The 140,703-nt window shown below is 44.3% G+C and overlaps 6 protein-coding genes, 3 non-coding genes and 1 pseudogene across 14 annotated transcripts in view; 9 read left to right on the forward strand and 1 right to left on the reverse strand.

Annotated features, from left to right (window-relative positions):
* The first annotated feature begins 3,429 nt into the window (after positions 1–3,429).
* On the forward strand, positions 3,430–18,571 carry LOC112225948 (U3 small nucleolar RNA-associated protein 18 homolog). Of its 2 annotated transcripts, none has more exons than XM_042307333.1 (13): positions 3,430–3,825; positions 4,240–4,376; positions 7,436–7,531; positions 7,619–7,689; positions 8,211–8,332; positions 8,553–8,678; positions 8,936–9,110; positions 14,637–14,737; positions 14,875–14,965; positions 16,376–16,499; positions 17,623–17,797; positions 17,982–18,124; positions 18,230–18,571. In XM_042307333.1, exons 1-13 carry the CDS (start codon positions 3,619–3,621, stop codon positions 18,252–18,254), a joined length of 1,593 nt encoding a protein of 530 aa, XP_042163267.1. In that variant the 5' UTR covers positions 3,430–3,618; the 3' UTR covers positions 18,255–18,571. The 2 variants fall into 2 exon arrangements, with proteins under 2 accessions (XP_042163267.1, XP_024245866.1); XM_024390098.2 differs by having other exon boundaries at positions 3,431–3,825; positions 8,235–8,332.
* Positions 18,572–25,045: 6,474 nt separating this feature from the next.
* On the forward strand, positions 25,046–34,116 carry LOC112225719 (annotated as a pseudogene).
* A 1,928-nt stretch (positions 34,117–36,044) lies between these two features.
* Positions 36,045–47,516, reverse strand: LOC112225949 (NEDD8-conjugating enzyme Ubc12). The gene is made up of 6 exons (XM_024390099.2): positions 47,239–47,516; positions 45,448–45,542; positions 45,111–45,149; positions 38,808–38,911; positions 38,617–38,680; positions 36,045–37,041 (listed from the first exon to the last, which is right to left on the reverse strand). Exons 1-6 carry the CDS (start codon positions 47,351–47,353, stop codon positions 36,901–36,903), a joined length of 558 nt encoding a protein of 185 aa, XP_024245867.1. The 5' UTR covers positions 47,354–47,516; the 3' UTR covers positions 36,045–36,900.
* A 9,124-nt stretch (positions 47,517–56,640) lies between these two features.
* LOC112225950 (F-box/LRR-repeat protein 19) lies at positions 56,641–81,727 on the forward strand. 2 transcript variants are annotated; one of them, XM_024390100.2, is made up of 11 exons: positions 56,642–57,346; positions 64,457–64,642; positions 72,010–72,153; positions 72,424–72,510; positions 74,398–74,580; positions 75,175–75,207; positions 75,540–76,762; positions 76,994–77,157; positions 77,311–77,472; positions 77,720–77,941; positions 78,267–81,727. In XM_024390100.2, exons 2-11 carry the CDS (start codon positions 64,472–64,474, stop codon positions 78,422–78,424), a joined length of 2,547 nt encoding a protein of 848 aa, XP_024245868.2. In that variant the 5' UTR covers positions 56,642–57,346; positions 64,457–64,471; the 3' UTR covers positions 78,425–81,727. The 2 variants fall into 2 exon arrangements, with proteins under 2 accessions (XP_024245869.2, XP_024245868.2); XM_024390101.2 differs by lacking the exon at positions 75,175–75,207 and having other exon boundaries at positions 56,641–57,346.
* Positions 81,728–87,918: 6,191 nt separating this feature from the next.
* On the forward strand, positions 87,919–107,662 carry LOC112225951 (importin subunit beta-1). 2 transcript variants are annotated; one of them, XM_042307168.1, is made up of 22 exons: positions 87,919–88,252; positions 89,321–89,379; positions 92,758–92,940; positions 93,119–93,319; positions 93,553–93,705; positions 93,980–94,048; positions 94,160–94,249; positions 94,569–94,679; positions 95,087–95,188; positions 96,681–96,905; positions 99,792–99,983; positions 100,496–100,626; positions 101,135–101,282; positions 101,500–101,571; positions 101,988–102,132; positions 103,060–103,142; positions 103,484–103,591; positions 103,865–104,008; positions 104,382–104,487; positions 104,964–105,078; positions 105,587–105,748; positions 106,145–107,662. In XM_042307168.1, coding segments are annotated over exons 1-22 (2,640 nt in total). In that variant the 5' UTR covers positions 87,919–88,212; the 3' UTR covers positions 106,146–107,662. The 2 variants fall into 2 exon arrangements, with proteins under 2 accessions (XP_042163102.1, XP_042163103.1); XM_042307169.1 differs by having other exon boundaries at positions 93,980–94,039.
* Positions 103,237–103,378, forward strand: LOC112226352. The gene has a single exon (XR_002949721.2). It is a non-coding gene; the product is annotated as a small nucleolar RNA SNORA79 (small nucleolar RNA).
* Positions 104,066–104,209, forward strand: LOC112226353. The gene has a single exon (XR_002949723.1). It is a non-coding gene; the product is annotated as a small nucleolar RNA SNORA79 (small nucleolar RNA).
* On the forward strand, positions 104,650–104,791 carry LOC112226355. Its single transcript, XR_002949725.1, has one exon. It is a non-coding gene; the product is annotated as a small nucleolar RNA SNORA79 (small nucleolar RNA).
* Positions 107,663–109,474: 1,812 nt separating the features above from the next.
* On the forward strand, positions 109,475–125,642 carry LOC112225952 (suppressor of cytokine signaling 7). 2 transcript variants are annotated; one of them, XM_042307211.1, is made up of 9 exons: positions 109,475–111,414; positions 114,263–114,327; positions 114,532–114,636; positions 117,661–117,806; positions 121,722–121,890; positions 123,519–123,647; positions 123,955–124,090; positions 124,426–124,578; positions 124,761–125,642. In XM_042307211.1, exons 1-8 carry the CDS (start codon positions 109,850–109,852, stop codon positions 124,553–124,555), a joined length of 2,445 nt encoding a protein of 814 aa, XP_042163145.1. In that variant the 5' UTR covers positions 109,475–109,849; the 3' UTR covers positions 124,556–124,578; positions 124,761–125,642. The 2 variants fall into 2 exon arrangements, with proteins under 2 accessions (XP_042163145.1, XP_042163146.1); XM_042307212.1 differs by lacking the exon at positions 114,532–114,636 and having other exon boundaries at positions 109,477–111,414.
* A 2,512-nt stretch (positions 125,643–128,154) lies between these two features.
* The window catches only part of LOC112225720 (sterile alpha motif domain-containing protein 14-like), a 29,942-nt gene continuing 17,393 nt past the window's right edge, over positions 128,155–140,703 (forward strand). The window contains exons 1-3 of one of the 2 annotated variants that reach the window (XM_042307529.1): positions 128,155–128,445; positions 134,105–134,157; positions 139,976–140,133. In XM_042307529.1, the coding sequence (XP_042163463.1) occupies positions 134,118–134,157; positions 139,976–140,133 (198 nt within the window). In that variant the 5' untranslated portion in view covers positions 128,155–128,445; positions 134,105–134,117. Of the gene's footprint in view, positions 128,446–128,469; positions 128,923–134,104; positions 134,158–139,975; positions 140,134–140,703 lie in introns of those variants that run through there. The other variant, XM_042307530.1, reaches the window with a different exon arrangement.

Genomic DNA, 140,703 nt, shown 5'->3' on the forward strand with positions numbered 1-140,703 from the left:
GTCCCCTGTTGGTCAGGGTGTTCCGGGCCATTTCCAGAGCCATCTCGAAACCATTCAAGGGCTGTGCTTTTTGCAAGAAGAATTAGGAAAGGGTTAGCCATCAACATCTAATAAACATCATTGTGTCTGCAGTCAAATTTAATAGACTCTCTTGACAGGGATATTTGAGTAGACACTTATCCAAAGCAACTAGGGTTAAGTGCCTTGCTCAAGGGCACCTCAACAGATTTTTCATTTAGCCAGCTTGGTGATTCAAACCAGTGCCCTTTGGGTTATTGACCCAACACTCTTAACCACTAGGCTACCTGCCATCGCATTGGTTCTACCATATTGCTTATTCTTTTTTGATTCCTTCCTATCTGCAAACACTGAAGTGATAAGGGGTTGGCCCAACTGAACATTTCACACCAGATTTGCATGTTCCATTTACTGTGTTAAGAACATGATTTCAATATTTGTAATATACTTGCAAACCGAGAAGGTATTTCAAACTAGCTTTGTTTGTATTGACCTTGGTGAAAATGGGTTTAAATTAAATTGAAACACAATATTAATACAAAGAGTGGCTTTTTCAACACATTTAGATGCATATATTTCCAGTGGGGGAAGGGGTGTGGTTTGTGGCCCATCATATTCTATACAGCTCTTCGGGAGAGGTTGCCAAGGTCAAAGTGGAGCTATTATAATCCTGCTGATCATACAGTCTTTGTAATGAAGAAGGGTCCATTAATAGGGGCTAGGGTCAGCCTGAGAGGTATCTGTTGGTTGGAGGCCAAGGGTGGGCTTGAAAATGGGCCATTGACAGTTGCTATTTAGAGCTTCTGCGTTCCCTTGCTCCTTCCGTCAATGTATATAATCCCCCTGTCTCTCTTGCACCCCTTTGATAGTTTGATTTATGATCACCCCTCTAAACCTGTAGTATTTTTACATAATAATTATCTTATCTATGGCTTATAGATGGAGGGGTACCAGGAGAGAAATGTAAGAGAATACCGATTTGTGCATGTGAAAATGTAGGAAAGTTCCCATTCCCAATACTGTATATTAAGATGATCTTTTCCCATTATGCATGAATGTTATGCATTTTCTATGCATAGTCCTTTACCTTTATTTTGTATCATTTGTATATGTCTCTTGCCTGTTTTTCACATACTTTCACACATACCCAATGATTACACTGATATGTACACTCTCAAAGACATCAATAAATAAAGATTCATGAAATAGTTAGGAGCATCAAATTCAAAATAGATTTCTCTCTCTCTCTCGGAGGACCTGAGCCCTAGGACCATGCCCCAGGACTACCTGACATGATGACTCCTTGCTATCCCCAGTCCACCTGGCCGTGCTGCTGCTCCAGTTTCAACTGTTCTGCCTTATTATTATTCGACCATGCTGGTCATTTATGAACATTTGAACATCAAATCAAATCAAATTTTATTTGTCACATACACATGGTTAGCAGATGTTAATGTGAGTGTAGCGAAATGCTTGTGCTTCTAGTTCCGACAATGCAGTAATAACCAACAAGTAATCTAACTAACAATTTCAAAACTACTGTCTTATACACAGTGTAAGGGGATAAAGAATATGTACATAAAGATATATGAATGAGTGATGGTACAGAGCAGCATAGGCAAGATACAGTAGATGGTATCGAGTACAGTATATACATATGAGATGAGTATGTAAACAAAGTGGCATAGTTAAAGTGGCTAGTGATACATGTATTACATAAGGATGCAGTAGATGGTATAGAGTACAGTATATACGTATGCATATGAGATGAATAATGTAGGGTATGTAACATTATATTAGGTAGCATTGTTTAAAGTGGCTAGTGATATATTTTACATAATTTCCCATCAATTCCCATTATTAAAGTGGCTGGAGTTGAGTCAGTGTCAGTGTCAGTGTGTTGGCAGCAGCCACTCAATGTTAGTGGTGGCTGTTTAACAGTCTGATGGCCTTGAGATAGAAGCTGTTTTTCAGTCTCTCGGTCCCAGCTTTGATGCACCTGTACTGACCTCGCCTTCTGGATGATAGCGGGGTGAACAGGCAGTGGCTCGGGTGGTTGTTGTCCTTGATGATCTTTATGGCCTTCCTGTAACATCGGGTGGTGTAGGTGTCCTAGAGGGCAGGTAGTTTGCCCCCGGTGATGCGTTGTGCAGACCTCACTACCCTCTGGAGAGCCTTACGGTTGTGGGCGGAGCAGTTACCGTACCAGGCGGTGATGCAGCCCGCCAGGATGCTCTCGATTGTGCATCTGTAGAAGTTTGTGAGTGCTTTTGGTGACAAGCCGAATTTCTTCAGCCTCCTGAGGTTGAAGAGGCGCTGCTGCGCCTTCTTCACGATGCTGTCTGTGTGAGTGGACAAATTCAGTTTGTCTGTGATGTGTATGCCGAGGAACTTAAAACTTGCTACCCTCTCCACTACTGTTCCATCGATGTGGATAGGGGGGGTGTTCCCTCTGCTGTTTCCTGAAGTCCACAATCATCTCCTTAGTTTTGTTGACGTTGAGTGTGAGGTTATTTTCCTGACACCACACTCCGAGGGCCCTCACATCAAAAAACAAAAAACTGCATAGTTTCCTAGGAACGCGAAGCGAGGCGGCCATCTCTGTCGGCGCCGGAAGTGTCATGTACATCTTGGCCATGTTCTGTTATAATCTCCACCCGGCACAGCCAGAAGAGGACTGGCCACCCCACATATGCTCTCTCTAATTCTCTCTTTCTTTCTCTCTCTCGGAGGACCTGAGCCCTAGGACCATGCCCCAGGACTACCTGACATGATGACTCCTTGCTGTCCCCAGTCCACCTGACCGTGCTGCTGCTCCAGTTTCAACTGTTCTGCCTTATTATTATACGACCATGCTGGTCATTTATGAACATTTGAACATCTTGGCCATGTTCTGTTATAATCTCCACCCGGCACAGCCAGAAGAGGACTGGCCACCCCACATAGCCTGGTTCCTCTCTAGGTTTCTTCCTAGGTTTTGGCCTTTCTAGGGAGTTTTTCCTAGCCACCGTGCTTCTACACCTGCATTGCTTGCTGTTTGGGGTTTTAGGCTGGGTTTCTGTACAGCACTTTGAGATATCAGCTGATGTACGAAGGGCTATATAAATAAATTTTATTTGATTTCCCCAAAACTTTGCATCGATGACAAATGCAAAATCTGAATATCATTTTACAATCCATGCACAACAGGGCGCAAGTATCTTTGCCAGAACGTTTGTGTGCAAAGAGAGAAAAAATAAACAATTTATTCCGAGTTCAGGGGTCAAGAAAACGGAAACACGTGATAAGGAATTTTGCGCGCAGCCTGCGCCCAACCGCTGATTAATAAAACATGTACACTGTTGGCGCGTTGCGTGGGCCATGAGTTCTTCTCTGTGCACATACTTTGCAAATTTGTGAAATAGTGCAGCCGCACGTTCCCTTTTCTCACAACTAACACAGCGTTGCAGCAACCCCATGTGGAAAACATTGGGTGTATGAGGCATGTTATTGTAAAAGACTAGCTAGCACATTTATGAGTCTACTGAATCTTGTTCAATTCTAGCGTGTCCCGAGACAACTTTACAATTCGTTTCATATGCTAAGGTTTAAACGATAAACATGGACAAAGTCGGTAAACACTCTAGAAAGGGGAGAGAGACGACGAAGAGAGTCTCTGAACCAGAGCCTGACTACGACGAGGAAGTGCTAAAAAGACACAAAAACGCTCAGGCAGTGACTGTTTTGGGCGAAGAAGATGCATCTGTAAAACTTCTAGAAGATCTTGTTTTTGGTGCTGAAGATGATCTTGTGGAAAAGCTGGTGGGGGTAGGAATTCATTAGTTACATATGGGGTATATTCATTACGCCGATTCTGTAGCAAAACGTTTCGTCTGTTACAAAACGTTTTGCAACAACTCCAAACGCTCTTCAACGTGACGTAAAATCCGTTCTCTTTTTAAACGGAAGTTGTAGTTCATTTTACGGTTGCCATTCCAATCCGAAAAATCGGCGTAATGAATACACCTCTGATTCCATACAGAATGATGCTGCCTGCCAGATGCTCAGTCGATTATGTTGGCACATTGTCAGCATGGCATAGATATAAATCCATTATTGATTGATAGTTAGTTACAACCAGGTAATAGACAAATAATCTCCAGTGACATAATCCCTCTGTCACATCGTTTACTTTTAGTTTCATTGCAGTCAGTTTTTAGCAAATCAATTTCTTGTCAACAGGACAGAGAAGATGGAGGTGCCACACTTCTGGATGATGACGATTCCAGCGATTCCGATGTAGAGAATGAAGCACGGCTGAAGGTTCAGCCAACAAGGACAGCAGTATGGGAGGATGAGGAGGATGATCTGGAGGAAGAGTTAGTACCTGGGACTGCAGCAATGTCATAATTGTGTCTTTTCAGCATTGATGTCATGTACAATGCTTCACACTTCATGTAGTTGTAGTCATGTAACCCTAATGTCAATTACATGGATATGTGAATCAAACATTGCTTGTATGGGCAGTTACTAGTGATGTGCATCTTTCCCTTTTGAAGACGAATCTATACGTATCTAGATACATGGGTATGATATAGAAACCAGTGCTTGACCTGGACTGAAATAGGTTCCGGTACTCGTTTTGGGTGCCGGTACTGTTGAAATTTAGGTGCAGGAGATCCCACAATACTTTTGAGCTAATATTCTATATGATGAAGAGGAGCTCAAGCAGTAGAACATTTGAGGTGCTGGTACTCAGCTCCAGTGAGCTCCTAGCCAAGTCGAGCACTGACGAGAATGATACGTTTTAGTTTGTAACGATTTGGTTTGTTGAGAGGAACGAATCGATACGATTTGGTTTGATGCGATAATATTCGATGCTACAACATTTGTTACATAAACACATTCATTTTCCATTCTAAATTCAAATCTGCTGTTGATGGAGCTCACGGGCTGGGCCTCTCTGAGCTGGACCTGTTTGAGCTGATGTGTGTGTAAATGTCTATGGTGTGTGTGTAGTCACTTGAGCTGAGCCATAAGGGAGACTAGTGAGCATCTACCACCCCACTATTAGATTAGATTTGTGTAGACCGCTTGACAGAAATGGTAGCAGAAGGTGAATGTTGAACTTTTGTTAAGCCCTGATCACACCAACAGAGAGTCATTGTGCAAAATGGTAAGCAGCATCATCTGGATGTGTGCAACCAAAGCTCAACATTCACCTTTTGGTGTACCAAAATGCAATGATGCTATTGGTGTGATCGAGGTGTTATTAGTCAGCGTGCGAAGCAGCGCTCAATTTTAGTAGGCTACCAATATTCCCTGGGGTTGTTCAACATGCAAAATTACTTGTAGATCCTTTTCTAAATATATATTTTTTATTTTACCTTTATCTAACCAGGCAAGTCAGTTAAGAACAAATTCTTATTTTCAATGACTGCCTAGGAACAGTGGGTTAACTGCCTGTTCAGGGGCAGAATGACAGATTTGTACCTTGTCAGCTCGGGGATTTGAACTTGCAACTTCCGGTTACTAGTCCAACACTCTAACCACTAGGCTACCTGCTGCCCCATAAATAAATAAACAATTTTACCTGGCCTACCTGGTTAAATTTGACCTATTTAACCAGGTAGGCCAGTTGAGAACAAGTTCTCATTTGGCGACCTGGTCAAGATAAAGCAAAGCAGTGCGACAAACAACAACACAGAGTTACACATAAACAAACATATAGTCAATCACACAATAGAAAAATCTATGTACAGTGTATGCAAATGTAGTAAGATTAGGGAGGTAAGGCAATAAATAGGCCATAGTGGCGAAATAGTTACAATTTAGCATTAACACTGGAGTGTTAGATGTGCAGATGATGATGTGCAAGTAGAGATATTGGGGTGCAAAAGAGCAAAAATAAATAAATAACAATATGGGGATGAGGTAATTGGGTGGGCTATTTACAGATGGGCTGTGTACAGGTGCAGTGATCGGTAAGCTGCTCTGACAGCTGATGCTTAAAGTTAGAGAGGGACATATAAGCTTCCAGCTTCAGTGATTTTTTTTGCAATTGGTTCCAGTCATTGGCAGCAGAGAACTGGAAGGAAAGGCAGCCAAAGGAGGTGTTGGCTTTGGGGATGACCAGTGAAATATACCTGCTGGGGCATGTGCTACGGGTGGGTGTTGCTATGGTGACCAGTGAGCTGAGATAAGGTGGGGCTTTACCTAGCAAAGACTTATAGATGACCAGGAGCCAGTGGGTTTGGTGACGAATATGTAGTGAGGGCCAGCCAACGAGGGCATATAGGTCGCAGTTGTGGGGCTTTGGTGACAAAATGGATGGCACTGTGATAGACTACATCCAATGTTCTGAGTAGAGTGTTGGAGGCTATTTTGTAAATGACATTGCCAAAGTCAAGGATTGGTAGGATAGTCCGTTTTTCGAGGGTATGGCAGCATGAGTGAAGGAGATTTGTTGCGAAACAGGAAACCTATTCTTGATTTTATTTTGGATTGGAGATGCCATTCTAAGTCAGAACCGTCCAGAGTAGTGATGTTAGTTGGGCAGGTGGGTGCAGGCAGCAATCGGTTGAAGAGCCTGCATTTAGTTTTACTGGTATTTAAGAGCACTTGGAGGCCACGGAAGGAGTGTTGTATGGCATTGAAATGCATTTGGAGGTTTGTTAATAGAGCCCAAAATCCCCCTCCCGGGTGGCGCAGTGGTTAAGGGCGCTGTACTGCAGCGCCAGCTGTGCCACCAGAGACTCTGGGTTTGCGCCCGGGCTCTGTCGTAACTGCCCGCGACCGGGAGGTCCGTGGGGCGACGCACAATTGGCCTAGTGTCGTCCGGGTTAGGGAGGGTTCGGCCGGTAGGGAAATCCTTGTCTCATCGCGCACCAGTGACTCCTGTGCCTACGACACATTGGTGCGGCTGGCTTCCGGGTTGTATGGCGCTGTGTTAAGAAGCAGTGCGGCTTGGTTAGGTTGTGTATCGGAGGGCGCATGACTTTCAACCTTCGTCTCTCCCGAGCCCGTACGGGAGTTGTAGCGATGAGACAAGATAGTAGCTACTAAACAATTGGATACCACGAAAATTGGGGAGAAAAAGGGGGTAAAATAAAAAAAATAAAAAAGTGTCCAAAATCAGTGACTGTCAACGCAGTTACATGCTTAGTTTGACAATGAAGGAGAGGAAGCATCAGTTTTCACAACAGATCAGAGGTATTTTCGGGAAGGTAGAAAAAAAGTAACATGAGCAAAACCTTTTAGTGAACTGACGATTCATAACGTTTGAGTCGATTTTCTGACCGATGCGTGGTACATTTAGATCGATTTGTATCTTAAACATTGGAACCAGGGACCCGATGCGTTTCGGTGAACCGTTACATCCTAGTTACGTCACTGTTATTTATTAATCCATTCATGATATTTCCCTCCTGTTTCCTAGAGTGGACATGACACACCGGTTCCGTAGAGACCTGGCCAAGAGTGACGCGGAGGCCAAGATGTCCAAACAGAAGTTACAGCAGAGGATGAAAGAACAGTAAGTGGATGTTAGTAACACAGCCATGGAGTAAATACCGTTGGGATCTTGTGGTTCAAGCTCTCACTTCCAACTCATTTTTGCCAGGTTCCAAAAAGCAATGGGTGGAATGCCGTCCTGGGCAGAGACAAAATTAAAGAAAAAGAATAAGAAAAAAGGTAAACTCCCACATTTTGGTTATAAACAACTTCATGATCCATGTAGTATGTTATGAGAGATGCCCCTCACTTATGATTACCTACTATATAATGGTGATATAGTGTATACAGCAGGGTTCCCCAACTGAGCGCGGGCTGAATTTTGGTGATTTTTATTTGGCCCTCCAAGTTTTCTGAAGGACATTTTTTAAACATTTTTGGACATAAAAGACTAAAAACACCAACAAATGATTTTAATTTTAGATATCTGTTCCAAAGTATTCCCACGCATAATAGAGAGATACACACTGAGTACAAAACATTATGAACACCTGCTCTTTTCATGATATAGACGGTTTGAAATTATTGTTTTAATACAATTGTATATATGTTTGGGCTTCTTGTGGACAATTTGCAGTTTACAAATGATTTGTAATTATGTTCCGACCTCCTGACCATCGGCTCAAGAAAAAAATCGGCATGCGGCTGAATCTAATTTGAGTCCTGGTATAAAGTATACATTTGTGTCTTTTCAATAAAAGATGTCTATTTTCCAAAAACTAAAGATGACTCTGATGATGAGGATGAAGATGGAGATGACCTGATGAGGAAGACGGGCAACTTTGTGGGCTCATCCGACAGCCTTCCCAAAGGAATCATACGGGTGAGTTCTGTTCTCCCATCATCTTACCACTACTACATTTGAGGTTAAGTTAGAGTAAAACAACCAGGTCTCTCTCTGACTGGAAATGGAGACTCTAAACCAGAGTACTTTAGAGGTTTGGGAGTTACAAAACCATTACGTTTTCCAGTATTAAATCATGTGGTTTTGTTTACATGTGATGCTAGTCCATTTATTCTGGATGTATTTAACTCTCTTGCAGATGAAGACGTGCCTACACGCCAACAACGACCGGCCGTCTGAGGACAGGCTGACCACGGTGCAGTTCCACCCCTCTGCCCAGGTTGTCATGACAGCAGGGCTCGACCAGTCCATCTCTCTGTTCCAGGTATTCATTTTACTCATCAGCTGCAGTCTTCTCTCAGGTATTCTTGTGGCAGTCATCATGCGACATGGTATAGGGAACTGCATCCTTAATAATATCCTCCAGACCTTTTTTTGACCATACAAACTATAAGCAAAAAATATATACAAACTCAATGGACCACCAATCATCCTTACGGATGATTATCTTATGGTTATTTAGTGAATCTGTGACATGAATTACCATCTACCTCACTCTAAATGTCCCGCCTTCCTCTCCAGGTTGATGGGAAGACCAACCCTAAGATTCAGAGTATTCACCTGGAGAGGTTCCCGGTGCACAAGGCCCAGTTCAGCGTGGACGGGGAGCAGGTGGTGGCCACCAGTTTCAGGAACAAGCTGTTCTACATCTACGACATGATGGAGGGCAAGGTCACCCCTGTCCACACTGTCAGAGGTGAGGAGGAGGAAGCCATGGGGAGTCACTAGAACCCCAAGGCTGTTCGGTAGTAGTCTAACCAGTTGGCTGTTAGGTAGTGACATAGCCTTTTATTACTAGGCTTGTGCGGTATCGAGATTGTCAAACCTTCATACCGATATCTGGTAAAGACTGGCACTGAACACAAACCCCGCTGAGCCTTTGTAAACCGAAGGTTAGCAATGCTAACAAGTACATGTAAAATCTCAGTGAAAACATTTTATACAGTCTCTGATCCAAATGATTTGCAGGACAGACATCCCAACTCAGTTATACAAATAACAAGAAATGCTACAGTTTGCTGCACACACAAAACAAATATTAAACGGCAAGGCTCTTGATCCAGGAGGGGATTCTCTGCTGTTACCAAGAGAAGCTTATTTTTCTGCAAGAAGCTATATATCTACTGTAAGTTAGCAAACCAAATGCACAACTGCAGAGTATTTAGCACATTTTAGACAGTTAACTTAATAGTTATAAGATATCTTTGAATGCCATTTAATGGCGCCGGATATATATTATATTTGAGATAATTCGAAATAGCCACCCTTTGCCTTGATGACAGCTTTGTATACTATTGGCATTCTCTCAACCAGCTTCGTGAGGTAGTCACCTGGAATGCATTTCAATTAACAGGTGTGCCTTGTTAATTTGTGGAATTTCTTTCCTTAATGCGTTTGAGCCAGTCAGTTGTGTTGTGACAAGGTAGGGGTTGTATACAGAAGATAGCCCTGTTTGGTGAAAGACCAAGTCCATATTATAGCAAGAACAGCTAGAATAATCAAAGAGAAATGACAGTCCATCATTACTTTAAGACATGAAGGTCAGTCAATCCAGAAAATGACAAGAACTTTCAGTCTCTTCAAGTGCAATCGCAAAAACCATCAAGCGCTATGACGGACCGCTCATGAGGACCGCCACAGGAAAGGAAGACCTAGAGTTACCTCTGCTGCAGAGGATAAGTTCATTAGAGTTACCGGCCTCAGAAATTGCAGCCCAAATAAAGGCTTCACAGAGTTCAAGTAACAGACACATCTCAACATCAACTGTTCAGAGGAGACTGCATGAATCAGGCCTTCATGGTCGAATTGCTGCAAAGAAACCACTACTAAAGGACAACAATAAGAAGAAGAGACTTGCTTGGGCCAAGGAACACGAGCAATAGACTTTAGACCGGAGGAAAGCTGTCCTTTGGTCTGATGAGTCAAAATGTTAAATTATTGGTTCCAACTGCCATGTCTTTGTGAGTCACAGAGTAGGTGAACGGATGATGTCCGCATGTGTGGTTCCCACTGTGAAGCATGGAGGAGGATGCGTGGGGGTGCTTTGCTGGTGACACTGTCTGTGATTTATTTTGAATTCAAGGCATACTTAACCAGCATGGCTACCAAAGCATTCTGCAGCGACACGCCATATCTGTTTTGGGCTTAGTGGGACTATCATTTGTTTTGTAATAGGACAATGACCCAGGACAATGACTCAACACACGTTCAGGCTGTGTAAGGGTTATTTAACCAAGAAGGAGAGTGATGGAGTGCTGCATCAGATAACCTGGCCTCCACGATCACCCAACCTCAACCCAATTTAGATGGTTTGAGATGAGTTAGAATGCAGAGTGAAGGAAAAGCAGCCAACAAGTGCTCAGCATATGTGGGAACTCCTTCAAGACGGTTGGAAAAGCATTCCAGGTGAAGCTGGTTGATAGAATACCAAGAGTGTGCAAAGCTGTCATCAAGGCAAAGGGTGGCAACTTTGAAGAATCTAAAACATATTTTGATTTGTTTTAACACTTTTTTTTTGGTTCCTATATAATTCCATATGTTATTTCATAGTTTTGATGTCTTCTCTATTATTCTACTATGTGGAAAATAGTATAAATAAAGAAAAGCCCTTGAATGAGTAGGTGTGTCCAAACTTTTGGCTGGTACTGTACGTTGGGGTGCCTTGTAAGAATCTGACCGCGAGTGGATAACCCGTCTCTACCATCAGTCCTATTAGCTAACGTGCAATCATTGGATAATAAACTGGATGAACTCCGATCAAGACTATCCTTCCAACAGGACATTAAAAACTGTAATAACTTGTGTTTCACGAGTCTTGGCTGAACGACAACATGGATAATAAACACCTGGCTGGGTTTTCCGTGCATCGGCAAGATGGAACAGCTGCCTCCGGTAAGACAAGGGGTTGTAGTCTGTGTCTATTTGTCAATAACAGCTGGTGTAAGACATCTGATATTAATGAAGTCTTGAGGTTTTGCTTGCCTGAGGTAGAGTATCTCATGATAAGCTGTAGACCACACTATTTACCAAGAGTTTATCTATATTTTTTGTAGCTGTCTATTTACCACTGCAAACCGATGCTGGCACTAAGACCGCACTCAGCGAGCTCTATAAGGCCATAAGCAAACAAGAAAATGCACATCCAGAGGCGGTGCTCCTAGTGGCCAGGGACTTTATTGCAGGGAAGCTTAAATCCTTTTTACCTAATTTCTGCCAGCATGTGCAACCAGAGGCAAAAAAAACTCTAGACCACCTTTACTACACACACACACACACACACACACACACACACACACACACACACACACACACGTGTACCAAGCTCTCCCTCGCCCTCCATTTGGCAAATTTGACCCTAACTCTATCCTCCTGATTCTTGCTTACAAGCAAAAACTAAAGCAGGAAGTACCAGTGACTAGCTCAATACGGAAGTGGTCAGATGATGCAGATTCTAAGCTACAGGACTGTTTTGCTAGCACAGACTGAAATATGTTCCGGGATTCTTCCAATGACATTGAGGAGTTCACCACATCAGTCACTGGCTTCATCAATAAGTGCATTGATGACATCGTCCACACATTAACCGTATATACATACCTCAACCAGAAGCCATGGATTACAGGCAACATCCAGACTGAGCTAAAGGGTAGAGCTGTCAATTTCAAGGAGCAGGACGCTCATAAAAATCCTGCTATGCCCGTCAACTAACCATCAAACAGGCAAAGCAGGACTAAGATCGAGTCTTACTACACCGACTCTGACGGATGTGGCAGGGCTTGCAAACTATTACAGACTACAAAGGGAAGCACAGCCACGAGGTACCCAGTGACATGAGCGAACCAGATGAGCTAAATGACTTCTATGTGCGCTTCGAGGCAAGCAACACTGAAACATGCATGAGAGCACCAGCTGTTCCGGACGACTATGATATCACGCTCTCCGTAGCCGGTGTGAGTAAGACCTTTTTAAATCAACATTCACAGGGCCAGACGGATTACTAGGATGTGTACTGCAAGCTTGCGCTGACCAACTGGCAAGTGTCTGTACTGACATTTTCAACCTGTGCCTGACCGAGTCTGTAATACCAACATGTTTCAAGCAGACCACCATAGCCCTTGTGTCCAGGAACACTAAAGTAACCTGCCTAAATGACTACGGGGAAAGGCTGGTCTTGGCTCACATCAACACCATTATCCCGGGAACCCTAGACCCACTCCAATTTGCATACCGCCCCAACAGATCTACAGATGATGCAATCTCTGCACTCCTCACTGCCCTTTCACACCTGGACAAAAGGAACGTGAGAATGCTAGTCATTGACCTCAGCTCAGCGTCCCACACGATAGTGCCCTCAATGCTCATCACTAAGCTAAGGACCCTGGGACTTAACATCTCCCTCTGCAACTGGATCCTGGACTTCCTGATGGGCCGCTCCGAAGTGGTAAGGGTCGGTAACAACACATCTGCCACACTGTTCCTCAACACGGGGGCCCGTCAGGGATGTGTGCTCAGTCCCCTCATGTACTCCCTGTTCACCCATGACTGCATGGCCAAGCACGACTCCAACACCATGTGTTTGCAGACGACACAACAGTAGTAGGCCTGATCCCCAACAACGGTGAGACAGGCTATAGGGAGGAGGTCAGAAACCTGGCAGCATGATACCACAATAAAACCTTCGCCCTCAATGTGATCAAGACAAAGGAGATGATCGTGGACTGCAGGAAAAGGAGGGCCGAGCACGCCCCCATTCTCATCGACGGGGCTGTAGTGGAGCAGGTTGAGAGCTTCAAGCTCCTTGGCGTCCACATCACCAACAAACTGTCATGGTCCAAACACACCAAGACAGTCGTGAAGAGGGCATGACAAAGCCTATTCCCCCGCAGGAGACTGGAAAGATTTGGCATTGGGCCTCAGATCCTCAAAGTTCTACATCCACATCATCGAGAACATGGTTGCATCTGACTGGTTGCATCACCGCCTGGTATAGCAACTGCGTCGGCCTCCGATCGCAAGGCACTACAGAGGGTAGTGCGTAGTACAGCCCAGTACCTTCCTGGAGCCAAGCTTCCTGCCATCCAGGACCTCACCTGGGAGCATGAGCAGCAGTGTGCGGCATTTTCTTTCTGTTTTCCATGAGTTTTGCCTACAACTCCAGCACCTGTGGAAAGTACCTGGATGTGCGTATGTTCTTCAGCTTTTGTACATATTACCTCAATTACCTCGACTAACCTGTGCCCCCACACGTGTTATATAGCCTTGTTACTGTTATTTTATCGTTCCTCTTTTAAAAAAAAAAAGTTTTGTATTTTTACCTGTTTATTTTAGTCAATACTTTCTTAACACTTCATTTTTCTTAACTGCATTGTTGGTTATGGGCTTGTAAGTAAGTATTTCACTGTAAGTTCTACATCTGTTGTATTCGGCGCATGTGACAAATAAAATTTGGTTTGATATGTAGCTGGCAAACATTTAGTTGTGTAACTAGAGGAAAGGGGGATACCTAGTCAGTTCTACAACTGGATGTATTCAACTGAAATGTCTCTTAACACATTTAACCACTGAGTCAGAGAGGTGCTGGGTGCTGCCTTAATCGACATCCACGTCAACGCCGCTCGGGGAACAGTGGGTTAACTGCCTCGCTCAGGGGCAGAACGGCAGATTTTTGCCTTGTCAGCTCGGGAATTCAATCCAGCAACCTTTCGTTTACTGGCCCAACTCTCCTACCCGCCAGGCTACCTGCCGCCCCTAGATCACCTGGCACGTGGTGCAAAACATTGAGTGATTCACAAGGCTCCAGTCTCTCTAGTCGTTGTGTGCTTGTAAACCAAACACCATGTGACTGGGAACTGCCGGTAAAGCTTCATAATAAAATATTATGTGACCGGTGAAATTAAGAATGGGAACTGCTTTATCTCGTAACGTATTGCACAAATTGACTGCAGGTAAAAAGTAGCTACAAATATTCCAATGTATAAAAAGGAAGGTTTCAACTGTGTTGGCCGTGTTGAAAACCATCCCATGGCTATTTCCAAATACCCTGTTTTACGGTATACCGCCCAAGCCTAGTTATTACTGCGCAAGTTATTGTGTTCTGTGATTGGTTTGAAGATAAAATCGCTGTATATTATACAGCCAGGCTGTGTTCTTTTTTTTACATGGGTAGTGGGTAAGTGCCTGGTTGTGTGATTTGAGTGCAGTAACAATTATGATTGCCCCCCAGGTCTGAGGGAACAGAGGGTGAAAGAGTTTGAAGTCTCCCCTGATGGAGAATCCCTCCTTCTCACTGGCACCTCCGGATACCTCCATGTGTTAACAATGAAGGTAAGTGATTGTAGTTGGCAAATACCTGGTATACCACACATCCAAAATGGATCAAAATGTAAGACTCCATTTTGGATCAGGCGCATACATGATTGCATAAATGTCTGTATTTTCTCTCTTTTTTTTTTTTTTTTCAGACAAAGGAGGTAGTGAAAAGCATGAAGATCAATGGAAACATTGTGGGAGTGGCTTTTTCCCATGACGGCAGCAAAGTCTTCACCAATTCTGGTGGGTTTTTACCCTGGTCTAAGACACACAGCCACAGCCCGACACCCCAATCACATCCTAAAGCCTTTTTTAGATTTTAGTTTCAAAATGTGACTTCAAAATGTGACTTTTTGGGCGATCTGACCAAATGAACATAGAAATGTGAGTTATACATCTGTCATTCTCTTTGAAATCAATTCTAAGACGCTATAGACTTGTTCTATGTGCGCCATTTCTATGCTTCACATTCTTAAGTTAGATTTAGTGTCTTTTTACTTTTGGCTTTGTTCACCAGCTTCAAACAATATTTTTGTTTATGGGACATATATTTAACAGAGATGGTACAATGATTCTCTACACCAGTGGTCCTAGTTGGTCCCCAAACATTTCTGTAACAAAAAAACAACGATTAATCCTCATGTTCCTATTTTTGTATTTGTTTCATGCTGTTGGTGGTAGGTGCACTTGATTCAGCAGCCCTAGCACTGGGAAGACAAAGTGTTCCCATTTTGAAAAATACCCAGAGAGCAAATCAAGTGCACCTTCAGGCCTTCCGCTGGCCAATCATATAGCTCAGATCACTGTGTATGCACAGTTTCCTCAAGCCAAATACTGTAAAAAGAAGCCTCGAGCGCACCGCAAAGTTGATACTGTGAGATTTCAAAACTTTTAAAACCATGACTAGAGACTCGGCGGAATAATGCAACGCGCTGCTGTTTTTATGAATAAGTTCATGTTGAAGTTGTTATTCAGCGCCTTACATCCACTCACTGCAAGCAGTATAGCAAAGTGTTATTAGCGGTGTGTCTTTTTTTTATATATAGTAATATTTCCCTTCAACTGGCCACCTGATTTAACAACATGAATTGGTGCATGAGGCAGAAATAATGCAGTGCGACTTGAGTTTTGCCTTCGGCTGGAAGCCTCACCACTGCTCTTCTCCTTTCACTCAGACTGACCATCAGATGCAGGCCATCAGTCCAGTAAAATAAATAAAAGCAAATGCATTATGCTCACTCAGCTGTATACCTATACCTACAATTTTGAAATATAATTTCAAAATGATCTGAGAAGAACAACATTGGCAAGGCAACTCAAGCATAACCAATTTGCAGTGGTAATGTATTGGGCATTTTGCCTACTACAATCCTCATTGCTACAGAATGGGTTTTTAATAGGTTAATATTTAATTTTTTGTCATGTTTAAAAAATATATAAAAAAATCTGAGCGGTAGATCTTGGCTTTGAATTTTGACTAAGGAAGTGACCACTGCCCTGGTGACCACTGCTTGTTTTGTCACAAACTGAAATTAGGCGAACTACTAGCATTTTAGCAGAAAGGAAATGGCGGAGCGATTTCTGCATATTGTACCTTTTTTTAAAAGCTGTACATGGGTACCTGTATGTACCAAACTTTTTTTGATGTTGCAGAGGAGGGTGAGGTGTACATATGGGACATGAGGAGCAGTAAATGCCTGAACAGGTTCACAGATGATGGCTGTGTGAGTGGGACCTCCATGGCTGCATCCAAGAACGGACAGTATCTGGCCTGCGGGTGAGTCAGCCATTTTGTTTTTAGCATTTTGTGATATGAGGTTGTTGGTGTGTAGCTTTATTCATTAATCCGTTTCCTTGCTGATGTGTTTCAGCAGCGATGGTCCCTGTCGTTTTGTGATCAAGCCATTGCAATGTTTGTATTGTCCTGTTTGTCTTGCTTCAGATTTCTTTTTTTTGTTGTTTTTATGCATGATTTTGCCACAAAACCTTAAGGATAATTGGGTCGTTCCACCAATTAGGTGGCTTTTTAAGAAGTGTAACAAATATTAACATTCTGTCATAAAGAGCACGTTCAACTTAATAAAATAAAAAAACATGGTATCCCACTTTAAGCGATTTAAATAAAACATTTTAAAGTAAGTGCCTATTATGTGCCAAATAAAGGAACAGGGTTGACGATTTCATCTTTAATCAGCTGTTCATTTCCTCGTGACAGGGGGAATGGAATCTTGTTTTGTGCAACAGGGAGTGTTAATTAAATGCAAGCTTCACACAACAACATTTAGTGAAAACATTTCTAGCCTGTCTGTCCATGGGTAACAGGGTTGACATGTCATGCTCGACCCGCTCAGTTTTCCACCACAAAACACCAGAAAATAGCCAAAAAGAGTAGAACCAGCTCACCCGATTTTACTCTGATTTGACTATTCGATGTTCTGTTTTTCAGGATGAAAACTATTCTAAAAGGAATAGTTTCACGAATTCAAGTAAACATGGTTGATCTTAAAATCAAGGAAACATGTAAATTAATCGTATGAAATAAATTATTTTCAGAAATGACTTTGTCAAAGCAACAAAATAACTAGGGCTGTACAATGATGGTGAAAGAAACTTGGAGGAAGGTTGGTGTTAAGTGAGTTCAAATCTGACTAGAGGTGGACACATGGTTGACGGAGGGACATGTCAAAATGCTGATTTATTGAATTCTCCATGTGGTCTACATTTTAAAGGGCACTTCATTTAACATAACAGGCTTTTAAATTGTAGTATTTGTGTACATTTTATACTTAAAATTTCAACGCGATGCCAAAGGCACCCATTTCATGGAATAACCCAATTGTATTTTTTCGTATAGATATAGCTGTAGCACACAAGTTCACATCATTTTTCTATTATCTCAGGTCAGCGGCAGGTGTGGTGAACGTGTACTCGCAGGAGGAGTGTATGCGGCAGAACAACCCCAAGCCTCTGAAGGCCATTATGAACTTGGTGACCTCTGCCACCTCTCTCCGCTTCAACCCCACCTCCGAGATCCTGGCCATTGCCTCTAGGGCTGACGACGAGGCTGCCCGATTGGTCAGTCTCTCTCTCTCTCAAACACCTGATGTTGTCTTTGTCATCATAACAGCTACACCTGGTCTCTTGTAAATACGAGGTTTTATTGCAGCATGACTTGGATAGTAATAAAGAACTAAAACCATGTCTCTTTCACTGTCATCAAGTCTCTCCAAGTGCCATATGTCTACCCTTCTCATTTCAGGTTCATATCCCCAGCTTCACGGTGTTCTCCAACTTCCCCATGTTCCAGAGGAAAACCATATACAGGGCCCACCGCCTGGACTTCTCCCCAAACAGCGGCTTCTTCTCTCTGGCCAACAACAAGGGCCATGCCCCTCTCTTCAGGTGAGTCTTGTTTTTTGTTTTTTCAGACAGCAGAAAATAAAAAACATCAACACTGTGACTTGATACAAGTAAATATATTGGAATAATAATTTGGTTTATTTTCAGGTTGTTGCATTACAAAGACTTTTGATGAAGAGCATCACAAGCAGGCTCGTAATCAACATCAAGACACCAAGCTCCCTCAATACAACTACCATTGTCTTCAAGAAGACATTTTACAATGAAAAGGACTTCAATTGTGAAATCGGTCATGGTAATTTCATCTATGAAAGTGTCACAGCAAGATACCACGTCTTTGTTATCCTGTTTTTTTCCCTTCAAATTTGAGTGGTTACATTTTTTAAGTGTTCAGTTTTCAAAATGCATTGTCCTGTGTATTTCTTTCTGTCTACTTTAGGGTTTGACAAATGTTTGTATAATGGATAAAATACAACTTAATTTCCTTGATACTTGGCCATTATTATGGTTTCTTCTGTTTCTAGATATCTCGGAGAACAATAACATTATAGATTGACTAGTATAGAAAGGCTGTCAAACTTGTATGCACTAAAGCCCCGTTAGTCTACTCCATGTTGACCTGAAAATCTGTTGCTTCCAGCCACAATAATGGATTAGAACTCACTGTGACTTCCATTTTGACCAAAGCGCTCCTCCAAATCTGATGGTGTTTGAAGATGATCATTTTCACACAACTTTGGATTAAATACTTAATGTTCAGTGCCTTCAGAAAGTATTCATACCCCTTGACTTATTCTGCATTTTGTTATTACAGCCTAAATTCTAAATGGATTAAATATGTTTTGCAAATGTATTCAATTAAATGCAGCAATATCTCATTTACAAGTATTGACACACCTTTGCTGTGACATCTAATTGCGCTCTGGTGCATCCAATTTAATTTGATCATCCTTGAGCCGTTGCTACAACTTGATTAGAGTCCACCTTTGGCCAATTCAATTGTTTTGACATGATTTTGAAATAAACACACCTGTCTATATAAAGTCCCACAGTTGACAGTGCATGTCAGAGTAGAGACTATACCAAGAAGTCCATGGAACTGGCCATAGAGTGCTGAGGTAGAATTGTGACAAGGCGTATCTGGGAAAGGGTATAAAACCATTTCTAGAGCGTTGGAACGTTTCCAAGAGCACAGTGGTCTGCATCATTGGGAAGTAAAATAAATAATATGGGACTACTGGACCTCTGACCAAACTGCAGAGGGAAAAAAATCAGGTCAAGGGGTATGAAGACTTTCTGAAGGCACAGCCTATCTGGCCCAGTTTATCAGCAGACCAAGACCCAGGCCAGAAAGGCACATCAGAAAGCGAAGCTAATATAAACCCTTACTTTGCATTCATGCTCCCAGTATGGCTCATAGAACAGTTTGCTTGATGGTGCCATTCGCACTGTGAAATTGACTGCTTTATTTTTTTTTTTTTTACTGCACTAAAGGGACCTCCCTGCTGAGCCACAGCATTGAGAGAAACACACACACCTACAGACTCCAGATGAATGACAGTAACACCATGTGTTACATGTGTTACATGCATTAGATCCTCCTTTAGGACGTCAGTCAGGGTAGGCAGCATTCCAACACCTACATTTCTCCTCATTAGTAAAAGATGAAGCACTGTGTCCTCCCTAAGGCATCGTAGTCGTTTGTATCTGCATTCAGACAAGTAATTTCTCTTCCCCTCGTGTTTCAGTGCATCTTTATCACATTTATTGTTTTGGTCTGTCCTGAGGTGCTCCTGTAATATAATAGGCTGGAGAAATGTCTTTATGATAAATGAACCTTAACACCAAACAAACAAGAGTTTTCCCCTGTAGTCCCCCTAATGCAGAAAACAACAGAAACTATTAACAGGTGGGAAGTGCAGAAACAAATAATGAGCCTCATCAGCATTTTACTTAGTTTTAGTTCTCATGTGGGTGTCTTGAGAGTCGGAAATAAATATATTTGCCCTGCAGACCAGACATAGAAAAATAGCTGCAGTTGTGAAATTAATGGTAATTTGTGTACATATAGGTTTAGAATCTGTGTTTGTCCTATCTATTCTCTGGTCTGTCTGACTAATTTACAGATTTGCGATCTCAGCAGCAGGTTGCAGCTGTGTAGTTGGTGAACCTTTCAAAATAACCACAAACTCCTTCATCTATCTCTTATGAATATATGTGCTAGTATCAATGATCTACACTAATTAGCCATATATTTTTACACAGTCTGTTTCTTTCACACGCATGTTAAAGGAGAAATACAGTGGCTTCAAAAAGTATTCACACGCCTTCACTTTTTCACATTTTGTTGTGTTCCAAAGTGGGATTAAAAATGGATTTGTCATTTTTTGTCAATAATTACACAAAATTATTACTTTTTTGGAGTATTTAATGGAAAATAAAAAAAAAACAATATTTTGACTAGACAAGTATTCAACCCCCTGAGTCAGTGCATGTTAGAATCAACTTTGGCAGTCTTTCTGGGTAAGTCACTAAGAGCTTTGCCTACCAGGACTGTACAATATTTGCCCAATAATCTTTAAAAAACTCAATATTAGAAAAGGTGCTCTTAATGTTGTGTTGGATTTGCCCCAAACATAATGTGTGGTATTCAGGACAAAAAGTACATTTTCTTTGCCATATTTTTTGCAGTATTACTTTTGTGTCTTATCGCAAACAGAATGCATGTTTTGGAATATTTGTATTCTGTACAGGCGTCCTTCTTTTCACTTTGTCATTTAGGTTAGTATTGTGGAGTAACTACGATGTTTTCTCATATTACAGCCATTCAACTCTGTAACTGTTTTAAAGTCACCATTGGCCTCATGGTGAAATCCCTGAGCGGTTTCTTTCCTCTCCGGCAACTGAGTTAGGAAGGACGCCTTTACCTTTGTAGTGACTGGGTGTATTGATACACCATCCAAAGTGTAATTAATATCTTCACCATGCTCAAAGGCATATTTGACATCTTATTTTTTTTTACCCATCTATCAATAGGTGCCTTTCCTTGTGAGGCATTGGAAAACCCCCTGGTCTTTTTTGTTGAATTTGTGCTTGAAATTCACTGCTTGACTGAGATACCTTACAGATAAATTGTATGTATGGGGTACAGAGATAGGGCTGTGATTTAAAAATCATGTTAAACACCATTATTCTACACAGGTAGTCCATGCAATTTATCCAAATTGTTAAGCAAATTTTTACTCCAGAAGTTATTTAGGCTTGCCATAACAAAGGGGTTGAATACTTATTGACTCATGACATTTCTCCTTTGCATTTTTAGTCATTTGTAAACATTTCTAGAAACATATTTCCACTTCGACATAATGGAGTATTGCGTTCAGTGACACAAAATCAAAATGTAATGCATTTTAAATTCAGCCTGTAACAAGAAAATGTGAAAAAAGTCAAGGGGTGTGAATACTTTGAGGGCACTGTAGTTGTTTTACCAACTCACCTGACTACTGTGCAAGCTGCTGTCAACTCCCCATCACAACACATAACCACACACAATCACACATATACCTGACTAGCTGGAAGTACCTTTGGCAGTGATGACAGCAGCTTTGCAGGACAGTCACAGACTTATTTCATTATTATATTATCTGCAACTCCATTGCAGAAGAAAACACCCAGAAGAAAGATCGATATAAGGTAAGTTTGTGTGTCAACTATTTTTGTAACAGGATAAAGAGTAGCCTGTAGCAAAAAAAATGTTGTGAGCAATATTAACTGCTGTACAGTTACAGTGCTATAAGTACTCTATGAGAGCAACGATTCTTAAGTTTTCATTCCAAACAATCTTCTGTCTGTTGATGTGGGTCAGGTACATTTCAAATTTAAACACAACTATATGGTGACATCATCATCTGAACCTATAACAGTGAGCATCCCAGTTTGGCAGATACTATTCTTCCTTGATTGACAATGGTTTAGTCACTGAGAAGTTTCCAGGTAGACCTCTGTACAGGACATTCATTGACTAGTTTATTTTCCATTTGTAAACAGCCATTAACATAAACTCAGCAAAAAATAATCGTCCTCACTGTCAACTGCATTTTATTTTCAGCAAACAACATGTAAATATTTGTATTCACATAAGATTCAACAACTGAGACATAAACTGAACAAGTTCCACAGATGTGACTAACAGAAATGGAATAATGTGTCCCTGAACAAATGGGTCAAAATCAAACGCACAACGCATGGCGTTGAGATTGCCTGCAATAACAACAAGCTCAGTCCGATGATGCTGTGACACACCGCCCCAGACCATGAAGGACCCTCCACCTCCAAATCGATCCCGCTCCAGAGTACAGGACTCGGTGTAACGCTCATTCCTTCGACGATAAACGCGAATCTGACCATCACCCCTGGTGAGACAAAACCGCAACTCGTCAGTGAAGAGCACTTTTTGCCAGTCCTGTCTGGTCCAGCGACGGTGGGTTTGTGCCCAAAGGCGATGTTGTTGCCGGTGATGTCCGGTGAGGACCTGCCTTACAACAGGCCTACAAGCCCTCAGTCCAGCCTCTCTCGGCCTATTGCGGACAGTCTGAGCACTGATGGAGGGATTGTGCGTTCCTGGTGTAACTCGGGCAGTTGTTGTTGCTATGCCGTACCTGTCCCGCAAGTGGGATGTTCGGATGTACCGATCCGGTGCAGGTGTTGTTACACGTGGTCTGCCACTGCGAGGACGATCAGCTGTCTGTTCTGTCTCCCTGTAGCGCTGTCTTAGGCATCTCACAGTATGGACATTGCATTTTACTGCCCTGGCCACATCTGCAGTCCTCATGCCTCTTTGTAGCATGCCTAAGGCACGTTCACGCAGATGAGCGGGGACCCTGGACATCTTTCTTTTGGTGTTTTTCAGAGTCAGTAGAAAGGCCTCTTTAGTGTCCTAAGTTTTTATAACTGTGACCTTAATTGCCTACCGTCTGTAAGCTGTTAGAGTCTCAACGACCCCACAGGCGTATGTTCATTAATTGTTTATGGTTCATTGAACAAGCATGGGAAACAGTGTTAAACCCTTTACAATGAAGATCTGTGAAGTTATTTGGATTCTGGAGGGTCCTGAAAAAGGAACGTTTCTTTTTTTGCTGAGTTTAGTCCTGGTTACATATGAACCTCACCGTTCACTGTTGGTGAACAGGTTTGACGAGCTAGCGCCAATCATGTAAATTATAAAATCTAGTAGCACAATGCATGTGTCATGTTATGTTGGATGGTGACATTGGTGCGACTGGAAACAGTAAACTAAACCTGGGCTTTGGACAGCCGTTTAGCTTTGGCTCCAAACTGAGGCCGCATGAATGGGACACAAGAATCGGCCTGTCGACAGCCTGCAGTTGTCAGTAGTAGATTCGAGTAGACAACCTGGGATATTGTTTGCCTGACTGGCAGGGAAGCTTGGAAGTATGTCCCCATGTTTTTGAGGTTATATAACTTATTTGTTGGATTCACGGATCACTTTCCAAATAAATACAATTTTAAAGCTCTTAGGGTTGAAAGAGTCATTTACTGCATCACAAAGAGGCCATTGTTGTTTTTATTGAGGGAGATGGAGCATTGGAGTTCACATGCATTGACAGCATGTATGGTATGACATCCACATTCACTCATGTCTGAGACAATCTAAGCCACATGCAACAAAACTGACTATAGTCCACATTCACTCATGTCTGAGACAATCTAAGCCACACTCAACAAAACTGACTATAGTCCACATTCACTCATGTCTGAGACAATCTAAGCCACACGCAACAAAACTGACTATAGTCTACAGAGCATACAGAGATACACCTGTTATTTTCCATTGGCTCAGATGTGAAGCTCTGTGGCATCACAGAGTCCTGATCATCTCTCAGGTCACCAAGAGGGAAATCACTTGCACGCCACACAGGTAGATTAATGGTTGAACAAGGGAGGCTTCTTTTGGGACTAACTACAAAATAAGTCATGAAGAACCTGACAGATTGTATGTTAAATTGGGTTGGAAAGCATCGGAAGTATGGAGTCCTCCGTCTCGAAGCAGAGAATGATATTATGGCAATGTTGGAAATTCAATGTCAGCCTGTCTGTCTGAAAATGTACCTGTGGTCAGAGACCTGTGTTCAAATGATAATGGAAGTACTGGAATCTGAGACTGTTCTTCAGTGACTATTCAATTCTTAAAACATGGTGGGATAAAAGCCATGAGCTCACACATCAGTCTAAATTGCATGGATGACGTTTGTCTGTCTGTCAGTATCATGGTAGAATAATGATTTCGACCTCTCTTGCATCTGTGTGCTCCCATTAGGCCTATGTGGGGTAGAATTGTCTATTGTTGTGCTTTCAGGAGGAATTATGAGAGCACACAAGGTGCACTGTTGGAATTCTGTGGAGAAATCACACAATTGTAAACAGGTGTTAGGCCAATCCCAGTGGAGGTGGCCCACAATTCACCTGTCCATATCAATGATAGTTTGTCCACTGTCAGACACACCTCTTGTCTCTAATCTACAAGTCTGAAATCAGTTTAAAAATACTTCTCTGGGATCGGTTAAGGTGTGTTCAGCTAACTCAAAAATATTCAAGTTTAGTTATAGAATTCTTTGTCAAAATGCTTGATAAAAATAGGAATTACTATTTGTGATGCAACCCTTACTGTAATAAACAACTTAGTCCAAAATGTGTCTATGAGCACTTGTATTTTGTGACCATCATTTGTTTGCCTTGTAAGGGACAATTGTCCTTGGCCCATTCTAAATCTATCCAGTTGTGATTTTCAAAGCGGTTCCAGTTGGTGAGATTCTTCCTAACCTCTTCTCTGCATAGGTCACAAATATTCAACTGGGCCTATGTGTTGACCTATGGGCCTAGTTCAATGTTTTTGTGTGACTGGGTACGTTGTCTCACCCATAGAGCTTCGGGTAGGAGAAAGTTATGGCTGAGGCAGGGGTCATGGAGATGTTTTCAGAGCAGGAGCTGACCTGCTCCATCTGCTTGGACCTGTTTAACAACCCAGTGTCGACGCCCTGTGGACACAACTTCTGCCAGGGTTGCATCGGAGGCTACGTTGCCTCCAGCTCCACCTGCACCTGCCCACTCTGCAAGCATCAGTTCCCCGAGCGGCCTCAGCTCAACATCAACCGAGTTTTCGTCCATATCGCAGCTCGCTACGGCACGGCAAATCCGCACGTTGGACATGAAGACACCGGGAGCCATGGACAACAGCAACCCCTTTCTGGAGAAGATGATCAAATGTGACGTGTGCACAGGGAAGAAACAAGTGGCGATCAGCTCGTGTTTGACCTGCAGGGCATCCTACTGCAAGGCCCATGTGCAGCCTCACCTGAACACGCCCTTCTACGCCAACCACCAGCTCCTGGAGCCCCGGGGAGCGCTTCGCGGCCGCACCCTGCCCACTGCACCACCGGCTTCTGGAGGTGTACTGCCGCACGGACCAGATCTGTATCTGTGTGCTGGAAGAGCACCGCACCGTGTCCGTGCAGACAGAGTCAGCAAACAGGTGAGAAGGCAAAGCAGCTTTCACATCAGGCTCTTGGAGTACACACCCCTTCAGAACTTCAATGGCCCACGCAGCTCAAAGATGCTTTTTGTGCCAAGGTTATAGTCTGAAGGCTACTTAAGGGTGTGGTGTGTTTCTTGGGGTTGGACGTGTTCCTTAAAGAAGTATAATTTCATTCTAGTTCTGTGGTTGGTGTCTGGTGTTTTATTTAGGTTGCTTTTTTTATATTACAACTTGCATTTTGATTGAACCTTTGAAAGACTAAGCATTGGCCATTAGTTTGTAGGTCATAGGGACGTCTCAGCTTCATGCAATGCAGATGACATAGTAGACACCTTTTTTGTAAACAAGCCACTAAAATCCCTTTGCAATGCAGATTTTACTCTAAAGATGGTCTGAGATGGGAGTTGATTATGTTCTTGTCTAAGCTGCATCCACATTTCTAATGTAAACCACTTGCATAGAAACAGTGACTGGGTATTTCTCTGGTTGGCTTTCAGATAACTGTAAATTCCTGAACCAAGAGGGTAAAAAAGTGATTGGGAACTGTGGAACTTTACAGATTTAGCAACACATTTCCATTCAATGACTGCATCACAATTTGACAGCTCCCGGATGCACTATATTTTACTAGTCATTAAATATAACATATGATCCTCCTTTGGCTCTGAGCAGAAAACAAAGGAACAGCTCATCGCTTAAATGTATCTGAGAAAATGGGCATCTCCCATTGAGGCCATCACTGTTTTGAAGTACTCAATTTCTTCTACTATTTCTGAGTTGACAAACGAAGGGTGCGACCTGGAATGTGTTACATAAAGCCAAGGTTTGATTTAATGCCACCTGCAGTTATTGAATGTTTACTCATGAGTAGCAATCATTGGCGGATTCCTCCTGATGACGCAGATGGAATATTTGTATTTTATTTGACTTGGCAAGTCAGTTAAGAACAAATTCTTATTTACAATGGCGGCCAAACCCGGACGACGCCGGGCAAATCGTGCGCCGCTCTATGGGGACTCCCAATAACGGCAGGTTGTGATACATACTGGATTCGAACCAGGGTGTCTGTAGTGAAGCCTCTAAGCCCTGAGATGCAGTGCCTTCTATTGCTGTGCCACTCGGGAGCCCAAAATCATGTGATCCTTCCTTAACCTATAGGAAGACATACAGGTATTATGACTCATACTGTGGTCAAAGTCCTCAATGGTGCTAAAATGGGCTTTTGGGCACTAGAGTCCTCAATATCTCTGTCAGGCATCTGACCAAAAACATGAGCAATTTGACATGATTTAGGTCTAATCTTCTGGATAATGGGTTTGGCTCAAGGCAAATGAATAACATGCACGATTTTGTTGTTGTTGAATGAATGTACTTCATTGTGTTATCTGCTGTGTGCGTGTTTATGGCTATTTCAAGAGCAATGTTTTTCTATTCGCATCTAAAAATAGATCTTTTTTTGCACTTCACAAAGCACGTTTTACTTAAGTGTTCCCTAAGAGCCTGTTTAAGCAGCAGCAGAAGGCCAGCAGACTTGTCTAGTTAGGACAAGTAGTGAACAGATATGATGCCAAATCTACTCTCAATGACACTGCATTCACATAATTGGTCTCTTTGTCTCTCATCCTCCATCTCTTTCCTGTCCTTTTGTCTGTCACACAGAAACTCATTGGGAAGACAGAACTAGAGATTCTAAACAGGATTGAGGGAGACCGTCGGGGTCGGCAGCTGATTCACAGGCCCCAACGTTGTATCAACATTGTGTTAGATCTATTTGACCCCTTCCCTAAACCCCTCAACATGTCGGGCTTTATATTCATCAGATCATGCTACCACTCCCTCTAGTGTTAGGAGAACGTACCCACAACCGTTACTCCCACTGCAGTGGCGATTAGCAGGTCAAGACAGTCTGTGTAGTCAACCGAAAGGATGTTTGTCATACCCCTGTTATGATACATTATGGAAAATACTCAATTAAAATGTAAAAAAAACAAAAACACATTAGGTTTGAATCACACATTTTTCAGTTGGCAGAATGTTTTCTATTTGACCTGCGATCACAATAATGACCACAACTGGAGAGAAAGAAACTGACCTTAAATCAGCGTCAAGGAGCAACTTAATCCTACTGTTTTTTTTCTAGAACTATGTACGGGGTGAGCTGTCGGAGGTGGAGCAGTTGCTGGGGGAGCTGAGTCGCTCGGTGGACAGGATCCGTGACGAGCTGGTGGGCGGGATGGAAGAGAAGCAGGCGTCTGTGGAAACAAGGGGGGCTAGTGACACGTTTGGAGGCGGAGCTTAGCCAGCTGCTGGTGCGGCGATCCAGATTGGAAGCCCAGGTCACATCTGATGACCACATTTGCTTCCTCCAGGTATGGAGGGAATGTGTTTTAGCTGAGGCACCTTTTATCATTTGTGGGTGTCTGTTGTAACAATTGGGTGGGGTTCACACTTTGAGGGCGATGGGACCTGCACCGGGTGTGCCACATATACGTTCCAATGGCCTCTAAGTGCAAGCTATCAGAGATATTACCAGAGTCCATTCCACTCATGTTCAACTCTGAACTGTAGGTCTTTCAATTGAACATATCTGTCAATGCCTGCCGTCAAACCACTGAGTTTTGAGGAGACGAGTGCCCCCCCCTACGGGCAGACTCTGACACCCAGGAGTTGGATGCTGAGGCAGAGGTGTCGCTGCATTTCTCTCTGGGGGAGGGGAAGGTGGTTCTGGGAGAACTGAAGAAGAGTATGGCTCAAATCCGCATGGGGGAGGTGCACTCCCGAGTCTCCAGTGAGTAGCACCATCACTTTCGTTGTTTAAAACAATCCTCTAATCACCGTAGTCATATCATAGTGTATTATCCTTTTCAAAATGAACATCAGTTACCAAATGTTCATAATGGTAGTTTCATTTTTGTTTTTTTCCTCCTTATGATCATCTACAACATTATTATTTTGTAAAGTCATAAGTTGTTCATAAGTTGTCCCCCTTCTGTGGTTTTCTCATAAATTACTGAGTTGATGATACATATTGAGACAGGAATTCTGCTGAGTCACTCTGAAAGTCAGCCTAGTCTGCAAGCAGTCAAAATACCTTTCCAACTCAAATACCTCATGCCAATAGAACTCATTCCTTCCGTCATTCATTCCTGTGGTGCAACATCGGCCTGGCAAAGAATGAGTCATTGACAAAAGTGGGTTGTAAAAAATACCAGGAGGAACATGAACACACAAGAAAGGAAACACAACCTATCACACCTGGCCTGATAAAGTAGAATGCACTGTATGTTGAGGACCAACCTATTTGTTTTTTTAATATAACACAGTGCGCGTGTGTTACAGTTACTTCCCTACGGGAGAGCGACAGTACGACCAGTGTACAGACACTACGGACCACTAAGAGTCAGTGGTCTCTACGAGGTGGGTCAATTTAAATTGTGTTCATATAAACAAGTCTAAATGAGGCTCAGTAGTGTGTGTGGCCTCCACGTGCCTGTATGACCTCCCTACAATGCCTGGGCATGCTCCTGATGAGGTGGTGGATGGTCTCCTGAGGGATCTCCTCCCAGACCTGGACTAAAGCATCCGCCAACTCCTGAACAGTCTGTGGTGCAACGTGGCGTTGGTGGATGGAGCGAGACATGATGTCCCAGATGTGCTCAATTGGATTCAGGTCTGGGGAACGGGTGGGCCAGTCCATAGCATCAATGCCTTCCTCTTGCAGGAACTGCTGACACACTCCAGCCACATGAGGTCTAGCATTGTCTTGCATTAGGAGGAACCCAGGGTCAACCGCACCAGCATATGGTCTCACAAGGGGTCTGAGGATCTCATCTCGGTACCTAATGGCAGTCAGGCTACCTCTGGCAAGCACATGGAGGGCTGTGCGGCCCCCCCAAAAAATGCCACCCCTCACCATGACTGACCCACAGCCAAACCGGTCATGCTGGAGGATGTTGCAGGCAGCAGAACGTTCTCCACGGTGTCTCCAGACTCTGTCACGTCTGTCACATGTGCTCAGTGTGAACCTGCTTTCATCTGTGAAGAGCACACGGCGCCAGTGGCGAATTAGCCAATCTTGGTGTTCTCTGGCAAATGCCAAATGTCCTGCACGGTGTTGGGCTGTAAGCACAACCCCCACCTGTGGACGTCGGGCCCTCATACCTGAGTCTGTTTCTGACCGTTTGAGCAGACACTTTCATTTTGCAGGGCTCTGGCAGTGCTCCTCCTGCTCCTCCTTGCACAAAGGTGGAGGTAGCGGTCCTGCTGCTGGGTTGTTGCCCTCCTACGGCCTCCTCCAAGTCTCCTGATGTACTGACCTGTCTCCTGGTAGTGCCTCCATGCTCTGGACACTACGCTGACAGACACAGCAAACCTTCTTGCCACAGCTCGCATTGATGTGCCACCCTGGATGAGCTGCACTACCTAAGCCTCTTGTGTGGGTTGTAGACTCCGTCTCATGCTACCACTAGAGTGAAAGCACCGCCAGCATTCAAAAGTGACCAAAACATCAGCCAAGAAGCATAGGAACTGAGAAGTGGTCTGTGGTCACCACCTGCAGAACCACTCCTTTATTGGGGGTGTCTTGCTAATTGCCTATAATTTCCACCTGATGTCTATTCCATTTGCACAACAGCATGTGAAATTTATTGTCAATCAGTGTTGCTTCCTAAGTGGACAGTTTGATTTCACAGAAGTGTGATTGACTTGGAGTTACATTGTGTTGTTTAAGTGTTCCCTTTATTGTTTTTAGCAGTGTATACACACACACACACATACACACACACACAGACAGTACCAGTCAAATGTTTGGACAAACCTACTCATTCAAGGGTCTTTCTTTATTTTTACTACTTTCTAGATTGTAAAATAAATATTTGAGATTCTTCAAAGTAGCCACCCTTCGCCTTGTCGACAGCTTTGCACACTCTTAGCATTCGCTCAATCATCTTCATGAGATAGTCACCTGGAATGTATTTCAATTAACAGGTGTACCTTGCTAAAAGTTAATTTGTGTAAAAGACCAAGTCCATCTTATGGCAATGACAGCTCAAATAAGCAAACAGTCCATTACTATAAGACATGAAGGTCAGTCAATCCGGAAAATTTCCAGAACTTTGAATGTTTCTTCAAGAGCAGTCGCAAAAAACCATCAAGAGCTATGATGAAACTGGCTCTCAGGAGGACCGCCATAGGAAAGGAAGACCCAGAGGTACCTCCTGCTGCAGAGGAGTTACCAGCCTCAGACATTGCAGCCCAAATAAATGCTTCACAGAGTTCAAGTAACAGACACATCTCAACATCAACTGTTCAGAGGAGAGTGAATCAGGTCTTCATGGTCATATTTCTGCAAAGACGCCACTACTAAAGGACATAAATAAGAAGAGACTTTCTTGGGACAAGAAACACTTGCAAATGTGGAAACCGGTGGAAATCTGTCCTTTGCTCTGAGTCCAAATGTTAGATTTTTGGTTCCAACCCCCTTGTCTTTGTGAGACGCAGAGTTGGTGAATGGATGATTGCCGCATGTGTGCTTCCCACGTGAAGCATGGAGGAGGTGTGATGGGGCACTGTCCATGATATATTAAGAATTCAAGGCACACTTAACCAGCATGGCTACCAAATCATTCTGCAGCAATACGCCATCCCATCTGGTTTGTGCTTAGTGGGACTATCATTTGTTTTCAACAGGACAATGACCCAAAACACACCTCCAGGCTGTGTAAGGGCTATTTGACCAAGAAGGAGAGTGATGGAGTGCAGCATTAAACCATTACAGCATTAAGTCTTCTTGGGCATGACGATACAAGCTTGGCACACCTGTATTTGGGGAGTTTCTCCCATTCTTCTACTCTCAATCTATGTCAGGTTGGATGGGAAGTATCGCCGCACAGCTATTTTATTTATTTATTTATTTTTTATTTCACCTTTATTTAACCAGGTAGGCCAGTTGAGAACAAGTTCTCATTTGCAACTGCGACCTGGCCAAGATAAAGCATAGCAGTGTGAGCAGACAACACAGAGTTACACATGGAATAAACAATTAACAAGTCAATAACACAGTAGAAAACAAAGGGGGGAGTCTATATACAATGTGTGCAAAAGGCATGAGGAGGTAGGCGAATAATTACAATTTTGCAGATTAACACTGGAGTGATAAATGATCAGATGGTCATGTACAGGTAGAGATATTGGTGTGCAAAAGAGCAAGTAAATAAATAAAAACAGTATGGGGATGAGGTAGGTGAAAATGGGTGGGCTATTTACCAATAGACTATGTACAGCAGCAGCGATCGGTTAGCTGCTCAGATAGCTGATGTTTGAAGTTGGTGAGGGAGATAAAAGTCTCCAACTTCAGCGATTTTTGCAATTCGTTCCAGTCACAGGCAGCAGAGTACTGGAACGAAAGGTGGCCAAATGAGGTGTTGGCTTTAGGGATGATCAGTGAGATACACCTGCTGGAGCGCGTGCTACGGATGGGTGTTGCCATCGTGACCAGTGAACTGAGATAAGGCGGAGCTTTACCTAGCATGGACTTGTAGATGACCTGGAGCCAGTGGGTCTGGCGACGAATATGTAATGAGGGCCAGCCGACTAGAGCATACAGGTCGCAGTGGTGGGTGGTATAAGGTGCTTTAGTGACAAAACGGATGGCACTGTGATAGACTGCATCCAGTTTGCTGAGTAGAGTGTTGGAAGCCATTTTGTAGATGACATCGCCGAAGTCGAGGATCGGAAGGATAGTCAGTTTTACTAGGGTAAGCTTGGCGGCGTGAGTGAAGGAGGCTTTGTTGCGGAATAGAAAGCCGACTCTTGATTTGATTTTCGATTGGAGATGTTTGATATGAGTCTGGAAGGAGAGTTTGCAGTCTAGCCAGACACCTAGGTACTTATAGATGTCCACATATTCAAGGTCGGAACCATCCAGGGTGGTGATGCTAGTCGGGCATGCGGGTGCAGGCAGCGATCGGTTGAAAAGCATGCATTTGGTTTTACTAGCGTTTAAGAGCAGTTGGAGGCCACGGAAGGAGTGTTGTATGGCATTGAAGCTTGTTTGGAGGTTAGATAGCACAGTGTCCAATGACGGGCCGAAAGTATATAGAATGGTGTCGTCTGCGTAGAGGTGGATCAGGGAATCGCCCGCAGCAAGAGCAACATCATTGATATATACAGAGAAAAGAGTCGGCCCGAGAATTGAACCCTGTGGCACCCCCATAGAGACTGCCAGAGGACCGGACAGCATGCCCTATTTTCAGGTCTCTCCAGAGATGTTTGATCTGGTTCAAGTCCGGGCTCTGGCTGGGCCAATCAAGGACATTCAGAGCCACTCCTGCATTGTTTTGGCTGTGTGCATAGGGTCGTTGTCCTGTTGGAAGGTGAACCTTTGTCCCGGTTTCAGGTCCTGAATGCTCTGGAGCAGGCTTTCATGAAGGATCTCTCTGTACTTTTGTTCCGTTCATCTTTCCCTAGATCCTGACTAGTCTCCCAGCTGAAAAACACATCCCCACAGCATGATGCTGCCACTACCACACTTCACTTTAGGGAAGGGTATGGCGACAGGTTTCCTCCAGACAACTCTTGGCATTCAGGCCAAATATTTGAGTCTTGGTTTCACTCAACCAGAGAATCTTGTTTGTCATGGTCTGAGAGTCTTTTGGGTGCCTTTTGGCAAACTTCAAGCAAGCTGTCGTGCCTTTTACTGAGGAGTGGCTTCAGTCTGGCCACTCTACCATAAAGGCTTGGTTGGTGGAGTGCTGCAGAGATTGTTGTCCTTCTGGAAGGTTCTCCCATCTCCACAGAGGAGCTCTGTCAAAGTGACCATCAGATTCTTGGTCACCTCCCTGACCATGGTCCTTCTCCCCCCGAGGGCTCAGTTTGGCCAGGTGGCCAGCTGTAAGAAGAGTCTCGGTGGAAGAAGTTTGGAACCATTTAAAACATGGAGGCCACTGTTCTTAAGGGACTTTCAATGCTGCAGAAATTGTTCGGTACCCTCCCCCAGATCTGTGCCTTGACACAATCCTGTCTCGGAGCTCTCTAGGGCTTGGACTCTAGGGCTTTGACTTAAAACCTTTTTTTTCATTCTGTACTCACACATACTTCCATTTTAAACATGTCTAAATGTTTCTTCTCCCCTCAGATCTAAAAAAAGATAAAATCAGGTATGTCTGTCTGCACTCTTGGAGCTCTTCACGCCAAAGATGATTTTTTTGTCTTAAGGTCTCGAACCCTGATGACCACATTTGCATGCTCGTCCCCACTGAAACTTTTGTCTGTATCACTTTCTTAGTTTCTTTGTGTCTTTTCATCTCAGGTGAACGTAGGTGGGAATAAAGACTGGAAGGTGTGGGAGTCAGCCCAGAGGAAAGGGCTGTTTGACATGAGCCCTAATAGCGGTTACTACGCCCTCTGGTGGGGGTGCACCCACCTGCGCGCCCTCACCAAGGTTAAGGCATTGGTGCGCCTCCCCAGAGTGGAGGTCAGGTGACCTTCTATAACATCAAGACTAGCTCGGCGGTGTACCGCTTCAGCGTGGCCGAGTTCTCTGAGAGGATGTTTCCTCTGCTGGGGACAGGGAGGTGCCCCTGGCTCTCAAGATCACAGTGTGCTTGAGTGAGAGGATAGGTTGAGATGTGATTATGAAAGTGAACGTGTTTTAGGGGGAATTAGCTTGATGAAAGTGTGGTTAGCTTGGATGAGTCATAGCGGGGAAGTTTGATTAGGTGATGTATTCAATATTTTAAGGTGAATGTGATGCAATTTAATAGTGGGTGTGGGATTGTGAGACTGATGGAGGGAGGGGACAAAGTGAAATGGAGGCATATGCGGTGAAAATAAGTTGGAGAGAAGTCTCATCTCTACATTTTGCCGGTGACCTCCAATTCAACTGTTGGCATTATGTCCAGTACCCATTGCACACACACTGGTTCACAATGTACTCATTCACTGAAAGGCAGGTGATGGGACTAAACACGTGTGGAATCTTGGAATGACTTCATTGTCACAAATCAGTAAGTCATGAAATCACAATGGTACACTTATTTGTCACAATTTTCTAATATTTGTGTCAAAATGGTTTAGCCTAAGGTTCTTATTTATCTTGGTGGATAGGTCCTGTTGAGGATCTCTTGCATTGTTCAATGTTTCACATTAACTCAGGGTTTCACAATGTTTTTTTCTTCTTCCAAGTATGCACTACACAGCTGATTCAAATCAACTAATCAAGTGTTGATCATGTCCTACAGCTGTGTTGTGGTAGGGGAAATGCTGCACAAAATACCTTTGTGAGTTGAATTTTGTCCTGTTTGCAGCATTGTGTAATGCATTCATGTGCTACCATTGTCAGAGAATTATGGTAGATGATGATCATAGACATTTGATGAATCACCATCCTTACACAAATCAAGTAGAAGGCTGTGAAAGATACCAATATCTTGTGTGGCTACTTACAGCCCTTGACAGTGGGTTGCTTATTTATTGAGTGGCAATATTGCTTGTTATTGTCTGTCCCAATATGTATATTTTTAACAATAGAAATGTATTGGGGGGAGGGTTGCCTCAGCTATTAATATAAATGCCTCATGTTTTATACTTGGTCATTGGAACCTTCCCATTATTGCAGCGGCCTAAGGTGAGGCCTCACTACAGTCCCTGGTTCGTATCCAGGCTGTGATTGGGAGTCCCAGAGGGCGGTGCTAGGCCCGTCATTGTAAATAAGAATTTGTTCTTAACCGACTTGCCCGGTCAAATAAAAAACATCACTACAGCTACAAAAAGTGCTGTTGATTCCAGCCACGAGAGGGTGCTGGAGTACAAGAGCAGCCTTTTCCTCATCCCTGCTCTTGGACAGCCATTATGTGCAGGCGCAAACCCAGCACTTCATGAGTCGTATCATGCGCCAAACTCCCAACATTGACAAATGCGAAAAGATCACGTATACTGCGTCACCATGGCTCAATTATATTGGAAAGCGTTATATAAACCAGCATTATATTGTGTCGGTCCATGGCAATGAACAATGCATCTTTGTTCAGCTGCTCTCAGATTTTTCAAAGGATCCTGTCAGTTGGATCCTAGCCACTAAAGTGAGTATGCATGGTTCATTTGAAAGGGTTAATTAATTTCAATAAACTTAATCACCACTGGCAGCCTGAGATTATTAAATTACCAATAACAGAACCGTGACTGGTTAAATGGGTCAGTGAGTTTACTGTATCACTGTTTTATGGGAATAACCCATTATGGCCTCAACATTTCTGAACACAGCCAAACTGAAAGCATCTTGATGAATTCATAAAGTACAACTAAATGTTCTATTGGCTGTATAACTCAGGGTAGAGTTTGGTTATAAAATAAACCTTTAATTCAATAAAGCCCCATTGACAGAAGTTGTAGTTTGTATAGACATTACAATAATTATCATTCAAGTTCATATTTTATTTAACATAATTCATATTGCAGTCATTGTGAACAGCTGGGATTTCAATATACACAATAGAATTGTAACATTGTAAGCCTCCAACCCCCCAATGAAATCTAACGCCCACCCCACCCAGAAAACCATAACAAAACCAAAAAGATCTCCCAATCCCACAACAGCCCTGCCTGCATTACTGATCCTGTCAATCTATGTCTGTGTCAGTCCTCTGCCAGTGTGTCTATGGCCTGTATTATGCATCTGGGTTGGTATAAGTACCTGTCTGAATCACGTGTGCGCATGTGATAGCATATGCCTTTGCGTGTCAGTAGGCATGTTGTTGAGGCGTGTGTGTATATATATATATATATATATATATATATATATATGATAAGTTTCGTCACCAAGCATGGGTGCGATCCGTCAGGTTCAGAGCTCTCGTAATCGAGAGGCCTCGCATAGTGTTCAAAACATACAACGCGATCCTTTAGTAAAAGGGAGGTGTCTAAGTGCGTATCTCAGTTGTGTGTTTTTGTCCTTGTCCGCGAGTGGGAGGATCAGTTGGCATGTCTATCTCCGCAAAATAACAACTGTGGGCATCAACGTAGTGGCAATATACCGATTCTCTGAGCGACATTCACTGACCATCCAAACCCGTCATCTTTACCTTCGGACCCCCTCCCTTCCCCCGAGTGAACCCCACCCCCCAATACTTTCCCCTCCCGGCTCCATCGACCCCCTCCCTCCCAGACTGCTCAAGTTTGTGTATCAGTCAGTGTCTCAGCGTGTGTAAACGGTAATGCGTCTTGGGGGGAAAAAAGAGAAAAAAAAAGAAAAGCGACATTGGGCAAGGAGCTATTTGAGACACCGCTCAAAATACGTGGCGCCAACATAGCCCCCCCGCAGCGACCGCTGGACATTCTGCTCAAAGAGCCGTCGGTTTGTCTGCAGGACCTCCGCCGCCTCTTTGTTCAAGGGGTCCTCTGGATTTGGCTCCTGAGGAGGAGTAGAAGGGCGTGGTTATTTGCCAGGTGTTCCTACCTGCTCCAACCAGTCGACCAATCTTTCAGAATCTGAAAGTCATAGCCATTATACAGTGCATTCGGTAAGTATTCAGACCCTTTGACTTTTTCCAAATGTTGTTACGTTACAGCCTTGTTCGAATATTGATTCAATTGTTTCCCCCCCTTCATCAATCTATACACAATACCTCATAATGACAAAGCAAAAACAGTTTAATGCATTTTTCCCCCCCTCTAGTAAAAAAAACGGAAATATCACATATACAAGTATTCTGACCATTTACTCAGTACTTTGTTGACATCTTTGGCAGCGATTACAGCCTTGAGTCTAACTGGGTATGACGCTACAAGCTTGGCACACCTGTATTTGGGGAGTTTCTCCCATTCCTCTCTGCAGATCATCTCAAGATCTGTCAGGTTAGACGGGGAACGTCGCTGCACAGCTATTTTCAGGTCTCTCCAGAGATGTTCGATCTGGTTCAAGTCCGGGCTCTGGCTGGGCCACTCAAGGATATGCAGAGACTTGTCCCGAAGCCACTCTTGCGTTTTCTTGGCTGTGTGCACAGGGTTGTTGTCCTGTTGGAAGGTGAACCTTCGCCCCAGTCTCAGGTCCTGAATGCTCTGGAGCAGATTTTCATCAGGGATCTCACTGTACTTTACTCCGTTCATCTTTCCCTCGATCCTGACTAGTCTCCCAATCCCTATCAGTGAAAAACATCCCCACAGCATGATGATGCCACCACCATGCTTCAACATATGGATGGTGCCAGGTTTCCTCCAGATGTGATGCTTGGCATTCAGGCCAAAGAGTTCAATCTTGTTTGTCATGGTCGGAGAGTCCTTTAGGTGCCTTTTGGAAAACTCCAAGCGGGCTGTCATGTGCCTTTTACTGAGTGGCTTCAGTCTGGCCACTCTACCATAAAGGACTGATTGCTGGAGTGCTGCAGAGATGGTTGTCCTTCTGGAAGGTTCTCCCATCTCCACAGAGGAACTCTGGAGCTCTGTCAGAGTGACCATCGGGTTGTTGCTCACCTCCCTGACCAAGGTCCTTCTCCCCAGATTGCTCAGAGTTTGTGCCTTGACACAATCCTTTCTCAGAGCTTTACGGACAATTCCTTCGACCTTATGGCTTGGTTTTTGCTCTGATATGTACAGGTGTGTGCACCTTTCCAAATCATGTCCAATCAATCAAATTGTAGAAACATCAAGGATGATCGATGTAAACAGGATGCACCTGAACTCAATTTCTTGTCTCATACCAAAGGGTTTGAATACTTGTGCAAATAAGGTATTTTTATTTTTAAAACATTTGCAAAAATGTCAAAACCTTTTTTCACTTTGTCATTTAAGGGGTATTGTGTGTAGATTGATGAGGAAAAAACTATTTCATACATTTTAGAATAAGGCTGTGACATAACAATGTGGAAAAAGCCAAGGGGTCTGAACACACTGTACATCCTGCTACATTCCTGATTCTAAGCATGGTGCACAAGGAAGAGTAATCAAACTTGGCTAGGCAAAATTGGAAATAGAATATCCCTGTACTCACTAGAAATAGATACTGTAGTCCATATATGATGGAGTTTACTGTCAACACAGGCTTCCAGTCCTCTCTGTAAGAGAAAAATAGATGTTTAAAGACACTGCTCAGTATAATAGTCCAAATTTGGAAATCTGTAGTCATTCTGAATGATCAAATGAGACAAGGTAAACAAAGTGACCACAGTGCAGGTGGTGTACCTCAAGATATTTAGGCAGACATTGCCCTCCAGGTCAATGTTTGGGTGGTACACCATTGTCTCACACTTGACCTTCGGCGGGTCATGAGGGTAGCCCTGTCCTACCTGGAAAACAGAGCAGTCACAAGAAGTCAAAGGAGGATAATCTCTGACCTTATATCCCTTTCTTTCGACTTACAACCGTGTTATTAACATGCTTACCATCAACATTGTTAAAGGCATGATCGGGAACTTTGGCGACTACTACTTTTTTTTTTTACCTCCCGCTTTGGCCTGAATGTGTCAGTGTGTAGTTCATACATGCACAATCTATGATCTGAATTACTGTCTTACCTCAATTATCCACAAAATCCCTAGTTTGAAAGTGACTGTTTTTCTGGACGCTGTATTCTAGCATTTTCCCCCACGTGAGCCAGCCCCTAGCAATTTGAGATCAAGCCAATGAACTTCAGCCCTCGCCATTTAAGTGAGAGCTAGCAAGACACACACACAGCCGAGCCAGAGAGAGAACAATGACGTGGTGCAAATATCTTCATTTACCCCGAGTGTACAAAACACTATGGACACCTGCTCTTTCCATGGCTTAGACGGACCAGGTGAATCCAGGTAAAAGCTATGATCCCTTACTGATGTCACTTGTTAAATCCACTTCAAATCAGTGTAGATGAAGGAGAGGAGACAGGGAAAATAATGGTTTTTAAGCCTAGAGACAATTGAGACATGGATTGTGTATGTGTGCCATTCAGAGGTTGAATGGGCAAGACAAAAGACTTACAGTGGCCTTCAGAAAGTATTCATAAACAACTTACTGCACATTTTGTTGTGTTACAGCCTGAATTCAGAAGAGTAAAAAAAAGAAATGTGCACAAGTATTCACACCCCTGAGTCAGTACATGTTATAATCACCTTTGGAAGTGATTACAGTCGTGTCTAAGAGCTTTGCACACCTGATTTGTATAATATTGATCCATTATTCTTTTCTAAATTCTTAAAGCGCTGTCAAAATTGGTCATTGCTAGACAAACATTTTCAAGTCTGCCATAGATTTCCAAGCAGATTTAAGTCAAAACTGTAATTCGGCCACTCAGGAACATTCAGTCTTCATGGTAAAGCAACTCCAGTGTAGATTTGGACTTCTGTTTTAGGTTATTGTCCTGCTGTAAGGTCAATTCATCATCTCCCAGTGTCTGGTGGAAAGAAGACTGAACCAGACTTTCAGATTGTGCCTGTGCTTAGCTCCATTCCTTTCTTTTTATCCTCCTTAATGATTACAAGCATACCCAAACCATGATGCAGCCACCACTATGCTTGAGAATTTTTTAGAGTGGTACTCAGTAATGTGTTGTATTGAATTGACCCAAAACATAACACGTTGTATTTCGGACAAAAAGTTAATTGCTATGCCGCATAAAAAAAAAAAGTATTACTTTAGTGCCTTGTTGCAAAGAGGATGCATGTTTGTTATTATGTACAGACTTCCTTCTTTACACTGTCAATTACGTTAGTATTGTGGAGTAACTACAATATTGTTGATCCATCCGCAATTTTCTATCACAGCTTTTAAACTCAGCAACTGTTTTAAAGTCACCATTGGCCTCATCGTGAAATTCCTGAGTGGTTTCCTTCCTCTCCGGCAACTGAGTTAGCAAGGACGGCTGTATCTGTGTAATGACTGGGTGTATTGAAACACTATCTGAAGTGTAATAAATAACTTCACCATGCTCAAAGGGATATTCAATGTCTGCTATTTAAAAAAATAAAAAAACATTTACCAATAGGTGCACTTTTTTGTGAGGCATTGGAAAACCTCCCTGGTCTTTGAGGTTGAATCTGTGTTTGAAATGCACTGCTTGACTGAGTGACCTTACAGATAATTGTATGTGTGGGGTACAGAGATGAGGTAGTCATTCAAAAAGCATATTGAAACACTATTGTTGCACACTGTCAGTCCATACAATTTGTGGCTAGTTAAGCACATTTTTTACACCTGAACTTGCTTGCCATAAGAAAGGGGTTGAATACTTGACTCTAGCCATTTCAGCTTTCATTTTGAATGAATTTGCAATCATTTCAAAAAACATGATTCCATTTTGACATTACGTAATTCAGTTTAAATTCTGTAACATAACTAAATGTGGAAAAAGTCAAGGGATGCGAATAGTTTTCTAAACAGGGTGCCAGGCGCACCGGTTTGTGCCAAGAACTGCAACGCTGCTGGGTTTCACCCGCAACAGTTTCCTGTGTGTATCAAGAATGGTCCACCACCCAAAGAACACCAAGCCAACTTCACACAATTGTGGGAAGCATTGGAGTAAACATGGGCCAGTCAGCTGATGTTCTGAAAGAGCGGCAAAATCTGGACCCCTACAAAATCAGCCAGGCTAGACAATCTGGACCCTTTCTTTCTAAAATTATCTGCCGAAATTGTTGCCACCCCTATTACTAGCCTGTTCAACCTCTCTTTCGTGTCGTCTGAGATTCCCAAAGATTGGAAAGCAGCTGCGGTCATCCCCCTCTTCAAAGGGGCGGACACTCTTGACCCAAACTGCTACAGACCTATATCTATCCTACCATGCCTTTCTAAGGTCTTCGAAAGCCAAGTCAACAAATAGATCACCGACCATTTCGAATCCCACCATACCTTCTCCGCTATGCAATCTGGTTTCAGAGCTGGTCATGGGTGCACCTCAGCCACACTCAAGGTCCTAAACGATATCTTAACCGCCATCGATAAGAAACAATACTGTGCAGCCGTATTCATCGACCGGGCCAAGGCTTTCGACTCTGTCAATCACCACATCCTCATTGGCAGACTCGATAGCCTTGGTTTCTCAAATAATTGCCTCGCCTGGTTCACCAACTACTTCTCTATGTCAAATCGCAGGGCCTGTTGTCCAGGCCTCTGGCAGTCTATGGGGTTGCCACAGGGTTCAATTCTTGGACTGACTCTCTTCTCTGTATACATCAATGATGTCGCTATTGCTGCTGGGGAGTCTCTGATCCACCTCTACGCAGACGACACCATTCTGTATACTTCTGGCACTTTGGACACTGTTAACAACCCTCCAGACAAGCTTCAATGCCATACAACTCTCCTTCCGTGGCCTCCAATTGCTCTTAAATACAAGTAAAACTAAATGCATGCTCTTCAACCGATCGCTGCCTGCACCTGCCCGCCCGTCCAACATCACTACTCTGGACGGCTCTGTGGACAACCACCTAGGTGTCTGGTTAGACTGTAAACTCTCCTTCCAGACTCACATCAAAAATCTCCAATCCAAAGTTAAATCTAGAATTGGATTCCTATTTCGCAACAAAGCATCCTTCTCTCATGCTGCCAAACATACCCTTGTAAAACTGACCATCCTACCGATCCTCGACGGTGTCCTTTACAAAATAGCCTCCAATACTCTACTCAATAAATTGGATGCAGTCTATATCACAGTGCCATCCGTTTTGTCACCAAAGCCCCATATACTACCTACCACTGCGACCTGTATGCTCTCGTTGGCTGGCCCTCGCTTCATATTCGTCGCCAAACCCACTGGCTCCAGGTCATCTACAAGACCCTGCTAGGTAAAGCCCTCCTTAGCTCGCTGGTCACCATAGCAGCACCCACCTGTAGCACTCGCTCCAGCAGGTATATCTCTCTGGTCACCCCCAAAACCAATTATTCCTTTGGCCGCCTCTCCTTCCAGTTCTCTGCTGCCAATGACTGGAACGAACTACAAAAATCTCTGAAACTGGAAGAACTTATCTTCCTCACTAGCTTTAAGCACCAGCTGTCAGAGCAGCTCACAGATCACTGCACCTGTACATAGCCCATCTATAATTCAGTGTTGTCCATTTATTAGGCACACCACCCCGTTCATGAAAATGGTTTGCTCCTACAGACTGAGTCACGTGGCCTGCTATATAAAGCAGGCAGACAGGCATCAGGGCATTCTGTTACTGTTTGATTGAACTTTAGAATTGGCTAAATGAGTGACCTAATCGACTGAGCGTGGTATGATCGTAAGTGCTAGGAGCACCGGTTCCAGTATCTCAGAAATGACTGGCCTTTCACGAACGATAGTGTCTAGGGTTTACCGAGAATGGTACAGACAAAAAACATCCAGTCAGCGGCAGCCATGTGGGTGAAAAGGTCAAAGGAGAATAGCAAGAATCGTGCAAACTAACAGGCGGGCCACAAACGGCGCTGTACAACAGTGGTGTGCAGAACGTCTTCTCGGAACTCACAACTCGGCTGACCTTGTCACGGATGGGCAACTGCAGCAGACGACCCCACCGGGTTAAACTCCTATCAGCTATAAACAAGAAGCGTCTCCAGTGGGCACGTGATCACCAACACTGGACAATTGAGGAGTAGAAAAACATCACCTAGTCCGACAAATCCAGGTTCCTGTTACTGATGGCAGAGTCAGGATTTGGCATAAGCTGCATGAGTCCAAGGCCTCATCCTGCCTGGTGTCAACCGTACAGGCTGGTGGCGGTGGTGTAATGGTGTGGGAATTGTTTTCCTGGCACACATTAGGTCCCTTGATACCAACTGAGCAACATTTGAACACCACACCTTGTAGAATCCATACCCCAAAGAATTCAGGATGTTCTGGAGGCAAGTGGGGCTCTGACCCAGTAGTAGGTGGGTGTACCTGATAAAACCTGGCCACTGAGTATAAACTCAACATAAAAAAGAAATGTTCTCTCACTGTCAACTGTGTTTATTTTCAGCAAACTTAACATGTGTAAATATTTGTATGAAAATAACAAGATCCAACAACTTCGACAAAAATCGAACAAGTTCCACAGACATGTGACAAACAGAAATGGAATAACGTGTCCCTGAACAAAGGGGGTTCAAAAGTAATAGTCAAAATCTGGGGTGGCCACCAGCTGCATTAAGTACTGCAGTGCATCTCCTCCTCGTGGACTGCACCAGATTTGCCAGTTCTTGCTGTGAGATGTTACCCCACTCTTCCACCAAGGCACCTGCCAGTTCTCTGACATTTCTGGGGGGAATGGCCCAAGCCCTCACACTCCAATCCAACAGGTCCCAGACGTGCTCAATGGGCTCGAGATCCGGGCTCTTTGCTGGCATGGCACAACACTGACATTCCTGTCTTGCAGGAATTCACGCACAGGACGAGCAGTATGGCTGGTGGCATTGTCATGTACCACATGAGGGAGGAGGATGTCTTCCCTGTAATGCACAGCGTTGAGATTTTCTGCAATGACAACAAGCTCAGTCCGATGATGCTGTGACACACCGCCCCAGACCATGACGGACCCTCCACCTCGATCCCGCTCCAGAGTACAGTTCTCGGTGTAACGCTCAATCCTTCAACGATAAACGTGAATCCGACCATCACCCATGGTGAGACAGACTCATCAGTGAAGAGCACTTTTTGCTAGTCCTGTCTGGTCCAGTGACGGTGGGTTTGTGCTCATAGGTGACATTGTTGCTCAGTAATGTCTGGTGAGGACAGGCCTTACAAGCCCTCAGTCCAGCCTATTGCGGACAGTCTGAGCACTGATGGAGGGATTGTGCGTTCCTGTTGTAATTCGAGTATTTGTTGTTGCCATCCTGTACCTGTCACGCAGGTGTGATGTTCAGCTGTACCGATGTTGTTACACGTGGTCTGCCACTGCGAGGATGATCAGCTGTCCCTCCTGGCTCCCTGTAGCACCGTCTTAGGCGTCTCACAGTACTGATATTGCAGTTTATTGCACTAGCCACATCTGCAGTCGTCATGCCTCCTTGCAGCATGCCTAAGGCACGTTCACGCAGATGAGCAGGGACTCTGGGCATCTTTCTTTTGGTGTTTTTCCAGAGCCAGTAGAAAAGCCTCTTTGTTTTCATAACTGTGACCTTAATTGCCTACTGTCTGTAAACTGTTAGTGTCTTAACGACCGTTCCACAGGTGCATGTTCATTAATTGTTCATGGTTCATTGAACAAGCATGGGAAACCGCGTTAAAACTCTTTACAATGAAGATCTGTGAAGTTATTTGGATTTTTAAAAATTTTCTTTGAAAGACAGGGTCCTGAAAAAGGAACATTTGTTTTTTTGCTGAGTTTATATATAAAACACAAGGAAATCAAGTTTCTGACTGCGCTGGGCCTTTAACCATTCAAAACTGACATTAAAAACGTTGGATACCAAATTGTGACCCTAAAAACTTCACAAAACAATAGCTATCAAGCAGGTGTAATGCCATTAACAAAAGTTTTGTGTGACAGTAAAGCAAGGGTGTAGTGACTCATGTCGTCCCGATGTCTGTCCACCCACATTAAGCCCCCTTACCTTAAAGCTGAAGACAAACTTTCCCCCTTTGTAAAAGCCCTAAAAAGAGAGAAAATAACCTGAGAATGTGTTTACATATGGGTTTCTATGAATGCTGTTCATAGCCTGTTTGGTGGGTTGGCAGGACATTAATGTACAGAGCTAAATAATACATTGTGTACAAAGTATTTATCTTTGGATATTAGTTGATAAGCAACCACGTTAGCATTCGAACCCATTCATTAGTTGCAACTGTACAAGTGTGAGTACAATAGTTAAATGTCTAATAAACACATATGACATATGGCGGATTCTCTCTGACAAGTAGCTACAGATTGTTTCAGGAAAGAGTGAAGACCTCGTCTGGTGAGATGATGAGTTTGAAGTTGAGCAGATCATCTTGGTCGGGGAAGACGATCTCGCACGTCTTTGGGAGGTTCAGCTCATTGATGTCTGCGAGGAGAAAATGTATGTCTCAGTGAATAGCAGTCGTTTGCATCGATTTCCCTTCAGTTGCATGCATGAAACCTGCCTGGCAGAAATATGAAAACTAAAGTCTTCTTATCTGTTTTTTTTTTTTTTTAACGGACAGAAAGTGGCATGTAAATGCGATTGAAGAAGGCACCTGAGCAGCGCAGTCCAATGAACACAGTCCAATGATCCCGTCTGAAGTGCTGGGGTGATCCCACACCTGTGGTGGTATTTTCCCTCTCACTCTGAGGTCTTTCAAACTGTAATGGTTGCCCTGCAGTATTTCCTATATTTTGCTTTGAATAACAACAATTTTTTTCTACAAGTTTAATATGCGAACAGAGTCAGTTCACTTCAAATGGAGGAAAACCAATGTGACTATGTTGTGGTCCTCTAGCCTAAAAGCTAAACAACATTCTTTAGGTATATAGGTCCCGTTGGTTTTAGGCAGCCTTCATCCACTATGAAATGGAGATTAGCTTAGTCTTTCAAAATCATGGCTTGAGTCAAAAGCCAACTGGATATCTTATATGGGGTCTGTGGTGTTACAAGGTTCATGAACCGAACAACTGAGCCATTGGAACAAAATCACCACACTGATCACAGGGGTGGTTTGAATTTCATTATCCAAGTATCTGGGAAAACATTTGTGTACATGTTTGTGGGGGGCTTTTCAAAACATGGTGCATGTCTTTTCACAGCATTTCCTCATTTTGGATAGCTGGAAATGTCACATACACTTTTGAATCAATGTTATTAGCTAAAGACCAACCTTAACAATTCTGTAACTACTTTATAAGGCTGAGATTATAAAACATATTTCTTGCCATTCAACTCCCAGTCAGTCTTGTCACGTGTTCTGTCATGAAAGGTATGGAAAGTTGAAAGTGTCTCACATTAAATAGCCTATCTCCACGTTGTACACAGTTACTTTGTGACAAACAGTTTACTCCAGCACACTGGCCAGAAACTGTTTGTAACCTAGGTAAGTAAGTAAGCGTGGCAAACATCCTGGCTAGTGATAGCTACTTCAAGTCAGTATAGCTAACTAGCTGCTGACTAATGAAAACCAACGGTTACTTTTATGTTACTTAATAACATCAATAGTGATATCCACAATAGTGGAAGACATTTGTGATATCTTGTTGAATAATGAACAACTACATCCACGTTTTTGAGCTAGTTAGCATCAGACCGAAGTAGCTAACTTCATCTGTTTAATGGGTATAGCTACTGGTAGCTTGTGTTTTCTCTTTTGCACAAACTGCTTAGTGGCACATCTAAATTGAAACATTGATAACTTGGCTAACTACTGAAGAAATAACGTTATACAGTAGGTTAGCTAGCTATCTAAGTCACTTAACTAGTAGGGCAAATGAACTAACTAACAAGGGTGCTAACTAACAATAAGTGCTGTGCATATGAGTTGACTCCCTGGCTTCACCATCTTCTGGCTGCGACGTTTGAGTTTTGTTTTCATAATAGCTAGCTACCTAACGTTAGCCAGATGGCTAGCTAACTAATTAGCCAACTAGCTAGCTCAGCCTCCTATGACAAAACACACTAGTTTTAGTTGTGCCTGTTATTTATTAACCATGTGGACAGACACGCTAATTAAACAAACATGTCCATGGTTTAAAATTAAACCATCTGATTTTAAAGAAGCCAGTTAGCCTACCTTTCTGTATTCGAAGCTGGGCCGCGCTTGCTTTTTTACCCCCAGCTCCTGTTCTGTTTCCTCCAGCAGATTCCTCGTCTTTCTTCTGCTGCTTCAGAGAAAAGAGCTTAATCATCTTCAATTAGTTTATTGAAGATCTATGTTTCAGGTCCTTCAATTAGAAACAGCTCTTTGTCTTAAATTTATGGAGGGAGTTATGACTCAGTACAGCACCGTAATGTTGTTGGAGCCGGTGCGTCTCAGCTACAATATCGGAAGACAAGCTGATAGCCTAGCTCGGTAGGTAGCACTGCTGCGTGAGACAGTAACGTTACGATGCCAAGGTAGCGAATGAAGGAAGGGGGAAGTTCTGAAAGAACAGTGGAGGTACACAAACTGTACCAGTTTGTTTCTGTTGATATGAAATCATAGGATATTGCCTAGTTGGGCTACTCATATTCATAAGCTTTATTTAACTTACACTCATATTGGAGGGTTAGAGACTGCATATGTTCATATTTTCTGGTTGCGGAACAGCACCCTGAAGTATTCAAGGACAAAACAAAACAGAAACTATTTGATTCAGATGTACAATGTTAAATCAGTGTTGTACATAGTTTACACAAAATAATAATGCACATATGTATTTGCAGCACCACACCAGACAGTATTTTGTCTCTCAGGTAAGAACAACATGCTTGGAAAATGATTGAAAAAAATATTTCTCACATTTAATTATGACTAGCTCACTATGAGTCATAATAAATGAATGGTGGAAACGTTTTCCCATAGGGGAAACACGGGCTGTGTTTCGTGTAGGCTTACCCTGGAGTGACATTTTGATAACTGTAATTCACTTTAGGACAAGGAGACTTATCAATGTATTTACCTGCCAAAAAATGAAATGCTAATTAGCTGATATTGTGACTATCATAAAGAAATACAAATGTCATGATGATCTGGACGAGGTTGCCAATTCAACGCAAAGGTAAGAATCTCTGGATTAACTATCGAATGCTAAATTTAGCAATTAATAAATTGGCTACATTTCTTTAAATTGACAGCTCTGTGAACTGTCTTGTGCAAGTTTTAAGTTGACACAATACCTGTTACCAAAGGTGTCAGCTAGCGATGACATGCAGGGATTTGTAGTCTTGCATGATGTCTACTTTGATATTAATGAGCATTTTTTAATCTGAGTAATAGAGACAAAAATATTGTTGTCACCTTGTCCAAACAGAGATTTACATGCTAATCAAAATGTCATGCCAGGGTAAGCCTACACGAAACACTGCCCTTATTAAGTGTTTATAAAATTCCCTGTGGAAAATCAATTGGAATCATTTCCCTGTTTGACCGCTAGGTTTTATGGGTATTATGACAAGACTATAACTGATGTGTGTGTGTGTGTGTGTTCCTTCAATTAGATACAGCAAGGTCTGCGGTCATCTGCCTTTGGCCTAATGGGCTCCCGAGTGGCACAGCGGTCTAAGGTACTGCATCTCAGTGCTTGAGGCATCACTACAGACACTGGTTTGATTCCAGGCTGATTGGGAGTCCCATATGGCGGCACACAATTGGCTCAGCGTCGTCCGTGTTAGGGTTTGGCTGGGATAGGCCATCATTGTAAATAAGAATTTGTTCTTAACTGACTTGCCTAGTTAAATAAAGGTTAAATAAATAAATAATAATAATAATAAAGAGAAGGAACCCAGACTTCATCAAAGAAATTGGAAACACAGACATTGTCATCCTGCCAGAAACATGGTATAGAGGAGACAGACTCATTGGTTGCCCTCTAGGTTACAGAGAGCTGGTAGTCCCATCCACCGAACTACCAGATGTGAAACAGAGAAGAGACTCAGGGGGTATGCTAATTTGTTATAGAGCAGACCTAACCCACTCTTAAATGAGTCAAAACAGGAACATTTTACATCTGGCTAGATATGTAATAAGGAAATTATCTCAAAAGAGAAATGTGTCCTGTGTGAATTTAAGTATCTCTAATTTTCTCTTTCTTTCTCTCTCTCGGAGGACCTGAGCCCTAGGACCATGCCTCAGGACTACGTGACATGATGACTCCTTGCTGTCCCCAGTCCACCTGGCCGTGCTGCTGCTACGGTTTCAACTGTTCTGCCTCTGATTATTATTATTTGGCCATGCTGATCATTTATGAACATTTGAACATCTTGGCCATGTTCTGTTATAATCTCCACCCGGCACAGCCAGAAGAGGACTGGCCACCCCACATAGCCTGGTTCCTCTCTATGTTTCTTCCTAGGTTTTGGCCTTTCTAGGGAGTTTTTCCTAGCCACCGTGCTTCTACACCTGCATTGCTTGCAGTTTGGGGTTTTTGGCTGGATTTCTGTACAGCACTTTGAGATATCAGCTGATGTACGAAGGGCTATATAAATGCATTTGATTTGATTTGATTTGAAATGTCCTCATGTGTGCTACCTATATCCCACCAATAGAATCCCCATACTTTAATGATGACAGCTTCTCTATCTTAGAAGGGGAGAACAACCATTTCCAGGCCAAGGGACATGTACTAGTCTGTGGCGACCTAAATGCCAGAACTGGACAAGAACCTGACACTCTCAGCACACAGGGAGACAAACACCTACCTGGAGGTGACAGTATTCCCCTCCCAAATATGCCCCCCTAGACACAACTATGACAAAACAACCAAGAAAATGTGTCACAACTCCTGCAGCTTGGTCGCACGCTGGGTCTGTACATAGTCAATGTTAGGCTTCGAGGAGATTCCTATGGTAGGTACACCTACAGCACATCCCTTGGCAGCAGTGCTGTAGTTGGGTGCTATAAAAAAGATAATCAACAACATCAACCACCGGAGCCACTGCCTGTTCACCCCGTTATCGTCCAGAAGGCGAGGTCATTACAGGTGCATCAAAGCTGGGACCGAGAGACAGCTATTTTTCAATCTCAAGGCCATCAGACTGCTAAACAGCCATCACTAGCACTTCAGAGGCGGCTGCCTACAGACATAGATTAGGAATCACTGGCCACTTTTAGAAATGGATCTCTAGCCACTTTAATAATGTCTCCGTCTCTAGCATTACTCATCTCATCTGTATAAACTGCAATCCACACTATTCTACAGTATCTTAGTCACTTTTCAATTGTGTTTACATATTGCATCAGCCATTTCATATGTATATACTGTATTGCATTCTATACTAAACCACTGACTGTTAAACAGCCATCTCCAGCACATCAGAGGCTGCTGCCTATAGACAGATTAGGAATCACTGGCCACTTTAAGGAAATGAAACACTAGCCACTTTAATAATGTCTCCGTATCTTGCATTACTCATCTCATATGTATAAACTGTACTCTATACTATTCTACGGTATCTTAGTCAATTTAATTGTGTGTAAATATTGCATCACCCATCTCGTATGTATATACTGTATTTTATACTATGCCACTGTGCTTAGTCCAGTGCCACTCTGTCATATACAGTTGAAGTCGGAAGTTTACATACACTTAGGTTGGAGTCATGAAAACTCGCTTTTCAAACACTCCACAAATGTCTTGTTAACAAACTATAGTTTTGGCAATTGGTTAGGACATCTACTTTGTGCATGTGTAGCCGATGTGAAATGGCTAGCTATTTAGCGGTGGTGCGGGCTAGTGGCGTTTCAATCGGTGACGTCACTTGCTCTGAGACCTTGAAGTAGTGGTTCCCCTTGCTCTGCAAGGGTCGTGGCTTTTGTGGAGCGATGGTTAACGATGCTTCGAGGGTGACTTTTGACGTGTGCAGAGTGTCCCTGGTTCGTGCCCAGGTCGGGGCGAGGGGACGGACGTAAAGTCTATACTGTTACACATGACACAAGTCATTTTTCCAACAATTGTTTACAGACAGATTATTTCACTTATAATTCACTATATCACAATTCCAGTGGGTCAGAGGTTTACATACACTAAGTTGACTGTGCCTTTAGACAGCTTGGAAAATTCCAGAAAATTGTGTCATGGCTTTAGAAGATTCTGATAGATTGGAGGTGTACCTGTGGATGTATTTCAAGGCCTACGTTCAAACGCAGTGCCTGTTTGCTTGACATCATGGGAAAATCAAAAGAAATCAGCCAAGACCTCAGAAAAAAATTGTAGACCTCCACAAGTCTGGTTCATCCTTGGAAGCAATTTCCAAACGCCTGAAGGTACCACGTTCATCTGTACAACAATAGTACACAAGGAGAAACACCATGTGACCACGCAGACGTCATACCGCTCAGGAAGGAGACATGTTCTGTTTCCTAGAGATTAATGTACTTTGGTGCGAAAAGTACAAATCAATCCCAGAACAGCAGCAAAGGACCTTGTGAAGATGCTGAAGGAAACAGGTACAAAAGTATCTATATCCACAGTAAAACGAGTCCTATATCGACATAACCTGATAGGCCGCTCAGTAAGGCTGCTCCAAAACCACCATAGAAAAGTCAGCTGTCATGCAACTGCAACTGCACACGGGGACAAAGATCGTACTTTTGGGAGAAATGTCCTCTGGTCTGATGAAAGAAAAATAGAACTGTTCGGCCATAATGACCATCGTTATGTTTGGAGGAAAAAGGGGGAGGCTTGCAAGCCGAAGAACACCATCCCAACCGTGAAGCACAGGGTGGCAGCATCATTTTGTGGGGGTGCTTTGCTGCAGGAGGGACTGGTTCACTTCACAAAATAAATGGCATCATGAGGAAGTAAAATCATGTGGATATATTGAAGCAACATCTCAAGACATCAGTCAGGAAGTTAAATCTTGGTCGCAAATGGGTCTTCCAAATGGACAATGACCCCAATCATACTTCCAAAGTTGTGGCAAATGGCTTAAGGACAACAAAGTCAAGGTATTGGAGTGGCAATCACAAAGCTCTGACCTCAATCCCATAGAAAATGTGTGGGCAGAACTGAAAAATCATGTGCGATTAAGGAGGCCTACAAACCTGACTCAGTTACACCAGCTCTGTCAGGAGGAATGGGCCAAAATTCACCCAACTTATTGTGGGAAGCTTGTGGAAGGCTACCCAAAACATTTGACCCAAGTTAAACAATTTAAAGGCAATGCTACCAAATACTAATTGAGTGTATGTAAACTTCTGACCTAGTGGGAATGTGATGAAAGAAATACAAGCTGAAATAAACCATTCTCTCTACTATTATTCTGACATTTCACATTCTTAAAATAAAGTGGTGATCCTAACTGACCCAAGACAGGGAATTTTTACGAGGATTAATTGTCAGGAATTGTGAAAAACTGAGTTTAAATGTATTTGGCTAAGGTGTATGTAAACTTCCGACTTCAACTGTATGTATATATATTCTTAATCCATTCCTTACTTAGATTTACGTGTATGTTGTGAAATTGTTAGATATTACTTGTTAGATTTTACTGCCCTGTCGGAGCTAGAAGCACAAGTATTTCGCTGCCCCCCCTAATAACATCTGCAAAACACGTATGTGACCAATAAATGTGATTTAACATTTCAAATGTCCTTCAGTGTAACTGTCCGGGTTAAAGATCGAATAACAAAAGTGTTTTTAAAATGTAGAAATTCATCCTAAAAATATAAATTAACACCCATGGCATAATTGTGTTAGTGTTTGCAAGAATATATAGGATAATGGGCGACATACTGTATCTAAAAACTTGAATAACTTTTGTCTGGCTTTTGCGCTTCATCAATGTCATTCAGTATATGACAATGTAAACATATTTCCCATGCTAATAAAGCCCCTTGAATAGAGAGAGAGAGAGAGAGAGTCACATCAAAAGTCTTACTTCAGACAGCATTTTCAAGTTTAGGGACCTCATTCAGAAACACATTCTGTGTTGTCCCATACCTAATGTCATCTCCAAACTCAATTGCTACCGCATATAGACAGGTTGACAGAGAGCCGGGAGGTGGATGACATTATCCCATACCTATATATTGTCCCAAGGACATCATACCTATTTGTTCATATTTGTCCAAGGAACATTTTTATTTAAATTTTATTTCACCTTTATTTAACCAGGTAGGCCAGATGAGAACAAGATCTCATTTACAACTGCGACCTGGCCAAGATAAAGCAAAGCAGTGCAACAAAAACAACAACACAGAGTTACACATGGGATAAACAAACATACAGTCAATAACACAATAAAAACATCTATGTACAGTGTGCACAAAGTAGGAAGGTAAGGCAATAAATAGGCCATAGAGGTGAAATAATTACAATTTAGCATTAACACGAGTGATAGATGTGCAGATGATGATATGCAAGTAGAGATACTGGGGTGCAAAAGAGCAAGAGGATAAGTAACAATATGGGGATGAGGTAGATGGTTGTACTATTTACAGATTGGCTGTGTACAGCTACAGTGATCGGTAAGCTGCTCTGACAGCTGATACTTAAAGTTAGAGAGGGAGATATAATACTCCAGCTTCAGCGATTTTTGCAATTTGTTCCACTCATTGGCAGCAGAGAACTGGAAGGAAAGGCGGCCAAAGAAGGTGTTGGCTTTGGGGATGACCAGTGAGATATACCTGCTGGAGCGCATTCTACGGGTGAGTGTTGTTATCGTGACCAGTGAGCTGAGATAAGGCGGAGCTTTACCTAGCAAAGACTTACAGATGACCTGGTGGGGATGGCAACAAATATGTAGCGAGGGCCAGCCGACGAGAGCATACAGGTCGCAGTGGTGGGTGGTATATGGGGCTTTGGTGACAAACGGATGGCACTGTTATAGACTGCATCCAGTTTGCTGAGTAGAGTGTTGGAGGCTGTTTTGTAAATGACTTCGCCGAAGACGAGGATCGGTAGGATAGTCAGTTTTACGAGGGTATGTTTGGCAGCGAGTGTGAAGGAGGCTTTGTTGCGAAACAGAAAGCCGATTCTAGATTTAATTTGTTTAATACCTTGAGTGTGGCTGAGGTGCACCCGTGACCAGCTCGGAAACCGGATTGCACAGCGGAGAAGGTACGGTGGCATTCCAAACGGTCAGTGATCTGTTTATTAACTTGGCTTTCGAATACTTTAGAAAGGCAGGGCAGGATAGATATAGGTCTGTAACAGCTTGGGTCTAGAGTGTCACCCCCTTGGAAGAGGGGGATGACCGGGGCAGTTTTCCAAACTTTAGGGATCTCGGATGATACGAATGAGAGGTTGAACAGACTGGTAATAGGGGTTGCAACAATGGAGGTGGATAATTTTAGAAAGAAAGGGTCCAGATTGTGTAGCCCAGCTAATTTGTACGGGTTCAGGTTTTGCAGCTGGGGAGGCTTGGGCAAGTCGCTGCGGCGGGTGCGGAGCTGTTGGTCGGGGTTGGGGTAGCCTGGAGGAAAGCATGGCCAGCCGTGGAGAAATACTTTTTGAAATTCTCGATTATCGTGGATGTATCAGTGGGGACAGTGTTTCCTAGCCTCAGTGGGCAGCTGGGAGGAGGTGCTCTTATTCTCCATGGACTTTACAGTGTCCCAACACTTTTTGGAGTTAGAGCTACAGGATGCAAATTTCTATTTGAAAAAGCTAGCCTTAGCTTTCCAGACTGACTGCATGTATTGGTTACTGACTTCCCTGAAAAGTTGCATATCGCAGGGACTATTCGATGCTAGTGAAGTCCGCCACAGGATGTTTTTGTGCTGGTCGAGGTCAGTCAGGTCTAGAGTGAAACAAGGGCTATATCTGTTCTTAATTCTACATTTTTTGAAAGGGGCATGCTTATTTAAGATGGTGAGGAAATTACTTTTAAAGAATGACCAGGCATCCTCTACCGACAGGATGAGGTCAATATCCTTCCAGGATACCCGGGCCAGGGAGCGTTTGACAGTGATGAGGGATGGTCGTTTGACCACGGACCCATAGCGGATGCAGGCAATGAGGCAGTAATTTCAGAGGTGTATTTGGATGGCAAGTTGGTCAGGATAATATCTATGAGGGTGCCCATGTTTATGGATTTAGGGTTGTACCTGGTGGGTTCCTTGATAATTGGTGTGAGATTGAGGGCATCTAGCTTAGATTGTAGGACTGCCGGGGTGTTAAGCATATCCCAGTTTAGGTCACCTAACAGAACGAATTCTGAAGCTAGATGAGGGGCAATCAATTCACATATGGTGTCCAGGGCACAGCTGGGAGCCAAAGGAGATCTATAACAGGCGGCAACAGTGAGAGACTTTTTCTGGAGAGATTAATTTTTAAAATTAGAAGCTTGAACTGTTTGGGCATAGACCTGGAAAGTATGACAGAACTTTGCAGGCTATATCTGCAGGAGATTGCAACTCCTCCCCCTTTGGTAGTTCTATATTGATGGAAAATGTTGTAGTTTCCTCCCCCTTTGGTAGTTCTATCTTGATGGAAAATGTTGTAGTTGGGGATGGAAATCTCAGAATTTTTGGTGGCCTTCCTAAGCTAGGATTCAGACATGGCAACAGCATCAGGGTTGGCGGAGTGTGCTAAAGTAGTGAATAAAACAAACTTAGGGAGGAGGCTTCTGATGTTAACATGCATGAAACCAAGGCTTTCACGGTTACAGAAGTCAACAAATGAGAGCGCCTGGGGACACGCAGGGCCTGGGTTAACCACATCACCCGAGGAACAGAGGAGGAGTAGGATGAGGGTACGGCTAAAGGCTATCAAAACTGTGTATGGCATTGAAGCTCGTTTGGAGGTTTGTTAGCACAGTGTCCAAAGAAGGGCCAGATGTATACAGCATGGTGTCATCTGCGTAGAGGTGGATCAGAGAATAACCAGCAGCAAGAGAGACATCATTGATATATACAGAGAAAAGAGTCTGCCTGAGAACTGAACCCTGTGGCACCCCATAGAGACTGCCAGAGGTCCGGACAACAGGCCCTCCGATTTGACACACTGAACTCTATCTGACAAGTGAACCAGGCGAGGCAGTCATTTGAGATGCCAAGGCTATTGAGTCTGCCGATAAGAATGCGGTGATCACCTGGTATAACATCAACCTGGTATTGGGTAACCAAGGGTTTCCCAAACTTTGTCTTGGGGCCCCCTCTGAGTGCACATTTTGTTTTTTGCCGTAGCACTAGATTAGTTGGTTATTTTAATAGTTGTGTAGTGCTAGGGCAGGACTGAGTTTGGGAAACCCTGGGGTAATCTACCCTTCTGTTTCTTCACCTTTTTTTATGTACAGTTTCATCATAGACTTTTTGTTTGTGGATATTTTAGACACAAAAAGAAAATGCCTACTGCTGTCCACAATCCTCCATAGAATAAATACAGATGTTTACTGACTATTTGAATGTCCAACAAGGCTTCCTTTACAGCCTTTTGGTTGGTTCTACACTCTTTATACTCCAAATCCCACAATTCCACAGGCTTCGCTCCTGACGTCTTGAAAGGGAGGCGCGGCAATATTTTTCCTCCCCATATTTTATTTACTATATTTATTTATTAATTAATTTTTTCTAGACAAAAATGGAGAACGATTGCCACATATCTTACCAATAGCATACGGACGATTAAACGTGTATTCGGATTAAAGTAGCAAGGTTGCTGACGAGCTAATAAAAAAAACACAAAACAAGAATCACACAATAGAAAACGAGAACAATAGCCACGCTCATCCGTCTATTCAGATTTTCTCTTTCATTTTGACTGGAATTTATAGGGAAAACCGCAGCAGACATTTAAGCTGCGAAATAAGATATTTTTTTAACAAAACGTCTTCTCTCGAAATCACGTGCCATTTAGCATGTTTTGAAGACCTCAAGAACACGTTGGAAGACGTCTGAGAGACCAAGAAACAGGGATAGGGGTCAAAGAATGGAGTGAATGGCACAAAAAACGCTATGTGTTGCGTCTTGAAATGTATTGTTACATACCCATTCGGCAACCCTTTACATCTCTGTCTAATCTAGAGTAGACCGGTAAGAAGGAAAAATCTAATTATCTTTCTAGCTCCATTATTACTGTAACAACATGGAACGCATATGAACGTGCCATACGGGACCCAGAATCGGCAAGAAAGGCTACAGGAGAAAGAAACAAGGAAGCGATCCCCTAACAGCTAATATCAAAGCTAGCTAGCTAACTGTTGGCTAATAATATTATTTCTAATGCGCGACCAAGGAGTATGCGACTCGATACAAAGAGGTTAGTAATTGTAACAGTTTACCACTAAACGCACACATTCAAAGTGATCAGGTATCTACTACAGTATTTTTGCAAGATACTGAGCAATATGAAAGAGGAAGAGCATTGCAGGGAAGCGAATGGAGGAGAGATGACGGAGGACTGTAATCAATTGATAATTTTATTCATTGATATAACAATGCATTTTTTCAATGTTACTCATGTACAGCATGTTCACTACACACCGTGCAGTGAACTAACTACGTACAGTAGCCAGTAAAGCAGCCACACTGGTTAGCTAGCTAACGTTAGCTGCTAAGTTATTGGCTGCGCATCTTCCTTGTAGCTAGCTAACGTTAGCTAGTCATCCAATTCAATCTTGCGCTACAGGCCATAATGTGGGCAGCCATGTATCCTTACAGAATGGACAAGTCCCTCCCAACAAACAACATTGCTATGAAAAATTACAAGCATGTTTTATCAATACGTGATTTGTGTGCAAAGTAAATGCTTGTTGTGGTTGTTACGAAGCAGGCTAACAAGCTTGCTTGCCACAGCAGCTAGCAACACCAAGACTTGGTTGAATTATTTCTTGCCATCTCATTAATCAAACCCCAGTATTTACTTAATTATTTCCTATCAAACAGGTCGCTGGATGTAAGTTTACTGCACTATAACACATCCATTTAATGACTTGGCTTAATTGGCAAAGGTTCCTCTGCTCTGGGGAGGCACACATTGAAATTACTGTTGATTTCACGAGTGCCTGGCTGGTACTAACATCTATCTCAGTTCAGTTTCTGCAATATCACGCCTCTGTCCTTCCTTACCCTCTTTCCTTCCTTAGCCCCTCTCTTTGTGTGAGATGGAGAGAGACCGATACACTTGGTCCATGTTTGGCTCTAATTTATAACATCCTATATTATCCTCATCTCTGCTTTTCACCCCCCAAGCCAGCTAGCTGTCAGTGCATTACTCTGTCTCATTCCACACACATCTGTTTATCTACATTAGTTCATGCAAAGTATAGCGTACAAATTAGGTTTGGGCTGATATTTGATTATATCGTGATATTTGACATTGATGATATATCGGGAAGTGCAAGACTATATACTCTTTGATCTTTACAAATCAAAACTGTGCAGTTTTATCAGTTAGGCTGTATCAATATGTAAAAAATTAATTCCAAATGAACAGAGATAATTTAATGAGAATGTGACTAATATTGTAAATAAGCACACAAATTGCACAGCCTGAAATTATTTAGTCATTAACAGCGCAAAGATTTTTGGATATCGCAATATTTGGAGTAGCATATTGTTGAAGAGGTCTTCTCAAATATGGCCCAACCCTACTCAAATATGGCCCAACCCTGCTATGCATCTGACATGATATCAAATATAATCTTATTTGTCACATGCTTCGTAAACAACAGGTGTAGACTAACAGTGGCATTGCAGAAACATAGAAAGTATAGAAATAATAGATAAGTAATGAGACCCAATAAGTAATGATAACTTGGCTGTAAACATGGGGTACCAGTAACAAGTTGATGTGCAGGGGTACAAGGTAATTGAGGTATATATGTTCATATAACTAGAGATAGTGACTAGACAACAGGATAGATAGTAAACAGTAGCAGATGCATATGTGATTAACTATTTAGCAGTCTTATGGCTTGGGATAGAAGCTGTTCAGGGTTATGTTGGTTCCAGACTTGGTGCAGCGGTACTGCTTGCTGTGCCATAGCAGAGAGAACAGTCAAATACTTGGGTGGCTGGAGTCTTTGAGAATTTGTAGGGCCTTCCTCTGACACTGCCTGGTATAGAAGCCCTGGATGGCAGGGAGCTTGGCCCCAGTCATGTAATGGGCTGGATGCACCACTCTCTGTAGCGCCTTGCAGTCGGATGCCAAGCAGTTGCCATACCAAGCGGTGATGCAGCCAGTCAAGATGCTCTCAATGGTGCAGTTGTAGAACTGTTTCAGGATCTTAGCCCCCACGCCAAATTCTTTCAGCCTCCTGAGGGGGATGAGGCGTTGTCGTTCCCTCTTTGCAACTGTTGGTGTGTGTCGACCATGATAGATTCTTAGTGATGTGGAAACCGAGACACTTGAAGCTTTCAACCTGTTCCACTACAGCCCTGTTGACATGAATGGAGATGAGCTCGGCCCTCCGTTTCCTGTAGTCCACAATCCGCTCCTTTATCTTGCTGAACTTGAGGGAGAGGTTGTTGTCCAGGCATCACACTGCCAGGTCTCAGACCTCCTCCCTATAAGCTTTCTCATTACTGTCGGTGATCAGGCCTACCATCGTTGTGTCGTCAGAAAACTTAATGATGGTGCTGAAGTCGTGTGCGGCCACACGTGTTGAGGGTCAGCTTGGCGAATATGTTGTTGCCTATCCTCACCACCTGGGGGTGGCCCGTCAAGAATTCCAGGATCCAGTTGCAGAGGGAAGTGTTTATTCCCAGGGTCCTTAGCTTAATAATGGGTTTGGTGGGCACTATGGTGTTGAATTCTGAGCTGTAGTCAATGAACAGCATTTTCACATATGTCTTCCTCTTGTCCAGGTGGGAGAGGGCAGTGTGCGTTGCTATAGAGATTGTGTCATCTGTGGATCTGTTGGGGAGGCCTGCAAATTGGAATGGGTCCAGGGTGTCTGGGATGATGATGTTGATGTGAGGCATGACGAGCCTGTCAAAGCATTTTATTGCTACAGATGTGAGTACTATGGGGGATAATCATTTAGAGAGGTTACCTTGGTGTTCTTGGCCACATGGACTATGGTAGTCTGCTTGAAACATGTAGATATAACAGACTGGGTCAGGGAGAGGTTGAACATTTCAGTGAAGACACTTGCCAGCTGGGCCTCGACTGTTAACCTGTTTTAAATGTCTTATGTTTTAAATGTTGTCCCCTACTGTCACTGTGGGGACGATGTCGTCGATGCACTTATTCATGAAGCCGGTGACTGATGTGGTAAACTCCTCAATGACATCGGATGAATCCAGGAACATATTCCAGTCTGTGCTTGCGAAGGTCATGCTGGGCGGGAGCAATGACTTGCACCCATTGAATGGCTGGTCTTTCAAATCCAGACACTGCATGCCCCCTGTCGGTAAAATCATTTTTTAAAATATCCACCGAAGTACAAAAAAATACTTTTGCATTATTTCTGAAAATAATCAGTTATCGATGTGTATTACCTGTAACAGGCAAAATATGCCTAACCCTCATGTGATTGTGCAGTAGATAGGCCTGTACAGTTCTGTTTCTTATAGGTTTTTAAATAAGCACTATGCCTTAGTACCATCCAGAGATTGTGGCACCAACATTAAACTTGGCCTCTTTTTTTTTTAAAGGTTCTAAAAATAGGAGAAATGGTAGCCTAATGCAGTTCATGCACTGGCTGAAGGTCCACAGAGACAGAGTTTGTGCCATCAGTGAGCACTTAATTTGAAACGCAGTTACTCAAAATTTCTGAGATTGTAAAAAAATGTCCACGATCGAATGATGAATCATGGGACCGTTAGACATTTCAAAGCCTATTCTCTCAGGCTAAAATATCTGTTTAGTTGCCAGCGCAATGCAATTTGAATCTCCCAAAACCCCTCAACATCCTCAGTCACTCATGATGCAATAAGGATCTTCCTGACCAGTCTCTCGTTCTAGGCAGGAACCACATTATTGTTTAACAGACGAGACGACCCAGGGCCTCAGTGCCTTAGCCACGGGCTCTTTGATCCTGACTGTTTTGAGGAAATTTAAGATCACCTGTGTTAGTTGCTAGAGAGAAGGGGCAGTGTGAGATTGGTTGGTACAAGAAATAAGTTCCCAAGGCTTTGTGTTCCAAGTTATGCAACTAGCTTGGGGCCTGTCACATGGGCTTAGGCTAAGAGTAAACCAATCCTATTTTTATTAGAGGCCATGGAATGCTGAGATTCCATACGCTCCCAACAGTATTTGCCCTGTTGTATTTTATAACATGGGGGTAAGGAGCATGGCGCATATGCTATAGTTATAGCCTGTCAGCACTTATGGTGTATGTATGAGGAGTAGTCTAGAGAGTAGACTGGCCTCTTGTTGCTCACTAGTGTTTGCACGGTCAGTCATTCTCTCTGTCTCTTAAATGTCTATGAATGCACTGGCATGCGTGTTCAGTATGTTCACTGAATAAGCTCGTGTCCCTTCTCTCTTTCCTTTTCTTTATCTATCCTCTCTTTGGAGAACACCCCAGTTTGTGTATGTTCATGAACTGTTTGTCCTCCCTCCCATATGACATGAGATGATATTCAGATTGTGGTGCTTATCTGTATTTTGGTGCTAACCTGTAATTTTCTTCAGTTACTGCAGAATGGATGTCCGGATGTTAACTTGTTTTCAAGTTGACTGTAGTGTATGTAAAGTTTGTGTTGACCTCTCTCCTCAGTTAACTGCAGAGGCGATGTCAGACAGTATGTGCATATGGTATAGGCTGTAAATGTAGTGCACAGGACTATCTGTTATTTACAGTGCATTTGGAAAGTATTCAGACCCCTTCACGTTTTCTACATTTTGTTACATTAAAGCCTTATTCTAAAATGGATAAAGTAGTTTTTCCCTGTCATCAATCTACACACAATACCCTTAATGACAAAGCAAAAACGGGTTTTTAGAAATCTTTGCTAATTTATTAAAAATAAAAAACTGAAATATTACATTTTTTCAGTACATTGTTGAAGCACTTTTGGCAGCGATTAAAGCCTGGAGTCTTCTTGGGCATGACGATACAAGATTGGCACACCTGTTTTTGGGGAGTTTCTCCCATTCCTCTCTGCAGATCCTTTCAAGCTCTGCCAGGTTGGATGGGGAGCGTCGCTGCACAGCTATTTTCAGGTCTCTTCAGAGATGTTGAATCGGGTTCAAGTCCGGGTTCTGGCTGGGCCACTCAAGGACATTCAGAAACTTGTCCCAAAGCCACTCCTGTGTATTCTTGGCTGTGCGCTTAGGGTCGTTGTCCTGTTGAAAGGTGAACCTTCACCCCAGTCTCAAGGTCCTGAGCGCTCTGGAGCAGGTTTTCACCAAGGATCTCTCCGTACTTGGCTCTGTTCATCTTTCCCTCATTCCTGACTAGTCTCCCAGTCCCTGCCGCTGAAAAATATCCCCACAGCATGATGATGCCACCACCATGCTTCACCATAGGGATGGTACCAGGTTTCCTCCAGAAATGACACTTGGCATTCAGATTTCAATCTTGGTTTCATCAGGCTAGAGAATCTTGTTTCTCATGGTCCTAGAGTCCTTTAGGTACTCAAGGATGATCAAGGGAAACAGGATGCACCTGAGCTCAATTTCGAGTCTCATAGCAAAGAGCCTGAATACTTAAGTAAATAAGGTATTTCTGTTTTCTGTGAAGATGTAACTTTTTTTAGAATGTTGTAATGTAATAAAATGGGGGTCTGAATATTTTCTGAATGCGCTGTGTACATTTGTGTTTACCTGTATCACTTTTTTTCTCTCCAGAGGGGAGGTCTGGCTGTTGGCATCTAGTATTTCCAGTGGGGCAAAAAAGTATTTAGTCAGCCACCAATTGTGCAAGTTCTCCTACTTAAAAAGATGAGAGGCCTGTAATTTTCATCATAGGTACACTTCAACTATGACAGACAAAATGAGAAAAAAAATATATCCAGAAAATCACATTGTAGGATTTTTTATGAATTTATTTGCAAATTAAGGTGGAAAATAAGTATTTGGTCGATAACAAAAGTTTCTCAATACTTTGTTATATACCCTTTGTTGGCAATGACGGATGTCAAATGTTTTCTGTAAGTCTTCACAAGGTTTTCACACACTGTTGCTGGTATTTTGGCCCATTCCTCCATGCAGATCTCCTCTAGTGATGTTTTGGTGCTGTTGGTGGGCAACACGGACTTTCAACTCCCTCCAAAGATTTTCTATGAGGTTGAGATCTGGAGGCTTATTACGAAGCCACTCCTTCGTTGCCCGGGTGGTGTGTTTGGGATCATTGTCATGCTGAAAGACCCAGCTACGTTTCATCTTCAATGCCCTTGCTGATGGATAGAGGTTTTCACTCAAAATCTCACGATACATGGCCCTATTCATTATTTCCTTTACACGGATCAGTCGTCCTGGTCCCTTTGCAGAAAAACAGTCCCAAAGCATGATGTTTCCACCTCCATGCTTCACAGTAGGTATGGTGTTCTTTGGATGCAACTCAGCATTCTTTGTCCTCCAAACACGACGAGTTGAGTTTTTAACAAAAAGTTATATTTTGGTTTCATCTGACCATATGACATTCTCCCAATCTTCTGGATCATCCAAATGCTCTCTAGCAAACTTCAGACAGGCCTGAACATGTACTGGCTTAAGCAGGGGGACACGTCTGGCACTGCAGGATTTGAGTCCCTGGCGGCGTAGTGTGTTACTGATGGTAGGCTTTGTTACTTTGGTCCCAGCTCTCTGCAGGTCATTCACTAGGTCCCCCCGTGTGGTTCTGGGATTTTTGCTCACCATTCTTGTGATCATTTTGACCCCACGGGGTGAGATCTTGCGTGGAGCCCTAGATCGAGGGAGATGATCAGTGGTCTTGTATGTCTTCATTTCCTAATAATTGCTCCCACAGTTGATTTCTTCAAACCAAGCTGCTTACCTATTGCAGATTCAGTATTCCCAGCCTGGTGCAGGTCTACTATTTTGTTTCTGGTGTCCTTTGACAGCTCTTTGGTCTTGGCCATAGTGGAGTTTGGAGTGTGACTGTTTGAGGTTGTGGACAGGTGTATTTTATGCTGATAAGAAGTTCAAACAGGTGCCATTAATACAGGTAATGAGTGGAGGACAGAGGAGCCTCTTAAAGAACAGGTCTGTGAGAGCCAGAAATCGTGCTTGTTTGTAGGTGACCAAATACTTATTTTCCACCATAATTTGCAAATAAATTCATAAAAAATCCTACAATGTGATTTTCTGGATTTTTTTTTTCTCACTCATTTTGTCGGTCATAGTTGAAGTGTACCTATGATGAAAATTACAGGCCTCTCATCTTTTTAAGTGGGAGAACTTGCACAATTGGTGGCTGACTAAATACTTTTTTTGCCCCACTGTATTTGTATTGACCTGCTTCTCTCCTCTCCCCAGTTGACTGCAGAGGGGATGTCAGGCAGTAAGGCTCTGGGAGGGGCACGGCGGCGGCGGACGCGGTGCCGGCGCTGTCAGGCCTGCATGCGGACCGAGTGCGGCGAGTGCCACTTCTGCAAGGACATGAAAAAATTTGGCGGGCCTGGAAGGATGAAGCAGTCCTGTCTGCTCCGACAGTGCACAGCGGTAAGTTAGAACACACACTAGTGATGGGGGGAGAAATCGATATAGTTACATATTAGGATATTATCTTTGAGGTTGTAGGGTTTTTACAATATTATTTTTGAGCTAGTTGGCTGTACCTGCACCAACATTCCAGTATTTGTCCTTCATAGCTTTTTCTCCATCTTCTTTTTAAATAGGCAGCCAATTTGTTTTCAGCACATTTTTATTTCCATGATTGATCAAAACTTCCCATGGCTCTCTTGTCCCTCTGCTGTAGACATATGGTGAACAATATGTTTTAACATCGAATCGCAATAAAATCACAGTATCGAATTGCAAAACATATAGAATTGTGAAAATTGCAATACATTTCGTATCGGCAACACATATCGTATGGTGAGGTCCCTGGCAATTCCCAGCCCTATTATTATACTCTCACTAGGAAAAGTGCCACTGCTCTATTGCATCCATTAGTAAATGTAGACTACCGTTTAAAAGTTTGGGGTCAGTTAGAAATGTCCCAGTTTTTGAAAGAAAAGCATTTTTTGTCCATTTAAAATAACATCAAATTGATCAGAAATACAGTGTAGACATTGTTAATGTTGTAAATGACTATTTACGGCTTATAAAAATGAAAAAAAAAAAAAAAGTGATATATTTTAATGGAATATCTCCATAGGCGTACAGAGGCCCATTATCAGCAACCATCACTTCTGTGTTCCAATGGCACGTTGTTAGCGAATCCAAGTTTTATCATTTTAAAAGACTAATTGATCATTAGAAAACACCTTTGCAATTATGTTAGCACAGCTGAAAACTGTTGTTCTGATTTGAAGAAGCAACAAAACTGGCCTTCTTTAGACGAGTTTAGTATCTGGAGCATCAGCACTTGTGGTTTTAATTACAGGTGCAAAATGGCCAGAAACAATGAACTTTCTTCTGAAACTCGTCAGTCTATTCTTGTTCTGAGAAATTAAGGTTATTCCATGCGGGAAATTGCCAAGAAACTGAAGATCTCGTACAACGCTGTGTACTACTCCCTTCACAGAACAGCGCAAACTAGCTCTAACCAGACAAGAGGACAAGTACATTAGAGTCTAGTTTGAGAAACAGATGCCTCAGAAGTCCTCAACTGGCAGCTTCATTAAATAGTACCCGCAAAACACCAGTCTCAACATCAACAGTGAAGAGGCGACTCCAGGATACTGGCCTTCTAGGCGGAGTTGCAAAGGAAAAGCCATATCTCAGACTGGCCAATGAAAAGATTAATATCGGCAAAAGAACACAGAAACTGGGCAGAGGAAAATCGGGGAAAAAAGTGTTATGGACAGAGTTTGAGGTGTTCGGATCATAAAGAAGATCATTCGTGAGACGCAGACTAAATGAAAAGATGCTGGAGGCAATGTGATGGTCTGGGGGTGATGGTAAAGTGGGATATTTGTAAAGGGTAAAAGGGATCTTGAAGAGGGAAGGCTACCACTCCATCTGGAACACCATGCCATACCCTGTGGACGGCGCTTAATTGGAGCCAATTTCCTCCTACCACAGGACAATGACCCAAAGCACAGCTCCAAACTATGTAAGAACTATTTGGGGAAGAAGCAGTCAGCTGGTATTCTGTTTATAATGGAGTAGCCAGCACAGTCACCGGATCTCAACCCTATTGAGCTGTTGTGGGAGCAGCATGACTGTATGGTACGTAAGAAGTGCCCATTTTGCCAATCCATCTTGTGGGAGGTGCTTCAGTAAGCATGGGGTGAAATTTCTTCAGATTACCTCAACAAATTGACAACAAGAATGCCAAAGGTCTGCAAGGTCGTAACTGCTGCCAATGGACGAAAGGAAAGTTTGAAGGACACAATTATTTCAAAGTCTACTATTTCCTATTCATTTTGCAACTCATTTCATGTATGTTTTCATGGAAAACAAGGAAGTTCTAAGTGACCCCTAACTTTTGAATGGTAGTGTATGAATTGTTCCAACTGATTGCATTTTCTAGATAGGCTGTAACATCTGGCACTAATTTGTGGTACATGCACAGTACATACATGCATAAGGAAAGTATTCAGACCCCTTTTTCCACTTTTTGTTACGTTACAGCCTTATTCTAAATTGGATGAAATAAAACAATTGTTAATCTACACACCATACCTCATAATGACAAAGCAAAAACAGTTTTTTTTTAGAAATCTTTGCAAATATTAATTAAAAACCAGATACCTTACTTACATATTCAGACTCTTTGCTATGAGACTTGAAATTGAACTCTGGTGTATTGTTTCAATTGATCATCCTTGATGTTTCGACAACATAATTGGAGTCCACCTGTCGTAAATTAAATTGATTGGACATGATTTGGAAAGGCACACACCTGTTTATATAAAGGTCACACAGTTGACAGTGCATGTCAGAGCAAAAACCAAGTCATGAGGTCGAAGGAATGGTCCGTAAAGCTCAGAGATAGGATTGTATCGAGGAACAGGTCTGGGAAGGGTACCAAAACATTTCTGGAGCATTGAAGGTCCCCAAGAACACAGTGGCCTCCATCATTCTTAAATGTAAGAAGTTTGGAATCCCCAAGACTCTTAGAGCTGGCGGACCGGCCAAACTGAGCAATCGGGGGAGAAGGGCCATGGTGACCAAGAACCCGATGGTTACTCAGACAGAGCTCCAGAGTTCCTATGTGGAGATGGTAGAACCTTCCAGAAGGACAACCATCTATGCAGCACTCCAGCAATCAGGCATTTATGGTAGTGGCCAGACTGAAGCCACTCCTCAGTAAAAGGCACATGAAAGCCCGCTTGGAGTTTGCTAAGAGGCACCTAAAGACTCTGACCATGAGAAACAAGATTCAACTCTTTGGCCTGAATGCCAAGCCTCACATCTGGAGGAGACCTGGCACCATCCCTACAGTGAAGCATGGTGGTGGCAGCATCATGCCGTGAGGATGTTTTTCAGCCGCAGGGACACTACTCAGAATCGAGGGAAAGATCAATGGAGCAAAGTACAGAGAGATCCTTGATGAATGAGCTCCTGAGCGCTCTGGAGCAGCTTGACTGGGACGACGGTTCACCTTTTAACAGGACAACGACCATAAGCACACAGCCAAGACCACGTATGAGTGGCTTTGGGGAAAGTCTCAGCATATCCTTGAGTGGCCCAGCCAGAGCCCGGACTTGAACCCGATCTAACATCTCTGGAGAGACCAGGAAATAGCTGTGCAGCGACGCTTCCCATCCAACCTGACAGCGCTTGAGAGTAGACGAATGGGAGAATCTCCCCAAACACAGGTATGCCAAGCTTGTAGCGTCATCCCCAAGAAGAATCGATGCTGTAATCGCTGCCAAAGGTGCTTCAACGAAGTCTGAATTCGTATGTATATGTTATTTCGGTTTATTTATACATTTGTAAAGAAATCGAAAAACCTGTATTTGCTTTGTCAATATGGGATATTGTGTGTAGATTTAGGGAGGGGAAAAACAATTGAATACTTTTAGAATAAGGCTGTAACGTTACAAAATGTGGAAAAAGGGGTCTTAATACTTTCCGAATGCACTGTATACTTGCTTTTGTCGTTTTCGATGTATAATGATATTTGATTGGCATCTGTTATATAGAGCACATTACATAGCCTTATTAACCTCAGTAACATATTTGTAATTTATCCATGCAAGACTGAAGTTAAGGTTGTTTTACCTGTTACACAAACCCTCCACCCTGCCAAACAATAAATATGTGAAGGGAGTCTGCTAACATGTTTTGACCCGCATTTTTTTCCCAAATGTGAAAGGACGAGCTTTTGGCATATCCCTCACACTCATTGAGATCCCATCTAAACAGAAACCGCTGTTTACACTGGAATATAAACTCATTTTGTTTATGATACACAATTGATAGACATAACCCATTGATGACTACAGTTACAGTGCCTTCAGAAAATATCCATACCCCTTGATTTACATAAATATGCACATCCATTTGACACTCCAAATTGAGCTCCGGTGATTCCAATTTCCTTTGATCATCCTTGATGTCACTACAACTTGATTGGACTCCACCTGTGGCCAATTAAATTGTTTGGACATGATTTAGAAAAACTCCTGTCCTATATAAGTTCCCACAGTTTACAGTGCATGTCGGAGCAGAAACTACCATGAAATCTGAGGAACTATCTGTAGATCTCTTGAGAGAATTGTAATGAGGCATACAGTGGCAAGAAAATGTTTGTGAACCCTTGGATTTAATAACTGGTTGACCCTCCTTTTCGCAGCAATAACCTCAACCAAACATTTTCAGTAGTTGCGGATCAGACCTGCACAAAGGTCCGGAAGAATTTTGGACCATTCCTCTTTACAAAACTGTTTCAGTTCAGCAATATTCTTGGATGTCTGGTATGAACTAGGATTCTTCTTATCCTCATTGAGCATTCAGCACTGTGCTCTTGCAGTCATCATTGCAGGATGGCCACTCCTAGGGAGAATAGCAACGGTGCTGAACTTTCTCCATTTATAGACAATTTGTCCTACTTTGGACTGATGAAAATCAAGTCTTTTAGAGATACTTTTGTAACCCTTTTCAGCTTTATGCAAGTCAACAATTCTTCATCTTAGGTGTTCTGAGACCTCTTGTTCGACGCGTGGTTCGTATCAAGCAATGCTTCTTTTGAATAGCAAACTCAAACTGAGTGGTTTTTATAGGGCTAGGCAGCTCTAACCAACACCTCTAATCTCGTCTCATTGATTGGACTCCAATTAGCTTTTGGAGAAGTCATTAGCCTAGGGGTTCAAATACATACATACTTTTTTTTAACCTAACACTGTGAATGTTTAAATAATGTATTCAATATAGACAAGAAAAATACAGTAATTTGTGTGTTATTAGTTTAAGCACACTGTCTATCGTTGTGACTTAAATGAAGATGGGGCGGCAGATAGCCTAGTGTTTAGAGCATTGGGCCAGTAACCAAAAGGTTGCTAGAACCAACCCCCGAGCTGACAAGGTAAAAATCTGTCGTTCTGCCCCTGAACAAGGCAGTTAACAAGGCAGAACAAATTTGATGACCAATTTATGTGGAAATCCGGGTAATTACAAAGGGTTCACATACTTTTTCTTGCCCCACTGTATCTGGGGAAGGGTATAAAACAATTTTTGTGTGTTGAAAGTTTCCAAGTGCACATTGGTCTCAAAAATATGGAACTTCCCAGACTCTGCCTAGAGGTGGCCGTCCGACCAAACTGAGCAACCAGGCAAGAAGGACCTTGGTCAGGGAGGTGACCGAAGAACCCAATGACCACTCTGACAGAACTAGAAAGTTCCTTGGCTGAGATGGGAGAACCTGCCAGAAGGAAAGCAGTCTTAGATGTGCTTTTGTATGTATGCCAGTGGGTATGCTGTATATATTTTTTATTGGATCTATGGAACCCAAGAATCCCTGGAAAACGGTGGCAATTGTTACTGAGTGGACAATCCTGGCTAAGTAAAAAATGAGTTTCTACAGCACTTCACCATTCTGGGCTTTATGGGAGAGTGGCCAAATGGAAGCCACTCTTGACAAATAGGAAGATGACGGCACACCTGGAATTTGCAAAAAGCCTCTGAGATCATGAGGCAAAAGATTCTGTTGTCTGATGAGACACATTTTACTCTTAGCGCTTTGCATTCAGGCCTATGTCGGGAGAAAACCAGGCACTGCTCATCACCTGTCTAAAGCCTTCCCTTACCGTGAAGCATGGTGGTGGCAGCCTCATGGTATGTGGATGCTTTTCAGCGGCAGGGACTGGTAAGGGTGGGGAACAATAAGTGGAGCCAAATACAGTAAAATAAACACAGCCAAATAAGCACTTGCTTTCAGAGTGCAAATTACCTTAACTGGGGCGAAGATTAACGTTCCAACAGGGCAATAACCCCAAGAATACAACCAGGGCAACACTGGAATGGCTCGAGAACAAGAATGTGAAAGTCCTTGAGTGGACCAGCCAAAGCCCAGACTTGAGTCTCATTTGAAAGACTTGAAGATTGCTGTTCACCGCTAATATGTATCTAATTTCAAGGAGCTTGAGAAAATCTGAAAGAATGTGCAAAGCTCATACAGACATACCCAAGATGACTCAAAGCTGTAATCGACGCCAAATGTGCTTCTATTGACTCGGGTGTCAATACTTATGTAAATTAGATTTATGTAGAACATTTTCTATAAATTAGCAACATTTTACTGAAAACATGCGTTCACTTTTTCATTATGTTGTATTGTGTGTAGATGGGTGAGCGAGAGATCACTAATCAATTTTGAATTCAGGCTGTAACACAACAAATTGTGGAAGTCAAGGGGAATGAATACTTTCTGAAGGCACTGTATGACATACAACATGTTAACTGTTCGCTGCTGCTTACGTTCTGCAAATCGGCCCCTCTGGTTTAGAAAAGCTGTTTCAGAATGCGATTGTCATCAAAATAGAGTAGTCACCCCCTGCATGAAAATGGATAAGCTTGTTAGAACGCCTTCAGTGATTTAGGGTGTGACTTAAAAATAAATAAAATAATCATAGATTGGTTTGCGAATGCCTCAAATGGCATAGATGGCTGGTAGTTTCGATGTGGGAAATGTGATGCGTTTCCTTGGTAACTGAGCACATTGTTACTTGGGTGTTTGTTTTTTTGGAGGGTAGGAATTTGCTTTGATCAGTTAGCCAGGAGACTATCTGTCTAGAAAACATATCTTGTGGGGAAGGAAAGAAATTAGGTTGGATGTCTACGGAGATACTAATCCACAGAATCTGTGCAGATTGAAGACCTACTCTTATATGAATGCATAATCATTTGTCAATGGATCTAGGCTAGATTCTGTTGGCCTCATATTGTTTGGGCTTGATAAGTGAATAATTTCCACCTCAGTTTATTTTTTTGATACTGTCAAAAATCCACTGTTGGCAGGTTAATGAAAATGTTGAGCTGGACAACTGGGGTAATGTGTCAAAGAAAATAAACCTAATAAAAATAGCGCTTTGTCCCTGTGCTTCTGAAAACACTCCAAAAACCGCTAAACTAAATTGAATGCATTTGCTTTAATCCACACACTCTCAATTAGCTAGATTCTCATAAGAGCAGCAGGTGTCCAACAATTTTTTTCTGAGCGTCAATTTGAATACTTAATAAACATACCATCCATAGTGGATGAATACATAGCTACAGCTCCAACTCGGAGCCCTCTATCCTGAATGGGCCCACGTACAATATTTTATTTATTTACATATACACATTATATTGGTTACGCACATACAATATTTGATTTATATTGAATAAATACAGGCCTACATTCCACACCTAATGTGTATATTATATTGTTTAACTTGGTTATATAACGTGTTATGTTTTTATTTTCTTCCTTGCAGCCTGTGTTGCCCCACACAGCGGTGTGCTTCTCGTGTGGGGAGGCGGGGAAGGAGGACACAGTGGACACAGAAGAAGAGAAGTTTAGCCTCTCTCTGATGGAGTGCACCATCTGCAACGAGATCATCCACCCCAGCTGCCTCAAGGTGGGGCCAGACCCTCCATGTGTATGGCCGGCTGTCATAGCTGGAGAAGTAGAGTCTCCTCTCTCTCTCTCTGTCTCTCTCTGTCTATCTCTGTCTCTCTCTTACATACATACATACATACATACATACATACATACATACATACATACATACATACATACATACATACATTTATTCATACTGTCAAATGTCTGCTCTGTCTAGTATTGGTTACATACATTTATTGATTGAATGATTGTGATTTCATTGTTTATTTTCTCCAACCTACAGATGGGTAAAGCAGAAGGCATCATAAACGATGAAATCCCGAATTGTTGGGAGTGTCCAAAATGCCACAAGGAAGGCAAGACTAGTAAGGTGAGGAATGGAACACGTTGTGTAAATAAGTTCTTAAATTGGAATAGAATTTTGTGTTTCATTGACCCTATCCCCATTTCATATACTGAAGTAGGCTATAGTAGGGGTGGCAGGTAGCCTAGTGGTTAGAGCGTTGGGCCAGTAACCGAAAGGTTGCTAGATCGAATCCCCGAGCTGCCGTGGTCGTTCTACCCCTGAACAAGGCAGTTCATAGGCCGTCATCTTAGGCCCCCTGTTCTTAGGCCGTCATTGTAAATAAGAATTTCTTCTTAACTGACTTGCCAAGTTAAATAGGTAAAAAATTAGAGTGCATTTGGAAGGTATTCAGAACCCTAGACTTTTCCCACATTTTGTTACGCCTCATTCTAAAATGGATTACATTGTTTTTTTCCACACTCATCAATCTATACACAATACCCCGTAATAAACAAAGCAAATACGGGTTTTTAGAAATCTTTGCAAATGTATTAAAAATTTAAAACGGAAATACTGCATTTACATAAGTATTCAGACACTTTACTCAGTACTTTGTTGAAATACTTTTGGCAGCGATTACAGCCTTGTCTTCTTAGGTATCAAGCTTGGCACATTAGGCTACAAGCTTGGCACAACTGTATTCGGGGCGTTTCTCCTGTTTTTCTCTGCAGATCCTCTCAAGCTCTGCCAGGCTGGATGGGGAGTGTTGCTGCACAGCTATTTCCAGGTCTCTCCAGAGATGTTGGATCGGGTTCAAGTCCGGGTTCTGGCTGGGCCACTCAAGGACATGCAGAAACTTGTCCCGAAGCCACTCCTGTGTATTCTTGGCTGTGCGCTTAGGGTCGTTGTCCTGTTGAAAGGTGAACCTTCGCCCCAGTCTCAAGGTCCTGAGCGCTCTGGAGCAGGTTTTCACCAAGGATCTCTCCGTACTTGGCTCTGTTCATCTTTCCCTCATTCCTGACTAGTCTCCCAGTCCCTGCCGCTGAAAAATATCCCCACAGCATGATGATGCCACCACCATGCTTCACCATAGGGATGGTGCCAGGTTTCTTCCATACTTGACGCTTGGCATTCAGGCCAAAGAGTTGAATCTTGGTTTCATCAGACAAGAGAATCTTGTTTCTCATGGTCTGAGAGTCCTTTAGGTGCCTTTTGGCAAATTCCAAGCGGGCTGTCATGTGCCTTTTACTGAGGACTGGCTTCCGTCTGGCCACTGTATTATAAAGGCCTGATTGGTGGAGTGCTGCAGATGTGGTTGTCCTTCTGGAAGGTTCTCTCATCTCCATAGATGAGCTCTGTCAGAGTGACCATCAGGTTCTTGGTCACCTCTATGACCATGGCCCTTCTCCCCATGATTGCTCAGTTTGGCCGGGCGGCCAGCTGTAAGAAGATTGTTGGTGGTTCCACACTTCTTCCATTTAAGAATGATGGAGGCCAGTGTGTTCTTGGGGACCTTCAATGCTGCAGAATTTTTTTTGGTCACTTCCCCGGATCTGTGCCTCGACACAATCCTGTCTCGAAGCTCTATGGACAATCCCTTCAACCTCATGGCTTGGTTTTTGCTCTGACATGCGCTATCAACCGTGGGATCTTGTGTGCCTTTCCAAATCATGTTCAATTAATTTAATTTGTAGAAACATCTCAAGGATGATCAATGGAAACAGGAAGTACCTGAGCTCAATTCTAAGTTATTTTCTTTATTTAAATTTGCTAAAATGTCTAAACCTGTTTTTGCTCTGTCATTATGGGATATTTTGTGTAGATTGAGGATTTTTAAACATTTTTTTTATTTTATTTTTTACATTCATTTTAAAAGAAGGCTGTAACGTAACAAAGTGGAAAGGGGTCTGAATACATTCCGAATGCACAGTACATATTCTTAAATCCTCCTCCCCTTTCTCCACACATCAGGACGGGGGTGATGGTTCAGGGAAGAGGCGGATGGACAACGGGGAGGTGGGCCGATGGAAGCTAACAGACGATCCTCCGCCCACCAAAAAGAAACCCCCCTCTTTAGAAGACGGGGGGCGGCAGGACGGTCACAAGAGGAAGAAGGAGAAGGAGCTTCCCCAGGACAGCGGCCCCAAAAAGAAGGTTGGAAGATCTTTGCAGTGTTGCAGTATGCAAACATTTCGCAGCATGCACACTGAGTATACCAAACATTAGGAACACCTTAATATTGAGTTGCATACCCCCCTTTTGCCCTCAGAACTGCCTCAATTCGTCAGGGCATAGCTCTAAAAGGGGCAGAAAGCATTCCACAGGGATGCTGGCCCATGTTGACCCCAATGCTTCCCACAGTTGTGTCAAGTTGGCTGGATGTCTTTTGGGTGGTGGACCATACTTGACACACATGGGAAACTGTGTGTATCAACGCTATTGTGAAAAACCTAGCAGCGCTGCGGTCTGAATGGCACACATACACTATTCATGTCTTCATTGTCTCAAGGCTTAAAAATACTTATTTTACCTGTCCCCCCCCCCTTCATCTACACTGATTTAACAAGTGACATCAATAAGGGATCATAGCTTTCACCTGGATTCATCTGGTCAGTCTGTCATGGAAAGTGCAGGTGTCCTTAATGTTTTGTATGCTCAGTGTATCATTGCTTAGAGGCCTACTAGTTGTGACCAGTTGCTATGAACGCAGCTTGCCAACTCTTGTCTCTATCTGACCTTCTCACTCAGATGAAAGGGGCACATGAAAAACGCTTGAAAAAGGTACATTTTCATATGAAGATCAAGTTTTAAGCTCCGTCATAAAGCATATGGTAACTAAGAGCTAGATTCAATCTGTATCGCAGTAGATCCCAGTACATTTAAAAAAAAAAAGTGATTTCTGATTGAGCTGACATCTGACGTGTTTACCATGAATGCAGTCTTCGCAAATGCAGGATCATTGCCTTAGAATTTCAATCAAGCGATAACACGGTTCTTCCGAGATACGGACTGAATCCATCTCTTAGTTGACTTAGTTATATTTCTCAATGGTAAAGGTTAGGGTTCATGCTCCTCTGTCACTCTCTTCACTAACGTTATCCCTCCCATGACAGAAACAGAAGCCTAACGTGTCAGAGACTGCAGAGTCCAATGGGCCCAACTCCTCCACCGGAGGCAGCCAGGGTTCCGGAGGGGGTTCCAACTCCACGCAGTCTCCCACCTCCACGGCCAGCCAGGACCAGCGCTCGCACCACCGCGAGAAATTGGAGCGCTTCAAGCGCATGTGTCAACTCCTTGAGCGTGTCCGCGAGTCCAGCTCATCGAGCTCGTCTAGTTCAGAGTCTGACTCGGAGTCCGACTCTGACTCGCCTTCCGGTTCAGATGGCCGCCGCGGCTCTGAACCCTCCTCCCCCGTACCCGTCGCTTATAGCAACAGTGCGAGGGAGCGCAACCGGGAACGGGACAGGGAGAGGGACAGGAGGTTGGCGGAGCTGGGCTTCAGTGCCAGTGAGGACTCTGAGGGAAGTGTTAAGGAGGAGGAAGAGGAGGATGCGGTGGAGGAGCAGGTTGTGGGAGACAAGCCTCGGCGTAGGGGGGAGGGACCTCCACGGGGCCGCAAGGGGCTCACGACGGACGGGAATGACGAGGAGAGCGGGGAGAGGAGTCGGAAGTCTACCCCATTGCCTCCACCCTCCCCTCTCTCCTCCACTCAGCCTCCACCTTCGTCCGGCCACGGTCCCTCACCAGGTTCCGAGGGCTTCTCCGGTAAGCGCAGCAATGGCTCCGAGACGCGCAATGGACGGACACGGGCAGGGGTGAGGGACCGGGAGACTCAGGAGAAGGAGAATGCCAACAATAGCGGCGGCTCGGTGGCCAACCACCGACACGGAACTGGCAAAGGCAACAAGGGCAACAAGATCCGTAACAACAAGCAAACAGGGTCCCAACCAACGTCGAGGAACAGTAGCAACTCTTCCGCTTCTACTGCCACTACCACATCCAACGGGGGAGGGGGGGGGCTGCTGGGCCCAGGCAGCAACTCCTCAGGGGGCATGTCAGCCCTCGCCGCCTCACCCCGGTCACAGCCTTCCCGGATGGCTCCACGCTCGCAGATGATGAAACGCAGCCCCCCTGCTGTGCCCTCGCCTCCCCGGCCTGTTCAGATGGAGCGGCACTTGGTTCGGCCACCGCCCGCCTGCCCCGAGCCCCACTGCTTGCCCCTGGACAGCGGCTCCTCCCACGTGATGCCCCGCGACGTCTGGCTCCGCGTCTTCCAGCACCTCAGCCAGAGGGAGCTGTGCGTCTGCATGAGGGTCTGTCGGACATGGAGCCGGTGGTAAGTCTAGACAAAGGGTTCAGATGTGGTCAGCATCCGGTTGGGCTGGAAGAGGGTGGTTCAACACAGTTGTTTGGACTACTAAGAAATGTATCTTTGATGTTGAGAACAATAGAAAACCATCCCTGAAAGGATATTCATTGACTACAGTGTCTCAAATTCTGTGGTGTACAGTAGACCAGACTTTCTTTTGTTCTCATCCCAGTCTTTTATTTTCTCTTGCTCTCTCAGGTGCTGTGATAAGAGATTGTGGACTCAGATTGACCTCAGCCGGCAGCGCTCCATCACCCCTCCTATGCTGAGTGGTATAATCCGCAGGCAACCAGTCTCCCTTAACCTGAGTTATACCAACATCTCGAAGAAGCAGCTCATGTGGCTCATCAACCGTCTACAAGGTATCTTGTGTTCATTCAACACCTCTGCCTCCCTATTACGTCTTTTTTTTCCATCCATATAGCCTGATCATGTCCTATTGTAGTTGGGCTGTCGTCACCGTATTGCTCGTCTGCCTCAGAGATTAAGTCCTGGCCTTCCTCTTTCTCTCCCAGGTCTACTGGAGCTGAATGTGTCGGGCTGTCCCTGGTCCTCTGTGTCGGCCCTGTGTCAGGCTGCTTGTCCCTGCCTGCGTCTGCTCGACCTCAGCCGGGTAGAAGACATGAAGGACTCGCACCTGAGGGAGCTACTGGCGCCCCCTACTGACACTCGGACAGGTTAGTGACAAGTAACTCACATGATTGATTAGCCATCCATAACCTGCAATACATTATGGAAGGGAAGATGCCATGTTGTGTTCATTGGATAGACTTGATATCACAAATACCAATCTGTGCTGTAATGCTTGTTTCCAGTGAATGTTGTTGCAAGTGTTCAACCACGCCCTCTTCATAAGCATGATAAACTCAGACTGAATCTTAAAAGTCCTGTAACATATATTTTGCTTTGTTCCTGGTCAAAAAGCTCATGGAGAGAGCAGAGGGGGGAGGTTCCAGAACGTAACGGAGCTGCGATTGGCCGGGCTGGACTTGACAGATGTCACGTCCCGCCTCTTGGTGCGCTACCTGCCCCACTTGACCAAGCTGGACCTGAGTCAGTGTGGCAACATCACGGACCAGACTATCCACACACTGACCTCCCCCATGTCTCCACTGAAGGACAGCCTCGCCCACCTCAACCTGGCAGGTAAAGACTACACGGTAGACTCACTAGCCCCAAATACACCAAGGTAGGTACCCTGTTTTTTTTGTGTGTATTTGAGCATTGCCGGTTCAGACCACTAATGAGCAGGGATCTGCTCCAGATCCTGACCTCTTCTTCCCTCTGAGATGTTTAATCATGCTAAAGTAGCAACATATAGAGGTACTTGTTCTCTTATTTCTGAACAATATCAACCTGGCTCCTGATTAAAATATTTAAACCAGGTATACTCATGGAAGTGTTGCAGTCATTGTGGTTATGTAGGTTAACCGTTGGTTGTTAACCTCCTGTTGTTTCCTCCTGTCCGCAGGCTGTGTGAAGGTGACGGAGCAGTGCCTGCCCCTGTTGCGCCGCTGTGCCTCCCTACAGAGCGCTGACCTGCGCTCCTGCACCTTGCTCACCCCCGATGTCTGTCAGCTCCTCTCCTTCCCTTGCCCTGACGATAGAGTGCTGCTCAAGAACAGCTAAGGGCCTGCAACGCCCACCCCCCACATCAACCACCGCCACACTACAGAGAGATAAGCGAACGAGAGGGACCCTGTGATGTGGGCAGTGAGCTAGCCAGAGGGAAAAGGACATGCAGTGGGAGCTACGAAAGAGAAAGGGGGGATTAGAGAATGAGAAAACATAGACCTTTGCCTACATTTCTCTGGATTGACTTGTTTGTGAACGGACATCATTGAAAATGTTTCAGCATGTACATATTCAATATCTGTACAATGGGTGTGTGTATATAAATGTAGTTTACTGTAAATTATCCACTCTCCGCCCCTTACCTCCCTCCTACCCTCACACCAACCATGGCACACATTATCCAGCTGACATGTGTAAAGGCACTGCACTGCGCCGCCGTATTGAACTAGCATAATTTGCACTCCATAATTAAAAGCTCCTGACGAAGGAATCAATTTCGTGGCGTCAGACTACGAAGAATGTACCCAATGCCAGAGGCTGCGCCCCATCAGAAGCCGTTTAATGTACAGACGGATGCTGGGCTGGTGTTTGTGTGTGTGTGTCTTTAAGTATGTGTGAGATGTAAACAGTGTTAATGTGACAATTGGAGTGAGAAAGAGACGGAGATATGACCTGTCTGTTTCCTTCACCACTCTCTGCTGCCCTCAATCTTTCAGGGGGGTAAGGACATTCAAGGTCCAACATATCCTGTTCAATGGCCGAGAGCCACTAGAGCCCAAAACTCCTAGCCCCGACCACAACCTCTTCCCGCCCAACGTGCCATTCTTATAGTCTGTCCATCCCTGTGAATCTGATTGTCCTACTCCGTTCCCTGGACAACCCTTCCCATCATACTGTCTCTGCTCCCATTTCCCTTTTGCAGCTTATGCTGCCCACCGTCTGCGCTGTGTGCGTACATTATGCAGAGAGCTGGACCTTTGCTGTGCCCGACTGCAATGAACCATGCTTACCGTACTGTTCCATACCAGACCTGGAATTGGTCAAGGCCCCTTTATTCCCTGCTTCACGATGCCTGGCTGATGTAACGTTATCTTGTATATGTGCAGACTGGTTCAGTCTAGATCACGACCGCACGAACTTAGAAGTGAATGACTGACACGTTTTGAGTATGAATTGGGAAAATTGTCGAAAGCCGAGACCATCCGATGCACTGAGCTCGCTGCTCCACGTGGCAGGGGGGATTCAAATTAAGGCTGACCCTGGTTGGACTTCTGCCTCAGATGTGAGGTACTTTGAATATTTCCCCAGAATTGGGTTTTCATGTCAGTGTCCACATGCTGCTTATCTTCCAAAGCCAGGAACATCCCAGCCCATCCAACCTGCATCGCAATGCCATTACCTTAAGATCTTGTAGGATGAGGGTTTGACTCAGTTGCAGCATTAACCCCCAAATTATTTATCCATTAGGGTTACCCCTGTGCATGCTGGGTTTTTGACTCTAATCACAAATCCAGTGCAGTATTTTTTTTATTCAGTCTCAACTTTTTTAACCAATCCACTCTCAATCCAGTTCAGAGGCCAACGTCAACAGTCAGGGTGAGCAGGAAAAGGCACAACTATCATTATTAATAATGAATGTTATCGGTTGAAACCAGCATGTACAGGAGGTTGTTCAGCCCAAGCTGTATTGAATTTGGTTGAGAGGAAATTGAAAATACTTTTATAGCTGTATTGAATTAACATGAGCAGTATTTGACATGGGTAAACGGTATTCAGCTGAATCGGGCTGCATTGGACCAGTTCAAACAGCTATCGGACTGATAGGGCCAGTTCATTCAGTATTGGACTGGACAGCACTTTGTCCTGCAATGCTGGACTCAACCATGCCAGGTTGAGTCATGTGTTTCCCTTGTCTGTCTGTTTCTCCTCCTTCTATAGCGGTTGTCCACTTCCTGAGCCATATTGATCTGTATTTGTGCTTCAGTGCCACAGTGGATCTTGCTGCTGTGTGCTATCTGGAGCTAAACCCCACCAACTCTAGGCGGGGTGGTGGACAGTCTTGAGCCTCAACCTGTAATTCTCATCTAAATCATGTGTTTCCTTATCTTTTCAACTATTCTGTTAGACTTTCAGTGATTCCATCCTCATCGGTTCTGTTAAAATTCCCAATACCATTTATTAGAACTCAAATCAGCTTCTTTGGGGTATACATGTAGGGCTAGAGACCTGCCAAGTAACTATTGAGCCACTAGACAAATGGTAGTTGTTGCATTGTTGTACAACTGTCTAGGTATCCCCCTTTCCCTAAAAGGTTGGTTTCATCTTTACCCAGTGTATTCTAAATCGCTTCGTGTTCCTGTGTGAATTTATAGACTTGCGTACAAAGCATTGGTACCAAGATTGCACTAACTGATTGATCATAAGACAATTTAGGGGGGAACACTGAGCTATAGTGTGCTTTATTACCCTGAAAGGGGTATACATATATGTTAAAACAGGTCAAATTAAAAAAGACCAATCATGAACCTCAAGCTTGATTCAAAAATAGAACTAATTAGCTGTCCATGCTAGTTACCATTTAGCTGGGTAGTCCAGCGCGTTTCAATGTTAGCTCAGGTTGGGTCCTACTTTAGATCATAGCTAAGTCATTGTTTGCCACTAAGCTATGCTGCTTACAGAGCTGAGCTTACCACGTAGTAATTGTGGTGGGCTGAGGCTTACAGCGAAGCAAATGTCCAATATATGGTGGAAAATTTCCTTCTGCCATACACACTCATCCGAATCAATATTGAACTTTTCATAGACAATGGGTCAGTTTTCCAAAAATGTTGTTTACTTCCATCAGTGATGTGGAGTTGTTACTACTCCTTGTCATCCAGTATGTTCTAGCATGAGAAAGCATATCGAAAGTTAAACTGACAACCACTTTCAGAGAAAATAAATGGGTGGTGGTTCATTGGAATTGATCCGGTAGTCCGATAAGGAAATGTTTCCAGACTCAAATCTGTCATTCTCACCCCCATCCTGATCCCAACATCCCAGCCTAGTCAAGTTGACTCGGACTTGGCCCCTAGATTGGACAGTCTTGTCTCTACCAAACTGTATTGCACCAGAGCGATGCACTGGATCAACATTGTCATCACCTCTTGCCAAAATTCCTGCTTTCTTTGAGATGGGCATTTTATCCATTTTAATTTTAATTTTGCTCTTGTTTATTTGTTCATTATTTCTTCCATTGTGTTGATCAAAATGAGAAAGAAAAGCAGAACGATGTGAAAAAGAGAAACTCAAGGCAGCTACTTACGAGTGACTACTGTAAAATGACTAACTAAATAAAAGACAGTGGGGTGGTTTTTACACTGTGTGGCCTGATTTCTCAGATTTTACATTAAGTTATGTTGCCTACATAGCAGCTCACACTTTGTCCACGTTCAATGGAACGCCGTTTGGGTCTTCGCGTGTCAGACACGTCAAATAAGCTTGACCTGAATATGACTGCCTATCACGTAACTTAACTCGTTCATTAATTTATGTAGTTATTACGTAGTTATTACACAGTGTAATCACTCATTTCATTTGTCACGATTCTGCCATGATGCTGGTAAAGTTTTCTCGCGCACCTACAATGCTAGATAACTATATAGCTGGTGTCATTTAAAATTACCCTAATTTATAAGACAGTTCTTATTTGATTAATGGTGGTCAGACCCATCTGTGGCAGGGTAGCCTAGTGGTTAGAGCGTTGGACTAGTAACCGGAAGGTTGCAAAGCCCCAAGCTGACAAGGTACAAATCTGCCGTTCTGCCCCTGAACAAGGCAGTTAACCCACTGTTCCTAGGCCGTCATTGAAAATAAGAATTTGTTCTTAACTGACTTGCCTAGTTAAATAAAGGTACAATTTAAAATAAAACTACAAGAGTGGACTTTGCACTTAGCCTTAAATAAAAGTATGTCTGACAGTGATGCAAATGAATACAAATAGTAGAATTATACCATAATTGAATAGATCATGTTAAACGAGGTTGAAAAGTTATAAAATCAAAAGACAATTTGTTAATTTGACAAATCTGTTGAAGTCACACTGGATGTATTGTACTTTAGAATTGCATTGGGGGCATACTTATTTCACTAAACAGACTTACATATGGATTGTGGATCAATGACATGGGGTATCAGTCTACTCCGTGACAAATCAAATGGTATTCGTCACGTGCCGAATACAACAGGTGTAGTAGACCTTAGTGAAATGCTTACTTACAAGCCCATAACCAACAATGCAGTTAAGAAAATACCAACAACAAAAATATAATAAAATACTTATAGAGCAGCAGTAAATAACAATAGCGGGACTATATACAGGGGGTACCGGTACAGAGTCAATGTTTATTTTTTATTTTTTTTCACCTTTATTTAACCAGGTAGGCTAGTTGAGAACAAGTTCTCATTTGCAACTGCGACCTGGCCAAGATAAAGCATAGCAGTGTGAACTGACAACACAGAGTTACACATGGAGTAAACAATTAACAAGTCAATAACACAGTAGAAAAAAAAGGGGGAGTCTATATACATTGTGTGCAAAAGGCATGAGGAGGTAGGTGAATAATTACAATTTTGCAGATTAACACTGGAGTGATAAATGATCAGATGGTCATGTACAGGTAGAGATATTGGTGTGCAAAAGAGCAGAAAAGTAAATAAATAAAAACAGTATGGGGATGAGGTAGGTAAAAATGGGTGGGCTATTTACCGATAGACTATGTACAGCTGCAGCGATCGTTTAGCTGCTCCGATAGCAGATGTTTAAAGTTGGTGAGGGAGATAAATTCTCCAACTTCAGCGATTTTTGCAATTCGTTCCAGTCACAGGCAGCAGAGAACTGGAACGAAAGGCGGCCAAATGACGTGTTGGCTTTAGGGATGATCAGTGAGATACACCTGCTGGAGCGCGTGCTACGGATGGGTGTTGCCATCGTGACCAGTGAACTGAGATAAGGCGGAGCTTTACCTAGCATGGACTTGTAGATGACCTGGAGCCAGTGAGTCTGGCGACGAATATGTAGCGAGGGCCAGCCGACTAGAGCATACAAGTCGCAGTGGTGGGTGGTATAAGGTGCTTTAGTAACAAAATGGATGGCACTGTGATAAACTGCATCCAGTTTGCTGAGTAGGGTGTTGGAAGCAATTTTGTAGATGACATCGCCGAAGTCGAGGATCGGTAGGATAGTCAGTTTTACGAGGGTAAGTTTGGTGGCGTGAGTGAAGGAGGCTTTGTTGCGGAATAGAAAGCCGACTCTTGATTTGATTTTCGATTGGAGATGTTTGATATGAGTCTGGAAGGAGAGTTTACAGTCTAGCCAGACACCTCGGTACTTATAGATGTCCACATTCAAGGTCGGAACCATCCAGGGTGGTGATGCTGGTCAGGCGTGCGGGTGCAGGCAGCGAACGGTTGAAAAGCATGCATTTGGTTTTACTAGCGTTTAAGAGCAGTTGGAGGCCACGGAACCACGGTGTTGTATGGCATTGAAGCTCGTTTGGAGGTTAGATAGCACAGTGTCCAAGGACGGGCCGGAAGTATATAGAATGGTGTCGTCTGCGTAGAGGTGGATCAGGGAATCGCCCGCAGCAAGAGCAACATCATTGATATATACAGAGAAAAGAGTCGGCCCGAGGATTGAACCCTGTGGCACCCCCATAGAGACTGCCAGAGGACCGGACAGCATGCCCTCCGATTTGACACACTGAACTCTGTCTGCAAAGTAATTGGTGAACCAGGCAAGGCAGTCATCCGAAAAACCGAGGCTACTGAGTCTGCCGATAAGAATTTGGTGATTGACAGAGTCGAAAGCCTTGGCAAGGTCGATGAAGACGGCTGCACAGTACTGTCTTTTATCGATGGCGGTTATGATATCGTTTAGTACCTTGAGCGTGGCTGAGGTGCACCCGTGACCAGCTCGGAAACCAGATTGCACAGCGGAGAAGGTACGGTGGGATTCGAGATGGTCAGTGACCTGTTTGTTGACTTGGCTTTCGAAGACCTTAGATAGGCAGGGCAGGATGGATATAGGTCTGTAACAGTTTGGGTCCAGGGTGTCTCCCCCTTTGAAGAGGGGGATGTCTGCGGCAGCTTTCTAATCCTTGGGGATCTCAGACGATATGAAAGAGAGGTTGAACAGGCTGGTAATAGGGGTTGCGACAATGGCGGCGGATAGTTTCAGAAATAGAGGGTCCAGATTGTCAAGCCCAGCTGATTTGTACGGGTCCAGGTTTTGCAGCTCTTTCAGAACATCTGCTATCTGGTGTCGGAGGCACCGGTGTTGAGGTAATATGTACATGTAGAGTTATTAAAGTGACTTTGCATAGATAGAGTAGAAGAGGGTGGGGGCAATGCAAATAGTCTGAACAGCCATTTAATTCGATGTTCAAGAGTCATGGCTTGGGGGAAGAAGCTGTTTAGAAGCCTCTTGGACCTAGACTTGGCGCTCCGGTACCGCTTGCCCCGCGGTAGCAGAGAGAACAGTCTATGACTAGGGTGGCTGGAGTCATTGACAATTTTTGGGGCCTTCCTCTGACACCCCCTGGTATAGAGGTCCTGGATGGCAGGAAAATTGGCCCCAGTGATGTACTGGGACAAACGCACTACCCTCTGTAGTGCCTTGTGGTCGGAGGCAGAGCAGTTGCCATATCAGGCAGTGATGCAACCCGTCAGGATGCTCTTGATGGTGCAGCTGTAAAACCTTTTGAGGATCTGAGGACCCATGCCAAATCTTTTCAGTCTCCTGAGGGGAAATAGCTTTTGTCGTGCCCTCTTCACAACTGTCTTGGTGTGCTTGGACCATGTTAGTTTGTTGGTGATGTGGACGCTAAGGAACTTGAAGCTCTCAACCTGCTCCTCTACAGCCCCGTCAATGAGAATGGGGGCGAGCTCAGCCCTCCTTTTCCTGTAGTCCACGATCATCTCCTTTGTCTTGATCACGTTGAGAGGGGGTTGTCCTTGCATCACACGGTCAGGTCTCTAACCTCATTTATAGGCTGTCTTGTCGGTGATCAGGCCTACCACTGTTCTGTCATCAGCAAACGTAATGATGGTGTTGGAGTCGTGCAGGCATGAGTGAACAGGGAGTACAGGAGGGGACTGAGCACACACCCCTGAGGGGCCCCGTGTTGAGGATCAGTGTGGCGGATGTGTTACCTACCCTTACCACCTGGGGGCGGCCTGTCAGGAAGTCCAGGATCCAGTTGCAGAGGGATGTGTTTAGTCCCAAGGTTCTTAGCTTAGTGATGAGCTTTGAGGGCACTATGGTGTTGAATGCTGAGCTGTAGTCAATGAATAGCATTCTCACATGGGTGTTCCTTTTGTCCGGGTGTGAAAGGACAGTGTGGAGTGCAATAGAGATCGCATCATCTGTGGATCTGTTGGTGTGGTATGCAACTTGGAGTGGGTTTCTGGTATAATGGTGTTGATGTGAGCCATGACCAGCCTTTCAAAGCGCTTCATGGCTATAGACGTGAATGCTACGGGTCAGTAGTCATTTAGGCAGGTTACCTTAGTGTCCTTAGGCACAGGGACTATGGTGGTCTGCTTGAAACATGTTGGTATTACAGACTCAGACAGGGAGAGGTTGAAAATGTCAGTGGAGACAATTGCCAGTTGGTCAGTGCATGCTGGGAGCACACGTCCTGGTAATCCGTTTGGCCCTGCGGCCTTGTGAATGTTGACCTGTTTAAAGGTCTTACATAGGCTGCGGAGAGCGTGATCACACAGTCGTCTGGAACAGCTGATGCTCTCATGCATGTTTCAGTGTTACTTGCCTCGAAATGAGCATAGAAGTAATTTAGTTTGTCTGGTAGGCTTGTGTCACTTGGCAGCTTTTGGCTGTTCTTCCCTTTTTTAGTTTGTAATAGTTTGCAAACCCTGCCACATCCAACAAGCGTTGGAGCCGGTGTAGTACGATTCGATCTTAGTCCTGTATTGATGCTTTGCCTGTTTGATGGTTCGTCGGAGGGCATAGCGGGATTTCTTATAAGCTTCCGGGTTAGAGTCTCGCTCCTTGAAAGCGGCAGCTCTACCCTTTAGCTCAGTGCAACACCCAGAGAACATTAGTGTCTGTTCCTGAGAAAAAATAATACTGCGTGGATGTTTAGGAGTTTGATAACTCAGAGGAGGACGTTAGGAAACAAATATATTGGGTATTGAGTTGACTGATACCCCATTTCATTGATCCCCAATCATTGGGTAAAGCTGTACTGTGTAATATGAATGATACCCCACTTCACTGCTTCACATTCCAACCTTGTTTAACATGATCTAGACTAAATATGGCATGATTCCACCAATTGTAACGTTCTGCATCACTTTCATATAGGTACTTTTATTTTGAAGACAACCTGCACATTCCACTATTGTGCCTAATCCTTATTGTAGCTAGCTTCACAACCCGGTCCCGGTCGAGCATCACTCGCCAGCTGCTTATAACGTTAGCTTTGGGCAACAGGGTTAAGTAGCTGGCTAGCTATTTATTTTCATGAACTGAAGTTGAATTTTAATAGGCGAACAACAAGTGGCTACCTAGATAATACTTACAATGATTCCCAAATCATTACTAAGAATAATAAAAATGACTGCAGTTTCTACTGGTCATTGTTCTCAGGCTGGTTGTATTGGTACCAAGCTAAAGCCTAGCTAGCTTCCCCAGAAGTTGCGGTCGAACAAATAACGCTTTATTACCAAAGCGGTATTGTAAACACTTCGTTAGTGGCAGTTGTTTGCACACTTTTTTGTACAGCTGTGACAGTGCTTACTGATAGTAGTGGTGGCGCTTGGCTTGCACGTGTAAATTCAGAACACACAACATTCTATAATATAACTGTGTTATTTGACGTGTCAAATTAAAAGCGTATTTAACGGGTAAAATAGTGTTATTTGACGTGCATCTTTTTTGACACGCAAAGAGCCAAACGGCGTTCCATAAAATGTAGCTGCTATCAGTTAGTGTACAGGTGCAATAAACCGACTAGCCAGCTCTGGAGGGAAGCTGTGACAGATCAACCAAGACTATCGCTGACCAAATCAAAAGTGTCCTGGATGGCAGGCTAAGGGACGATTTATTTGTGAACTTTGTACAATTATTATTAGTAGTACACTCTTCCATGGCTTACTTCCATCACGTTCATTGGAAATAAATTAAAAGTTATCGGCAGTACATAACGTATAGGGGGATTACTTAGATACATACATGAGTTGTCCCAACTGAAATGACGGTTAAATGTCATTACATTAGGCTAGCCATTTTGTCCACTCCACATTTTGTTTAGAATTTATTGAGAAGTCAGATCATTTTATGGTTGATTTAAGTACAGGACAGCAAAGTTACAACAATTATACAACAGTTGGCTAATACTTTACCTATTTGAACAAGCGTCAAATTTTGGTAAAAAAAAGAAGAATATGTTTAAGGTCCAGAAAAGGTGTGCGCACATGAAAACGCGCTCGCGCGGAAGATAGGGAGGAGTTTTTTTTTTTTTTTTTTTCATAGAAGCGGCGCGTGATATCCTTCCGCGGGAGTCGAGCAAGGCCCTTTCCCTCCCGACAACACAGAATGAACAAGCGGCATTGCTGCTTAAACAATTTTTTTTCCAGGTTCCGCGTTTGGAAATAGCCCATATCCAGAGTAAACTAATCGGCTGGGGGATACTGGGCGTGTGTGTTTTTCTCACCGGCTTTCGTTGATTTATCCACGGTCTTGTTACTTTGGTTGAACACTGAAGAAATATAATCCGGGGTTGAGTTGTGCGCGGCAATCTAACTAGCTAGCGACTTCTGTGTAGAGTGGTTGGGACAGAATGGAGCTGATAACAATCCTCGAAAAAACTGTCTCTCCAGGTGATTATACAGCTCCATATACTTATCTTTAACATTTGCCATGTGAAGAGTTTAGGCCAAGCAACTTGACATATCTGTATTTGATAACGATAACGGGTGAAAGTTAAATCAGAAAAAGGGAGGAGGAAATGCCTAGCACTCGGCTAGCTAGGCTGCTAATGTTACGGCCTACTCACTCTGCGGATGCGGCTTCTGTGGTGAATTCGCTAACATGCTAACTTTTAGCACTGTTAATAGTTTAATCTGGGCGGCATTGGCCGAACTGCCAGTTGTCAAAATGTATTATCCGTTGAAAAAGTTATCACCCAGATAGTTGGTCATTTTGATGGGATATTTTTACTGGTTTGATACGTATAGTTACCTATCAATTAACTTGGCTAACTAGCCATTCATGTGCAACTAAATCGGCCCTGCCTTGCACGCCCGCTAACTTTAAAGATTAATATCTAAGTACTGTATCTAGCATGTGCATGATGTGCCGATGTGATTTATTTTTAAGAAAATGCCTGGGCTCAATCATGTAAACGTTATTAGGTGGTATACGCTAGCTAGTGAAGTAAACACTTGTGCATTGCCCGTGGTGATGTAACATGTAGAGCGAACTACGTTAGCTAAATAGTTTGATACGAGTTGGTTAGCTGGACGGCTAACTTAATCGTTGGCCTCTAGTAGCTATCCGCTAGTGAGCATAGCATCCCCGGTAGCCAGCGTGTTTGCATGACATGGGTCACCAATCTAGCTAGTAGGGCTTGATAAATTGGCTATTTAATTAAACGAGTTAACGAACTAATCTTGCATCAGGAAATGTACACCCACAATTTCCCAAGTAGATTTCCCAATTATCGCAGTAGCGGTGAATGTGATCACTGGTGCGCACTGTACACACTAGCTAATGTTAGCTAGGTAATCGTGGTAGCCTAGCTAGCTAATCGTTCTAGCTAGCAAAGGCAATGTAGGAATTGCAGATGCATGCTAACAGAACTTTGCTGCTTCATGTTGTAGCTAACTAGCAAGTGCACTAGCTATTCACATTGTATAACGCTCACATTTTCTCCCTCGCCCCCTCAGATCGAAATGAACTGGAGGCGGCACAGAAGTTTCTGGAGCAGGCGGCAATTGAGAATTTGGTTTGTATAACTACACATTTTATCAGTTAGACGGATAATATATTCCGGTCACATTCAGGTCTGGCGCCAGAAACACAGGGCATGAGCGCATTGAATTGAATTGCCGGCGTTTTCAACTGGGCCCTTTCTCCATCTCAACCTTTTGGCAGCAGCGTCACACACCTCAGCTTTCGCGAATGAATGGAGACCTAGCATTAACCCACGTTAGCTAGCTAGCACACCAGCTACACCATTGTTGGAATCCAGTGCCTTGGCATGATCACTTGAGCACTAACAAAATTTCGACAAATGTCCGTTTTCAGTGATTTAAAAAAACAAAACATTTATTCATTCAGATTAATTTCACTTGAGCAGTAGTATAACCCCGGGATCGAAAAACGAGTTCAATGATAGTGATGGAACACTAGCAGGGCGGATTACGCTGTTTTGATATGGACACATGTGGCTAACATGTTGTAATTTTATAGCTGCATTTGATTCCGTATGCTATTCATGTAACTAATAGTTAACCGGAAAGCTGCATGATAGGCTTTTACTAGTGAGCAAGAGCACTCCTCCCCCCTGACAGATGTCCATTGCATTTTTGGAGTAGAAAGCAAAAGAGGGTGTAGCTAGCTGGCTAGAGAAGAGGAAGTAAGGCGTGATCATGGCATCTGTCATTGAACTACATTTTTGCATAGCTATTTAGCTTTGAAATTGGTCTCCTTGTGTGTATGCACTCTTCCTTTTGAGGAAACATTTATGCTATGATAACTATTTTGGGCAGTGGCAGATCCCCATAGAAAAAGCTAGTTTGTGCAAGGTGTGCAGGGCTCATTTGAACGGAAGTGGCATGGTACCAACATCTGCCACTTAACCTTTCTCGTGCTAGACTCTATATGGTGCATGTTAAATACAAGTTATATATTCTGAAGAGTAGTCAAGCTAAACATCAATTGTGTAATCTCCCATTTTATTTGGCCACATGTCCTTATGTAGCTTTTTTCAAGTCAAAATAATATAAATATATTTTACATTTTAGTCATTTAGCGGACACTCATCCAGAGCGACATACAGGAGCAGTTAGTGTTACGTGCCTTGCTCAATGGCACATTGGAAGATTTTTTTTTTTACCTAGTCGCCACAGGGATTCAAACCAGCGAACTTTCGGTGACTGGCCCAATACTCTTAACTGCAAGGCACCTCAAAGGTCTATGGCTTTGTTTGCTGGACTGTGCAGCTCTGTTAATGATCAGTCACATAATTGGCTAGGTAGATAAAAAACTATTAAGGGAGTTTGACCCAAATCAGTAGTCAGAAGATGTCATGGTACAAGTATTGCTAAATGGCCTTCTTTTGTGGTGCCCTCCTGTCCTTCATTATCATTAAAGACTGCATTATGATTAATGATTAAACCCTATCTGTCTTTTAATCCATCAGCTAAAGGGACAGAGATTTCCTCTCCTAATCAAAGTATTTGTACATACATTTTTAATCTCCAGAAAGCCTAGACACTTGATGCCTCATAGGCCCCACTAATGGGATGATCTTGAATAGGTGTCACAGATGAACTCTTACATCTAAAAATGGTCACAAAGCAGAGTATATAGTTACTTCCGGAAAGTATTCAGACCCCTTGACTTTTTTCACATTGTTATAGCTTTGTTTTTCTCTCCCTGCAATTTACATGCACTATCCCATAATGACAAAGCAAAAACAGATTTAGACATTTTTGCTAATTTCTCAATGATAAAAAACTCACTTATGTAAGTATTCAGACCCTTTACTCAGTACTTTGTTAAAGCACCTTTGGCAGCGAATCCGGCTTCAAGTCTCCTTGGGTATGATACGACAAGTTTCTCCCATTTTCTCTGCAGATCCTCTCAAGCTCCGTCAGGTTGGGATGGGGAGCGTTGTTGCACAGCTATTTCCAGGTCTTTCCAGAGATGTTCAAGTCTGGGCTCTGGCTGGGCCATTCAAGGACATTCAGAGACTTGTCCCAAAGCCACTCCTGCATTATCTTGGCTGTGTACTTATGGTGGTTGTCCTGTTGGAAGGTGAACCTTCGCCCCAGTCTGAGCTCCTGAGTGTTCTGGAGCAGGTTTTCATTGATTATCTCTCTACTGCTCCATTCATCTTTCCCTCGATCCTGAGTAGTGTCCCTGCTGCTGAAAAACGTCCTCACGGCATGATGCTGCCACCACCATGCTTCACTGTAGGGATGTTGCCCGGTTTCCTCCAGATGTGAGGCTTGGCATTCAGGCCAAAGAGTTGAATCTTGTTTCCCATGGTCTTAGTCCTTTAGGTGCCTTTTGGCAAATCCAAGCGGGCTGTCATGTACCTTTGACTGAGGAGTGGCTTCCGTCTGGTCACTACCATAAAGGCCTGCTTGGTGGAGTGCTGCAGAGATGCTTGTCCTTCTGGAAGGTTCTCCCATCTACACAGAGGAACTGTAGAGCTTGTCAGAGTGACCATCGGGTTCTTCGTCACCTCCCTGACCAAGGCCCTTCTCCCGCGATTGGTCGGTTTAGCTGGGCGGCCAGCTCTAGAAAGAGTCTTCGTTGTTCTAAACTTCTTACATTTTAAGATTGATGGAGGCCATTGTGTTCTTGGGGACCATCAATGCTGCCGACATCTTATGGTACACTTCCCCAGATCTGTGCCTCGACACAATCCTGTCTCAGAGCTCTATGGACAATTCCTTTGACCTCATGGCTTGGTTTTTGGACTGACATGCACTGTCAACTGTGGGACCCTATATAGACAGGTGTGTGCCTTTCCAAATCATGTCCAAACAATTGAATTTACCACAGGTGGACTCCAATGAAGTTGTAGACATCTCAAGGATGATCAATGGAAACAGGATGCACCTGAGCTCAATTTCAAGTCTTGTAGCAAAGGGTCTGAATACTTATGTACATAAGTTGTTTCTGTTTATTTTTAAAAATTTGCTAAAATGTATATGTAAAATAGAAACCGTAACAATTTACCAGGAATTTAGCAGTTTGTTGTTTTGGTTACACAAACGCATTACAGATCTGATTTAAAACAACCACACATGGATCAAAAGAGATTGTGGAGCCTGCTGCTGCCACTCACTGACTGCAGCATGAATGGAATTTAGTGTCCAAATTGTTTTGCTGTTGCATACAAACCTGCTCTGTCATGTCTGTTGATTGATTACTAGCCTCCTACATCCTTCAGTTGCTGAATGTAACTGTTGAACACTGTTCAGAATCACTGCAGTGAAATCTTACTCATGCCTGGGACTGGAGGACTGTGGTGGTGACAAAAAAAATTCTTACCTTTTTTGTTTTACTAAACCACTACCAGCTAATGGCCTGATTGTGAAAAAAATACATTTTAAAAACTCTCCCCACCCATTCTCCCTTTCTCCAGCCCACGTTCCTGGTGGAGCTCTCCAAGGTGCTCGCCAACCCTGGCAATACCCAGGTGGCTCGCGTGGCCGCAGGGCTGCAGGTGAAGAACTCACTCACCTCCAAGGACCCGGACGTGAAGACACGCTACCAGCAGAGATGGCTTGCCATCGATGCCAACGCCCGGAGGGAGATCAAGAACTTTGTAAGGATAAACTCCTCTTCTACCACTTAGTGCAGATTTATTTATACTTTCTAGCTTCAGTTGGCTTTTATGTGGTCCCCCCAAAATAATACCAATGTTCTCTGACCCACTTGGCTTCATTCAGCCAAATGCACCAGTTGATTCACCTCTTAACCCCCCTCTTTTCACTCCCCTCCAGGTTCTGCAGACCCTGGGCACGGAGACTTACCGGCCCAGCTCGGCCTCCCAGTGTGTGGCTGGTATCGCCTGCGCAGAGATCCCCGTCACCCAGTGGCCCGAGCTCATTCCCCAGCTGGTGGCCAACGTGACGGACCCCAGCAGCACTGAGCACATGAAGGAGTCCACCCTGGAGGCCATTGGATACATCTGCCAGGACATAGTGAGTGCCCCTGGCACACACATTTGATCACATGAGGATACAGTGGTTATAACCTCAATCTATCTACTGTAATATGGAACTTGTGACATTGTGTCCTCAATAACAATTGCACAAAGACAAGATTCCAAAATCGAACCTAGGCTAAATTGTTTTTTGTTTTCAAAAGCATGTTTCGCTGCAGAGCAGATGTAACTTCCATGAACAACTGTCTTCTCTCCTCCCCTGTATTGTAGGACCCTGAGCAGCTGCAGGACAACGCCAACCAGATCCTGACAGCCATCATCCAGGGCATGAGGAAGGAGGAGCCCAGCAACAACGTCAAGCTGGCTGCCACCAACGCGCTGCTCAACTCACTGGAGTTCACCAAAGCCAACTTCGACAAAGAGGTGTGTTTGTGTCTCCCGCCCTGCCTGTGTCCCACTATGTTAGTGTTTAAGTTCCTCTGTCGCCTGCTGTGACCCAAAAAATGGAAAGATGAAATGGACAAATCTGAGCTTGTTTATGGACTTAACTATCTGGTCTGTGATGAGAAATCATGCACCACGCTGAATGTGTGATGGATAACCCCTACCACAATATCTGAGACCTGCACACAAGGTTGGGTTTTGAATGCTTTGTCTATGGGTCTGTCATAACAGTGAATGGGTCTGTGTTTTCCAGACGGAGAGGCACTTTATCATGCAGGTCGTCTGTGAGGCCACACAGTGCCCAGACACCAGAGTGAGTATCGTGAGTTTCTCTTTTCTATTTAAAACCTTTTTTGGCACATTTATTCATGCGTTCAGCCAATAATCATATTGTTAACCAATGTTGGTGAAATGCAATGTCTGTCTCCCAAAGGTACGAGTGGCTGCCTTACAGAACTTGGTGAAGATAATGTCTTTGTATTATCAGTACATGGAAACGTACATGGGTCCGGCACTGTTTGCGGTAAGCAACCCCCCATGCAGTAACTTGGGTCTTGCTCTGTGGTCTTTCGATGTGCTTCTATTTCTTTCTGAAGAACTTAAGTCAGAACTCCAAACAAGGTCTTGATGGACCTTATCAGTTACTGATATTGTAGCGTCGCTTGTTGACCACTTGTCTGGTCTATGATGAGAGATAATGCACGATGCTGTAAATGCCTGATGTGAAACTCCTACGACAATATCTGAGACCTGCACGGACACCAAGGCCAGTAGTCCATATCAAGGACGCTCCTTTAAAATGAACATCCTGACCCCCCCCGGTCTCTGTCCTCCCCGAACAGATCACAATAGAAGCCATGAAAAGTGACATTGATGAAGTTGCCTTACAAGGAATCGAGTTCTGGTCGAACGTGTGTGACGAGGAGATGGATTTGGCCATTGAAGCGACTGAGGTGAGCCCCACCCCACACACAAGTGCTTTCAAACGTGTTTTAACTCGATAAACTAAACACAAGGCAACACTGCAGCCCACTAATGGAAATGTACACGTTTTATATATTATAACACCCGAAAGGGTCAGTTAGCCATGTTTGCTGAGTGACGATCTAGCTCACCTGTCTGGTCTGATGAGAAATCATGCACCACGCTGAACGCCTGATGGATAACCCCTACCACTAAATCGGAGACCTACACCTACCTTGTTATTTTGTTATCACACTATTAGTCGGCCGTTAAGCTGACATCCCTTACCTCGGGTGTTTATTTTAGGCGCAAAATGCATGCAGTGGAGAGTTGCACAACAACAAAAAGGTAAATATTCCTCTAAGTTTGGCACATCTTTCTCTCTCTCTCCCCCCAGGCATCGGAGCAGGGCCGGCCCCCGGAGCACACCAGCAAGTTCTATGCCAAAGGAGCCTTGCAATACCTGGTGCCCATCCTCACCCAGACACTCACCAAACAGGTACCCAAGAGAAGAGCCCGCGGCAGTCATTTTACACCTCGTTATCCTCTTCGTTACACATTAGGGCACAGATTTGATGGACACAATTCAAGTGAAGCGTCTGTATGCACCACACAACATTTCAGTCTGCCGTTTTTAGTGTTTACCACAAGGCAAGATTCCTTTCAGTTCACAGCCCAGCCTGGCTAGCACAGCCCACACACAATTCGAAGTGAAACAATGTTAATGAGGTTGGAGGAGGGAGAAATCGACCAAACAGATTTGGATTAATGTGAAGCATGTGAAAAATGCCAGCCGCAGGGTGTTGGAAACCTTACCCGGACAGGGTAAGCCAGCCCGTGGAAGTGAAGGCATCCCCAGCCAGTTTGTCCTTGGAGAGCAGGGCATCGGTGGTGACGCTACATGATTTAATGTCAGCCAGAGACACTAAAACGTCCATCCATAAATCCTTTATAACCTAGAATGATCCTGTAGAGTGAGACATACTGATTGATAAGGATATGGGTGAATAATTTCCTTGTATTAAAATCTCTGTACAACACTAATGCCTCTAGCTGGCAGACTCCTTCATCTTGAGATTAAATTAAGATTCTGCCTCCTAGGAAAACCTGTCTGGTCTGTGATGAGAAATCATGCACCACGCTGAACATGTGATTGATAACCCCTACCACAATATCTGAGACCTGCAGACATGTATTTTTAATTTAACCTTTATTTAACTAGGCAAGTCAGTTGAGAACAAATTCCTATTTGCAATCACGGCCAAAGCCGGACGACGCTGGGCCAATTGTGCGCCGTCCTGTGGGACTGATACAGCCTGGATTTGAACCCATGTGTCTGTAGTGACGCGCCTAGCGCTGAGATGCAGTGCCTTAGACCGCTGCGCCACTCGGGAGCCCGTATTAAGTGTGGGGGGGTGGCTCCTCGCCCATCCAGGTGCCACCATTTTGTGTCTAATACCACATACAACATTGTTGATTATCCCCCAGGAAGACTGTGTTCTACTGCTACCACCCATTCTATAATAAGTACAAGTGTACCATGTGAAGTCTAGCAGGGAGGTGTGAGGATTTCTGTACGTGCCACCCCAGTCTTATCTATTAGGGGCTTTAATGAGACCCGCTGTACTTGTCTAGCTGAATTTGTGTGTCACATTTGGTCTGTCCTATTATTGTGTGTCCTTTTGTGTAGAATGTCCTTGTTGATATGCTATAGGTACCTGTTCATGTGAATGTATGCTTTATCCTTTGGGTCTCCTTCCCCTCTACACGATCGGGTCATCTCTCCCGGCAGACCTTTTTATGTAAATGTTTTTCCTCTCTCCTCTCCTATGTGCAAGTCCAGGTTAGATTCCTTTCATACTTCTTCCCTCCACCCCCCTTCTTTGTTCCTCTGTCAATAGACATTTGGTTTTTATCCCTCCTTTTCTCGATGTCATAACGTGTCATGTAAATGCGTCTCCTCTCATTCACCCCTCTCGCTTCCTCCTCAGGACGAGAACGACGACGATGACGACTGGAACCCGTGCAAGGCGGCAGGCGTGTGCCTGATGCTGCTGGCCACGTGCTGCGAGGATGACGTGGTGCCTCACGTGCTGCCCTTCATCAAGGAGCACATCAAGCACCCCGACTGGCGCTACCGCGACGCCTCGGTCATGGCCTTTGGCTCCATCCTGGAGGGGCCCGAGCTCAACCAGCTCAAACCCCTCGTCATTCAGGTGACTAACTTCACCAAATGTAGACATGAAGACAAATTCAACATGCTGTAAGCTATTCTTGTAACAGCTTTGCTCAATTCATTCTAATTAACCTAACAATTATGATTGCAGTCTTTGTCTACATAACCTGGTTCAAGCATTCATGACATTACCCTGAAGAAGGCACAGTGATGCCGAAACGTTGGTTTACCCATAAATGACTGGCTGTTTTTATATATAGTGTGCGACTATTTTTATATCTTAGTTTATTCGTCGTTAGTCGGCATCTCTGCACAAAATACTTTTCTCTGGGTGTGCGCCAGGTCATTCTTTTTATTAGACATGAAGACATGCCATAAATGGAACACCACCATGTTATGATCTCAACCTGCAGCTAACATATCAGATTGAAGAGAAGTTTTGATTATCTGTTAGGAAATTCTTGGCATAGTAGGGATGGGATGTTTGGCTCTTTTGACTGCCTCGGATCTTGTCGACTCGTTCAGTCAAAAGAAAGACTCGTTCGGCTCCTTTTGTTCATTTGAGTCAGTAATGCCCAGAGCACGCAGGACCCCCGGCCGGCGAACGACGAACTGAAAACTCAAGTCATGATTCCACAAGCCTCTTGTTTACATCTCGTTCACCATAGGGGGCTTATTGGAGCCGTCATTTGTGATTGAGACGTGTGAAACTGTGCTTTAAACAATGTACATTTGTCGATTGCTAGGCACACGAATAAGATTATTTCTTTATTCATTTGAAATGGGGTAAGGTTGTGGCTCCAACCGGACGAGATTATGAACGACTCTTGGTGGAATTGCACTCCTTAAATGTCTCCCGTGAGGGTGACGAGCACCATGTTCAAACTGCAGCCCCCAGAATGATTCATTGTAGAGTTTGAGTTTGTTTGAGCAGAGGCTCTGGTTCTAAAGAAATGCTGCGCCAATGACATTCAATAATCAATTAATTGCAGTCATTCTTGCACCATGCGATCAATTATCAGTTGTAAACATGCATCAGTTGTAAACATGATCTATTTCCCCGTGCGCGTATGACCGATGGTTGGTGGTCGGAGTGCGTCTCTGGAGCCGCTGAGCCGGAGGAGTGTGTATTGATCCCGCTGTAGGTAGGACTCACTGCGGCCAGTACTAGCAGGTCAAAACGAAAGACTATAAAATGAACCGGTCACTCAGGAGAAACAAATCACGCGTCTCGTGTCAGTAAAAAGAGTTGTTTGTAAAGAACGCATCGTTCGCCCAACTGCACATCGCTAAGGCATGGCCCAACCAGCTCAAACCCCTTGTCATGCAGGTCAGTACACCAGCTTCCGCTGCATTATGATACCTACTTACTGATACCACCGATTTCCCCCCGGGGGGGGAGTTTCTCAGCAGCATAGACTAACATGCATACTAACAATCCACCGTCTGATGGGTGTGTCGAGCAAGGAAGAGAATTGCTTGTGGCCAAGTAGAAATGTATCTGCTGTAAATGTCATTATCTCTAGGCTGCAAGCATTTCTCAGTTTCCTTGTTGCACGCCCATCAGATAATGTATTGTCTTTTCTGTGTGTTTTTAAACTCCCTTACGGTTAATAATGAAGCTATCTGCAAGTTTCAGTTAATCTTTAGATGAACCACAATCTACCCTAAGTTGTTGCCAGGGTGATCGGGTATTTCCAGACGTGTTCATTCACAAGTAGGGTGGACTGGAGAGGCTGTGAGGAGGCGGTATCGGCTGAACCACCATGTTCTTTCGTGGCTGTGTGTATGGCTGCGTCTCATATGGCTCCCTATCTGGTGCACTGTTTTCTACCAGGACACAAGTAATGCGTTATGTAGGGTCTAGGGTGCCTTTTGGTTTACAGACTGTGCGAAATCCTTGACCCCCCAAGCCCTATTGAACTGTGAACTGAAAGTGGGTGCTTGTCTCAGAGTGAGCTGGTGATAAGCTTGTGTAAGTGTCCATAATCTGAGATAAAAACCTGTCGTTCACTAGGTAGCAAATTCAAAAGAACTGACCTGATGTTATATTAAAATCATGTTTCCGTTGTAAAACGTGAATATGTGAACTAATAAGGCAGTATAGAACCTTGTATCTGGTCGGTGATGAAAAATATTGTAATCAAGACCCTTGACAACCCTGATGTTTAAATAGGATTTATCGGAGACCTGCACAGACAAGTTCAGTAAAGCTGGATTGAGACACTCTGTAGTAGTTATGGGGGGAAATCGACAGTTACACATCGGAATATTGTTTTTGATGACTCGTATCGTTTTGACGATATCGCAATATTTGTTTGCGCTAGTTCGCTGTTCCTGCACAGCTTATTCATCTTTTTATGCAGGAAGCCAATTAGTTGTCATCGACAAATTTTTATTTCCATGACTGATAAACTCATTTTCTCATGGTTCTCTTGTCTGTCTGCAGCAGACATATGTTTGGAACATCGAATCACAATAAAATCACACTATCAAATCGCAATACATTTAGAATCGTAATACATAACGTATCGTGAGGTCCCTGGCAATTCCCAGCCATACTCTGTAGAGGCTCTGTGACAATCCCTGGTGGCCCCTTTCCCTGTTTGTCATATTTGACAGACGCTACTGTTGTAAAATCTTGTCCACTGCCCTCCCTCTCCTTCTAGCCCCTACCCCTCTCGCTACACTTAAATACTGTTGTTATATTAACAGTACCTTCCTTTCTCTGCCCATCCATGCCGGTCTGTTTACTCTTGAACCCTTGTTAACAGTACTTAAGTTAATAATGAATAAATTATCATTTATTACATTTCTATAGCGCTTTTCATAGGATCTCAACGCTCTTAAATGGGGAGACTTCATGTGTCGTCGTCCCCGTTCATTGACACTACCGGGGTTAATGCTGTTCTTTCTCCCTTCCCAGGCAATGCCCACGCTGATTGAGCTGATGAAGGACCCCAGTGTTGTGGTGAGGGACACCACGGCCTGGACAGTGGGCAGGATCTGTGAGCTGCTGCCGGAGGCGGCCATCAACGAAGTGTACCTGGCCCCTCTGCTGCAGTGCCTCATCGAGGGCCTGGGGGCCGAGCCACGCGTCGCATCCAACGTTTGCTGGGTGAGACAAGCTAGAGCCGCTTTTTGATTTGATTAATTTGACCATTTTTCAAAACGCAATTCGGCAACACGTGGATACAATGCATTTAAAATTGAGGATCACGGAAAACGGTAAACAGCGTATTTCCATTGTTGGCCTCCACCATACATGCCGCAGTAGTACTTTGTTAATCCCACAGATGGATTTCATCACCACAAGCATCAACGATTTACTGCACAGTACAAAGACACCACTTGCTCATTTACAATTGATGCCGTAGATCTGTCCACCCCACTCGAGTGAAATATGTTGCATCAAAGTACCTATAGTTGAGAGAGATACCTGTCAAGTCTGTGACGGGAGATCATGCACCACACTGAATATGTGATGGATAACCCCAACCACAGTATCTGAGACATGCTGAAGACTTTTTATTTTTTTAATTTTTTTTAAGGACCAAAAATAAAGATTCATGATTTTCATATGGATGCCCTCGTAACTTCTCCCTCCATCCCTTTCTCTCCATCCCTCAGGCCTTCTCCAGCCTGGCGGAAGCCGCGTACGAAGCCACAGATGCAGCGGAGGACCAGGAGGAGCCTGCCACGTACTGCCTCTCCTCCTCCTTCGAGCTCATCGTCCAGAAACTATTAGAAACCACAGACAGGTAGGCAGGACTGTCCAGAAACGGTAGACTGGTAAGCAGGACATGGGGATGGAACGTCGCCTTCTGTTGCCAGGACTGTAGAGGTTTAGTAACCTCTACTTTGCTAGTCAAACGAGACATTTTGTCTGGAGGATTTCTGAAGTTAGCTGGAGACTAACTCTCTGGTCTGTGATGAGAAATCATGCACCACGCTGAACATGTGATGGATAACCCCTACCACAATATCTGAGGCCTTCAATGACAAAAATGCATTTGGAGATGTAGAATGGCGTTAAAATCTACTTCCTCAGGAAATCCTTTGAAGCCCTTAGCTGTATATACCCTTTTGAAGGCTGTGAGTCTCTTATCCAGTTTTGCCGTCATAGATCGCTCAGGTTTATGTATTTAAATGCACCAATTTTTTTGCTAAGAATTGCACACATTTCTGTATAATATAAAATGCAAGTAATATTGTTTTCCTGATGCATAGTAATGATTGTAAGTTATGTTTTCCCTCTGTGTCCACCAGGCCGGACGGTCACCAGAACAACCTGCGTAGCGCGGCCTACGAGGCCCTGATGGAGATTGTGAAGAACAGCGCCAAGGACTGCTACCCAGCTGTGCAGAAGACCACCCTGGTCATCATGGAACGCCTGCAGCAGGTCCTGCAGATGGAGGTGGGTCCCAACAGAGAGAGCGGTGGATTGGTGGGGCAAACCTTTTTGGTCTGTGATGAGAAATCATGTACTCACTACTCTGAAGAGCTCTGATGTTTACTTAAGGATTTATCTACTTTAAACTATTAGACATTTTGCTTGGATTCTTTTCTGTATTGAATAAATTCCCATTGAAGGAACTGTTGATTTCATGTGCTCTCTCTCTCTCTCGCTTCAGTCTCACATCCAGAGCACGTCGGACAGAATTCAGTTCAACGACCTCCAGTCTCTACTGTGTGCCACCCTGCAGGTGAGACAAGCTGACTTCATTCAGTTTGACCCTCAAACTATTTCAACCTCCCCGAACTAGAGGTAGAAGAAGAATACCTAGGGGGTTCCATGAATATATTTAGCTGTGAGTATTTTAAAACCTAAGAAAAAAAGACAAAAGCGATATACATTTTTAGTACTTGTCTGATCTGTGACGAGAGATCGTGTACAGAAAACCCTGATGAAACTAGGAAGAATCTGAGACCTGCACAGACATGATCTAAAATGTACTAGGAAAGGAGAAGGCTTTATGAGGAAAGGTACCGTAGATGGACACCCAGCAAGGAAACAACTTCTGGGTTGGAGTTCTCCTCTTTCCCGCTTCTCACAGTAGCTAAACGACTTTCGAGTTAGCCTGTGCTATGTTAGGTTAACCCCCCCCACACTTCTCTATAGAATGTGCTGAGGAAGGTGCAGCACCAGGACGCGTTGCAGATCTCAGACGTGGTGATGGCCTCCCTGCTCAGAATGTTCCAGAACACAGCCGGCTCCGGGGGCGTACAGGAGGATGCGCTCATGGCCGTCTCAACCTTGGTGGAAGGTGAGCCATTTAAAACGGTCACACTGTGGTGGATGGTTAAAAAACAACAACATTTAGATGGGTCACACACACGCCGGGTTTTCTACGCACACCCTCCGCCCACTTTAGTAGGATGAATTATGTTTATGTGAATCTAAGCAGTTAAACCTCGTATCTGGTCTGTGATGAGAAATCTTGTACTCAAAACCCTGAAAACCGTGATGTTTTAATAGGATTTATCTGAGACCTGTTTCTAGCCGCTTGGTCAATGTGAATCTGATTTCCAGTCTTCTAGCAGTATGTAAATGGTGTGTTGCATGTCCAGTGTCACATGCCTCACTGAGCATTTTTACAAGCACACTAAAAAAAATCAGTGTTATGGCAGAGTATGGCATTAGTCATGTAATCGCGTTACTCTAACTGATCTTAATCGCTGTAAGGTCACAATCAAAGTAAACATAAGCCAATTAAAACAGCTCTGAAAACCAGGTATCTTTGGAAAGATTAGGATGTATATAAGCGGCTTAATCGGTGTTCCAGCGGCGTATTCGATCGGTCGGTGCGTGTGCTAGCACCAGCAACTATAGCCTCCATCTTTTGCGCGAGTAAAGTGAGTTTGGACCAAACTGCAAGGATGAATCTTAGAAACATACAAACTTTTTATATGTCCGAACTCAGAATCAAATAGGCTTCCCAAAAATTACATGGTCGCTATGGTAATGTTTATTTTGATTGATTTGATTGAATTTCTGCATTTATCAAAGTGCCAACCAGGTAGGTAGACTGATTTTAGATATGTTCATATAAACAAAATTATTAGGGAAATCGTTAATTTTGCAAAGCATGTAAACATTTGAAATCGAATTGTCGTATTAATTTTTGACTATTCACAATAATTGTGTGCATGTAACCATACTCAATGTTCTGTAATGTCTTCTGTTTTCTCAGTTTTGGGCGCTGACTTTCAGAAATACATGGATGCCTTTAAACCCTTCCTGGGAATTGGACTGAAGAATTATGCAGAATATCAAGTGGGTTCTGTTTTTTTTTTTTTTTTTTTCAGATTATATTCCTATTAATCTCTTAAAGTAAAAAAAAACAAAACACAAGATTTCTCCCTTCCACTGACGCCTGTTCCTCTCGTTGCTCTGAGCTGTGGCAGCTGGGATTTTGGGTGGTCACAGAGTAACGTGGTCTATTTCACCCAGTGTTCATGAGGTAGCAGGGCTGCCATTGTCTACACTGGACTTTGCGGGACCCCACACTTGAAATGCACTGACTTAGTAGCTAAGTACCTTCTAGTAATGCTTGCTGTGAGAGTCGACACAATTATTTCACCGAGCTACACCACTCGCCCTCCCTCCCTCGTCAGGTGTGTCTGGCCGCGGTGGGCCTGGTGTGTGACCTGTGCCGAGCCCTAATGTCCAACATCCTGCCTTACTGCGACGAGATCATGCAGCTCCTGCTGGAGAACCTGGGGGTGAGTTGCACTTTAGTTTCTGCCAGCTGTGTTGGTAATACTGGAATGTGCAGGACTGTACATTTGAATCTTTTTTTTGATTGATCGGTTACTTTGTAGAAGCGTGTAAATGTCTTGGTTTCAAGCTGACCGTAGACACAGCAACAAAAAATTAACAGGAAGAAAAGGGGATATAATTCCAGCTGTCTTTGTTCATATAGGTTAGGTTAAGTCTTGAAGATATTCATAACGTTTTTCACCTGTACTGACTAAGGGCGTTTGTTGCCCCTGCAGAATGAGAATGTGCACCGGTCGGTGAAGCCCCAGATCCTGTCAGCGTTCGGAGACATTGCCCTGGCCATCGGAGGAGAGTTCAAGAAGTACCTGGAGATCGTCCTGGACACCCTGCAGCAGGCGTCGCAGGCACAAGTCGACAAGGTAGAACAGATGGACACGCGCTGTACCACTTTGGCATCCCCCTGTTTCATTTGACCCTGACGCCTGTTCCTCTCGCTGCTCTGAGCTGTGGCAGCTGGGATTTTAGGTGGTCACAGAGTAATGCGGGGTCTATTTCACCCAGTGTTCATGAGGTAGCAGGGCTGCCATTGTCTACACTGGACTTTGCGGGACCCCACATGTTTCTTCCCTGAGCATTTTGTTTGTAGAATCTTGTTAAACATGCCTCTTCTGGAGTTTGTTAGGGATATTAGTATTGTAGTGGTCAATAGATAACAATGACAGTTGCGCTCCTCGACGCGGTCTGTCCTCTATCCCGCTAACCTGCTGTGTGTTTTGGTCCCCCCCCTGGCAGACGGACTATGACATGGTGGACTATCTGAACGAGCTGCGGGAGGGCTGTCTGGAGGCCTACACTGGCATCATCCAGGGCCTGAAGGGGGACCAGGAGAACGTGCACCGTGAGTCCGCCATCCTCCCACTGTCATAACTAATCTACACATTTTGTGGATCTAGTATTTTGGTGTTTTGTGCGATTATGGTATTGATATTGTGTCTTGAGATGCCAAATGTACGATTTCACCGCACTAGTGTTTACAGTAGAGACTGAGGAGTCCTTCCACTGACGCCTGTTCCTCTCGCTGCTCTGAGCTGTGGCAGCTGGGATTTTAGGTGGTCACAGAGTAACACGGTCTATTTCACCCAGTGTTCATGAGGTAGCAGGGCTGCCATTGTCTACACTGGACTTTGCGGGACCCCACACGTGCACATGGTGGCACACTGAAAAGTCTGAATCAACAAATGCCACTTTTCCTAACACATCCTTAATCACCTCTTTGTCTGAATTATGGCAATTTTGAGTGACTTGGTCACCTGTCTTAATTCTCATGATTGCGCTGAACATTGTCTTCCTTGCATCGTTCTGTCCTACCTGTAGCTGACGTGATGCTGGTGCAGCCCAGAGTGGAGTTCATCCTGTCCTTCATCCATCACATCGCTGAAGACGAGGACCACTCTGACGGCGTGGTGGCAAACGCTGCCGGACTTATAGGGTAAGGCAACAAGGATTATCTCAGTGGTAGTGACGCTTGCTTTGTGGATCACAATAATACTGAAGATGCTGTTGGTACGACATAGCATAAAAATGTTAAGGGCAGCTTGGGCTAAGATGCGCGGAGGAGGGCAGGTGATCTCAAGGCATGAAAGATACTTCATGATGAATTCTGATTTAAAAATTACGAAAATAATTATACATTTTTGTTGATCTGTCTGGTCTGTGAGATCTTGTACTCAAACGCTATTAAAACATCAGGGTTTTATCTTAAACCTGCACAGACCCGGTCAGTAAGAGACTTGAAAAGGAGTTGTTTGAGGTAGCAGGCCTCTAGATCAAAGTCGTGTTTCCAGCGACTTGATCAATGTAAAACGGTTTCCTCCGCTTCCCTTTACAGTTTGTAAATAGTAATGTTCCTGCCTGACGTGCTTAGTTTAACCCTTTCCCTCCCCTGTGACGTAAAATGTGCTGCATGTGGTCCGACTCTCCCTCTTTCCTCTCCTCAGAGACCTGTGCACGGCCTTTGGGAAGGACGTGATGAAGCTGGTGGAGCTGCGGCCCCTCATCAACGACCTGCTGACGGAGGGCCGGAGGTCCAAGACCACCAAGACCAAGACGCTGGCCACCTGGGCCACCAAGGAGCTGCGCAAGCTCAAGAGCCAGGCCTGGTGAGTTATTGTCCGAATGCCCTACTGACTGACAGTCACCCCTACAGCACCTTTAGAGCGTCACAAAACAGCAAGGGAATAGCTAAGGGATAAAAAAAAAATGTACAGTTTGAAAGTTAATGTTGCGTTGGGAGATACTTATTCAGGAAGTGCGAGTCTTGTCCATTTTTTCTTTATTTTTCTTTATGGAGATGGCGTGAAATTGTAACCTTTAGTGATTTCATGAAAGAGCATGTATAGAGTGTGTAACTTGGTAACCAATTCTGATATCTATAAAGTCACCAGAATTTCACTGGAGCAGCCTAATGAGAGGGATCACTATGTGCATGGAGCACGTGAACACAGGTCTTTGGCTCCTTCAGCTAATAAGCTTTTCTTCCTCTGTTCCTCCTCTAGATTTCATGCTGGTTGGGGATAAGATGGACAACAATGAAAACGCCCCACTGGAGTTTCTTCTGTCTTTTGCGTCGTGTCCGAGTTAAAGCAGAAGTGAAGCGTGCGCTGAGATGAGTGTCTGAGAATGTGTGAGTGAGAGCGAGAGTGAGCGAGGATCGACGTCACACCACCTTCTGAGTACAATTCCAGCAGTTGCCGGCAGACCAGCAGCGCCCCACCCCTGAACCCCCACCACCACTTCCTTAGGCCCCCCCCGCCACCTTCTTCTTCGGCCACCTGTGGACTGATTCTGACTTGACAAGGACTCCACACAAAAACGTGGATCGCTGTAGCCGGCTAGTTCTAGAACTCTTCTGAAAAAAAAAACGAATATTAGTCTACAACAGGATCACCAGAGCAGAGAAATAAAACTGCCAAAATGTGGTTTCTTTTGAGGGAAAATACAAACAAAACATGATACGAAAGAACGCGACTATTTTGCTCTTTGACCGATCTGTGGAAGATTTACTTTTTCCCTTGTCATTTTTGGGGGGTTTCCTTCAAGCACTATATGGTTGTGGACTTGGTCAATTTTACGCAAACGTGAACTGAACCGGAATCCGAAAAATACAAACTTTTGGGGTGTTAGAAATGCGCCTAAAGGATCACTGCTGGAGTTGAAGGAAGATGAAACGAGGGGGACGAGCAGGCGGTCTCCACCCCCCTCGTCTCCTACTTCTAGCCTCTCTGTTATCCCCCAGCCTGCCCCTGCAAGGAGCCCCCACAGCGATGCAGGGGTGGAGCTAGCTGACCAGCCTGGATGATGAAGTGTGTGTCTGTGAGGGAGGGGATTCACTGTCGCTACACCCCCCCCGGTTATTTCAAATAAATAATAAAGCTTGACGCAAATTCAGTAAGATATATTTCTGATGCTGTTTGGGAGAGGGCAGTGGGGGCCCGGTAGATTACTTATTGGCAGCACTTGAGTGAATTGGCAAGAAGGTGTTTATTTCCTGCAAGAGAATCACTGACAAATGTTCACCGGTTCAATTTTTCTTTTTTTTTTAATGGCATCAGTAGTTTCTCTTCATCTTCAGTGTGGGCTTCTAGATAAACAGACCCTTTCTTGCCAGCCCCGTTAACAAGAATTGGTGAGGATTTATGCGTTGAGTGCATCAGGATCAATCAAGGCTAGGGGAACACTTCCAAAATAACTACATTTGACATGTAACACTTTATCTTAGTGTTAAGATGAGCAAGGAGTAGAAAACGAGTGCCAAATTTAGACTACTCGTCATAGGGTAAAATACAACAAGCAAACACACTTGCCTAAAGCATGCAGTTCAGAAAGAAATCTATTGAACTACATGATGAACGAGTGAATTGGGCTTGTTTCAGTTCCCATTTGTTGGTTTCTCGCTGCACTTAGTTGGAAAAGGGTCACTCACCAAGCTGTTAAAATGAGAATCGACTACGTTTGTACAAGGTTATATTTTTCCATTGCTATGAAAAGAAACAATAAAATGATATCAAACATTCCCCAAGCAGTTCTGGTACTTTGGTCTGTATTTTCTTTTGTTTCTTGCAACTGTTTGTAATGCACTGTGATGACTTCGGTGTCCATGGCAACGCTAGGTTGGTCGAGATCCCCCCCCCCAGAAACTTCCAGAAAATGTATCTGTCTATATTGGCATAATCAATCGGGTTCAATTTAACTTGTCATCACTGTTTTGTACTGTTTACGTTCTCCAATGCATAGGTGTTGGATATGAGGCGTTTTCCATTTGATTTGAGATTGGACATTTTTTTTGCGGTGACTTTGGTCCTCACACCACTTTGGATTGTGTAACATTGTCCTCATGGGCTTGGCTATTTACACCATGTCATGTGTTGAAATGATATTAAGAATTGCAACATGAATATAGAATTGTGAACATTATGACAACCTGCTTTTTTTTCTTTTCTTAATTTCCAACCTAGTAAACTAATAAAAATCTATATTGTACTTAACACTGTAACCTTTCAATGTTCTTCTGTAAATGGCTGTCACTTGTGTCTGCTGACCCTTATACCCTTGCATTGAGTGTGTGTAGAATAATGATCTATCTTGCTTAAAAGGAAAGTCAGCTAAACATTACTCTTGTCCCTCCAGACATTAATGTGACCGGTTGATCAATTTTGGCATTTTTATTCACCATTATGGTGCACTACTTCTGAACAGGGACCATAGACAAAGTACATTTCATCTGAGCAGAATTTGGAATAGTTATGTTTAGAAGTTTACCCAAACCACAGATGTGTGTTATTACCTGATGTCCAATCCTAAGGATAATGGGAAAGAAACATGGAAGTGCAGTACACTGTCAACTACCAAATACAATATATTGTCGGGTGTCTGGTCACCGCTAGTGCCCAGCTGACTGAACTGCAAGTGTTGGTTTTATTTCCCCACAACTCAATTTAAAAGGTGAAATGGTACAGTGCTGTCTCATAAACCTGCCATGCTGATTTGGACAGAAATGTGACTCCTTATAAATGGGTGAAATGCAAAACTTGGCTCATTGTGAAAGGCTACATTTGCTAAGAGAGATACAATGCATCTAAAATAGCACATAGTGAAATTAGAAACCGGGTGGTTAATTTATACTTGATCATGAAGAGTGGGATGATATCTGGAATAAGCAGAGCAGCAACTGATGACGTTGTACACAGTCACCTAAAAGGCTCGAGGACCACGATCACAAAGAGCAGACACTAAGTAAAAAAATCTATGAAATTTAAAATTTCATCTTGAAGTAGTGCTTTGTTCCAAATGAGAGAGAGCAGGCAAGCGTTTTACGGAAGTAGAAGAGCGAGGAGGAGAGTGGGGTTTATGTGTGACTGAACCAGAATCTAGGGGCTTTTGGGGTCCTTTCTACTTCAGGAATCGTTCAGGGCATCGGCAGAGACACATTATCTATTATATTGACCAGATTACTCAAGTGGCCGCTCGAAAAATGAAAAGGAATGCCCTCAAAAATGAAAGGCAGGGGAGGCAAGCTCAGGTGGGACCATTCTAGCCAATGAGAGGGCAGATACGCGTGTGAACAACAGGCACAACTCAATATATAAAGTTTTCTCTCAAAGTTGCCGGGATGTAACGTGTCCTACTTATATCAGTACGCTCGTTAACAACCGAAGCATTAAGAAACGTATATTCGAACAAATAAGCTATTACATTTTTGGTTGACCAAATTCGATACTTATTGACCGCCACCCCAAAGAAACCTAGCTTGGTGAGCAAAACAAATAAAACGCCACCTGCTGGAGAATACATATTTCGGCCCCAGTTATCCCTCGCTTCGAGGAATAAATGGGCCGAAAATCTGTATTTTCCAGCAGGTGGCGGTTTTTCGTTTTTGTGTGAGTATGGGCCTCCTTTATTACCAGAAGAAGTAGATTATTGATGTCGTCTCTGCGCAGCCGCCCATTACATCCATGTTGTCTCCGAAGAGGGAATCGGCGTCAGCAATACTGTGAAGGAACGATTTAGATGTGTTTTTGTTTATTAGCATACATTTATATATATATATATATTTTTCCCCACGAGGAATATGGAACTTCAAATGGCGTTCGTTAGGTAGAATGACGTGTTTGCAGTCAGCAACCGTGCTATTTATTTTTCTTAATGTTATGTAAGAACAGAGTCGGTACGCGGCGCCTCTTGTACGGAATTGAGGCGTAATAATGAATAACACGCAAGATATGTCTCCCGATTTTGTCTTGATGCGCTTGGTTTCTGCGGCTGAATATGACCGATTGGACGATGAGAATTTGACGTTGGGCGGTGGAGTGGTTTCCGGATTCGGGAAAGCTGTCTTGGGTAATCATGGCAACAATATCAACACTGGGTTTGAATTTGATCCGAACAACCCCACAGTAGGCCCGGCGATTCCGAGCAATCCCTCCCCGCACTATAGTTCACAGGTCGAGTGCCGGACGGGAGCCCTTGACAGCGGCTTGATGCTGACTCGACCCTCAGCTTCTGATGCGCCTCAACCACCAGACTTCGCCGTGGCTCACCATTTCGATTTCCCTCATGGCTCGGGCAGAGGGTCGCGGGCTCAGCTCATGGTGTTTCAGAACCTCCTTAGGACAAGCGACGGTGTTTTTGAATGCGGCCTTCAGCAACCTCCTGGCTTCCAGGTAAGTGAGGTTGATAAACAGGAAGCCAGTTCTGTCTGTGTCATGATGACCAGTGACAACAACATGGATGTGCAACACCAGAGGCTTCAGTGGCACCCCATTATGAAGCTGTCCAAGGTGATCACAGATGCTGGTGACCTGGCTGGAGAGGGAGATGGGCTCTGCCACCGGCACCGCCTGGTCACTGATGCCATGGACTGGCCTCCGCTCTTGGACAAGTCTCTCTGCTTCGACATCCTGGACCCCAGGAAGACCTGTTCAACAGGGGACACCAACTACCACCACCAGCTGGACGATACGGTGCTCAACCTGGCCCGGAGGCTGGGGGAGCTGGGCCAGGCCTCAGAGATGCTGCTGAAGGAGAGGGGAGAGATGACTCGCTGTTCCTGTCAGAGCATCCTGGCTTCGGCAACTGGGGGCATGGGCCCCGGAGAGGACCCTAGTGAAACCAGTGACGCCCTCCTGGTGTTGGAGGGCCTGGACTCGGAGGAAGTGGGGGAGTTGGGGATGGGCGGGGAGGAGTTTAAATGTGGTGTCCCCGGGCAGGAGGGCGAGACGGACACTGGGCAGGACGGGCGGGGGGCTTTCTCCAGTGGTTCCCTCACGGGACTAATGAGGCAGGTACACAGGCTGGCCGGGGAGGTCCGTGCCTGTGGCCCCCAGGTGTGTCCCTCCCCGCTGGATTCCCTGGGCTCTGCTGCAGCCTTAACATCTTCCTCCCTGTCTCTGGCCTCTAACACCACAGGCCAGCAGGTGGCCTCCGCCACCCTATCTGGCACCTTACCCTCACAGGAACCTCCCAGCCAAACCTCCCAGTCCCTGCCCCAAAGCAGGGCCACAACGCCGAAGTTAGGGGTGATGTTGAGAGCCGCCTCACCCTTAGTAGTAGAGGGGGCAGCAGGGGGCGAGAAGACCACCAGAGGGAAGTCCAGGAAAGGCTCTCTGAAGATCCGTCTGAGCAAACTATTCCGGACCAAGAGCAGCAGCGGCGGCTCCAGTCGCCACCTGGACAAGAGGCCCTCGCTGGCTTCCTCCACCTCCTCCGGGGGCAGCCAGATGGATGTGTGGGGCTCCGGATCCACCAGCACAGACCAGGACACAGAGAGGTGAGGTTAAGGAGAGGGAAGGGGACAGCCCTGGGTCTCTGACTGGGTCTTTAAATAGTGTTGGTCTAGCAGGGGGGACTGGGAGAGGACAGGGTGGTGAAGCTGAGGGTACGCTGACAGCTTTGCGGTCTCGGCTAGTGTTGGTCTAGTACAGTTATAACCTATTAGTGGCTTTACAGGGGATTATTGTAGCGCTGGAGGCACTAAAACAATGTGGGCGTACTAGAGTTATTATTATGGAAGTTAAGCTGTTAGTAGCCAAAATGAAGGATGGTTATAGTGCCACAGGCACTAAAGGTAGACTAGTGGTTAATGGAACCGCAGTCAATTTTCCCAGTGAGAGACAAACATTTAGATATGAGAGCTTTTAGCTCACCTCGTCAACAAAATCACATGTTACTCTTATTCAGCTGTTTTATGATTAGCGCTGAAAACAGTACGAGAAAGGTGATTTAACTTAACATGTTCTTGAAGAAACATGCTGGCCTGTTGAGTAGAAGACCAAATGCTACAGTACAGTAACGTCTGAGAGGGCGATGACGCCACGTACGTTTGACTTTGATTACGAACTTAATATCCCTTCTTAGGCATGATGGGTTCTGAACCCCCAATTCAGTGAAGATTCAAAATGTCAACCGACGTTGCCGTAGTTGTGCGTTTGTTCACACCTGCTTTTATTGTAGCCTTGACAGAATGCTCCGCAGTTACTGAGATATTCTGGCATCCAGAATGCAGTGCATGTTGCATTTCCCCTCCTGGTATTATTTGGCATACCTCGGCACCATCCTGGTTCGACACTGTGTGTGCTGAAGCCAACTTTTCTACCGTTGTCAAGCCGAGGCCGTACAGCCTGGTATCATGACAATGAACAAACACCGAGACAAAGTTGTCCTAAAAGCACAAGCAGACAGGAGCAGCAGGCAAAGGCTACCTCGCCACTTTGTCGTTTACGAAACCTAGGGGGGGTACAGTGAATACAGTGTGTTGTACCTATTTGAAAGCAAAGCAAGCAGCTGGCCCTGGCGAGGACATGAACGTAGTGTAGCAGTATAGCCCTTTTCATTTTGTAGATGCCCTCAGTGCATAGTTTTAATGTTGTCAAAAGTCGGGGGAAACAGTCGGAGCTAGTTTTAATGAGTTCAGCCCGTGGATGTTGGACCAACCTGCCAGTACAGTGTGTGCGTTCATTCAACATGTCCTTTGAGAAATGTTAATGTCAGGGATTTTCAGGGTGTAAAGGGATAGGCTACATTAAAAAGGCTAAAACCCCGAAATACTAGTGTCACCAAACCTAGTTCTTCTGAAATGCATACACTAGCACTTCCCTCTTAACAGCCCTGCTAATAGTAATGTCTCATTTCTGTCATGATTTTATCTTAATATTATTTTTATTTTTTTAACTGTCGGGACAGCTGGCATCTTATTTGACCCTTCAAACGCTCACTGGCTCACTGGCAGACTTGCTGTCGTCAAATCTAGGTCAGGTTCATGATCTAACCCAGCCAGTCATCATGTCTGTCTGTCTGAGCACGGCTCCCCTTAGCTCCTATATGTTTCCTTTTGATTCTGAATGCACAAACCTGAGATGTGTCGTTACTGAACATGATGGGAGATCAGTGTTCCTCTCCAGGCAGTTTCTTTTTTCCCCCTGCTCTCGGCGAACATGGCTCCTCTTCTAAGCGAGGGGAAAGGGTGTGGGGAGGGAGGTAGGCTTGTGCGAAGGAATTTGTCGGTGGCGTGGGGGGCTGAATATCAGCTGCTGTTTACCCTGCTGTGCATCAGGCTTAGCTCAAGCGGCATGCTGGGTGTTCCCCACTAGCACTGTCACTCACTAGCACTGTCACTCACTCTCTCTCACTCTCTCTCTCTCTCTCTCTCTCTCTCTCTCTCTCACTCACTCACTCACTCTCTCACTCACTCACTCACTCACTCACTCACTCACTCACTCACTCACTCACCACTCACTCACTCACTCACTCACTCACTCACTCTCACTCACTCACACACACACACACAGCTTGGCACACACACACACACACACACACACACACACACACACACACACACACACACACACACACACACACACACACACACACACACACACACCACACACACACACACACACACACACACACACACACACACACACAGACAGGTTGGCCCCTGCTGCACAGAGCAAAGGAATCTGGCAGCCAACAAGGCACAGCTATCACCCTGGCAGGCCTTCCAGAAGCTTCCCAAAAAATCCCCAACTGTGGAGTGGTGCTTTGTTTTAGAGGGAAGAGTTAAGCTAAGGAGGGCTATCCAAACAAGAAGTTACATCACAGAAATGCTCCAGTCAACGAAGGCTCGTGTAATCAGAGGAGCTCTTTGTGCTGCTTCATATCAGTTTAATACCGTAAATCTTAAGCATGTCTTTTTTTACATCCTCAAGACCCTCAATGATAATTTTGCGTCGCTGGCTGCTGACTTCACAGGCTCAATGTAGGTGACTCTGCTTAAAAAAATGAAACGAGCTGATTCGAGGGCACTCTGTTAGATCATAGCTGGTCAGGTCCTCTAGCCAGAGGTAAGCGTCTGACCCACTACATCCCAGAGGGGTGCGTGGCAGAGATGGATCTCAGTCCTTGGTGTCGAGGCACAGTGTACCCTTGAGAAATAGGCCACTGGCTTCTCCTGCACCAGCTACAGTAGCTCATACAGTTGAAAGGTCGAAAAGTCATGAGGCTGAGAGAGATGGTTAAAAAATGAACGGTGTGGGATTGAAGTGTTGCTGATGATGCTGGTTCTTAGGACGAGGTTAAGGGCTTCTCTTATGTTTGACCCTCTCTCTGTCTCTCCACAGCAAACTCCAGCACTCCAGGCCCCAATGTGCCTTCTCTCCGGTGGCCTTCGGTCCTGCCTTCACCGGTAATTGCGTGTACTTGAGTGTTTTGTGCGCTTCTGTTTCCGAATGTGGCTTTCGCTTCATGTCGATGTATATGGGTCGGTAATGGGTGCTTGTTGCCCGGGAGAGTGTGCGACTCACATACGCATGTACACTTATGTGCCATATAGGATCTCTCACCCCCCCTCTCTGTTTCTCATTGTCTGTCCCTGGATCTCTCCCTCCAGGTGAGACTGTGTCCCTTGTAGACGTGGATATTTCTCGTAGAGGGGTGAACTCTCTGCAACCCCCGACACCTCCACCTCCGCCCAGGCGAAGCCTCAGTCTGCTGGGTACTTTCCTCTCTCTCTTGCTTACATTTCCTTGGTATTTCTTCTGTCATGTCACCCTCTTCTCCGTATGTCACCCTGCTGCTGGGCTGCCCCTTTTCACATTCTTATTTTTTCTGGGCCTTTTCTCCTTTTCCACAAAAACATTGATGCAAATGCAAAAGCACATTGAGGATTTGTGTAAGGGCCAGATGTTTAAAATAAAATAAAAAAATAAAAAATATATATCTTGGAGGGTTAGAAAAGGTGGTCAGGAGTTAAGCATGGTTAGTTTCTCCAATCTCAACAGCAGTAGTTGCTGCCTCAATGTTTTATAGTTGGCATGTGTGTAACGGTTCACTGTGTAAACCAATTTCAGAAACTCAATAGTTATATATGTGTTAGGACGGACACTAGCACATTTATGGTTCGGTGCCACTTGGGTCTTAGTACAACAATGACTCATTGGTTTTCTGTGACTTCAAATGCATTAGGCCTTGTGACTTACGGTACAGGATCAGAATTGCAGAACTGAATTTGATTTGGTTGACGAAGCTCTCTCTCTGTCTATCACTGTGTGTGTGTGTGTGTGTGTGTGTGTGTGTGTGTGTGTGTGTGTGTGTTACTCCTAGCTTTCCTGTCTGCATTGCAACTGAGTCATCACTCTGTTCCTCTTTCTGTTGGCTGTGTTGGCCTCAGACGAGGTGTGGGTTTCTTTCTTAAGACCATGTTCTAGTAGGTTGGCACTAATTAGCGTTAGTAATGTGGTCGACGCCAAGGCTGAGACCGTCATCAGCCTGAAGATACACACAAGTCGCGATGCAGTCAGGATCAGACAACGGTACGGAGAGCACTTGCGTTGCTGTGGCGCAGGTCGTTTTTTTTAATGTATGACTAAAGATCCCACATTTTCCTATTAGCCTACTTCATATCTATGCCTCTAGCTACTAAAGCCCTTCTGGTTCCTCTGACCTGGGCGTCCGGCCACACTTCCTCGACACACGACAATCATTAGTGTCTTAGCATCCAGGTTGCGATAGAGGTTTTGTCCATTTTAATGTAGGATGACGATACTGGAGCTCTAGCAGCATTTTGGAGGACAAATGAGACTAAGGGAATGGGGATCCAGGTGGGTGTTTGCTCGATGCCTTGCTATGCCAACGTCTGTCCAGCTCGGTGATCCGTCACTGCTTTCTTCATACGCTCTGCCTGGTGTCATTGTCGCTCTGTGGCTTGACTGTCACATCACTGTGTGTCGGGATCCCACTTCTGACACCAACAGTACCCAGTTTGGACGTGAGACACTCAATGAATATCCATTCTTGTGGTTTCTTTTGAGGCAAAATGAGAGCTATGTAATGTTACCACCAAGAGTCCTTTCTCTTATGTTGTGACATTCAGCCATCACTAGGATCAACTTAAAAGGAAGCCAGAGGAAGCCCACATTTTGCCATTAGATCTTTGTAAAGTTCAGGGTGGTGGTGGGCCGCAGCCCGGGCCTTTCCTAGAGGGTGGCGTGGGGGCCTCCATGCAGTCGCTGCCCCTGCGGCCGCTTCATCCCTCCCATGCCTTCATCCAGCATAGCCTCAGCCTCAATGGTAAGAGCAAAGCCTGGGCAAGACAGGTCAAGGGGGCTTACCAGTGGGGCACGGGGAGAGACTCATAAAGACATAGGCTGGAGAATTGAGAAATCAGAGGGGATACACGGTCCATTTTACTGTGACAAATCTATCTGATTTCAGTTGGTAGGCTGTTAAATCAACTCGATAGATGATGGCCAGTTTTCTCAAGTCATGAAGGGGTTAAGAATAAGTTGCATTGATTCACCAGCAGTTCATTTGAACTCTTATTGTTTGAGACCCAACAAACACAGTAGGAGAGGAGAGCCAATACGACTCTAAATGGGAACAATTTATCATAGGTAATTTACTATGACACAAAGGTTGACATTTGAATGTCCCCCTCTTCTGTTTTTAACGTTGCTATTAAAGTATGTGGTAATTGCATTGGTGCAAAGCCAGTATAGTTTCTGGACACTTTTTAATGAGTTTGGTTAACAGATATTCTGACACAGTAGGGTTAATGTTTGGGCTATTATTGCTTTCGCTAACCAGGTTCCTTCCTCCTCCTCCTGTAAGTATTTGCAAATGCACATACAGACTACTAGCATTGGTATTTTGTCATCTACTGAGCTACGTTATATCATCAGAAATTATAGTGTGTAGTTAGAGCTGACACGTCTCCGGTTTCTTCGCAATTCCGTGTTCTGACACAGAATCATATGTCCTTCCACATTGATATCCGAACACTGTGAAAGCCCGAATAAGCCCCTGCAGGTTTACCAGACCATTTCTCTTGCTTTAATAGGGCCGGCTCAGAGAAAGGCCTTGGCAAATTGGCGTGATCAGAGGCAGCAGAGAAGGAAAAGTAACACGGGGGGTCCCTAATGAAGAACAAGATTTAGAAAGGGCCAGATAACGAGACTCGTTACCATTTTCAGGAAAAGGACAGCGTTGATCACCATCTCTGGAAAATGGCGACATTATAGTTTAATCGTAGGTGTCACGTATGATTGTGCCCAGTTAAGCCTGGTCAGTTTGCATGATGTTAAAACGTGTCTGGTTGAATGATTTGGTGATTATGTTCAGACAGACTGGTGAGATTGTCAGAGACCGAGGCAGATGAAGTGACTGTATCCGTTTGATGGCCGTCTGTGCCCGAAATAGACATGAACTTATAGGCTACTCCTGTACATGCATGATATACAGACATGTATTCATTATATTATCACAGACGTGTCATTCCACACAATATTTTAACCTTTTGTTTGTTAGGTCACATAGTCAGGACAAATGACACACAAGTGCTTTCCCCGAGGTACACACTTGCTCATGCTTCTTTTAAGCAGGGTGAATTTATGGCTAACTTGGCAACAATTTCTGGAAATACCATGTGTTTCTGATGCCCATTTTACAGAATGTTCTCGTAGCCACAATTGCGAGTGAATGATGGACCCTGGATCTGAGTGTGTGTGGCCCTGTGTTTCAGATACGTTCCTGCGGGGCCTCCCCCGGCCCATTCCGCTGCCTGGCGACGGCCAGAACCCGTCTCGGGTGGACCAGCGCCCCATGCTGTGCCCACTGAGCCGCCCCGATGCCAGCAGCTTTGCCACCAGCCTCCGGGAACTGGAAAAAGTAGGACATGTCACGTGTACATGGGCACATTGACATTTTTATTTTATTTATTTATTTATTTATTTTACCTTTATTTAACTAGGTAGGCAAGTTGAGAACAAGTTCTCATTTACAATTGCGACCTGGCCAAGATAAAGCAAAGCAGTTTGACAGATACAACGACACAGAGTTACACATGGAGTAAAACAAACATACAGTCAATAATACAGTATAAACAAGTCTATATACGATGTGAGCAAATGAGGTGAGAAGGGAGGTAAAGGCAAAAAAAAAGGCCATGGTGGCAAAGTAAATACAATATAGCAAGTAAAACACTGGAATGGTAGTTTTGCAATGTAAGAATGTGCAAAGTAGAAATAAAAATAATGGGGTGCAAAGGAGCAAAATAAATAAATTAAATACAGTTGGGAAAGAGGTAGTTGTTTGGGCTAAATTATAGGTGGGCTATGTACAGGTGCAGTAATCTGTGAGCTGCTCTGACAGTTGGTGCTTAAAGCTAGTGAGGGAGATAAGTGTTTCCAGTTTCAGAGATTTTTGTAGTTCGTTCCAGTCATTGGCAGCAGAGAACTGGAAGGAGAGGCGGCCAAAGAAAGAATTGGTTTTGGGGGTGACTAGAGAGATATACCTGCTGGAGCGTGTGCTACAGGTGGGGGATGCTATGGTGACCAGCGAGCTGAGATAAGGGGGGACTTTACCTAGCAGGGTCTTGTAGATGACATGGAGCCAGTGGGTTTGGCGACGACTAGGAAGCCAATTCTAGATTTAACTTTGGATTGGAGATGTTTGATATGGGTCTGGAAGGAGAGTTTACAGTCTAACCAGACACCTAAGTATTTGTACTTGTCCACGTATTCTAAGTCAGAGCCGTCCAGAGTAGTGATGTTGGACAGGCGGGTAGGTGCAGGTAGCGATCGGTTGAAGAGCATGCATTTAGTTTTACTTGTATTTAAGAGCAATTGGAGGCCACGGAAGGAGAGTTGTATGGCATTGAAGCTTGCCTGGAGGGTTGTTAACACAGTGTCCAAAGAAGGGCCGGAAGTATACAGAATGGTGTTGTCTGCGTAGAGGTGGATCAGAGACTCACCAGCAGCAAGAGCGACCTCATTGATGTATACAGAGAAGAGAGTCGGTCCAAGAATTGAACTCTGTGGCACCCCCATGAGACTGCCAGAGGTCCGGACAGCAGACCCTCCGATTTGACACACTGAACTCTATGAGAGAAGTAGTTGGTGAACCAGGCGAGGCAATCATTTGAGAAACCACATTCTTACAGACACGGTGCTAGATTCAGACATAGTCAATGTTCCCTTAAGCTGCGTGCGTGCACGGGTACGCAGCTCCCCCGGGACTGCTGCACATAAGAAATATCAGCCAGCGCAGAGAAGCACAAGATTGAACTTGAATTGCCAATATTAAGCCACTTTCCATTCAACATACCGAAACAACAAAACAAACTATGCAAGAGATTTTCTTGTAGGCAGAACGCACCAGAGTAGGATTCTATTGCGTTAACAGGCACGACTCAGCCTGTCATCTGCAGACCAGTGCGGCAAAACCAATCAGAGCTGCAGTGTCCTAATGTGCAAATAGACCATTGCCATATATGGATCTGTGTCATTCACTTTGAACGGGACTGTGTTTACAGCATGAGTGGTCGCGAGTAGATGCGCTTGTTTTGATCAAAGCAAGAGCTGCATGTAGCCACATTTGTTCATGTTATTTGATAGTGAGTTATTAGCCCAGTTATAGCACATTTTTAGTCAACAATGGGGGAGTGGTTGCTTCCGACAAGAGTGCAAAACGGGGATTTCTAGTCATCTTTGAAAAGCGAGTCAGGTAAAGAAAATGTTTCTTTCTTAAAGCGACAGTGTTGTATTTTGAGACGGGCTTGAATAAGCCAAGTAGGCCTGATTCTGATTATCTAATAATGGTATGGGAGTAATAATGAACTTTATTTTGTAAAGTGGTTTCTTGCATCAAACAACCCATTTTCAGTGGATAAATGCCAAGCCCTGCATTTTTTACTCCAAAAGTCTCACGAAATGAAGGCCTACATTTAACACCACACATTGGCTGCTGCTGTTTCCATGTTAAAATCTAAAGGGCAAATTTTCTCCATTGTTTTTATGGAAGTCCACTCTGATAGGCCTACCTTATGATCAAATAGCCACAGTAGGCTTCTTGGACACTGTTAGAATTCTATCTTAAAATGGTTACAGCCTCCGTGTTCCCAATAAACGCTGGCCAAAAGATGCACAGAATTTTCACAATATTCAAGTTTGCGCTCAGCAGACTTAAAAATGTGTACGTTGCCTAAAAAAACAAGAGGGAACATTGGACACGGTGCTAGATTCAGACACGGTGCTAGATTCAGACACGGTGATAGATTCAGACACGGTGCTAGGATATCAAATGTATTTATAAAGCCCTTTTTACATCAGCAGAAACCCAGCCTAAAACTCTAAACAGCAAGCAATGCAGGTGTAGAAGCTAGGAAAAACTCCCTAGAAAGGCAGGAACCTAGGAAGAAACCTGGAGAGGAACCAGGCTCTGAGGGGTGGCCAGTCCTCTTCTGGCTGTGCCGGGTGAAGATTATAAGAATACATGACCATTTAAGGCCAGTTCGTTCTTCAAGATGTTCAAACTTTCATAGATGACCAGCAGGGTCAAATAATAATCACAGTGGTTGTAGAGGGTGTAACAGGTCAGCACCTCAGGAGTAAATGTCAATCGGCTTTTCATAGCTGAGTATTCAGAGGTCGAGACAGCAGGTGTGGTAGAGAGAGTGGAGGGGGGGAGATGAAAACAGTAGGTCTGGGACAAGGTAGCACGTCCGGTGAAAGGTCAGGGTTCTATGGCCGCAGGCAGAACAGTTGGAACTGAATCAGCAGCACGACCAGGTGGACTGGGGACAGCCCGGAGTCATCAGACCAGGTACTCCTGAGGCAAGGTCCTCTGAGAGAATTAGAGAGAGATGGGAGAATTAGAGGGAGAGAAAGAGATGGGAGAATTAGAGGGAGCATACTTAGTGACACAGGACACCAGATAAGACAGGAGAAATACATCAGAAGGACAGACTGACCTTAGCCCCCCGGCACATAGACTATTGCAGCATAGATACTGGAGGCTGAGACGGGGGGTTGGGGACACTGTGGCCCGTCCGACGATACCCCCGGACAGGGTCAACCAGGCAGGATATAACCCCACCCACTTTGCCTAAGCACAGCCCCCACACCACTAGAGGGATATCAACAGACTACCAACTTCCCTGAGACAAGGCTGAGTATAGACACGGAGACACAGTGCTAGGCTCTGACACAGAGGGTGTGTTCGTAAATTCACCCTGAAGTGCCAGAGTGCGCTCTGGGCGTTTGTAAATTCAGAGCGTTGTCATATTGTCCGTTTTAAATTCTGAATGTTCAGAGCACACACTGGACTCCCTGGCCGAAGAGTAGGGTTGATCCGAGAGTTCTCACCTCACAACGGCAAGTAGCCTGCGAGCTACTTCCAGACACGCATATGAGAACACCTCATTCTGACCAGTTTACTCGCCCTAGCAGAGCTGGTTAGGCTGTTTTCATGTTATCCGGTGTGTTGGTGACTGATGCTGGCAACAATTTAATTATGTTTTTTTGCCAACGTTTACTGGTACCAGCCATATTTAACGGGTGTTGGGCGTTTGTAAATTCATCAGTTATTCTGCACTCTGGTGCTCTCAGACGAGAGTGCTCTGAAATCGGAGTAGATGGCCAGATTGAATTTACGAACGTGCCCAGAGCTAGGTTCAGTTAGACAAGACTTGGATGATGACAAACGCATCCCAGAACACAGGCAAATACTTCAAACACTACTTGTCTTTACATGTGCGTTGTGTGTATATTTGATGTGAATTTGTCTGCATCTGTGTGATCATAGTGTGGCTGGTACTGGGGTCCTATGAACTGGGAGGATGCGGAGATGAAGCTGAAGGCCAAGCCAGACGGAGCGTTCCTGGTGAGGGACAGCTCTGACCCCCGGTACATCCTCAGCCTCAGCTTCCGCTCCCAGGGGGTCACCCACCACACACGCATGGAGCACTACAGAGGTGAGTTACACACACACACACACACACACACACACACACGCAGGCATGCACATTCACACACGCTACATGTACTCTACGTTAGGGGTGTTCCAATCTGGCTGGACTCGTAATCGTATCCGGAAATTGACAGTTGATAGTCGAATCGGATGATACTCGTGATCCGAAAACGTGGAAGTGTTTAATATGCCTAAATAGATCTCGGCAAAGTGCCCATCTCCCTGCACGTTTTATAGACTAAAACTAGCTGCAGACGAGGAGCAGCGCACGGAGGGGTGTCTGTCTGTTTCTGTATGCAGCGAGTTTGCTGTCACTCAGTCAGAATGCGCATCAGTGTTACATGTTTTTTAGACACTATGCACATTTATAGGAGGCAGTAGCAATCTAAATGATCAGACTGAAACATGCGGGGAGAAGTGACCGGGTGAAGTAAAGCGGGTGGACGGAGAAATACAGCTTCACTCTATCCAATCAGAGAAGCAGGATCAACATACTTCCCGCCCTTCTCTTTACAGACAGGCAAACTAATCAGTTGAGTTACTTAGACCACGTAGCATCTTGCACTTTATTTATAGATCCACGATGGCACCCCAAAAAGTATTATTTTTTTCTTCCATTTACTGATCATTTTTTAAAAATGCAATCCTTTCAGAACAGTTGCCCATATCTGTTACGATCCTGTTTTGTCAGACTACTCTGCACGATCCTTCTCATGCAGCACTTTTTACTAAAGAGGTCAGCCATATACACACACGTTGGATGGTTTCATGTTGTCTTGCCATTGGATGGTTTCGTGTTGTGTCTTGCCATTGGATGGTTTCGTGTTGTGTCTTGCCATTGGATGGTTTCGTGTTGTGTCTTGCCATTGGATGGTTTCACGGTGTCTTGCCATTGGATGGTTTCACGGTGCGTCTTGCCATTGGATGGTTTCACGGCGCGTCTTGCCATTGGAACGGTTTCACGGCGCGTCTTGCCATTGGAACGGTTTCACGGCGCGTCTTGCCATTGGAACGGTTTCACGGCGCGTCTTGCCATTGGAACGGTTTCGCGGCGCGTCTTGCCATTGGAACGGTTTCGCGGCGCGTCTTGCCATTGGAACGGTTTCGCGGCACGTCTTGCCATTGGAACGGTTTCGCGGCGCGTCTTGCCATTGGAACGGTTTCGCGGCGCGTCTTGCCATTGGAACGGTTTCGCGGCGCGTCTTGCCATTGGAACGGTTTCGCGGCGCGTCTTGCCATTGGAACGGTTTCACGGCGCGTCTTGCCATTGGAACGGTTTCACGGCGCGTCTTGCCATTGGAACGGTTTCACGGCGCGTCTTGCCATTGGAACGGTTTCACGGCGCGTCTTGCCATTGGAACGGTTTCACGGCGCGTCTTGCCATTGGAACGGTTTCACGGCGCGTCTTGCCATTGGAACGGTTTCACGGCGCGTCTTGCCATTGGAACGGTTTCACGGCGCGTCTTGCCATTGGAACGGTTTCACGGCGCGTCTTGCCATTGGAACGGTTTCACGGCGCGTCTTGCCATTGGAACGGTTTCACGGCGCGTCTTGCCATTGGAACGGTTTCACGTGCTAACTACTGTCTTTAGGGTGTCTTATTGATTGGTCTTTTTCTCTCATTGTTCACAGGAACCTTCAGCCTCTGGTGTCACCCAAAGTTTGAGGACCGCTGTCATTCTGTGGTGGAGTTTATCGAACGAGCCATCATGCACTCCAAGAACGGAAAATTCCTCTACTTCCTGCGCTCACGGGTCCCAGGTAAGAACCTACCAATCAGAGTGGGATACATCTAAATGACAGCTCTGTCACTGTGTATGGATCTGAATCATAGGTTACATACAGCACCATTTTAAAGTTGCTATTACTAACATCTATTTAGCCCTGGGTTGTCAATTAATTAAGGCATAGGTTTGTTTTGACTTTACTATATTTTTGCAATTAGTGTTTTATTTGTATATTGTGGAGGATGTAGTTCACTATCTAGGGTAGAATTTAGTATGCTTATGATGTGTGTTCCTGCCAAAGATGTACATTACTATGTGTATGACTATGGTTCCTCCTCCAGGCCTCCCCCCGACCCCGGTCCAGCTACTCTACCCAGTGTCCCGCTTCAGCAGTGTCAAGTCCCTGCAGCACCTCTGTCGCTTCTGCATTCGCCAGCTGGTCCGCATAGACCACATCCAGGAGCTCCCCCTGCCCACGTACGTAGAAACACAACACCTAGATCTGCCCACGTTATAGAAACAACATATAGACCACATTCAAGAGCTCCGTCTGCCTATGTACATGCCCTGCCCTGCATAGACCAGTGACCCATAATATAGTGCCCTCTAGTGTACAAAGTAAGTGAAACATCCGAAGGCAGACAAGATATTGGGATTTGTGTGCAATGGTGGGATTGTTTAAGATATTGACATAATGGAAGATTTTGATAGTGTGTATTGGGATGGTTATATTTTCTACCCATTAATACACACAGGCAGATAGTTTTGTATTGGAAGGGCTTGTATAAAATGTACCCCGTCTCTTTCCGTAGGCCCCTCATAGTCTACCTGCGAAGGTTCTACTACTACGATCCTGAGGAGGAGATGTACATGTCAGTCAAGGAGATGGGGCGGGACATGACCACCCAACTTGCGGCTGGCCAGCCGGAGTCTCAAACGTAGCATTTGGAGGATCATTGGATCAAGTGAGTGATGGACGCTTGGGCCACCAATTGAGCAGTGTTGTGAAATAAGTTTATACTGAAATACTGTATTCGGTACATTATACAATTGACTTGTCCATATATTTTCAATGAAAACATTGTAGTGTGTATTGTTTAGTGTGGCCACTGGTCAGTGCATATAATGTCCTTATCCTTTGTTGCAGGTTTGTTTTTATACACGGGAACAGTTTACCTGAAGACTGATGGTGACTGTGCTTGGGGACAGAGTCTCGCTCAAACCCTCTTGTGCCAGACTGTGCACTAATCAGCGCTCTTGGTTGACTCGGTATCTGGACGTCTGGGGCAGGGTTTTGGATGATCCACCCTCCTCCCTTTTTGATTGGCTCACAGAAACTGGAGGAGGGGCAGGGGATGAGGAAACTGCAACCACCTGGCCAGTGAGGAAGATTTCTGACCGCGGGGCTGAACTGGAAGACCTGACTGACTACTTGCCATTGTGCTTACTACAGTAAGCCCCCCCCAGCTAAGACTGGACATCACTGCAATGTCGAAACGAGCGCACCCTTGCGCTGGAGGCTAAGACGATAGGTTGAGAGTCGAAGTATATGGAACCAAATCAGTTTTGGAAAACGATGCACTCGTCCTTTTTTTTGTACCCCTGCTCTGAAAAGGTCTGGGAAAAGGGACCGCTTGTTGTTTGGACCAGAGTATAACAAGCTGTCTATTGTATGTCAGCCAGGGCGGAGAAACTGTACCCACCTTTCTGATGTGATGCATTCTCAACTACAGAGAAATATAATTTTTTTCCCCTTAAAATATTTGTTTGCCAATGGTTGGATCGGCACCTTTTTTTGAATTGACTGCCTGAGCTGTGTGTGTCTGCGTGCCTGTATGTGTGTGTAAATATTGTGTGTTGGCGTTAACTCTGGTTATCCACCAACAGCTATTTGGTGGCGTAACATCACCGGAGGATATCGTGGTTGGCTCTCAACTCTGGAATCCAACTGGAGTTCTCTTGCTATACTGTCATTGAGAAAATGTGTTACCAGAACAAATAATAATAAAACTGTTGATGGAATTTAAAACATGACAAAAGTGCCTTACTTTACTTCTATGGCCGAGAATTCAATCCAAAGCGACCAACAGAAAAGGCACATTGTTGGCTGTTCAGTGCGTTGCTCTGTAACATACTTTGGATTGAGTATTGACCTGTCTGTCTGCTTGTGATTGTCTCTCCAACCAAACACACCCTACCACAGAACTACGTTTTTCTTCTTCACCACAGTCATGTTGGTAAGTAGACACTAGTTGGCGCCAGAACCCTGAGGAGGACCAAATGATACCATCCTGCAGTCGACACTCCCAGCTCCTCCCACACACCCCACAGTAGCTAACCATGTTAGGTTGGTTGCAGCATCTCATTTACATCTCGTCGGAATCTCCGCCGTGTCTAGGCCTACAAGGGCCTTCGGTAAGACTGGTTGGAAACAATGGGATGTGAAGAGGTATACAAACCAAATCCCCGTACGTTCTATATGATAAACCTTTACAACTTACTGAGATATACCTGGTATAAGTTAGAGGTAGCCAGCCTTTTTATTTTCTAGATATTTTCAAGCTTACATTTCAGTGGTTGGTCTCTGTGTGTGTGCGGGTGTAGGCACTATATGCATGTGTGTATGTGCTCTTTTGCTCCCCCATGTCCCTCAGTTAGCCCCCAGTATGCTGATGTGTACATTGGCAAAGCAGTGAGGGTGTGCATGTATTTATTGTTGGTGTGTGTGCACTGAATTAGTCAATTCCTCTACCTGGTGGAGTGTGTACTCATACAGTATGCATGTCCTTTATTTAGGCTAATGTGTGAGATACGGTACCTAAATGGAAGACGTGACTAAAATAATAGTTGATGGTTCGGGTGTGTGCAATGACTTGGTGTGAGGACGACATTCGTTAAATGCAACAAGGCCCGAGCTGCGAAATGAGGGGCCAGAATTTGAATAGCGCTTTATGAGAGATCAGCAGCACCAGTGGAGGCTGCTGAGGGGAGGACGGCTCATAATAATGGCTGGAATGGAGTAAATGGAATGGTACGAAGCCCATTTGACACCATTCCATCAACGCCATTCCAGCCATTACACTACACTCATTATTATGAGCCGTCCTCCCCTCAGCAGCCTCCACTGATGCACACACAGCCAAGTGCTAGACAGCGAGGCGGGTATTAACGGCCCAGGAAATGCCTGAAGGATAGATAGGACTGTTGAAAATGGATGTTTTTAAAGCTTCACAGCACGTCATGGTACTGTGAGAAGACATCTGACTACCATGAGAAACAAGCATTTGTCAGAAGATCATGGGCATGTATCAATGTACTTAGTTCTTGTATAATGGCCTTGGGCATACGAATATCTGCTGATGGTCATGTGGATGCAGCGTTGATGCATGTCTAAAGACAATTGAACTTTCTATGTTTTAGCTAAACTATGCAACCAAGTGAGAGCACCAGTCACACTTCTTACGCAAAAGCTGCTCAAGAAAAAAAAAAAAAAAGATGTTCATATTCCTCAACAATATCTTCAGATTTAATGATTTTCTTTATGAAAATATCTTCTGATGAATTTAGCTTGCTATCTAGCTAGCAATGGCAATCATGTTAGCATATTTCCTACTGAGATTACTGTTCTAAATGTTCTTGGGTTTAAAATAGTCAATACTGAAACGTTCAGATGACGTTTGTGAGTGAATTAAACATGTTCAATTGCTTTCATGAGTTTATTCTCTCACTGCCCTGAGTTTAAGACCAGGGTTGAACTATCTTGGAATTAAGAACAAATCCCCAAACTTTATTTTTTAGGATTTTATTTCTTCTGAAATTTTTGCTTAAGGAGAAAGAAAATAAATAGTGCAAGAACATGTCCAATAACCTTTTTGAGGAATAGGAACTTTGCTTAATTTTCTTCATAAGTCTATAGCTAAGGAAAAATGTCATTTAAGAAGAATTTGGGCCCTGGTCTTCTGGAGGAAAAAACCCCCGCTTGTTGCCGAACCCTGCCATAATGTATCTCACCAGAGCTCCACCTTAATGGCCAGGTGCAGCTGACATCTCTATTGGAGGACTGTAACAGATGCACCTGCCTTGAGAAGTGCATCTCCTTTATCCTCCCTCCATCCCCTTTTAATCCTCCTCCTTTTCAGTGTCTCCCCAGGCAGACGAGAGACATCTCCTTGATTCCTTGATTGGCCTGATAATAAGCTGTGTGGAGTGCTGCTGACGGACACCCCCCTCCTTCCTTCCTCCCCCTCCTCCATCACTTCTTCCTCCTCCCCTTAGGCTCTTACCCCCTCCCACACACACACACACACACACATACATACACCAGGGCTGAATCACCAGGACCTGCTTCAGAGCGATGCCGTCTCCATCATACCAGACAGCTGTACTTGAGTGTGTGCCTACCTCAGCCTGCCTCTCTCTCTTTCTCTCGATTTTTCTCCTGTCCTTCTTGCTTTACCCCACCCCTCCCTCTTTCCTTTCTCTCTACCTTAGACACTCTCATCCACTCCTGCTTCTCTCTCTCCCTTCCCTCTCTCACTCTCCCTCCCCCCTCCTCTCTCTCTCTCCTACCCACCATCCCTCCTCCCTCTCTCTCTCGGCAGTCCTTGACGGTGCTCTGTGGAGGAGCAGAGCACTGTAGTGCTGGGTTGTGCAGGAGGGAGGAAGCAGACAGCCAGCCTTTGCCCAGTGGAAACATACTGTTCTGTCTCTTCCAACGCTGCTGCCGTTGCCCGGGATACACAGTCGGCCTGCCGTGCTGCCAGGGGAGTCGAGGGCTGATGCCAGTCTGCCATGTCGGCTGAGTGCCAACCTAAGGGGTACGCGTTTTAAAGGTGAGCTGCACTGCCTTTACCTCCCGGACTGTTTACCTTGTTGTTGTCTCGATTTAGATCTTGTTTCCTACTCTTTTTCTTCTCCGCCCTTCTCTGCTCTCATCTCTGTTTCTGCCTCGCTCTTATCATCTCTGTTCTCCTCTCTTGTCCTCTCTCCCTCTCGAAGCCAGCCAGCCCTATCCTCCGACAATGCTTTTATGTTGTTGGAAACAAACCCCCTCTTTTGGGAACAAGCTGTGCTTGCTTTGGGATGTGTTTGTCTCGTTTGGTGCGGTTATTTTACGCCAAGCCATCCTCACCCTGACTGAATAGAGAGCTTATTAGATATTCAGCTGCATTGACCCATGTAGTTCTGTCTGGGTTGTTGTCAGGCTATTAAAGCTACTGTTCACTGTTTTCCTTCACTCCCCTCGTTTGATTTCTCCTGAGGTATATACCCTCCTGAAGTCTGTTGCAACATTTGGCAATCCTCTGAAAGTGAGTTATTTTAACTCTAAAATGTAGGAGATTGTGTTCTATGCATTTATTTTTCTTCTGGGTATCTGTATCTTTCTAAATATCTGCCTCCATCTCCCCTCTCCTCCTTTTCTTTCTCTCTCTTTCTCCATCTCTCCATCGTCCTCTTCCGTCTTTCTCCCTCACGTGAGAGAGTGTCTGTCTTCCCCCCAGGGTTGTTTGTGTTGCTCCTAACACGTTAACACACAGATGGGACACGGCGTATTCACACAGCCTAATGAGCAAGCCCCCTCTCATCATGTCCAGTGATAAAATACTGCAACTAACGGGGAAAGACACACTGTCCTTATAAACCACAACGCCCCATAGGACTGTGTCGTTGCAGTCTGAGATGTCTTCCTTTCCTAGTTTCCTTCATGGGCACTGACCTGTGAGGACTCAATTGGTTAGAGAAAAAAGAAAGGTGAGACAATAGGATATAACTCCAATCTGTTACCATGGGAAGGTTACAAGGAAGTGAAGCAATGTAAACATAGGGAGCCAGCTTGGACTCAACACAAGGTAGTGGTGTCGTAGTTGTGGACAGTGTAGAATGGTACATGCAGTTGTCTAGGACTGAGCTTTTGTAATAGGCCACGTTCCTCCAACTGTCTGGCCCCGTGGACATCGCTCAACCCCTAAACCTGTTTCTGTCTGCGGGAAGTGATTAGGCCATATTTCCTGCCCCTCCCTTCATCCATCATCCCTACCTTCTCTGACACCGTTGACTCCTTCTCAAGTGGGTAACTGGTTGTATGGCTTTATGGAACCTCTGAGAAGCTGGCTGTTCTCATTATTGTTATGACACACAATGTTAAAGTGTGTGTGTGTGTGTGTGTTTATAATGCCATTATCGTTGATATCTTCTGTCTTGTGATTTCTTTATCACGGTTTAGTGTGCGTGTTCGCACTTGAAAACCCTATTTGTCATATATATTGAGTATGTGGCAATATATGTCCTGTCCACACCTAATGCATGTTTTAAGGAACCATGTTCTGGCGAAGAGGCCACCCCATAGATTTGTTGGAATAGGGGTCATGAGAGGGAAGATTGACTGTTAGCCCCCACTCCTTTCCCACATACCATCAGAGTGGGTCAATGTCTGCCCAGCGAGACTCAATTCTGCTGCTAATACGATGAGATTCCCTCAGACATCCCGCCAGGGAGGGAAGGCAATGACATGATTATTTTTCCCAAACAAACGCGACGTGAATGGTGAGAACCAAAATCACATATTTAAGCAGATTGCAGATGAAGTATATTTCACCTTTAAAGGTGGACTTCAGGATTTTGGGCAAATAAGCATTTATTTCCTTCCCTAGAGTCAGATGAACTTGTGAAGACATTTTTTTTATGTCTCTGTGTGCAGTTTGCATCCTTTTAAACCATCAGTACAGCACATCCTACTATTCAATCATCTGTTGTCTGTGCCGCTACAGCTCACTAGCTAGTTGGTTTATGGAAGATGATGCTCTGCTCGTCACGGTCTTTCTTCTCATCTCAGTCATCTGCTGCACTACACTACAGACAGGAAGTTTTTCTCTCTCGCTCTCTCTGTGTGTGTTTATGTGACTGTTGTATCTGCCACACACACACAGCTCTATCTCAGGGCGTTTCCTCTACGTGATGCACTGCAATACCCTGCACTGTCAGGAATCTCTGTTTGTGTCCCTCTCCGCTCCCCCCCTCCACAACAAGAGGATGGATTGATGCACTAACTTTGGTGCACAGCTCTTACTAGAAGAGGTTATCGAATCATACAATAAAAAGCTCTTACCATGTACAGTACCAGTCAAAAGTTTGGACACACCTACTCATTGCAGGGTTTTTCTTTAGTTTACTATTTTCTACATTGAAATAACACATATGGAATCATACAGTAACCAAAAAAGTGTTTAACAAATCAAAATAGATTTTATATTTGAGATTCTTCAATGTAGCCACCCTTTGCCTTGATGACACCTTTGCACATTGTTGGCATTCTCTCAACCAGCTTCACCTGGAATGCATTTCCAGCAGTCTTGAAGGAGTTCCCACGTATTCTGAGCACTGGTTGGCTGCTTTTCCTTCACTCTGCGGCCCAACTCATCCCAAACCATCTCAATTGGGTCGAGGTTGGGTAATTGTGTAGGCCAGGTCATCTGGAGGTGTGTTGGGTCATTGTCCTTCTAAAAAACAAATGCTAGTCCCACTAAGCCCAAAACCAGATGGGATGACGTATCACTGCAACATGTTGTGGTAGCCATGCTGGTTAAGTGCTCTTCACGGTGGAAACCACACATGCAAAGATCATCTGTTCACGGGGGTTGGAACCAATAATCTCCGATTTGGACTCATCAGACCAAGGACAGATTTCTCCCGGTCTAATGACCATTGCTCATGTTTCTTGGCCCAAGCAAGCCCTTTAGTAGTGGTTTCTTTGCAGCAATTCAACCATGAATGGTGCGGCAGGGTAGCCTAGTGATTAGAGCGTTGGACTAGTAACCGGAAGATTGCAAGTTCAAACCCCCGAGCTGACAAGGTACAAATCTGTCATTCTGCCCCTGAACAAGGCAGTTAACCCACTGTTCCTAGGTCATTGAAAATAAGAATTTGTTCTTAACTGACTTGTCTAGTTAAATAAAGGTAAAATAAAATAAAAATGAAGACCTGATTCACAGAGTCTCCTCTGAACAGTTGATGTTGAGATGTGTTTGCTACTTGAACTCTGAAGCATTTATTTGGACTGCAATTTCTGAGGCTGGTAACTCTAATGAACTTATCCGCTGCAGCAGAGTTAACTCTATGTCTTCCTTTCCTGTGCACTTGAAGAAACTTTAAAAGTTCTTGACATTTTCCCGGTAGACTGACCTTCATGTGGACTTGGTCTTGGGCTATCTTCTGTATACAACCCCTACCTTATCACAATACAATTGACTGGCTCAAACTCACGAAGAATGAAAGAAATTCCACAAATAAACTTTAAACAAGGCACACCTGTTGATTTGAAATGCATTCCAGGTGACTACCTCATGAAGCTGGTTGAGAGAATGCAAAGCTGTCATCAAAGCAAAGAGTGGCTACTTTGAAGAATCTCAAATCTAAAATATATTTCATGGTGTTGATGTCTTCACTATTATTCTACAATGTAGAAAATAGTAAAACTAAAGAAAAACCCTTGAATGAGTAGGTGTGTCCAAACTTTTCACTGGTAAATGATTCCTTCATTAAGCTAACATTGTTGTTTTCATCCCACTTTTGTACATGCTTTTCTTGCCCTTTTTGTCTGTTTATTGATGTCTATCTTCAAATACAGGACTTATCTTAGCTTTTTCTGTCTCTTACCTGGACTCACAGCTACATGCACGCACGCATGCACAGAGAGCATTCACCCCCCTCCCACACACACACATTCCCGTGTTGCGCTAACCATGCTGCTGTGTCCTGCCAGGGCTACAGGGCCACGGGCAGTAGGCAGCAGATGGCCTCTCTCTCATGGGTCCCCTGCCCACTCACCTCCCCTCTTCCCCTCTGGGCTGGTGCAGTCAGCACACTGTTCGTGGCTTCTCCATCTACAAACCAGGGGAGATTTAGGCTGAGTCCCATTTCTATCAAATGGTCTCCTTTCCTCATCTCCTTCCTCTCTGATGATCATTGATTTAAATGACTGGCTGTCCATTACTATTAAATGGTCACCGTTTCTATCAATTTTGACCATGGCTCTAAGACTGCGTAGGTGGAACCAAGGGGTTGCTTGGGCTTTCATGTGGCAAGTGATAGGAGCATGGCGCTATCTGCTGTCACCATATTCAATGAGTCCTTCCATGAGACTCTTGGCGGTGTCGTAAAGGGGATGCTATGCTGCCTGGCACTCGCTGTATTAACGGATGAGTAGCTGAATGTCTGGAAAAACAGAGGGTGCATCATGCATGATGAAGCTGCACTTTTGGATAATGCTTTCTTTGTCCGAAGTTGTGCAGAATTTTTGAATGCGAAGAATGAAGTGTCTTGAGGCAGTTAATCACAGATGTGATGTTTGTTGCAAACTAATGCAGTAAGTGTATTATTGGCCGGATTTAACCCCCAGGCCAGTTCTGGTAGAAGTGGATTTTGAAGAGAAAAACGAAAGGCCAGCTATGTTATTTAAAGAAAATAATCGGCCACTGTTCTCAGACTGCAACAAACTACTCTGTCCAATGCTTTCAACAGTTATTGTAGCTACCAGTACTGTGTTCCCCAAGCATCTATTACAGCACAGAGCTACCATCCGTTAGAGTTTTCTGATAAGGTAGAATAGATCTAAAGGATACTGTCCAGAGTGTCGATTGGAGTTCACAGATAAGATAGGGGGGTAAACGGGCACAAAATTGGGTGATTCGCAGGACAACCCAAGCTAGCTTGGGGCAACATTAATCATCTTCATTTCCAACAATCTTCCCACAACCTTATGTATATTAATTTGTTCCTGAATGTTCCATTTGTTTTGTTTGTGGAGTTAAGTCTAAGATATATTTCACATTTGATCCACTAAAATAGCCATACTTTATACTACAGTGTAACACCCTCCATTTGAGATGTAATGCATGAACCCCTTTCCAGCCCAAATACACACATCATCCATCTTTATCATGCAGCCATTCCTAAGGAAGGTGTGGAATCCCCTGTGTGTGTTTGTGCTTTCCTCTCATCTCTCCATCCCTCCATTCTCTCTTCTTTATCTGCATGTTTAATTACCTGGCGAGCAGGGAAATGGGTCAGCAGTGTGATGATCAGCTGAGCACTCGCCATCAATCACCCTGATGACTATGCTCCCAGGCAGATGTGCCCATTAGCGCATGAGTGTGTTTTTATGTGCGTGTGAGTGAGTAGAAATGGGGGGGGGGTCGCTGCTCATTTTCTGGTAAATTCCTAATGTGATTTCCTTGAGGGTTCTCCCAGGGAGAAACCGCCACGGGGCTAACCATTGTAGCAGACAGACGAGACGGCTTGTTAGATGATGGGGTGGTTAAGCTAAGCTAAGGGCTGCAGGCCGACTAAACTTGTCGATATACATAGATGCATTGACTCATTGCGCTCTGTCTCTCTCTCTCTCTCTGCACTGTAGTCTGTTATGTTTTTGTTTCTACAGTACCTAATCTAGAATCCTATCACCCCCACCCTCTCCGTTTCTCTCCATCTTCACAGTGCACATTGCGCCATGTCTGCCACACAGCTGGAGGAGACAGAAAATGTTTTTGGTGAGTGTTTCTCTCTGTGTGTGTGTGTGTTTGTTTCGCACATTTAATGAGCGTTGTACATGTGACACACAAACGAAGATTTTGTGTGTGTGTGTGTGTATATATCAAAGAAAGATACACAATATGAGGCACACAGACATGGTGTGTGTCTGACCTAAGCTGTGTGTGGTCCTATAACTTTCTGAATGCCGTGGGTCAGGGAAGTCTGTGGAACATGAAGGGGTCTGTTTTTGTAATGATACGTGGAAAGGCCTATGCTATGAAATCTCATGACTTCCCTTCTCAGCCAAAAGGGCGGTCTAGTCAGGCTACACATGCATGCAGACACACACACACACAAACACTCCATGTCCTATTTTAAGAAAATCAATTCCTAAAGAGGCTATGACTCAGACTTCTACATCACAGCACCTTTTGTATATAACGTTGTAACCAGCAGTGACCAAGCTACCTCTGTCAGAGTCCTATAAATACTCCCCATTCCCCTTCAGAACAGCTTCCAGGTCACCTCTCTCTCCCTGAATAAGACACCCCAGCACTAATGTGGAACGTCACCCTTTGTGTGGACTCAGCCGTTTGGGTCTCAGCGGCGTCAGGTCCAATTCCCCAATGTGCCGACTAGTGCATACCTGCCCCCCTCTACCCCCCTGACACTGTCTTATTGCCCCAAATGAGCTCAACTCCTCTGAAAACCAGAAATTGCGGATTCACGGAATTATGGATTCACTTGGCTAACATTGAAACGTGCATCTACCTGCCTGTCATTCGCTGCCTTGGATGTGAGGTATATTTAGAGTCTGTTTGCATTTATGTGTGTGTGTCTCCACAGCACATCTTTCATATTATTCCGTCACTAAATTAGACAAAACAAAACAGCCAGTGGATTGGTCTGACAGTCTCGAAATTTTGGCAGTGGGCAACACTAATGCACATTTTTGAACTGACCATATCTCGTTTGCTTCACCAGCTCTCTGCCGTTTTCTTAATATACTGTACACACCCACCCCGCTTTCCTCTAGTGTGAGATTGACCTTCATACCTCTCCAGACAGGCCCACAGGGAAATATAGAGTCGGGGGTAGTGCGCTCTGTATACCTTTAGTGGGGGTGGGTTGTAGTATATCTTTCTCCCACCTACTCTATGTACTGTATGGTGTGTGTAGAATCCAATAAAGGGCTGGGAGGATGAGGGGGGCTTGGTTTGGTCAATATTTAATGGTGCCTCTTAGCACAGAGACTAGATCTAATAAGAGCAGGGGGATGGTGTGCACCGCAGGGGGGTAACCGAAAGGAAACAGAATAGAGAGGTGATTCTGGGCCGCTCAGTTCACCATCCTCCTTCACCCTGTTTTACTCCTCCTTGTAGTCTGGTATAATGTTGTCAACAATGTGAACAGGAGGGTTGACATACTGGAGCCAAGAAGTCTTTTAAAGGTGAGGGATTCATCTTGTAAAAAAAAGAAGCTTGTTGCGGTTGTTGTCTTTTGGGGTCGCTGTGCTTGGTCCCCCTTGACTCGCTCAGTGGAAACGTGGTAGAGAATGTAGGCGGGGGCGAGCAGAACAGTTTCCCTCTGCGGCGGTTCGGCCTGTCTGCCTTCATTACTGTCTGTGTACATCCTAATAATGAACCACGGAGCCAGCCAATGCACAGCTCATCCAATGAACCACAAAGACGATGTCATACTGAACTAGCAGTCACAGTGCTATCGTAGCACACAGCCCCATAACACACTGAACCCAACCGAACGCCATACAGTTTCAATCTTATAGGCTGAGAACTCCTATCCACTCAAACCTTGCGCTGACGTTCTTTATATAACGCTTGTTTAAGGCTTCAGTTACACTGAACCAAACCTTGCTTCCCGAGTTACAAAGCATGTATCAGATAGTAAACCGGCCTTTACATTAACACTCGGGGAGCTAAACAAAACATGTACAACCCAAAACAGAGCCCGTATCACACTCCAACCTAGCTCCGTTCCAACAGAGATGGAAAAGGACCTGCTTTAGGGCTGAATCAGGGGCCTGTAGTTATGGATGATTATCAGTGTTTGGTTGGCCTGCATCCCACAGCGAACTCACTCTGCTGTTGCTGTAGCCGTAGCATTGATTGCTAGCTTTACCTCAACCCACACCACCTAACCAGGTAGAGGAAGCAGCACCAATCCGAAACGGCAAAGCACTCAATTCCATTCACCCCCAGATTGCATGAAATGTAATTGAATGAACCTTACACTCTACCACACTGAGTTGGAGTGTTGTGGTTTTGGACTCGATAGCCCAAGCTAGACCCAGTGGTGTCTATCTAGACAAATTAGCTTTGAGTGCTGCTTGAGTTTTAGCCTGCTGTGCAAGGACGTTACCACTCGACTACACCACTAGAGCAATTCACTTCTGTGCTCAATTCTATTTCTGGAGTGATGTGAGACACGCAGGGGTTGGAACCGATTTATTTTCCCTTATCGTTCATAACAGAACTGTAACAATGTGCGCTGAGAGTCGGGAAGCAAGTTCAGGGAGTGAGTGTTTTTAATAAAATAAACGCAACATAATACAAAACAAGAATCAGGAACAACGCACAGACATGAAACGGAAACAATGACGCCTGGGGAAGGAACCAAAGAGAGTGACATATATGTAGGGAAGGTCATCGGGGAAGTGATGGAGTCCAGGTGTCTGACGACATGCAGGTGTGCGTAACGATGGTGACAGGTGTGCACCATAACGAGCAGCCTGGTGACCTAGACCGGAGAGGGAGCACACGTGACGGGTCATGATCCCGGGGAACAGGAGTGGACCAGTCAACTCTGTGGAGGCGCAGGGAAGCCGTCAATCCGGCTAAGACGCAGGAGCATGGCGCCATAGAGCGCCGGAGAGGGAGCATAACTGACAGTCCCCCCCCCCGGTGCGTTCGGCACCAGCGGCAGGGCGCCAACCCAAGGGACGATCCCGGGATTCAGGAGCGGACCGGTCACCCCCGTTGATGCGCGGGAACCTGTCGCCGGCTGCCTCATTCTGACTCAGAATATTTTTTAAAACTGTTCTAAAACAATGTATTTAAATCGGTCACATTTGTGTTGCTAAGGAGATGAAACAGATTTAGTTTTATATACTTCATTGAACCTCATGTCCTTGGTGTCCGAGTGTGTTCATCAACACTCCCTTCCTTATCATTATATCCCTGTGTCTCTGAACCCCACTGAGTGCCTGCATGGACAGTGTGCTGCCTGACTTGGCATTTCTACATGATTAAAGACCAATTACATTAGAGTGAGCACTCAGCCACGGGAGAGAGGGAATAAGATATGCACATCAAGAAATATGAGTCGGAACTTTAAATTTCCTCTTAATTCTCACACATCACAAAGACTTGAGTCATATTTTCTCTCTCTCCTTTGATTTATCTCGCTTATTTCTTTTTTTCCCCCCGAGTTGTAATTACTTTTGGTGTGGGTGGTGGGATCCTTTGAAAATAGGTTCTCAGCTATTTAGCCTAATATTGTCCAGGACAAGATAATAATTACTATATACTATATATTCCAAAAATCTGTCCCAAACCTGAATGGCTGCAGTGAGCATCAGAGAAGAGAACTTCAGTGATATTGTGTTGTTCATAGCTGATAAAAGGTTTCACCACTTTCTTCTATCTTATTTTTAGTCTGTCTCGGCTGACTGGCTGGTGTTAGATCCTCTGGTATAGGAGCAGTCCGGGCTGTACAGTACAGTCTGTGATGAGATCTGAGCGTCAGCATGGTGAGAGAGGGGTATCAGATGAATCCTGTTAGTTGGCACTTTCACTGCAGCGTGGCCGGCAATGACTCATCACTGGCCTCCGTTCTGAAACAACAACAGTAACAAGAGCACTTAGCTGTTGACTCACTCAAATCTGGCCCCTCTGTGTCTCTCCATCACTGTACTGACGCACATGTTCCTGAAGAGGGAGAAAAAAACCACAAATACAATTTAATTACATGTGTTTAAAAAACAAAGAAGTGAGAAATATATATTTCTCACAAGTAATAGATCAATTGAATACTGTCAGGGGCTTTGACTTTCATACATGTTTGATTTGGCAATTGTAATACATGAATCCCTACTACAGAGTCAATTCTTCCCAAGTAAAAAGCTAATGTTTAGTAGAGGGTTAGAGGCACTGTGTCTGTGGATCGATACAGTGCCTTCAGAAAGTATTCAAACCCCTTGACTTATTCCACATTTCCACATGTTACAGCTTAAATTTTTAAGAAACTCGCCCATCTACACACAATACCTCATAATGAAGTGAAAACATGTTTTTAGAAATCTATGCAAATTTATTGAACATGACATTCAGAAATGTCTCATTATGGGTATGCTTGATGCAGCCACCACCATGCTTGAAAATATGAAGAGTGGTGTTGGATTTGCCCCCAACATAACGCTTTGTATTCAGGACATAAAGTTAGTTTCTTTGCCATGTTTTTTTAATGCATGTTTTGGAATATTTTTTATTATTTACAGGCTTCCTTCTATTCACTTTGTCAATTAGGTTAATATTGTGGAGTAACTACAATGTTGTTGATCCATCCTCAGTTTTCTCCTATAACAGCCATTAAACTCTGTAACTATTTGAAAGTTACCATTGGCCTCATGGTGAAATCCTTGACTGGTTTCCTTCCTTTCAGTCAACTGAGTTAGGAAGGACGCCTGTATCTTTGTAGTGACTGGGTGTATTGCTACACCATCCAAAGTGTAATGAATAACTTCAACATGCTCAAAGGGATATTCAATGTCTGCTTTTTTTTTTTAACCCATCTATCAATATGTGCCCTTCATTGCGAGCCGTCTGAAAATCTCCCTGGTCTTTGTGGTTGAATCTGTGTTTGAAATTCACTGCTCGACTGAGGGGCCTTGGAGATAATTGTATGAGTCGGGTACAGAGATGAGGTAGTCGTTCCAAAATCATGTTAAGCACTATTATTGCACACAGAGTGAGCAACATTTTACTCCAGAATTTATTTAGGCTTGCCATAACAAAGGGGTTGAATACTTATTGACTCATACATTTCACCTCATTATTTTGAATTAATTTGTCAACATTTCTAAAAACATAATTCCTCCTTGACATTATGGGGTATTGTGTGTAGTCGGGTGACACAAAATCTAAATGTAAACAATATTAAATTCAGGCTGTAACAAGAAAATGTGGAAAAAGTCAAGGGGTATGAATACTTTCTGAAGACAAGTATTCAGGTTCAATGTTCATCCCCCACAATCCTCTGCTGACTCAGTCACAGGAGAACGCCCAATGTGATTAAATAGATTCATTGTCATGTATTTGGGGGCTGGATGAATGGAGTGAAGGATGGAGGGATGAGGGGAGGGGCAGGAGAGATAATTGATGGAAACGCTGAAGGGCTCTCAGATTGGGGTCAAGAGGTTGAAGGCAAAAGGATCGTTCCTCTGGGTTCACCACAGATGGAGGATGTTTGAGCAGGAGGAGGATCAGAAACACATTTCACCTCATCAATTAAACTCCTCAGTGTGACATATGCAAAGGTGGTATGGTGGTTGTAATCTCATCTTGAACCTTCTCGTAACACAGACATTAGAGGATTTTCTTTTGTGTGCATGGATTTAGCTTTTGCCCTGTAGTTTATCTTTCTAGGTCCCAGGTGAAAGGAATCTATTGAAATAGCTGTAGTCTAACGTTTAGTTCTGGGCTTTCCTTGTAACGCATTCTGCATGGATCTGTAAAAAACACTTCTGAAATCGGTCTCCAGTACTTATTTGAGCTTTTCTCTGTGAATTTTGTCATTTTCTCTGTGTTCTACCTTCAGACCTGAACGAGGCCATCCCAGAGACAGAGCTGCTGGACAACAGCATACAGAAGGGGCGTGCCCAGCTGTCCGTCAAAGCCAGGAGGCACCGCCCCTCTCGCTCTCGCTTCCGAGACAGCGTCAGTTCCACAGAGGGAGATGACAGTCTGGAGAGGAAGGTGAGTGACAGGCATGAGAGCCAATCAATCGATTACATGGACTCTCAAAGGGACAGGCACACCCACAAGACACATTCCTTTGTAGTCTGATGATGACCTTGTAGCATGTGATAACAAAAGGCAAGGGCCTTGTCTTAGTAATACAAAAAGAAAACCAGCCACGTCACGGACATCGACGCTTCGCTTACAGACAAACTAAACACCTTCTTTGCCTGCTTTGAGGATAATACAGCGCCACCGTCACGGCCCACTAACAAGGACTGCGCCCCAACCCCCGAGGTGGAGATGTTGTTTCCTACCTTCACCACCTGGGTCTTAACCCTGCCCTGTGCAATTGGGTCCTGGACTTTCTGACCGGCCGTCTCCAGGTGGTGAAGGTAGGAAACAACATATCCACTTCGCTGACCCTCAACGCTGGGGCCCCACATGGGTGCGTCCTCAGCCCCCTCCTGTACTCTCTGTTCACCCATGACTGCGTGGCCATGCTCGCCTCCAACTCAATCATCAAGTTTGCAGACGACACAACAGTAGTGGGCTTGATTACCAACAACGACAAGACAGTCTACATGG

Source organism: Oncorhynchus tshawytscha, linkage group LG27 (assembly GCF_018296145.1).
Source record: "Oncorhynchus tshawytscha isolate Ot180627B linkage group LG27, Otsh_v2.0, whole genome shotgun sequence".
Taxonomy (NCBI): domain Eukaryota; kingdom Metazoa; phylum Chordata; class Actinopteri; order Salmoniformes; family Salmonidae; genus Oncorhynchus; species Oncorhynchus tshawytscha.

Excerpts from the sequence above, each read along its gene's own strand:
- LOC112225948 (XM_042307333.1), top strand. The coding sequence starts at position 3,619 with ATGGACAAAGTCGGTAAACACTCTAGAAAGGGGAGAGAGACGACGAAG. Across the intron at positions 9,111-14,636 it reads CCCTGTCCACACTGTCAGAG|GTCTGAGGGAACAGAGGGTG; the intron begins GTGAGGAGGAGG and ends ATTGCCCCCCAG. Across the intron at positions 18,125-18,229 it reads GGCCATGCCCCTCTCTTCAG|GTTGTTGCATTACAAAGACT; the intron begins GTGAGTCTTGTT and ends GTTTATTTTCAG.
- LOC112225949 (XM_024390099.2), bottom strand. The coding sequence starts at position 47,353 with ATGATTAAGCTCTTTTCTCTGAAGCAGCAGAAGAAAGACGAGGAATCT. Across the intron at positions 45,150-45,447 it reads TCATCATCTCACCAGACGAG|GGCTTTTACAAAGGGGGAAA; the intron begins GTCTTCACTCTT and ends CTCTCTTTTTAG. Across the intron at positions 38,912-45,110 it reads AGTTTGTCTTCAGCTTTAAG|GTAGGACAGGGCTACCCTCA; the intron begins GTAAGGGGGCTT and ends TCTGTTTTCCAG.
- LOC112225950 (XM_024390100.2), top strand. The coding sequence starts at position 64,472 with ATGTCAGGCAGTAAGGCTCTGGGAGGGGCACGGCGGCGGCGGACGCGG. Across the intron at positions 72,154-72,423 it reads TCCACCCCAGCTGCCTCAAG|ATGGGTAAAGCAGAAGGCAT; the intron begins GTGGGGCCAGAC and ends TCCAACCTACAG. Across the intron at positions 77,158-77,310 it reads GCTCATCAACCGTCTACAAG|GTCTACTGGAGCTGAATGTG; the intron begins GTATCTTGTGTT and ends TTTCTCTCCCAG.
- LOC112225951 (XM_042307168.1), top strand. The coding sequence starts at position 88,213 with ATGGAGCTGATAACAATCCTCGAAAAAACTGTCTCTCCAG. Across the intron at positions 88,253-89,320 it reads CGAAAAAACTGTCTCTCCAG|ATCGAAATGAACTGGAGGCG; the intron begins GTGATTATACAG and ends TCGCCCCCTCAG. Across the intron at positions 92,941-93,118 it reads GGAGGGAGATCAAGAACTTT|GTTCTGCAGACCCTGGGCAC; the intron begins GTAAGGATAAAC and ends ACTCCCCTCCAG.
- LOC112225952 (XM_042307211.1), top strand. The coding sequence starts at position 109,850 with ATGAATAACACGCAAGATATGTCTCCCGATTTTGTCTTGATGCGCTTG. Across the intron at positions 114,328-114,531 it reads CTTCGGTCCTGCCTTCACCG|GTGAGACTGTGTCCCTTGTA; the intron begins GTAATTGCGTGT and ends CTCTCCCTCCAG. Across the intron at positions 121,891-123,518 it reads ACGCATGGAGCACTACAGAG|GAACCTTCAGCCTCTGGTGT; the intron begins GTGAGTTACACA and ends CATTGTTCACAG.